The sequence below is a fragment of the Vipera berus genome (assembly GCF_964194415.1).
Source record: "Vipera berus genome assembly, chromosome: 7".
NCBI lineage: Eukaryota > Metazoa > Chordata > Lepidosauria > Squamata > Viperidae > Vipera > Vipera berus.
The window spans coordinates 53,858,244-53,988,379 of NC_138209.1; the positions used below are offsets into that span (position 1 = coordinate 53,858,244).

A 130,136-nucleotide genomic window follows, 5' to 3' on the forward strand; every position below is an offset into this window, starting at 1 on the left:
ACATGCAATCAATAAAACAAGGAGTGTACATAGAACAATATCGGACCTCTGAAAAGTATAAGCATGCATATGTACTCAGTACTTGGTTTGGGCCCCTTTTGCAGCAATTACTGCCTCAATGGGGCGTGGCATGGAAGATATTAGCCTGTGGCACTGCTGAGGTGTTGTGGAAGACCAGGATGCTTCAATAGTGGCCTTCAGCTCTTCTGCATTGTTCAGTCTCATGTCTCTCATCTTTCTCTTGGCAATGCCCCATAGATTCTCTATGGAGTTCAGGTCAGGCGAGTTTGCTAGTCAATCAAGCACAGTAATCCCACGGTCATTGAACCAGGTTTTGGTGCTTTTGGCAGTGTGGGCAGGTGCCAAGTCCTGCTGGAAAATGAAGTCAGCATCCCCATAAAGCTCGTCTGCGTAAGGAAGCATGAAGTGCTCCAAATTCTCTTGGTAGATCGCTGCGTTGACCCTGGACTTAATGAAGCACAGTGGACCAACACCAGCAGATGACATGGCTTCCCAAATCAACAGAGACTGTGGAAACTTCACACTGGACTTCAAGCATCTTGCAGTGTGTGCCTCTCCATTCTTCCTCCAGACTCTGGGTCCTTGGTTTCCAAATGAGATGCAAAAGTTGCTCTCATCAGAAAAGAGGACTTTGGACCACTGAGCAACAGACTAGGTCTGTTTTTCTTTAGCCCAGGTAAGACGCTTCTGATGTTGTTTGTTGTTCAGGAGCGGCATGACAACAGGAATACGACATTTGAAGCCCATGTCCAGGATCCGTCTGTGTGTGGTGGCTCTTGATGCACTGACTCCAGCCTCAGTCCACTCCTTGTGAAAGTCCCCAACACTTTTGAATGGCCTTTTCCTGACAATCCTCTCCATGCTGCGGTTATCCCTGCTGCTTTTTCTTCCACACCTTTTTCTTCCACACTTTTCCCTTCCACATAACTTTCTATTAATGTGCTTTGATACAGCACTTTGGGAACATCCAACTTCTTTTGCAATTACCTTTTGAGGCTTTCCCTCCTTATGGAGGGTGTCAATGATGGTTTTCTGCACAACTGTCAGGTCAGCAGTCTTCCCCATGATTGTGATTCCTACTGTACCAGACTGAGAGACCATTGAAAGGCTCAGGAACCCTTTGCAGGTGTTATGGCTTAATTAGCTGATTAGAGTGGGACACTTTGAGCACCTTTTCACAATATTCTAATTTTCTCAGATTGTGGATTTGGGGTTTTCATGAGCTGTAAGCCATAATCATCACAATTATGACAAATCACGGCTTGAACTATCTTGCTTTGCATGTAATGAGTCTATCTCATATATTAGTTTCCCCTTTTAAGTTGCATTACTGAAATAAATGAACTTTTGCATGATATTCTAATTTTTCAAGTTTCACCAGTATACTTGATAGATTGAAACAACTACCAACTCTACCCAACAGGAAGATTCTTTTCCTAAACTTAATCTGGATATTTTAGATGCTGATGGAGCTGAGAAAGTTGTCTCTATAACTATACTGTATGTAAGAGCTTTGTATGTCCATTAACCACTTAAAGTCAAAAATCTTAATTCTGCACACTATGGGTGCCTTATACCACACCACACATCAACTCATTCAGTTTAGGACCAGTCTTTAATCCCAGTCATGTTGATTCTGGCTATTGCTGTTACTTCTCTTGTTCTTTTTGTTACATCTGTGGAATCATGATCAGTAACAGAGTTTCACTTCCTAATGCACACCACATATTCAGAAACATCATTTTTTGTTATAACTTAAAGGGAAGAATTATAGCCATCCTACCCCTTGCAGTGTTGATTCTGATTACTCTATCCATATTCCCTTGCACTTGCAGTTTTCATACTAAAAACCCCCCATGCAGATGACATTATTAAAAAAATCTGCATGGAAATATTACAGTATCTGTGAATTATTTATTTATTAAATAATAAATTTATAGATAAAAGGCAATGATGGTGAGAATATGGTAAAAGTTTATTCTTCATTTTTTTATTCTTCAATTACAACAGATATTGAGATTTGGGTGAATTAAAGAAGAGCACTTATTTACAAATTATATATTAATGTATGGAACATGCTTGTTAAAAATAGGATGATATTCTAAGAGATGGCTCTAGATATGCTAGTAAAAGATAAATGTAATATTAGCAGTTGCTAAGAAGGCTGTATGCAAACTCAAAAAGCAGAAGACAAATACCTATTGATGGGGAGAGGACATGTGGGAGAGAAACATTGTCATAGGTTCCTCCTCGGGGACTTATGGGAAGTAGCCAGCAGGATGAACAGCATGCTATTTGCTGTAACTGGTTACTGTGCAATTCACTATATCCATTTATTGAAGTCAAACAAGGAGCTATCTGGCATTTGGAAAATCAGATATTACAAAAAAATATATGGACTTTTGAGTGCTTTGCCTTAGTTGGAATGATACTGCTGGATTCTTCAGAATATTGATGATCCCAAATCTGCATAATTTGCTGGGATGCTTTGCTTTAAGCATCAGTACACAGCAAGTGTGAGTAATGGTGAGAAATCTTGTCTATCACAAGACAATATGAATTGGAGATTATCTTTGGTTGTATGGATATGTATGGCGATTTTCTGTGCAAATAACAGCCTCCTACTGAAGCAAATGTTCTTTGTCCACTATCCTTTCTCAAATTGGCAGAAAATTATTCCAGCATGCATTTAGCTACCCTGAATACCATTTCCTGTTTAGCCATGTTATGTTTTCTGAGTCACATTCAATGATCATGTCCCAAATGTGCACCTGCAGGGTATGTTAATAAAACGATTGTTTCTCCTGCCTTTGTTTCCCTTTCCCATCCTAATGTCATCTGCCATGGGAAAACTTATTCCATTCATGACCACATAGAACAAATTAAGTTATATATTGTCTATTGTAATGTGAGGGATCCATTTAAATTCCAGTTAAAGAGTTCCTACTCCTCAAAATTCTGAACACAAAAGGACAGAGGTACAGTAGGAGTGAAACTGATGGTTCCACCTCCTCCTAATTTTCAAGGACTGCTCTTGAAATGTTGGAAGCTGAAAATGCGTGTATGGAGCTGGTCATAGAAACTGACCAATCTGATGTTTGTGAGGCTTGCAGAGTGGAGTCTAAGAGGGAGGCCAGCAGGAAAATGAATACTGCAGTTTTGTTTCAGAGTGAGCAAATCTATCCTCCCTCCTCCATTACTTCTCCCCTACATATTATACAATTCTGCACATAATCTTTTTTTCTACAAACTAAATGCTGAAGGATCTAGATTAGGGCAGGGAGTACTGTACGTCTATAAAGAATAAAGACTGCTTTGTAAACCTGGATCTTGAGCAATATGTCACCTTCATAGCCAATCCCTAGTTATTCTACTTATTCCTTCATCTCAGTTCAACCCCTTGCCCTGCTGGGGAGATGCAGAACATGGTTCCCAACAGGAGGACCTTTCTTCCTTACTATTTTGCCATACATATAGAAAGGTCTTTTTCAAGCTATTTCTTCCCTTGCTTGAAACGTTTATCAAGGCAAGGAGAAACCAAAGATGAAAAATCCATCCAAGACTTTGAATGATAATAATATTGATCAGCAGTTCAGCCTTGTTTTGACAAGGGAATTGGCATTCTTTTTCAAAATTCTAGTTCTGAAACACTAAACCAGACTAAAAACAAGCCTGACGAACAGCTGATTGCCAACTGAGATGCTAGTCAAGCTAGTGAGATGCATATCTTCAAACTGCAGGATTTTGAGAAAACCCGTCTTCCTGCTTTACAGAGTTGTGCCCCTACCTCCAATAGCTGTTCTACAAGCATGAGGAAGTTGCAGGTATGGGAGCAATTGACATCTGTATCCAGTATTTTCTTCAGCCAAAGAATGAGCCAGATTCAGAGAGGATATGCATGTACAGCTTAAAAGAGTTAACCCTAAGCATACAATTCACTTGATTCTGCCATGGACAAAAGAGGCTACAAAGCCACCCAATTTTGGGTACTCTGAAGCTGCCATGTATATCTGCTGTCTTAAAAGGGAAAACACTATTTTAAAACTGGCTATTTGTTCATGGGCTAAAGATGAGATACAGACAACCTCAATAAAACATAGCAAAGTAAAAAAAGGTTGTTAGGACATGTTTGTATTTTAATTAGTTACAAGTGAGGAAAAGCACAAAGACTGGCATTCTTATTTAGGCATGCCACTCAATTGCTTTTCTGATGTAGGTCTCCTAGCCCAGATCTTTACTATGATCTCTTTGGTCTTGGAAATTATCAGGAAGTATATCAGCTAAATAGTATATGATACATATAGTTTGTATGCAGAAAGTTAAATCTGTGACAAATGCAGCCAAAACTAGGAAAGATTCTAAACTAAAATCATGAAGAGCTGTTATCAGAGTTGTGACCAAAACAAAACTAAATGGACCAATGGTGAGATAATCCCCTGGGTACTCCAAGCGTGAGAAATAAAATTCTAAGGTTTACTTGAGCCAGAGAACTGTGGCAATCAAAGTAGACATTTGGGGTTTGGACAATCAAGTAATCTGACTTGTTGTACTTTAAAGGAATCTCTTGCCATTAAACAGTTCATTCCTCATAACTCTTCCATCTTTTTATGCCTCTATTGTAACCAAATAAGCATCTTTTGAAATATATGTGCAATATAATACTGATTTAATTGGACCTAAGTCCAGAAATACATCAAAGTCCTTTTTTAATTTGCCCTTAATTTATAGGAACAGGTTACTTTTTTGCTTATATACAAATCATTTACAGCAGAGGTCCCCAACATTTTGGGCACTAGGGACCGGTTACGTGGAGAGAGGTTTTTCCATGGACTGGAGGGAGTGTGGATATGTGTGCTGCCTGCATCCTGTGGATGGGGCTTTCCTTGTTTGTGCATGTTTTATATTGATGTTAAACTGTTTATTCTCCTCACACGTTCGTGAGGAAGAACATGGCAGCCCGATGACAGCTGTCAAAAGGGCTGCCGCCTCTCATCCACGCAGGCGCAGCAAAGCAGCTGACTTTGACAGCTGTCAAGCTGCCGCGCAGGCGCAGCTCACTGACAGCTGTCAAAGTTGCCTGGGCCGCGCATGCGCAGAACATCCGGAGCTGTCAGAAGTTGCCAGCTGGCCACAGCAACAGCCCGTTGATAGCCCGCGGCTGCTACAGCTGACCACGCTTGATTGGCTGCCGCCACGCGGCGGGAGAACACCACCCGCTGATTGGTTTAACGTTACTGAGTTAGAGTATAAATAAGAGGGAATCCCGGCGGTGCCTCGCCCGGGACACGATCCCAAAATAAATCATTTTAAACTGTGCCTGCTGCCTCCTGGTCTTCCCTCGACTACAAAACAGTGCAGACCAGTTGCTGATATGCCACAGCCTGGTACTGGTCCATGGACTGAGGGTTGGGGACCCCTGATTTACAGTCTCTTACCTACACAAAAGTAAACCATAAGATTTCCTTCAGATTAGATTAGTTTAAAATCATTGGAAATGTGTGCAATGTCTTCACAGAATGATTTGAGGGATAATTTTCCTTGGGAACATTCACCGTTTTACAACCTACCAAAATCATGAGATATTCTATGGCAATCCTAGGACAAGCAGTATTTACTAGACCTAATTAATGGCCAACACTTCAAGTTTCTTAGCAGCAGTTATTCCAGAATATTGTAGACGCATTATAAGATGTCTTTGAATTACTGTAGTGACTTGAATGTATTGTGACATTTCCTAAATGATTATAAGAAGAAAAAATAGATACATTTTACTAATTAATTCTGGCTTCTTTCCAGCAGGAAAATGGACTCTGAATAGCAGGCAACTAAATATTACCAGTGTATCATTTGAAGATCGAGGAAAATACACATGTGTTGCTTCTAACATCTATGGCAAAGTGAATAATACTGTCACCCTGAGGGTTGTATTTACCACTGGAGACATGGGGATCTACTACATGATTGTATGTCTTGTAGCATTTACCATTGTTTTGATCTTAAATATTACTAGACTATGCATGATGAGTAGCCACCTGAAAAAGACTGAGAAAGCTATCAATGAATTTTTTCGGACAGAAGGAGCTGAAAAGCTGCAAAAAGCTTTTGAGATTGCTAAGCACATCCCAATCATCACCTCAGCAAAAACTCTTGAGCTTGCCAAAGTAACCCAGTTTAAGACAATGGAGTTTGCCCGCTACATTGAGGAACTAGCTAGAAGTGTTCCCCTACCACCTCTTATAATGAATTGTAGGACTATAATGGAAGAAATCATGGAAGTCGTCAGATTAGAGGAACAAGGCCATAAATTTGTAAGACAATCAGCTGTGGGGCAAAGGATCATGGACCATGATGAAATGTACATGATTTCCAGTCCCCTAAAGCGTAGTGACTCTCTTGCTGCTGATTCAGATGCATCTTCTTTGCATGAACCACCACTCAAGATTGCTATAAAAGTCTTAGTTCACCAGTTAACTAAGAAGGACAGTATTGATCACCTGACACAGGATAGTGTAGCTTTACAAATGAAAGAAGAGAAAGAAGTTGCTCAGGTACAGGCACAACCTAATGACCTGGTCTTGGAACCTTCTACTGAATTCACCTCAACTGAGACAATTGTGGGAAGCGGCAAGGAAACATGTACTATTTATGAAAGCCATTTATGATTATTTATCAGCAAATGCATAATAATAAAAATAGTGATAAAATGAGGTGGCAGAGGTGATAAATCAAAAAGATTTTTTTGTCAGTAAGCCTTATCTGAACACTATAATTGCAAAAACAATATGGATGGATTACTGATACATTCTTTCTCATTATATACTGTGCAGTATATTTAGCTGAGACACTTGATAGAATAATTCCTATGACACTTAATATTTAATTGTTCTTTTTGTTCCAGTGAGATTTTAATTAATATTATTTTAGCTCACAAAACACTTACTTCAGTTAATGGATTAGGATTCTGTTGATTGCAAGAACATCTAGAAATTGTGTTTACTACTTAGAAATAAGTTCTTAAAATTCTGAATCTGAACATTCCATTTCAGAGTAGAGCTGTTGAAGTCAGGAGAGCTTTTGTAAGATCTGTAATAACAAGATGCTATAATGCTATAGTATAACCTAATGCATACTGTACATACATTACAAAAAATTCGCCTTTATTTTTCATTTTGTTCTATCAATTACTCCTTTGTGTATTTTTGTAAATTCAAATATTGTACCAGAAGAACTTTTCTGTAGCCAAACTAAAATATGTAGGACAGTTGTCCTACATTTATTTCATCTGATCGTTTATATTTAAAACAGTGTGTCTTTGGCAGTTTTTAATTTAATAGAAGAAAGTAATAATTTTCTTCACAAACAGGATAATTGGCTATTTTTTTCTTCCACAAGACCATAAGTGGTCTCTAGGCAGAAAGTCTCAAGATAGCTACCCATTATCCCAATTACAAAGTACCTTGATGCTTAATTTTCCCATGGAAAGTTTTTCAGTTAGTAAGTTCATTAGTAATGAAGAATGGAGGCTAAGTGCAAGCACTAAATGGCTTTGGCTGTTTTCATGGGGAGGGAGGATTATAAGAGAAAGCATGAGAGATAAATGTCAAGGTTCCGACTAATGAAACTGAATAAAGTAGAACTCTGAAGCTTGAAAATTCCTCAAAGACCATATTTATTGGATACATAATATCAGCACAATCAAAAGTGAAACCAACTCTAAACTTTCCCCCAGAGATTCAAAGTAATTAAATGTAGCAATTTCCCTCCCTTCTATTGTGTTACTGATCACGTTATCCTACAAGTATATTTGGCAGTCTTCTTGACAGTTCTTCTCTAAAAAGGTAAAGGTTCCCCCACACATGCGTGCTAGTCATTTCCAACTCTAGGGGCTGGTGCTCATCTCCGTTTCAAAGCCAAAGAGCCAGTGCTTGTCCGAGGACGTCTCCGTGGTCATGTGGCCGGCATGACTAGATGCCAAAGGCACACGGAACGCTGTTACCTTCCCACCGTAGTGGTCCCTATTTTTCTACTTGCATTTTTACGTGCTTTCGAACTGCTAGGTTGGCAGAAGCTGGGATGAGTAACAGGCACTCACTCTGTTACACGGCACTCGGGATTCGACCCATCAAACTGCCAACCTTCTGATTGACAATCTCAGCGTCCTAACCCACTGAGCCACCGCGTCCCTATAGTTCTTCTCTACACCTTCAGCATCTGGTGAGAATGACATGGTTCCCAAAGGATCATTCTATGTTTAGTCTAATAAAAGTAAAAACAACCTGATCCCCCCATCTATGTGGCAACTGAGAACAAACAACAAAAAAGGCATCAGCTAGGTTCGTTGTAGAAGTTCACAGTTGGACCCCCCCTAAAGAAAAAGAAGTTCCTGCAAAACAAGTGTAAATATACATTAGGGATCTTTCCATCTTTCCTTATGTAATGGAGGCTCTGTAGGCTTCTGGGGCTGCTTATCATGAAACTTTTGTATTAATCTATCTGCCTTTACTTCACTACTCTTAACCCAGTAGCCTCTGACAAGGGATACTCCTTCCACTGCACTAGATACTGTAACTTCCCTTTATGCAATCCAGAATCAAGGATGCATTTTATTTCATAGTGGGTCTCCCCTTCTACTAGAATTGGACCTGGCACTTTGTGAGGGATTGGTCTCAAGGTTGAATCTGTCACTGGCTTTAGTAAACTGCAATGGAATACCAGATCAACCTTTCCCAAAAGCTGGGGGAGCTTAAGCTCAACTGTGACATGATTTATGATTCTTATTATGGGGAAAGGGCCAATAAATTTTGGTCCCAACTTTTTATAGGGTAGCTTTAATCTTACATATTTAGTTGAGAGATAGACTTTCTCTACAACATGAAATGGTTTTTGAGGAGATCACTGCTTGTTGGTGAATTTTAATGGCTTAGTTTAAAGCCCACTTGAAATTTGCCCAATGTCATCCATTTAGTCAAGGTCTGTGAGGAGGGGGGCTCTTGAGGATATTCAGGCATGGGAACAAACTCCCTGCCCATAGCTATTTTAAAAGGACTAAGTCCAGTACTGCCATGCATGGTATTGTTGTAAGCCACTTCAGCAAACGGCAGAAGCCTGCCCAGTTAGTCTGTTGATAGTTGACATAGCATCTTAGGTACTGCTCCACCATTGCGTTTGCTCATTCAGCAGCTCCATTTGTACTTGGATGAAAAGCTGAGGAAAGACCCTGAATTGACCGAATCAATTTCACAAACTCCCTCCAGATTTTTGTTGTAAATTGAAACCTCCCCTGGGGCTCCATAGAGCTGGTAAATGTGCTTCAGGAACAGCCTGGTTAATTTCTGGGTGGAAGGAAGCCCAGGGCAGGCTACAAAATGAGCTTACTTGGAAAAACGATCAATAATAGCACAGATCACTGTATTTCCACTGCTCTCAGGAAGTTCTACAATAAATCCATTGCTTTCTCTTCCCAGGGTTGGGAAGGGTCCACTACTTCTTGTAATAATCCAGGGGGTTTACCCAGATGTTTCTTCATGGCTGCACAGGTTGCACAGCTCTTAACATAACTTTCAATGTCCTTCTTCATCCCTGGCCACCAAAATTGTCTCCTCACCAAGGTTTTCAGGAACCCAAAATGACCAGCTTGCTTGGCATCATGGCTCCATTGTAGGGCTTGGATCCTGAGAGTGCTAGGAAGGTAAAGGTTTGGATCCCTTCCATGCAAGTTCATCTCTATAGGTTAATATCTGTCTGTTGGCTCTGAACCATGGGTCAGATTATTTCTTTATGGTGGCTTTTGTATTGAGGCATCCTAGACAAGGCATCAGCCAGGAAATTCTTCCCCCAGGAAGGTATTTTAGGGAGAAATTAAAATGATTAAAGTATAGCACCCAGCAAATTTGTTTAGGGGATCCTAAGTGCCTCAAGATTTTGATGGTCTGTCCACACTTCAACCAGCACTTTATTCCCCTCCAGAAAATGGCATCAAGTTAACAATGCCCACCGCACTGCAAATGCCTCCTCCCACACAGTCCAGCATCATTCTGTGTCTGTGAGTTTTCTGGAAGTATACGTGCAGGGTTGTAAGACCCTTTAATTGTTTTTCTGGAGGAGGACTGCATACACAGCAATATCTCTAGCATCTGCTTGGATGATGAATTCTGTCTTGGAGTCAGGATGTTTGAAGACCAGTTCCTCTGCGAACAGTCTCTTGAGCTGTTCAAATGTAGTTTGGCATTTGATCGTCCAATTTCCTTTCCCTGTTCTCAAAAGCCCAGTAATGGGAAGCACTATCTTTGCGAAGGAAAGAAGGAATTGCCAGTAAAAGTTAGCAAACCCAAAAAAAGCTTTGCAGTTGCTTGCGGGTTCATGGAGACTGCCATTCTTACACCACCTTTACTTTGGCTGGGTGCATTTCCACTCCTTCACTGGAGATTTGGTGGGAGTGATGGAATTCACATTTAGAAAGCTTGGCATAGAGGTTTGCTTTCAATAATTTCTTAAGTACTTCGCAAACCAATTTGACATGTTCCTCCATGGTCTCAGTGTAGATAAGGATGTTGTCCAGGTAAACTAGGACCCACTTGTATAAGTGATCATGCAGTATACTGTTTTATCAGTTACATAAACATGGCAGGGGCTCCCAAGAGGCCAAAAGGCATGACTTTGAACTGGAAACTCCCTAGAGGACAATTGAAAGCGGTCTTCCACTCATCTCCCTCCTTGACTCTTACTCGATAATAAGCTTCTCATAAATCCAATTTGGTAAAAATCTTTCCCTTGGCCAGGTGGGCTGACATGTCCTTCATTAGGGGGAGAGGGTACATATTTTCCATACAGCATTTAATCCTTCAAATCCACACACAGTCTCAAAGATCCATCTTCCTTCTCTTTGAATTGTCCAGGGGCAGTCACACGACACTTAGCTGGCTGAATGAAACCCCTGGCCAAGTTTTTGTCAATATAACTCCTTAGTTCCTTCATTTCTCTGGGAGTCATGGAATACATCTTTGACTTAGGGTGCACCACCCCTGATAGTATTTCTATGGCAGGCAGTGACTCGGTGAGTGTGTGTGTGTGTGTGTGTGTGTGTGTGTCACACTCTCTCACTAAAGGCTTCCATGAGATCCCAGTATTTCTTAGGGATGAGCTGGACTCCGCGTAATTGTAAGGTTGACTCAGCCTTCCATCCTTCCGAGGTAGGTAAAATGAGGACCCAGATTGTTGGGGGCAATTAAGCTGACTTTGTAATAATGCCGCTTGGGGGTGTGTGTGAAAGCCCTAATAAGCAGGCATATACATAGAATGAAGGCTACTGCTAAGCTTGTAAGCCGCCCTGAGTCTTCGGAGAAGGGCGGGATATAAATGTAATTAAAATAAAATAAAATAAATTATTCAGCTGTGACTTTCAATGGTTTGGCAGGTTCACATTCCATCAAAGCAGAGGCAGGTTCCCTTCCTGACCATTCTGTTCAGGGGGGAGGGGCCCCTTTCCTAATCTCATAGTTCTCACCCCAAAATTATAGTCTCAGTCATTCTTGGAATTACCACGAAACAGATAATCTCCCAATGCTGCCCCATCTCTAGTGATACCAGTTCAATTAGGTATTTTGCTGGGGACCCACCAATCAATAACCTATCAGCCTGCTCAAACTTCATGGTTAGGGGCAATCACTTGGTGCAGATTCCCAACTGAAGTGCAGTTGGAAGGTTGATTAAGCAACACATGCAGCCTGAGTCTATTAGGATGTCTAGGTCTGCCTGAACCCCAGTTTTTGGTACTATAATTTTAGCAGGGATGGCGAAAAGAGGGATGGCTTGACTTTATGAGTCCTTCGGGAGAAGGGCGGTATACAAATAAAATTAATAAATAAATTAATTAACTTACCATTGTTTCAGTCTCACCTTCATAGTCACTGTTGTATAGTGCCAGTAATTGCAGGCGTTCAACTGGAGTTCCATCTCTCCCCCATGGGGGGGAGGAGACCTCAATGGCTTGATTTTGATGCACCCAGTTTGATTTCTCCTGGCCCTTTTGTTGTGACTTTTTCTGCTTATAGGTGTTGGCTGTGGTGCTCTTCATCAGAGGAGCTGGTGCCAGACACTCAGCCACATGGTGCCCCATCCCCAGGGGTTGTCCTGGGAGTAGTAGATGATTGCACTCTCTTCTGCATCCTGGGATTCTCCCTGAGCCTTCACTGTCCTTCTGAAAGAATCGGGTAGGTGGTCAGGGCTCAGGATCACATAGCTCGCTCCACGATAGCCCTCTAACCTGGAGCAGGAAAGTTGTTTTAGGAGAGTTGATTTAAGTGAAACCAACTCTAAACTTTTCCCCAGAGATTCAAGGTAATTAAATGTAGCAATTCCCTCCATTCTATTATGTTACTGATCACATTATCCAATAAGTGCATTTAGCAGTCTTCTTGACAGTTCTTCTCTCCACCTTCAGGGACTGGTGAGAATGACCTTTGTTCCCACAGGATCATTCTATGTTTAGTCTAATAAAAATAAAAGCACCCTGATCCCCCCTCTTTATGTGGCAACTGAGAATGAATGATAAAGATGGCATCGGCTAGGTTCATTGTAGAAGTTGACATATATATATACTGCTCAAAAAAATAAAGGGAACAGAATGATAGTGATTGGGTTTGTACCTTATTTTAATATACAATTTAGATTCAGAAGTTTGCTAGGATACAGGCAGGCAACTTACAGTATTGCTGCAGTAATAAGCAATAATTGCTAGTGTACAGAGAGACCTCTCATTAAAACCCTATCAGGTATTATTTCCCAGGCACCCTCACAAAACAGGTTTTCTGAAATCTTTATATAGCAATTCAGTTATTAATAGGCTTTAATATGAGCTTAAAGGGACGCGGTGGCTCAGTGGGTTAGGACGCTGAGCTTGTCGATCAGAAGGTCGGCAGTTTGGCGGGTCGAATCCCGAGTGCCGCGTAACAGAGTGAGCGCCTGTTACTCGTCCCAGCTTCTGCCCACCTAGCAGTTCGAAAGCACGTAAAAATGCAAGTAGAAAAATAGGGACCACTACGGTGGGAAGGTAACAGCGTTCCATGCGCCTTTGGCATCTAGTCATGCCGGCCACATGACCACGGAGACGTCCTCGGACAAACGCTGGCTCTTCGGCTTTGAAACGGAGATGAGCACCGGCCCCTAGAGTCGGAAACGACTAGCACGCATGTGCGGGGGAACCTTTACCTTTACCTTTTTTATGAGCTTAAGTAAACAATGTTTGTGATTCTTAAATGCTCAAATTTTTGTTGTTGTTGAAGGGATTACTGTCCCTTTACAAACAGAAGCTGGCTGTATTAAACCAAAGGCCACCAAATTCTTGCAGTAGACCATGCAGTGATACTGGAAAGCCCATTAGCAGGATAGGTGTCCAACCTCTTTCTCTACTCTTTTAGATTACCAGCTGGTGTTTAGACTGTCTTGGTGCTTCAGTATCTACAGTGTCATATGGTACACTTATTCTGAAAAGGAGTAGGTGATATGAATGACACTGAATTTATCTAATCCCATTTAGATTTGAATTTACTTCATTTATATTGGCAGATTATCAAAATTGAACCAATCATTTATATGTTATGTGAAGAAATATTGGCTCTGTTCTGCATTTCCTACATTGGCTGTTCCAGTATTATGATGGAAAGTCTTCTCCAAACCTTTGCTATTTCTATTCATTTGCTTTTTCCATTAACTAAAAACATATTCTTATAATTATTCCTTTCTTTCTATCCATTTTTGTTGTAAATCATTTAAGATTGACTAAATATAAGGGGACACAAGATGGAAAAGCTGAGACTTCCATTTCTTGCCTATTCTTAAGAATTCTTACTTGAAAGACCCACATTTCTTGAAAATCATGCAAAAAATAAGTAATTACCAAGCATGAATGAACAAATCAAACAAATAGCTTTTGAAAAATAAGGAGTTGGAATAGGAATATTCTTCATTGGCCAAGTGCTATTGGACACACAAGGAATTTGTCTCCAGTGCATAAGCTCTCAGTGTACATACAAACAGCAAAGTGGTAAGTTATTGATCATAAATCACAAGATACAAACAAGGGATAAATCATACACCAATAGGAGAGGCCAGTAGGAAAGATGAGAAGAATATCTTTAGGCATTAGACAATGCTGTACGAATTGGGTGTTTAAGCAGAGCGATGGCATGGGGGAGTGGGGAGGGACTCTGTCTAGTTATTTTGGCATGCAATGTCCTATAGCAGCATCCTGAGGGGAGAAGTTGAAACAGTTTATGTCTAGGATCTGAGGGGTTTGTAGATATTTTCTCAGCTTTCTGACAGTGTACAGGTCCTCAATCAAAGAGAGGCTGATTGCAATTGTACGATGTAAATTTTTAGATGTCTACTATTCTTCAGGAGTATAAAAGATTAAAAGAGATAAAAATAGATTAAAAGAGAATCTTTTCACTTACCATCCACAGAGAAAACCTTACTCCAATAAATAAATACTCACAAAGAAGTAACTCTAAAATACACTGCATGAGGAAGGTCTGTTGATTTAGAAACACTATACTAATTGAAAAATACAGGGATTTTCCCAAGGTAATTAAAATTAGTTTACTGGGGAAAAAGAGAAAGAGCTAAGCATTGGGGATGGGGGGTGTCACCTTTTATTTAATTTGTTGATGCTCTCATGCATACATTATTTTAACTTTATCTTCTGCAGTATTATGTCTCTTCATCAACTTCAAGACTGTTTCTGCATTGAATTTAATGGAATTTACTTTTCATAGAAGAGCTTACTTATATATCCTCTCTTCAAATCCTGATCTTATGTCAGTGGATAAGAGTTAGTTCCAAATAAGATACTCTCCTTCAGTCAGAAGGGGGAAAAGATAGATTTCTCTGCATATCCAAGATTCCCCTTTTCAACCCAGCAACCAAAAAGGTAAGGCCACTATACAGTTGTATAATAAAACCATGTTCTTCTACTGTACCATCAGCAGGGCAGAAAAAAACACATTGCAATTGTAAATGTAGACTAGCTTCATATTTGATTTAATTTTATATCAGATTTGTTTTTCTCCTGGCCCAATAACTTCTGGAATGTATCCCTCATATTCACCCCTAATTACAGTATCATGTGAAAATGCTGTATCTATTTAAAATATTTGTATTCCACTTTTTTGCAATAAGATCTAAACATCTCATAAATTAAATTATTAAGCATTCATCATACAGTATTTAAGTAACAGCATACTTAGAAAGATTTTAAAAAATAAGCATCTAAGATTCATTGAACCATGCCAGCAATAGCAGTGGCAACAAAGTCAGTCACTAAGGCCAAATGATTTTCAGCTAACAATTTTACAATGAGAAACAACCAAATGCTGGTTTCTGTATAACTAACAGAGGAAAGTCTAGTTGTTCTCATGATTTGAGCAGATTCATGAGGAATTGGATATCCTTTGGACAAAGTTAAGGGATTTAAAGATTGTAAATCATTTTTACTTTACATCAATTCTAGTAATTTCAGGTATTTTTCAGTGCAGAATTTGTTACTAAAATCTGTGTGGAAATAAAGACAAAGCAGTGCTTTTTTTGTCATAGAACACACCAGAACGGCATTCTGGCACCTTTTTTGATGGATTTTCTAAGTTTTAAAAGTAACTTTTGAAAATTTGATGTTTGGTCCACGTGGACTTGAATCACCCTGTCGAGTGTAGCAGATCAGCAAAAAAAAAAAAAAATTCAAAGTGAGCTCAACTGTTGCTTCCTCTCTTTGCCAGAATAGGTTATCTCATTGTTGGTCCATTCTTTGGAAAGTTTCATTCCCATTTTCGTTCCAACTTTTCTACAAGGCGTACAGCCAAAGTTTCATTTTGCAAACACAGAGCCATTCATTTTTCCAGCAAAAATCTTTTTTTTGATCATAGGCCCAGCAGTCCAGCCAGTCATTTATAGTTTGGCTTTGCTTCTCAAGATCAGATTCAGAAATATCAACACACCTTCTGTTTGACATGTCTAGCCTAAAGGATGAGGGAATTATACAGACCCACTGGGAAAAGGCAAGAAGTCCATTTCATTGCCAGCTGATTTGATTCCTCCAATCTGTGATAAGAAGTTTAGATAAAGGAGAGCAGGCAAAAGAATAACTTATTTTCACTCATGTCTGAAGCACACATGCAAAATGTTAAAATCTCATTTTTGAAGGATATTGAGCACCACACATTTTTTCACATCATTGTACGTCTTCATTATCATTATGTAATAAATATTCTTTGTGTGGTGGACTTCACCATTTCCTTTATCAAATGGCTTCATTATTGGGATATTTTTCTGCCTTGTAAACTAAGATATTGTTCCTATTGCATTTTGAATCAATAGGAAACAGGTTTTGACATCCTTCAGGTGTCTGAAAAGTACTCCTATGTTCTATGTTCATATTTTTCCAAGACTAAACATGCCTAATTATCTCAGTCTATCTTCATAAGATTTAATTTCTAATCTAAATGATTCTAGATTTTTCTTCCCTTAATTCTCCATATCTTTCATAAAATGTTATGCCCCAAATTGGACACAGTACTTGTCTGACTGAAGGAGAATATATTGGAACTCCTAATTCAGGCATGGAGTCTAAAATTACATATGTTATGCTGAATTGCTGACTCATATATGCCTTGAAGTCAGTTACAGTCCCATCCAGCCCAGTTTGCTAATTGGAATGTCATGGAGCACTTTGTCAAATACTTTGCCGAAATCCAACTATATTACAGTATGTCCACAATGTTCTCCTGATCGAATAAGGAAAATGCCTATTCAAAAACTGAAATAAGATTAGTTTTCAATGTTTGTAGAGACTTTAGCATCTACTGTTATTTACACAGCATCGTGTCAACTAAATAACTGAGTTTTGTGAAATTTGAAAATGAATTAATTTCATAGGGCATTAACTTTTGTGGACTGCAGCCCCAATCTGTAAATAACTAGGGATACATGAGAACTGATGCCAGCAAGGCCAGAAGCAATGGACAAGAAAGAAGAACATTATCAATACTCTGAGCAAACGCCTTCAATATCCAAGGTTGAAGAAAAATGGGGAGCAGTTTGTTATTGCATATGGTTGGCAAGCAATACCAGAGATACAGAGACTCTGGAACTGAAAATGTTTAGATTCAGCTGCAGTAGTTAATATTTGGCATTATAGGAGCTGCTTTCTCATACATAAAGAAAACAATTTGAACTTTTGTCATTCAATATTTTACAACCAAGTTCATGAGAGCAAGATAATGTACTTAAAAATCAATTTATTGCAATGCTCTGGCAAGTGTATACACAATACAGTGGAATTAAACAGCAACAAAATAAAAATAAGTTTCTGCAAAATTAATTAAATAGAAATGAAGGTTATTTCTTTGGCATGAGCATGTGCACATAAACACACATGTATATAAACATTTGCTGACTTCCAGATAAGGCCTCAGAATTCTGAAGTGTAGTATTGGAAGCCAAGGAAGAGGTGCCTTTAGCTTTCAAAATTAAAAAAAAATTGCACAACAACTCATAGTATAAGGTTTGCTAATGGTTTAAGTTATGGACACACTATGTAATTTGGGATATCTCAATTGATGTGATAGTTACATCCATGAAATCTTGGACTTCAGCTGGTCTTACCCTATTTTCCACTTTCTTACCCAGTGATTAATGCAGTAGGAACTTATTAATTCATGGATCTTTTTTCCCTCTTTAAAAAACTGCATCTAAGCCTTTTCTGATTTTAGAAAAGCTTTCAGTGTACTTTGGAAACATCTCAGTTTAAAATGTTTCATTAGTTCTAAACAATTATTGATTGATTTTCCAAAATTTATTATTTTGCGATTTTATTCATTAGTATTTCCATTCTTATGTACTACAATGAATTACATGAATTACATGAATTACATGAGCTGATTGACTTATATCATAATCAAACGTAATAAATGTTACAGTACTTCCTGGACTGAATTTACAGAATCAATTATTTAGCTTTACCTATTTTTAAAATAATATTTCTAAGGTGATCAGATTCACAGAAAATAGAATTTTTACATTTTCGTAACTGCAGAAAAAGTGAATGGATTGCTATTCATCATTTAAAGTCAACCGTACAACATAGCAATAGCAATAGCACTTAGATTTATATACTGCTTCACAGTGTTTTACAGCCCTCTCTAAGCAGTTTACAGAGTCAGCATATTGCCCCCAACAATCTGGGTCCTCATTTTACAGACCACGGAAGGATGGAAGCCTGAGTCAGCCTTGAGACAGTGAGACTCAAACTGCCAAACTGCTGGTAGCCGGGAGTCAGCAGAATTAGCCTGCCATACTACATTCTAGCCACTGCAGCACCAGGGCTCTACATACTATGGCAAACACAATATAATCACTATGTTTTAATATTAAGAATTGTTCATCCTAGGTTTTGTAGTTTGCAGCAATAACTACATATTATGTTAAAAAGAGGTGATCACCTTGATGAATTACTTTATATTGATCTGATTAAGTGAATCATCTTCAAAATTTAATATTGAAAGAAAAAAAATGAATTTGCTATGTAATGAAAACTTGTTGTTGTTAGTTACGAAGTCATGTCCGACCCATCGTGACCCCATGGACAATGTTCCTCCAGGCCTTCCTGTCCTCTACCATCTTCTGGAGTCCATTTAGGCTCACACCTACTGCTTCAGTGACTCCATCCAGCCACCAATGAAAACTTACTGAGTAGAAAAACAAGCTTGCCAAAGAAATTACAATGGGGAACCAGGAAATGGTAGCATAAAGGGAGGATGTAAGATAAACACGTAGGCAAAAAATCTGGATCTTCAGAGTGGGAAAAGGAAGAACATAAGCTGTAAAAGCAGTTGCAAGAGAAAATTAAATGAATGGCATAATAGGAAAAGTGGCTGAATGAGATAACAAGAAAAGCAGATTAAACTTAAAAACAGGAAAAAACCTATTGTTCTAAGAAGCCATAAAATTATCTCCAAAAGTCAAAACAAACAAAGATATTATTAATGTACATGTGATGTATAATTTAGTATGTAGTAGGAAATATGTAGGAGGCGGTTGGAAAGAGTATAACATCACAGTACCTCAGCCAATGGGGAACAAGGAGGGATGTGGTGGCCGGGACAGGGTTGTATAAAGAAGGGAATATTTTTGGTTGAAACTTTGGAGAGAACCAAGCTTTGATAGCTTCTCTCCCTGCATATTGCAATAAACGAAACAAAAGGCCTTCACTGTGTCTTGGCTGATTATTGGTCAGGTGAGCTTGCCTCTGATCATGAAGGAAAGTAGCCAGGAGCACATAACAGTCTTGGGCGCTCCTCCAGGATTTGCATCAGTTCCATCATTGGCAGCTAGGGATATCCGAAAGGGAGGGCATACCTGGGTAAGTTTTTCCAAGCCCTAAAGGTCAGATTGCCCCTGCTGCACAAAAATGGAATCTGAGAACAAGACAAAAAGGCAGGACTCAGTGTAAAGCTAAGGGAAAGTCAGCCAAGTCGAGGAAGGACTTCAACTCAGCCTGACAGGTAAGTTACAGAGGGGTATCCATGGCAATAACAGTTTGAAAAGGAGGGATGCCTCCCTGGCTAGTGTGCCGGCCAATAAGGGGAAAAAGGAATGAACTCCCTTAGGGAGATGGCAATCCCTTAGGGAGATTGTTGAAGTATTGGAAGTCAATGCCTTAAACAAGGCACTTGGACAAAGGAAGGATGATACATTACAGTGTATATCTGGCCTAAGTACATGTTTGACCAACCAACAAAGTAAATTGGGCTTCTCAACTTGGAAAAAAAAGTTACATCAAAGTAGTGAAAGAGCAAATCGAAATAAACATATAACAGAGAGCTCCAAGATTCCTCGTTCCCAATAGAATGGCAGTGTCCCAATAAGGAACTGAGGGGCCTGACATACTGCCCCCCTAATGAAGTAAAAGTCACCTGGAGAGACAGAAAATAATAAAGTGGAGAGAAAACATAATGATTAATCAGGTTATCTGGGTAAAGGGCATGAAATCATTTGAGCAGCCTAGGGGCTCTAACATGTTTCTTGTGAACCCATTTGTTTTCGGATGCTGGAAGATTTTCCCAAGCCACCAAGTACTGGGTGGTTCCATGGTGTTTATGTGAGTCTAGGATTTCTTTCATTTCAAAATGTTGCTCCCCCTTTACCATGATGGGTTTTGGTGCTGTGGGAGCTACTGGCCATAAAGGCGAGATTATTTCAGTTTTCAAAAGACTGCAATGGAATACAAGGTGGATTTGCCTTACGGCTTTGGGGAGTTCTAATTCCACTGTGACTGGGTTTGTGATGTGTTTGATTTGGAAGGGTCCCACAACTTTTGATCCCAGTTTCTTAGAAGGTTGTAGGGATTGCAGGAATTGAGTTGACAGGTATACTCGATCTCCAGTGTGGGATGATTTGGGTTCCATTCTTTTTCTTATATGCCTATACTTGTAGGCTGCTCTGGCCTTGTCTAAAGATTTTCTGACAACTGGTCAAGTATTCTGCAGCTGATTCATCCATTCCTTCAGGGAAGGGATTCTGGGTTCATTGGTTGGCAACTCAGGCATTGGGTTGAACTCTTTCCTGGTAGCCACCTGAAAAGGGGTAGAATGGAATGGAATGGAATGGAATGGAATGGAATGGAATGGAATGGAATGGAATGGAATAGAATAGAATAGAATAGAATAGAATAGAATAGAATAGAATAGAATAGAATAGAATAGAATAGAATAGAATAGAATAGAATAGAATAGAATAGAATAGAATAGAATAGAATAGAATAGAATAGAATAGAATAGAATAGAATAGAATAGAAGCTGGAAGGGACTTTGGAGGTCTTCTGGTCCAGCCCCCCACTCAGAAGAACCTATACCATTTTAGACAAGTGACTGTCCAGTCTCTTCTTAAAAACCTCCAGTGATGGAGCGCCCACAATTTCTGAAGGCAAGCTATCCACTGGTTAATTGTCCTCATTGTTAGAAACTTTCTGCTTAATTCCAGGTTGCTTCTCTCTTTGATCAGTTTCCAATCAGTTTCTTGTCCTGCCCTCTGGTGCTTTGGAGAATAATTTGACACCCTCTTCTTTGTGGCAGTGTCTCAAATACTGGAATACTGCTATCATGTCACCCGTTTCTTCTTTTCTTTAGACTAGCCAAACCCAAGTCCGCAGCTTTCTTCATATATTTTAGTTTCCAGGCCTTGGATCATCTTAGTTGCTCATCTCTGAACTTTTTCAACATCTTTTTTGTAATAGGCTGACCAAAATTGGTTGCAGTATTCCAGGTGTGGTCTTACTGGGTATAAAGCGATACTAATACTTTGTGTGACCTTGATTCTATGCCTCTGTTTATACAACCCAGGATTGTAATAGCTTTTTTGGCTGCTGCTGCACACTGCTGGCTCATAATCAAGTGATCATCCACTAGGACTCCAAGATCCTCTCAGTTACTGTTTTTGAGCCAGGTCTCACCTAATCTGTACTTATATCTTTAATTTTTCCTGCCTAAATCTAAATCTTTGCTTTTCTCCACATTAAAACTCATTTTGTTGGATAGGGCCCATTGTTCAAGTTTGTCAAAATCTTTTTGAATCCTGAGCTTGTCTTCTGGGAGTGTTGGCTATTCCTACCAGTTTCGTGTCATCTACAAATTTGATGAGTTTCCCTTCTATTCCCTCAGCTAAGTCGGTGATTAAGATATTGAAGAGTACTGGGCCTAAGACAGAACCTTGTGGTACCCCACTGTTTACTTCCCCCCATGTGGATGTAGTACCATTGAGGACTACTTATTGAGTACGGTTTGTCAGCCAGCTACAAATCCCTCTGGTGGTGATGTTGTTTATTCTACCATGTTCTAGCTTACTAAGCAGTAGATTGGGGTCTACTTTGTCGAATGCCTTACTGAAATCTAAGTATACTATTTCCACAGCATTTCGCTGGTTTACTAATATGGTCAATTTATCAAAGAATGAAATAGGATTGGTTTGGCATGATCTGTTTTTAACAAACCCATGCTGGCTACCCGTTATAATTTTGTTTGCTTCTAGTTGTTCACAGATCTGTTTTTTGATTATCTTTTCCAGGATCTTCCCAGGTATTGATGTTAGACTGATTGGTCTGTAATTTCCTGGGTCTGTTTTTTTTTCCTTTCTTGAAGATGGGAACCACATCAGCTCTTTTCCAATCTCAGGTACTTCCCCAGTGCTCCAGGATTTTTTAAAGATATGGTGCAATGGTTCTGAGATAACATCTGCCAGCTCCTTCAGAACTCTGGGATGTAATCTGTCGGGTCCTAGTAATTTATATTTGTCAAGATCGGATAGGTTTTCTCTTACCATTTTCTTGCTTATTTTAATTTTTGTTTCTAGTTTGTCTTTTGCAGTAGTTTTTTTGGTATGTTGGGCTATAATTTCTTTTTGTGTGAAGACTGATGCAAAGAATGAGTTAAGCAGCTTTGCTTTCTCCCTATTGCTTCTTACTTCCTAGCCATCTTCTCTCATTAGTGGACCTACAGTTTCCTTGACTTTCTTCTTGTAATTAATATGTTGAAAGCAACTTTTTAAATTATCCTTGATTTATGTTGCAAGTCTTTGTTCATTCTGAGCCTTTGCTTTCCTGACTTCATCTTTCCATGTTCTGCTGTCTGCTGATAATTGGCCTTAATTATGTGTCCCTCTTTCCATTTTTTGTACTTGTCCTCTTTGTCTTTCAGTTTGTCTGAGAGATCTTTGTGCAGCCATGCTGGTTTCTTCTTGAATTTCTTGTTTTTCTTATTCAGTGGTGTTGTACTGGACTGGGCTTTTATGATAACATTTTTCAGCACACTTCTTGGGTTGTTTTCCCCTTTAGGATTTTCATCCATAAGATCTTTCCTCTCTGAGTTTGTTAAAGTTAGCTCTTTTGAAGTTTAAGACATTGGTTGGATTTTTTCATTGCTAGTGTTTGCATTATATTACATTCCAGTATGACGTGGTCACTTTCACCCAAGATTCCTGCAATTTCAATTCCCTCTATCACTTCTTCTCTATTTGTAAGGATTAAGTCCAGTATAGCTTTACATTAGTTCCTTCCTCCACCTTTTGGGTGACAAAGTTGTCGGCTAGGTTGGTTAGGAATCTGATTGATCTCCCACTCACTGCAGAATTTGTCTCCCAGTTGATATCTGGATAATTGAAGTCTCTTATTACTACTGTAGGGACGCGGTGGCTCAGTGGGTTAAGATGCTGAGCTTGTCGATCAGATGGTCGGCAGTTTGGCAGGTCGAATCCCGAGTGCCGCGTAACAGAGTGAGCGCCTGTTACTCGTCCCAGCTTCTGCCAACCTAGCAGTTCGAAAGCACGTAAAAATGCAAGTAGAAAAATAGGGACCACTACGGTGGGAAGGTAACAGCGTTCTGTGCGCCTTTGGCGTCTAGTCATGCCGGCCACATGACCACGGAGACGTCCTCGGACAAGCGCTGGCTCTTTGGCTTTGAAACGGAGATGAGCACCGGCCCCTAGAGTCGGAAACGACTAGCACGCATGTACGGGGGAACCTTTACCTTTACCTTTTACCTATTACTACTGTGGTATGTTTCCTATATACATTTGTTAACTGGTTGGCGAAGAGTTCATCTATTTCTTCAGATTGATTGGGTGGCCTGTAATATACCCCTATGGCAATGTCACTTTTTTAACTTTTATATTGACCCCTATGCATTCTGGAGGGCTTTTATCTTTGATCATGTGCATTTATGTAAATATGTAATGTTCTCTTACATATAGTGCAACACCCCCTCCTCTTTTTGTAGTTCTGTTTCTTTTGAACAATTTGTATCTATCCATCAGTCCATTCCAGTCATTGGTTTCATCCCACCAGGTTTCTGTAATGCCAACTATGTCATACCCACCCTTGTATACTATTCCTTCTAGTTCACCCTGTTTGTTCCCGTAGCTTTGAGCATTTGTATATAAGCATTTAAGACTTTTATGTCTGTCCGTGGGTATGTTTCCTGGCTCTCCTGATTGTTTGATTTTTTTTTCTTTTTTCTCATCACTTCCTACCTCATTGTTTGATTTGTTTTCTTGGGATTTATGATTGGTTTTGTGTTCTAGAAGATTCTAATGATTAGTCACCCTTCCCCCTCAAATTTAGTTTAAAGCCCTTCTAATGAGTTGAGCCAGTCTTTTTCCAAGTACATTTTTCCCTGTTTTCGTGAGGTGCAGCCCATCACTTGCCAAGAGTCCTTCGTGTAGGAAATGCAGTCAATTGTCCAGGAAACCAAAGTTTTCTTGGTGACACCAATCCTTTAGCCAGTGGTTTATTTCTGGAATTCTTTTTCCCCTCAATGGGGGTTGGCCTTTCATAGGGATTACTGATGAGAGCACTACTTGTGTCCTAGCTCCTTAATGTTATTGCCTAGTTGCTTATAGTCTCTCAGTATTGTGCTCAGATTCTTTGTTGTGTCTTTCATCCCAAAGTGATGGAGTAGGAGAGAGTAGTAATTTGTAGGCCTAATTATTTTGCTTAGGTTCTTAGCCATGTTTTTGATTTTGGCTCAAGGGAGACAACATACCTCCCTGGACTGTATGTCCGGTCTGCAGATGGTTGATTCTGTTCCTTTGAGAATAGAATCTCTTATCACCAGCACTCATCTTCTTTTGGGGGGGCAGTCTGAGGTGCTTTTCTGTTTCTCTCAGGGGTGTTTGTTGATGTGGCTTTTTAAGCGATATTTGGTGTTGCTTCTTTGCTAGGTGTCTGCATGTTTTCTTTGAGGGGGAGGTTGTGAGTCTGTGTATTTCCATCTAGGGGGAGAAATCAATTGCTCAGTTTTAATGGGGCTGCTTCTGGTTGGATTACATTGGGCCGTTGGGCTTTGTTAGATGTATGCTGCTGCTTCCTTTGATTGTTGGTTGTGTTTCCTTCTATGTGTGACATACCTCCATTTGTCTTCCTCCAAGGGTTTATCAGTAGGGTCAAATCCTCTGGGAGTTATTTGTCCATTGTTTGGTTCAGTTTGGATATAGCTTTGTTGTGTAGGTTGGAGTTTGGCTAGAGTTGCCTCTAGATCCCTTACTTTTTCCTCTTCAGAACTTTGAAGTGAATTGGACCCCCTTGTCCTATATTATGCGACATGGGGCCCCATGTAGGTGATAGATATGGTGGAGGAACAGTTTTGTTAGAATCTTTGCAGTTTGGATCCTTTGGCAGGGAATAAAATGGACCTGTTTTGAAAACAGGTCTGTCACTACCCAAATAATGGTGTTTCCCACGCTTTCTGGTAGCTCTACGATAAAATCCATAGTTTACATTTAATGCATTTATAATTTGGCTGTTCTTTGAATATAAGCACATACATGGAGCATGTATTGCATACCACAATACTATCTGTCGCCTGTTCCATGAATTTGTTGTTTGAATATCCTTCTTTTATGGTTGGTGGATGTGCTTTGCTGTTAGCCATGCTTCTACCTTCTCTGTTCTAGGTAAATATGCCTGTTTTTTTTCTATTCTATGTTTTGCAAATCAAAATAACATCTGTTTCTTTTTCCAAGAGTCTGCTGTGCGGTTAGTGTTCACAGTCCCCAGCCTGCTGGTCTGCTCCTGCTCACAGTCCCTGATCTGCTGGTCTGCTTCTGTTTGCAGTCCCCAGTCTGCTGCCATTCACAATACCCGGTCTATTGCTGTTTGCAATCCCTGGTGTTGGAAATGGAATTAAAACACCAACAAAATTGGATTGGTAAGAAAATAGTATTTTTCTGCAGAAAATAGAAAAGTGGTTTGCAAAGTGTGGTGGATCCGAGTCGAGACTTCACACAGCAAGTTCCCAAGCAATGGACCACACGTGAGCCACGTTCAGCAGTCATTTTTGTACCTCCTGTCCTTTCCCTCCCCTTTGGTCCTATTGGATAGGCCTGCAGAGGTTACAATCTATCAGAAGCACCTAACTGGCATACATTATTTCTGCCTTTGTCTGCTCAGGTCGCCTCAACAACTGACATACTACCATATATGGGCATGTTTTTGTTCCAGTAAAAATTCAGGTTTTTTTTATTGAAAAGTTTTAAGATACATTTTTTTAAAATATAAACTACCTCCCTCCCCCACCCCTCCACCTTACCCTCCCCCCGACTTCCCAGAGCTGAATACAGGGTATAAACTTTACAAACTTAAGCTAAAATATGCTAACAAACTAAAAAAAACACATTAAATTCTATCGCACTTTAACTCCCCTTAAACATAACTAAATTACTAACAAATAATGAATAACTAATAATACATCATATAAAACTAATACTTATTCAAATTTATTTATTTATTTATTTATTTATTTATTTATTTATTTATTTATTTATTTATTTATTGAATTTCTATACCGCCCTTCTCCCAAAGGACTCATGCTAAATGAAACTTTTTAGTCCCATATTTATTCTGAATATATTCGATCCATCTTCTCCATTCCACAATGTATCTCTGTTGCGATTGTTCTTTCAAATATGCTGAAATCTTTGCCATTTCTGCCAGGTTTGAAACTTTCAAAGTCCACTCTTCTATAGTAGGCAGTTCCTCCTTCTTCCAATATTGCGCTACTAAAAGTCTTGCTGCCGTAATTAAATTCAACATCAATTTAGTATCTATGACAGTACAATCTGTAATGATACCCAACAGAAATAACTGTGGAGAAAACCTTATCTTTTTCTTAAATATCTTCTGCATGTTCCACCAAATTTTAATCCAAAAAGCTTTGACTTTTTTACAAGTCCACCATATATGATAATACGTTGCATCCTCACAACCACACCTCCAACATTTAGGCTGGCAGTTCAGATACATACTTGCTAATTTTTTAGGATCTAAAATTCACAGTTTGTTCTTTGGTTTTGGTGCACTCCTATTTATTTTTAAAACATTCTTTTTCCTTGAACTGTTTCCCTCAAATTCCCTCCTTTTCTTTTTATGTCATTTTAAAAATAAAATTAAAGAAACCTTTGGAGATTGTTCTATATTTCTTGTTCCCTTTCACATTCCACCATAATGGTCCCTTCAATCAGTTTTAAAATTTCTACTTTCTTAAAGTTTAGGTTTTCATAGCCTGAAGTTTGATTCTTTAAGGATTTATCCACTTTTACTATTAGCATGGTTTACTTTTTCCCTGTTGCATTTCTATCATAAAACCCTAGGACCTTATTATTAAATTCCCGTTGTCCTTTTTCATTCCATACACACCACTGATCTACTCTCATACTAACTATTGTTGTAACCAAGGACAGGCAGAGCGCATAGAGTCCTGCCATTCTTGCCATGTTTTAAACCTCTTCCCTGTTTTTAAGTTTATACATTTCTTCTCTTTTGGAACCTCGAAATAGTCTGGTACCAAATTCTCAATGACTACAATGTTACACTCTTGTTTGCAATAACTGTCAGCTAGTCCACAGTCTACACAATGCTGACAACAACAATTCCTTCAATTCTCTTAGGTATTATTTTCTATCAGTGTGTCCTGCACACAGACATAAAAACATAAAAAAATTAAAACAACAACAAAAATCTGCAGTTTACTGTTTCTTTCACAGTCTGGAGTGGGGGAGAAACACACACACACACACACACACACACACACACACACACAGAGGATCAGCATATCCACACATCCATTCATACTGCTTGCATAAACACTTTCACATACAGATATTTCATTTCAAACTTTCTCTTGACAAACCAATAACTATTATTATAATTTCAAGGAGCTGTTCAAAAGCCAATGGGCTTTTTTGGATTGGTGTAATAAGGCCTTTTTATTAATTATTATTATTAGACATAACACAGACAGACACACATACACTCCACACTCCTCTAATAAAAATGGACTATATATTGCCTGGGATCCAACAGGCATATAAACGTCTTTTTTATTAATCACTATGTTTAGTGCTTGACATAGCCAATTTTTAAAACTTCCATATTTTGAGCAAAATGCACTAGTGCTTTTAACAGGATTTCTTGGCCACTCAAAATAACAATATTGACTCATGGTACTTTTACTCTTATCCCAGGTATATTTTCCAGATGAATCCATCCCATCCAGCTAGCATTTAAACAGCAATACTTTATCATAATACTTTTACTTTTACCCCAAGTATATAGTTTATCCTGTCAAGCTTGCCCTCAAATGAAGTAATTAAAACTACCCAACCGTGGCCACAGAGTTCCTTCATCTATTTGTTTTTGTCCCTAAATAAAATAACAGTATTGAATCATCAGGACTTTATCTAAATCTTTTGCCATTCTACTATAAGGAGGATGATTCCATCCAGCCAGTATCTTCCCCAGGGGACTGTGAGGTGGGATGAAAACATTATTTCCCTTTCCCACATCTTTATCTCCTTGTCCCTGGCCTTGGGAGTCCCCTCTTTGATCCTTTTGTGGACTCTTGGAAGGTCTATTACCCATCAGTGGTTACCATCTGGTTCTCTTATCCTTACCAACCTAGTGAGACCATCTTACACTTCACCACGCTGCTTCCTCCTTTTCACTCAGGAGTCCGTTCTCACTTTGCCTTGCCAGCCCTTATGGCCCTTGGAGTGTCTCATTCACCCTCTCACAGATCTCAGATTCACACCATCCTACCCACCCAGCCGACCGCCTAGGTTTTATTCCTTGGTTTACCCCAAGTTTTACTCACATAGGTTCATGCATGAAGTTTCCCGGTCCTTGTCCTGGTAATTCTCTGGTCCCCTCTCCTCTGTTCTTACCAATCACTATTTGATTTGTGGGCCTGGCTCTGTTCCGCTTCCTCAACCTGTGACTGCAACCTTGGACCGTTGAAATTAATGGGGCATGCCTTCCTCGGTTGACCTCATCTCCCGAAGATTGCAGGAACAGATGCCCGAGGCCCCATGTTGGGCGCCACGTTGTTGAAAATGGAATTAAAACACCAACAAAATTGGATTGGTAAGAAAAGAGTTTATTCTGCAGAAAATAGAAAAGCAGTTTGCAAAGCGCAGTGGATCCAAGTCAAGACTTCACACAGCAAGTTCCCAAGCAACACGAGCCATGTTGAGCAGTCATTTTTTTATTGAAAAGTTTTACAATACATTTTTTAAAAGATAAACTCCCTCCCTCCCCCTCCCCTCCCCCTTACCCCCCTTACCCTCCCCCCCTGACTTCCCAGAGCTGAATACAAGGTATAGACTTTACAAACTTAAACTAAAATATGCTAACAAACTAAAAAAAACACATTAAATTCTATCGCACTTTAACTCCCCTTAAACATAACTAAATTACTAACAGTGAATAACTAATAATACATCATATAAAACTAATACTTATTCAAATGCTAAATGAAACTTTTTAGTCCCATATTTATTCTGAATATATTCGATCCATCTTCTCCATTCCACAATGTATCTCTGTTGCGTTTGTTCTTTCAAATATGCTGAAATCTTTGCCATTTCCGCCAGGTTTGAAACTTTCAAAGTCCACTCTTCTATAGTAGGCAGTTCCTCCTTCTTCCAATATTGCGCTACTAAAAGTCTTGCTGCCGTAATTAAATTCAACATCAATTTAGTATCTATGACAGTACAATCTGTAATGATACCCAACAGAAATAACTGTGGAGAAAACCTTATCTTTTTCTTAAATATCTTTTGCATATTCCACCAAATTTTAATCCAAAAAACTGACTTTTTTACAAGTCCACCATATATGATAATACGTTGCATCCTCACAACCACACCTCCAACATTTGGGCTGGCAGTTCAGATACATACTTGCTAATTTTTTAGGGTCTAAATGCCATCTATAAAACATTTTATAAAAATTCTCTCTTAAATTTTGAGCCTGTGTAAATTTTACATTTCTGACCCAAATCTTTTCCCAAGTATCCATTGTTATAACCTCCTGAATGTTCTGGGCCCACTTTATCATACAGTCTTTAACAGGTTCCATTTCTGAGTCAATTTCTATCAGTGCATTATATATACTTCTTATATGTGCTTGACCTTGATCTCTAATTTGTTTTACCAAATTTCCATCAGTTATCGAGATACCAATTTTCTGATCTTCTTTCCATCTTGCTTCTAACTGCCCATACTGGAACCAAGTTTGTACTATCTTTTCTTCTTTTAAAATATTACATGACTTTAATTGCCATACATTCCTTTCTATCCTTAAAATTTCTTTGTATGTAATCACATCATGTTTAAATCCCACATTTATATTTTCTATTGCATGTTTAGGTATTGCCCAAATTAGTATATAGTTTAACTTATGTCGATATTTTTCCCATATTCGCAACAGAGCATACCTCAATATATGTATCTTAAAAACATTATCTACCTTCTTATCATACAATAAGTATGCATGCCAACCAAATAACAAATCATAACCCTCAATATTCAATAATCTCCCTTGTGTTAGATTAAACTAATCACTAATTGATGATAAAGCAGCAGCCTCATAATATAATTTAAAATTGGGCATTTTAAGACCACCTCTTTCATGTATATCTTGCATTATCTTAAATTTAACTCTTGGTCTTTTCCCTGCCCAAACAAATTTATTAATACCTTTCTGCCATTCCTCCAAATTTGAATCTTTTTTAAGTATAGGTATCATTTGAAACAAAAATAAAAATTTTGGCAAAACATTCATTTTTACTGCTGCAATTCTTCCCAATAAGGATAATTGTAATTTTTTCCAACTAACTCTTTTTGTATTTTTAACCATAACAATTCATAATTATTTTTGTATAATTTTACATTTGAAGCTGAAAGATATACCCCCAAATATTTAATCTTTTTAACTATTTCAAATCCCGTTAGCTCTTCTAAAACAACCTTTTGTTCTATGGTCATATTTTTAGACAATATTTTAGTTTTTTGCGTGTTTATCTTAAATCCAGAAACTTTTCCATATAACGTTATTATCTCCATCAATTCTACAACTGAGTAAGTCGGTTGACTTACTGTAATAACCAGGTCATCCGCAAACGCTCTCAATCTATAATCTTGATCTCTTATTTTAATTCCCTTAATTTTATTTGAGTCTCGTATCTTAATAATATTTCCAATGTTAAAACAAACAACAAAGGTGACAACGGACACCCTTGTCTTGTACCCTTTTCAATATTACATGTTTCTGTCAAACTACCATTAACTATTATTTGAGCTGTTTGCTTCTGATATATTGTCCTAATAGGTTGTAAAAAATTATCCCCAAACTCCATTTTCTCCAGTGCCTTAAATAAAAATTGCCAGTCCAATTGATCAAAAGCTTTTTCAGCATCCAAAAAGATCAGCGCTGCAGAGACCTGGTTATTTCTTTCCAAAAATTCCAGTAAATCTACAATATGACTCACGTTATTCTTCATTTGTCTGCCACTTATAAATCTTGTTTAGTCACTATGAATCATTTGCTGCATTACCTTCATTAATCTATTTGCTAAAAATTTTGCAAATATCTTATAATCAGTGTTTAAAAGCGATATTAGCCTATAATTTTTAGCTTGGGTAATATCTTGATCTTTCTTCGGAATCAGCGATATAAAGGCTGTTTTCCACGATGGAGGCACTTCTCCTCCCAATTGAATTGTTCTAAATAATTCTCTTAAAGGTTCCACCATTTCTAACTGTAAATCTTTATAATAGATGGCAGTCAAACCATCTGTTCCTGGTGCTTTCCCCACCTTTAATTGTTTAATTGCTAAAATAATTTCTTCATCATTTATCAATTGATTCATCTCTTCCTTTTGCTCTTGTGTAAGAACAGCGATATTAACTTCTCATAAATATCTATCTATATCTACATCTTGAATCTTATCCCTAACATACAACTTAGAATAAAACTCAACAAAAGCCTTTTTAATAAGATTCTGCTGAAACACCTCTTTACCCTTGTAGTCTATTCTATCTATATTACATGACCTTTGTTTCTTCCTTAACAAGTAAGCTAACCACCTACCCGGCTTATTAGCATTACAAAAAGTATTGTGTTTAACATACCGTAAATTGGTTGCCACTTGATCTGCCATCAACATATTAAACTGACCTCTTAGTAAAGCAATTACCTCTTTAATCTTCCTATCAGATGGATTCAAAATTAGAGCCTTCTCTTTCCTCTTAATTTCCTCCTCTAATTTTTTTCGCTTATATTCCAGTTTACATCTATGCTTATTGTTCAAATATATTAACACTCCTCTCATATAAGCTTTGCTTGCATCCCAAACCATTTCAATAGAAGTACCCTTATACATATTCATATTAAAAAATTCTTTCATCTGTTTTTTACACTCTTCCACATTTTCTTGATATCTAAACAAATTTTCATTCAGTCTCCAAGACCGCCTGTCTCCACTCTCTTTTTCTAGTTCCAACCATACTGAACTATGATCTGATAGAGTTCTTGGACATATCTTAATCTTCTTAATCCTAGAAAAAAATCATTAGTAGTTAATACAAAATCGATCCTAGAAAAAGATTGATGTCTATCGGAAAAAAGGTAAAATCTTTTTCTTGCAAGTTTCTTTCTCTCCAAACATCTCTCAATTCCAGGTCATCTTTCATCTCAAAAAAAGATTTAGGCAATCTAGCATGATTTGGTATACTTCTAAAAAGACCTTTTTTATCCTTTTGTGCATCCAAAACACCATTCCAATCTCCCATCAAGATACACAATTTATAACCCCATTGAGTTATCTTGCTATGTAATAGTTTATAAAATTCTCCTTGTTGTTGATTAGGAGCATATAATCCAACCAAAAGTATTTTCTTGCCTTCTATTAATAGTTCAATTATAACATATCTTCCTTGTTTATCTATTTCAATTAAATTAGCTGTTAAATTCTTAACGTAAATAACTACTCCATTTTTCTTGTCTGCAGCAGATGCAATAAACTGTGTACCCAGTCTAAAGTTTATCAAATATTTTTGATCAGCTGCTCGAATATGCGTTTCCTGTAGACAAATAACATCATTTCTAAATTGTTTTAAATACTGAAATACTTTCTTTCTCTTGTGTGGGGAATTTAATCCATTAACATTCCAAGTTAGAAACTTTGTCGCCATCTTTTGCAACCTGAAGCTTTCGGAGCGCCTCTTGCAAAACCACCTGCACTCTCTTCGGCTTCGCTCCTCCCACTGCTTCACTGTAAGTAGGTTTTTGAGATATAGTTGTAGCTTTCTGTTGTTCTTGTCTCATTCGTCTAATTGCAGCCCATGTCATTCTTTGTTCTCTAAACTCTTCTGATGGCACCTGGGACTGGTCCACTTCTGAAATTTGCTGGGATTCTTTATCCTTCTGCAAAGTAACTCCTTCAGCTCCTTGTATACTCTCCACTCAAGACTGACGCTCTCCTTCATCATTCCTTCCTTTAAATTCTGAAGATGGAGGAGAACCTGCCTTCAAAATATTAGAATAAAAATCTCGTGCCTGCAAAACTGTATTAAGACGATATCTTGTGCCTGCATACATCATCGCCATGCCTACTGGAATCTCCCATCTAAACTGAAGTTGCTGTTTCTTTAATTCATCTGCCAAAAAAGCAAATTCTTTTCTTTTCCTTAAAATTCTTGGAGGAATCTCTTTCAAAATTAAAATTTCTTGCTCAGCAACTTTAAACCTATTGTTGTAAAAGGCTTGAATGACCACATTTGTAATTGATCTCTTTGTAAGGTAAACCACCACATCTCTAGGTAGCTTTCTTTGCCTTGCAATCCAAGAATTAACATGAAATATTTTGTCTATATCCCCCATAATATCTTCTGCTTGACGCTCCAAAACCGGTTTAAGGGCTTGTGCCAATAATTCTTTCAAATTTTCCTTCTTTCATTCTTCTAATCATCACAGCAAACTCCATATCTCTATATTGTAACATAACTACATCATCATCAATCTTCTCCATCACATTTTCAGCATCCAGCATTTTAGCATCTAATCTCATATTGTTTTGACTGAGCTCTTCCACACAATCATCCAGACGCTCAGTACAAACTGCAAGCCCTTGAAATGCAACTAAAATGTCTGGTCTTATTTCAGTATTCTTCTCCTCAATCAGTTCAGCTATTTGCTGAGATTGTATTTTTAAGGCATCTTGTAAATCTTTTATAGTTAATGCGGGTGCGGAAGCAGGTGCCGTAGGAGGAGGCATCAAAGCCTGTAATGAAGAATGCTGAACTGGTGAGGCACCAGCACTTCTAGGAGCTTTAGTTGGTTTAGAAGCCATTTTAACACCCATTTAATTTCTGCTGCGCACTTTCACTTTCCACACCGCTTGCAACTTTTTCTCTCAAAGTAATAAGAGTTAAAGTTCAAATACTTGCTATTTCAATATTCTCCTGCACAGCTCTGCCTGCATCCAGGTGATCCAAAGTTAATTATTGATTGCAGGGATGGTTGCAGCATCCTGCTCTGCTCCAAAGCCTTGGAACAGAGGAGTCCCGGAGTCCGGAGCTAATTCAGGCTTTGGGGAGGCTCTCACCCTTCAACCACCAGAATTTAAGCTCTGGTAGTCTAGGGGAGCTCTACCCCTACCTAAATGCTCACCCCCCCCCCTCTTCTCCCGAGGAGAGGGTTTCCGAGCCACCAAACAGCTGATCGTTGCTGTTTTTAGTGGCTCCAACGGAAAACAACGGGGCTGACGGCCGAAATGGCCACCATCAACAAAGCCTTGCCACCCGGAAGTCCCCCGCAGCAGTCATTTTTGTACATCCTAACGCAACACCCCATTTCCCTCCCCTTTAGATTAGGATTAGGATTTATTAAATTTATATGCCACCCTTCTCCCCAAGGACTCAGGGCGGCTCACAACAATAAAAATTAAGAGACATAAAATACAAAAATTAAAAAAGAATTAAACAATGAATATGTGAAATATGGGACAATTTAACACAATAAAAACCAAATTAAAAACCACGGTCAGTCCAGGCCCGCTTGTTGGAACAACCATGTCTTCAGGTCACGGCGGAAGGACCGAAGGTCAGGGGCCGTCCGCAGCTCCAGAGGCAGTTCATTCCAGAGGGTCGGTGCGCCCACAGAGAAGGCTCTCCCTCTGGGAGTTGCCAGCCAGCATTGCCTGGCCGACGGAACCCTGAGGAGGCTGACTCTGTGGGAGCGAACTGGGCGATGGGAGGTTGACATTGGCAGCAGGTGGTCTCACAAGTACCCTGGGCCTAAGCCATGTAGGGCTTTAAAGGTAATTACCAGCACCTGTAGTAAACTCCTTGCAGTGCAAAACTGCGGGGGCTCTGTCTTTTGCACCCCACAAGCAAAGGAGGAGAGCAGCCAAGCAACTTGCTAGTCCAAACTACAAATACTGCTTCTTGGGATGGGGTGGGGGGGATGGAGAGGAAACATCTGGAACTCAGGCAAGAACTTTTCCTCTTATTATTACTATTATTCTTCCAAGTTGCAAAGGAAAAGCAGAAACAGCCCAGCCATGCAGGTCAAGCTCGACTCTCTCTCTCTGTGTCCCTTAAATGTGGTTCATCAGGAGCTCTGGCACTTCCTACACTTGCAGCGGGGAGACCAGCGGCTTTTCCACCGACCTGGGGCAACTTTGCAAAAAACATCAAAACAGCACAGAGAAGCGTGGCTCAGCTGTAGTTGTACATGCCGATCCTGGGCTCCTGCCCAGCTCATTTGCTTGTGGAAAATATGCTGCTTGCTAAGTGAAGCCCCAGGATCAGCAGGCTACCCAGCGCTGATCCTGGGGCTTCACTTAGCAAGCAGTATGTTTTCCGCAAGTGAACTGGACAGGAGCCATTCGCTTGCTAGCCCTTCCCCCCAAAACACGCCACTTGCTCACTCACCCTTCCTTGCTCACTGTTCCTCCAAAAACAGGCCGGTCTGCCCCTTTTATATCTTTTCTTCTCTCTGCCCTCCTCCTTTTCTCTTCCATGTGCACTGGAAGTTCCAATTAGTATGTCACCACATGGCAGATCCTGGGGATTCTGGCAAGCTGCAGCTCCAGCTGATCTCCTCCAGGTCTGTGCAGCTCTGTTTTAACTGGTTCCCTCCCCCAATATAATTAGCTAAGCTGGGCTCACGTATCACCAGCCATGTGCCACAGGTTGAAAAGCCCTGGTATAGGTAGTCTCACATTTCTCATTCTTTTCTCCCGCCAGATAAACAGCTTCCATTTGTCCAACCAGGCTAATTCTAGGATCACAGTCTCAGTCATTTTTGGGGCCACCAGGAAGCAAATAAATTCTCAGTGCTCACCTATTTCTAGGTGTAGGGGCTCTGTTAATTGCATGACTAAAGTCCCTCCCATCAGGGAGCCATCGGCTTGCTCCAACCTCACAGGTTTGGAGAGCAGGTTTGCCCAGTTTCATGGCAAATGGAAATGCATTGGGAGCATCCAGAATCAACAAGCAACTAGGGTTGAAATTAAAAAAGGAAAAGTGCTCTATAGGGGTGACATCCACAGAGTTCTTGGGCTATAGAATTGATGCTCAGGGCATTCACCCCATAGAATCAAAAATAAAGGCAATTAAATCAGCTCCAGCACCAAAGAATAAGGCTGAACTGCAAGCATTCTTGGCACATAAGGCTGCAATAGCAGAACCTTTGCACAGATTGCTTGACAAAAAAACACCTTGGAATTGGCAAGAGGCCCATGAAAAAGTTTTGAAAATCTAAAAAAGTTACTCTCTAGTGACTCCACAGTCACACATTTTATTGAGGACAAACCAATATGCATAGCATGCGATGCATCCCCTTATGGGGTGGGTGCTGTAATCAGCCACCTGGAAAACAATGGGGACCAGAAACCCATTGCATATTATTCCAGAACCCTGTCCAGGGTGGAGAGAAATTACGCTCAAATTGATAAAGAGGCATTGGCAATTGTGGCAGGTGTTAAAAAATTTCACGATCATCTATATGGAAGAGAGTTCACAATCTTCACTGACCACAAGCCATTGCTGGGTCTATTTACCACTGATAGGCAAACACCTCAGATAATGTCCCCAAGGATGCTGAGATGGTCAATATTCCTTTTGGCATATTCGTATCCAATAGTTTACAGACCCGGTAAGGAGATGGGACACGCAGATGCTTTAAGCAGATTACCCTTACCAGAAACAGAAACAGACCCTGCCCCGGTGGGTAAAATCTTAGCCCTACAAGAACTCCCTGAATGCCCTCTCACAGCAAAAGACGTTGCAGCTGCCACAAGCAGTGATGTAACCCTTAGCAGGGTGGCAATGTGGGTCAAATCGGGCTGGCAGGAAAAGAACCCAGGACAGCAATTTCAGGCGTATTTTGTGAGAAGGAACGAGATGTCCTCACACAAGGGATGCCTGTTATGGGGCAACAGGGTGATAGTACCAGACAGACTCAGAAGTAGGGTTGTAAGGGATTTGCATGAGGGACACCCAGGAATTGTGCACATGAAGGCCCTTGAGAGGAGTTACCTGTGGTGGCCAGGACTGGATAAGGCCATTGAGGAGCAAGTAGCCGGATGTTATCAATGTCAGAGATACAGGCCAGAACAGGCACATGCTCCAGTGCACAGGTGGGAGGTCACTCAGAACCCATGGTCCAGAATTCACATAGATTATGCCGGACCATTCCAGGGTCAAATATTTTTAGTGGTCATAGATAGTTACTCTAGGTGGTTAGAGGTGGTGCCTGTTCTGAACCAGCCTGCCTTGCAATAAGGCAAACCCCTGTTCAAACAGTAGAGACTGGAGAGCGTCTAAGGCTGGAAAGCGTCTGCCAAGATTTATTACTCAAATAACAGAACAAGAAACAAAAACACTGGAACTTGAATCCTCAAACGGAAGGGTTGCTTTCAGCCACCAGCCCTTCCCCAAACACTCCTTTTATTTAGAGTTCAGGGCGTGGCCTCCCTGTGCCTCCTCCCGAGGAGTCCCACAGCCTTTCTCTGTTTGGTCCTGCTCGACTGCCTCCTGCGTCGGGCGTCCTTGAACAGGGCCAGCTGTGGGTCATCATCCTCCGCACTATCGGGCTCACGCAGCTGAGAAGAGGGCCCCGGCTGGGGGCTCTGCGAAGCCTCCAAGCCATCATCAGCCGGTTCGTCTTCCACACACTCCTCCTCCCCCTCATCTGAGTCATCCGAGGCATCTGAGCCGGCTGCCGGACCCACAGGCTGGCCCTGAGTCACAACACTATCCCGCACCGCAGGGCCCTTCCCCCGGGGCTGCCGATCCGGATGCGGTCGGGATGGGAATTGTTCGTGAAAAGCAGTCACCAACGCAGGGGCATGAACGGCGGTCGCGTCTTCCCATGTGAAGTCCTCCGGCCCGTACCCTTTCCACTCGATCAGGTACTGGAAGCGACCTTTCAGCCAACGGGAATCCCTGATGCTGGCGACCTCGTACTCAGGGGTGCTGCCTCCATCACGAGGTCCTGATGGGGGAGGTTCCGCTTGGCGAAGTGGACAAGCCGGTTGTTCGGGGACCAACAAGGACCGATGGAAGACGGGGTGCACGCGCAGGGAACGTGGCAGAGTTAAACGATAGGCGACCGGATTGATGACAGCCTCGACTGGGAACGGTCCAAGGTAACGGTGGTACAGCTTCCTCGCCGGCCGTGTGGATGGTAGGTTCCTGGTGGACAGCCAGACCCGATCCCCCACCGATAGTGGAGGCGTATCCCTTCTCGACCGATCGGCGAACCTCTTGTAGTCGGCCTTGGCCTTCTCCAGCTGCCGTCGCACCAACCGATGGATCGCCTGTAACTCCGCCATGAAGTCGTTTGCTGCCGGCTCCGGTGAGTCCACGGGAGAAAGGGGGAAAAACCGGGGGTGATAACCCACATTGGCCAAGAACGGTGTCATCTGCGTGGAGGTGTGCTGCGAGTTGTTAAAAGCAAACTCAGCTATGGCCAAATAGTCCACCCAATTGTCCTGCTGCAGGTTAACGTAGCAGCGCAGATACTGCTCTAAGATACCGATGACCTTCTCGGTACCCCCGTCAGTTTGAGGATGATGCGCGGACGAGAGGCAAACCTTAATGTCCAACGCACGCATCAACTCCTGCCAGAAGCGGGCTGTAAACTGGGCCCCCCTATCGGAGACGACTCTATCGGGAAGGCCGTGCAGCCGGAACACCTGTTGGATGAACATGCGACTAGTGGCGCGAGCTGACGGTAAGCCGCGACAGGGGATGAAGTGCGCCATCTTGGTCAGCATGTCCACCACCACAAACACTGTCGTGAAGCCGGAGGATGGGGGTAGATCAGTCAGAAAGTCCATGGACACAGCCCCCCAGGGTCTCTTGGGTGTTGGCAAAGGCTGCAGTAAACCAGGCGGGGCCCCTGTCGCTGACTTGGCCTGCCTGCATGGGATGCAGGAGGTGACATAAGACTGGACGTCGTGTCGGACTCGGGGCCACCAGAAGGTACGGGAGACCAGGTGCAGAGTCTTGAACAGGCCAAAATGCCCCGCAGCCGGGTTATCATGACACTGGCTGAGGACGAGTCCCCTGAGTGGCCCTCCCGGAACATAGAGCCGGTCACGATAGTACAGAAGTCCATCCGTGACCGACCAAGGCGAATCTGGCCCCACCTCTTCCTTCCGCTGAGCCACCCACGCCTCCTGCTGCTGCGCCTCCCGGATCCGAGCCCGTATATCAACCGGCTCCCGCACCGCAGCAAAAGACTCAACGGGGATCACTGTCCTGGGCAGAAGCTTGTCTTCCACTCGGGTGTATTCGGGCTTCCTGGACAGAGCATCCGCTCTCTGATTGTGCCCGCTTGGTATGTACCGCACCCGGAAGTCAAACCTTGCAAAGAAAAGGGACCACCGGATCTGGCATTGGTTCAAATTCCGAGCGGTCTGCAGGCTTTCCAGATTCTTGTGGTCCGTCCGGACCTCGATTTGATGCCGCGCCCCCTCCAGATGATGCCTCCAAGCCTCGAACGCCGCCTTGATGGCCAGCAGCTCCTTCTCCCAGATGGTATAGTTGCGCTCCGAGGGGTTCAATTTCCGAGAGTGATACGCGCAAGGGAAAAGGGTACCGCTGGGCGTCGTTGCCTGGAGTAACACGGCCCCAATGGCAATGTCGGAGGCGTCCGCCTCCACGACAAACGGCCGTTGCGGGTCGGGATGCTTCAAGATGGGCTCCTTCATGAAGGCGTCCTTCAAAGCCTGGAACGCCTGTTGTTCGGGGGCGTTCCACTGGAACCGAGTCTTCTTCTGCAGGAGCCGGGTGAGGGGGGCTGTCAAGGCAGCAAAGCCAGGGATGAATGTGCGATAGTAGTTGGCAAATCCAAGAAGTCGCTGAACATCCTTCACGCGACGCGGGGGTTGCCAATTCTGCAACGACTCAACTTTACTCGGCTCCATGGCGATGCCCTCAGGAGAAATGCGGTGACCCAGGAAATCGATGGTCACCTGGTAGAACTGGCACTTCTCCAACTTGGCAAACAGCCGATGTTCCCGGAGGCGCTGCAGGACCTGACGGAGATGCTGATGATGCACTTCACGCGACGGGGAGTAAATCAGGATGTCATCCAGGTAAATCACGACAAACTGGTCCAACAGATCCCGAAAGATGTCGTTCATAAAATGCTGAAACACCGCGGGGGCGTTGGTCAGGCCAAACGGCATCACCGTGTACTCGAAATGTCCATAGCGAGTACCAAACGCCGTCTTCCACTCATCACCCGGCCGAACTCTGACGAGGTTGTAAGCTCCACGCAGGTCCAGTTTCGTGAAGATCTTAGCCTCCCGGAGTCGGTCCAAGAGCTCGGGGATGAGGGGCAGCGGGTAACGGTTACGCACCGTGATGGCGTTGAGTTTCCGGTAGTCACAGCAAAGCCGTAACTCGCCCGACTTCTTTTTGACGAAGAGCACGGGCGCAGACACTGGCGAGGACGAGGGCCGGATGAAACCACGAGCCAAATTCTTTGTCAGGAAGTCCCGCAATGCAGCCAACTCGGGCTCCGACATGGAGTACAAACGCCCCACTGGGAGAGGCGCATCAGGGACTAGATCAATGGAGCAGTCATAGGGCCTGTGCGGGGGTAATTGATCCGCCTCTGACTCGCTGAACACATCAGCAAAGTCGGACAGTTCAGGAGGCAAGGAAACCCCTGGGGAACCCTCCACCTGGCCGGCACAGATATGGCGGGTGTGGTCCACGCACTGCAAACTTGGGAAGGTGATCAAGTTCTGAGACCAATAGATCTGTGGATCATGCGCCCGGAGCCACGCCAGTCCCAAGACCACGGGGAAGTGCAGATCCGAAGTGATGTAGAACTGGATGGCCTCCACATGGGAACTGATGGCCATACACACTGGTTGCGTGGCGGCCGTAATAGGCCCGGACAGGAGCACTCGACCATCGATAGTCTCCACTAGCATGGGCGGATCCACCGGACACTGGGGAACAGCCCATTTGGCCACAAAGGCCGAGTCCATAAAGTTTGTGGTAGCCCCAGAGTCAATTAAGGCATGGACCGGAATCCCCTCTGGCTTGCCAGGAAGGATCAGACGTGCCTCCAAAATCAAATGCCGTGGAGGTTCACAGGCACCGTCGGAACGGCGTCGCTCGGTGTGGTCATTGTGGGTCGCCCGATCTATCACACCGTCTAGATCGGGCTCGGGCCGTTTCCCGACAGCAAAGTAGGGGACTTTCTCGGGGCAGGCTTGGTCACTGATGCCCGCTGACGCTTCTTTGGGCAAGAAGCAGCCAAATGTCCAGGGTCCCCACAGTAAAAACACAACCCCCCCGATCGTCGTCTGTCCATTTCCGTCACCGATAGACGGGACCTGGCGGCACCCAGCTCCATTGGCTCCTCCCTCTGGACTGGGGGCTCACGCACAACAGGGGCGGCAGGGGTCTGTGGGGTGGCACGGCGACTCTTTCGCTGCTGCAGCCGGGCATCGATCCGCAGACAAAGATGGATCAGCCCATTCAGGTCTGAGGGAATGTCCATGCGGGCCAGCTCATCCAACATCTCCTCCGACAATCCATCCTGGAAGGCATCCACGAGCGCAGCCTCATTCCAGGCGGAATCCTGGCTAAGCAGCCGGAAATCGCTGATATAGGCCTGTAGGGGGCGCTGACCCTGCCTCAGAGCTTTCAGGCGTCGGGTGGCAGTCTGCGCCTTAATTGGGTCCTCGTACATGAGGCGCATATGGTCACAAAACCCCCCAAAGTTATCCAACAAAGGGCTAGGTTGTGCCAGCAGAGGCGTGCCCCAACGAGCTGCATCCCCCGACAGAAGGCTTAACACGAATCCCACCTTATCCCGGTCAGTGGGGAAATCAGCTGCTCTCATGCTGATAAAAAGCTGGCATTGTCCCAGGAAGGCAGGAAACAGTTCTGGATTGCCAGCAAATTTATCCGGCATAGCTATCTGACATTTCCTCCTGGGTGGGGGTGCAGCATGTACCTGAGCTTGCAGTTGAGCCACCTGAGCTGCCAGCAAAGTGAGTTGCTGGGTGAGCTGAGCATTCTCGGCACGAAGCTGCTCCATCGTAGTAGTAAGGGGTGGGGGGCTGAAAGCAAACTGTTCTGAACCAGCCTGCTACCGGCCTTGCAATAAGGCAAACCCCTGTTCAAACAGTAGAGACTGGAGAGCGTCTAAGGCTGGAAAGCGTCTGCCAAGATTTATTACTCAAATAACAGAACAAGAAACAAAAACACTGGAACTTGAATCCTCAAACAGAAGGGTTGCTTTCAGCCACCAGCCCTTCCCCAAACACTCCTTTTATTTAGAGTTCAGGGCATGGCCTCCCTGTGCCTCCTCCCGAGGAGTCCCACAGCCTTTCTCTGTTTGGTCCTGCTCGACTGCCTCCTGCGTCGGGCGTCCTTGAACAGGGCCAGCTGTGGGTCATCATCCTCCGCACTATCGGGCTCACGCAGCTGAGAAGAGGGCCCCGGCTGGGGGCTCTGCGAAGCCTCCAAGCCATCATCAGCCGGTTCGTCTTCCACACACTCCTCCTCCCCCTCATCTGAGTCATCCGAGACATCTGAGCCGGCTGCCGGACCCACAGGCTGGCCCTGAGTCACAACAGTGCCTGTGAAAAGTATGACGTCTGCCAAGACCATACAGGTACTGAGGGGGCTCTTTGCCACACATGGGTTACCTGATGTAATTGTATCTGATAATGGCCCTCAATTCACATCTACCGTATTTCAGGACTTCCTCAAGGTCAACTTGATTAGACACACAACGGCTGCACCCTTCCACCCGTCCAGTTAATGGTTTGGCTGAGAGGAACGTAAGATCTACAAAGGATGCACTGCGGAGGATCATTGTTGGCGATTGGCATCAGAGACTGGCTCAATTCTTGTTGGCTCAACACACCACTCCCTGCACAGCAATGGGTAAGAGCCCAGCGGAGATGCGCTGGGGAAGGAGGCTGATAACCAAACTGGACAGACTTCATCCAGATAGAGTGGCCGCAGAAGCAGAACAGGCTAATACAGCCAGGTCATTGGCCATAGGGGATTTAGTGTGGGCCAGGAACTATGGCATGGGGGAGAAGTGGATGGAAGGAGTGGTAGTGAACAAAACAGGACCCTTATCTTAGATCATTGAGGGGCAAGGGGATAGGCAGGTCAGAAGACATATTGACCAGCTGAGGAAACGGGCACCAGAGAACCGTCCCCAGAAACAACAAGAAGGCCGTACACAGCAACAGCCCAAGGCTCGGAGTTTGGAGCCACTACCAGTATGTCCACCTAAAACACTAACAGTATGTCCACAATCATCTGGAGCACAGGCAGCAGAGCCAGCTGCACATCTCCCAGGAAGGGGATCAACAACAACAACAACAACAACAACAACAACGTGTGGTCCAATGACAACGGTAGCCAAAAACAACGCAGTACCAGCGGGACTTACCTCAGCCAAATCTACCTCAGAGCAGTTGCAGGGAGAACATCAGGCAATGCCAAGGGAAGCAACTCAGGGGTGCGAAGTAGGGTCAGAAAGGGAAGGTACCCGGCCAGGACTCACAAAACCCCGGCTTACCTGAGGGATTATGTGGAAAAGTAAAAGTAGTAGTTAGAAAATTGTAGTGTAGCATCGTTCACGTTGGGGGGAAAGGGGTGTTGTGTATGCCACCCTACACCTGGTGGCATGAGCCAGGCATCCGATTGGTTCACCTGTCCAGCGGGAAAAGTAGGACACCGGGTTGGGTGTCACCGGTCTGGCAGGAAAATAGAGCCAGTGGATTGGCTGACTGCGGGGATGTGGAAAAGCTATAAGAGGGCACCTGGGGAAGAAGGACTCAGTTCCATCTTGTATTCAATAAAGATATTAACCCTGACTGCTGTCTCCTGGTCATGACACGTGGCACCCACTACAGAACACCAACGTCATGTTTGGTTTTGGTTTTTTGGTGCTGTGTGGAGGATCTGCAGCTGCCTGGGCTTGAGGACTGGAATGCTAGAATTGCTTCTGTAAGTATTTTAAAATATTCTTATTCATTACTCTATAGTACTGTACTGTTTGTTTGTAAGCACTCTGGGAACTGCTCTGCTTTTTAAGTACTGTACTTTGCAAACTATTGTGTTTGTAAGTACAGTACTTTGCAAAGATAAAGTTTGTTTGTATTTGACTTCAAACTGCTTGTAGAAATGGTAGTCAGCATCTACACAAAGCATTTCTGTTTCTGTCAGACCCTCAAATTATATATTCATTTTATTTGTTTTCAGGTACTGCCATTCTGTTGGGAGAGGGAGGGTCTCGCTTTCTGGGGAGGGGGGAAGCTCATTACTCTATGAAGGGCTTTCCAACCTTTTCAGAGATTGTACCACTTTTAGGACATGACAATATTTGAGTACCACCAGTGCTTAGCAAGATGTCAAAAACTTGATGACTAAAAAGGGGGGGTGGATTTGGGGTTTTACTGATTAGATGCATTTGTTATTACAGAAATGGCTAGTTTATAATATTATGGAAAAGTAAAAGGTTGAGGTTCAATGTTAATGCTTCCTTCTACTGCAACAGAGGAACTCTGTTCTTGTTTCCCTTCTCCCCCCCACTTTTCCCCCCTTTTTCCTCCACACTGTGTCCTACTATTTGCTTTTGTATTTTTGTATTTTATTCTATAATCTAATAAACTATTACAAACTGTACAAAAAAAGGAAAAAAGTACAAGTTTTAATTTCTTTGGTGGCTGTTCCTTTGCTGAATCACTTTCCCTTTGCACTGACAAATGTATGATTAATTTGTCCATGTTTATTAATATGCACCACTACCAGCTAGTTAGGGGTCCTCAAACCTAGCACTTTTAAGACTTGTGGACTTCAACTCCCAGAATTCCTCAGCTCTCATGGCTGGTTGAGGAATGCTGGGAGTTGAAGTCCACAGGTCTTAAAGTTTCTAAGTTTGTAGACTCCTGAGCTAGCTGGTTGGCCCTTCTGAGCTCTTCCACAGTGTAGCAAGAATGCACAACCCCCCCAAATCCCTTCCCTGTACCCTTAAAGACACAGGAATCAAGTGCAAGGCAAGAAAATAAACACAAACTCCGTGTTTTTTTCTCTTTAAGCTGCCTCAAACATGTCACATGTCACAATGTTGCGGTTCCAGACAGAAAGGCTCTGGTAATTGCAAAAAGCTTTAGTTTTAAATTAAACCAGTTTACCTTTAAGAAAAACTTTCTAAAAGCCACAGACAGACTCAGTTAAAGGGGGTAAAACTAATTACATTTGTTTAAAGGGATTAAACTTTTTCTGTTGTCTTTTTTTCCCTTCCCCTACCCAAACCATGTTCTTTTATAGCCTCTCCTCTCTTCCTCCCCCGCTTTTCATTCAGTTCACCTCCAGCTCTGAGTTGCTTCTGGAAGCGCCAATCAGCTAGACCTCTGCCAGCTCCTGGGGCTTCTGCCAAGCCCAGACAGTCGTGCAGCTGCACCTGCCTCTCCCTCTCCCTCAGGCTTGGCTCACTTAGGCTCATTCCCCTCCCCTGCTACACTTGGCTAGCAATCATGTACCACCTGCCATGTGGCAAAGTACCACAAGTGGTACACGTACCACCGGTTGAAAAGCCGTGCTTTAGAAGGACAGGAGGAGCCTGAGACATAAGATTGTCTTGGTGGAGCAGTGGGCTAATGCCTCCTTAAGTAACACCAGCTGCTTGCAATTAGTGCAGGTTCGCATCCCACCAGGCTCAAGGTTGACTCAGCCTTCCATCCTTCCGAGGTAGGTAAAATGAGGACCCAGATTGTTGGGGGCAATAAGCTGACTTTGTAATAATGCCACTTGGGGGGGCGAAAGCCCTAATAAGCAGGCATATACATAGAATGAAGGCTATTGCTAAGCACATTGATTTGTGCTTTAAATTGTAAGCTGCCCTGAGTCTTCGGAGAAGGGCGGGATATAAATGGGATTAAAAAATAAATAAAAAAAATAAGTAAAGATTGCTGTGACATGCTGGTACACGCCTCAGACTGTTGTGACTTAGGATGAAAGGATGAGGCTTTTTTAGAGGAGTGAGAGGAAGCTACATGTGACCACTGTGATGGCACATACGAATGATGGGTCACTTCAGACTTGGCCTTCTTGCTCAATGTGTCCATTACCTGAAGATCGGCTTGGGAAAGGTCTTTACTACTTTGTAGGAACTTCTCACATTCCTTGTTTATCAGCTTGAGGTGTTGTATTTCCTTTTGAGTGTTAGATCTCCTATCTGTGAGGCGCCATTAATAACCTATCAATTCTGTGAAAAGCTCTTCCATCTCCTCTTCCAATGAGTGAATGCACTCAGGGGAAGGCTCCTCTTTGGATGCTTCACAGAGTTTCTGCTTCCTCTCCCAGGATTTTTCATGATGTTCATGTTCTCCATCAGGCTCGACTTCATGGCTTCAGTAGGCTATCTTTGTTGCCTCAAGTCATAAGGTTTCTGAGATGTTTCTGCTTTTTCTAAATCTGGATACAAGTCGAAGTTAGTTGGTTGGACCAGCTCTTCTGGCCCATTAGAAGACTCTGCCATGACTAGGGAAGATTCAGAGGATTTCCTGGACATTTTAAAGGAGTTCAGTAAATTTCACTCTTTGACCACCAGGGTGCGCTGTTTGTGTGGGTAAAGACTTCAATAAAATTCACTCTTTGACCACCAGGGTGGGGATGCATGTAGCATAAATACAAGCCTGTTGTTTGCAGATTAGCCACTAGAGGGTGGTGCACCTAGACTACACTTGGAAACAATAGCTGCTGCCGTCTTCCCTTCTGATAAGGATTGTGAGGCTGAATTTCTGTTCTGGAATTTCTAGGAGTCTGGGCTCCTGAGCCTGAAATCCCAGTTTGGATTGTAGATGCTTGCAATTCTAAAAAGTGTTTGGCTACTTTATTGTTTCTCCTTAAGTGACAGTCAAGAGGACAGGTGGATTGCTGGCTTCAGTTAAACAAAGGCTTGGATTCACTTATCTCCCCCATGAACAACATGAGACAAACTGATTCACATGCAGAGTGATCTGGCTAGCTGCTTCAGCCACAGGCAGATGCTTGTCATGCAAATAAGCAGGAAGGGGAGGGGAACGGCTGGCTTCAGTTAAATGCAAGCAGAGTCTCTCTTTGAGCAGTTAATTAGCTTTTCCTAGAGTGAAGATGCAATCTACTGATGGGAAGGCAATGTTTTTCTTTCTTTTTTTACTGTTCTGGATACAGGCAGCTGCTTTTGCCTGAGCCTCAGACAGATTAACTCCATGGAAAGGATTTCATGCAGACCATTTAATTCATCAGGAATTCTAAACATTAACTCAAAGTTATTGCAGAGATTCATCTGATATACGTTTCATAATCTGTCCCTTCACGTGGTGTAAAAAAAGAAAGGTAATTTCATCCCAAGTGTTGTGATTCCGTGCCAGCCTGTGATCCCAGCAGCTGAGTCCGAGGAATCAGAGGAGGAGGAGGAGGGCCTGGGGAGCCATCAGAGTCAGAGGAAGGCTCTGATGAGTTACAAGACTTACAAAGTGAGGAAGAACCTGGCCCCTCCACTCGTGGTCAAGCTGAAAGCCAGCTGTGCTGGGAGGATGAGTCAGACTCAGAGGCAGCACAGTTAGAAGACCTCAGAGACGCACGTAAACGTACACAGGTCACATGAGCAAATCAGAGAGAGGCAATGGGTCGACTCCAGGGGAGAAGGAGAAAGCAGTGAAAAGCCATGCCTGGGGTGTTGTGTAACAAAAAGGGAATGTGTGGGCAGGGCTGATTGCTGGAGGCAACCGTTTGCAAAAAACTTCTGTGTCAAGAGATGATGGCCTGTTTATTTTACCAGTGAGTTATTTCTTGTTTTGGCTCATGCTATGTTCTGTTTGTGGACAAGGTCTGTAACTTCAATAAAAGGGGTTTATTTATCCAGTCTACTGCTAAATTAGGGGTTGCCTTGTGAAGTAACAAGGAGGTATGTAGGCTGGGACAGAACACCATGTTTGTACGGAGCAGAAAGCCTCATGGCTCCCTGGCTAGAATTCATTAACAAAAGACAGCCCCCTTCACGTATACAGGAAACCTAGGTATCCCAGACAGAAGTCCCATCCAATGGCCAATCCAAAACACAGATGTGACCAAGCAACTTAAAACTACATTTCCCAGAAAGCTATCCCTTAAGGGGACAGTTCTTAATTCCTAGAATACTACTTGCTCTAACAGCACAGATACCAGAGGGGTATCTATGGCAATAAGAGTTTGAAGAGGAGGGACGCCTCCCCAGCCAGTGGGCTGGCCAATAAGAGAAAAGAGGAAAAGTATTTACATTCCAGAATGAACTCCCTTAGGGAAATGGGAATCTCTTACGGAAAATGTTGAAGTATTTTAAGTCAATGCTTTAAACAAGGCATTTGGACAGAGGAAGGATGATACATTGGAGTATATATCTGGCCTAAGTATATGCCTGGAGAACAAGCTACAAGTTGCCTCAAGAGAGTAAAAGTGGAAATTTAAAGGGACACAAACCTCCACAGGTCCGGAAATGATGTTTAAGGATCTGTAGGTCTCTGTGTTTGTGCTGACTCATTTCTAAAGACCTGGGGGAGGGGGGGAAACCCTCTATCAGTGATATACAAAACAACAAGGCCTTATTCCAAAAGGAAATTTGGGAAATGGAGCTCATTGGCTTGTGAAAAAAAGCTCCTTGAAAATAATAATGATTGTTTTTGTTCGCTCGTGAGTTCTGGACGGCATGGCCAAGATGGACAACTCAGGACAACAGGGTTCACATAGCACACTTTATTGATTCAGCACAGACTGGGAGAACAAAACTACCCTTTTATATACCTAGCCAGGTATACATTGCACCAATCCCAATATCCGGATTTCCCGCCAGAGGATGCCCTGCCAATCCTGACAGGGCACCCTGCCACCTGGTGTTGATAGTGGCTTATCTCTGTGTGACATCCCCTCTGTACATAACACCCCTTCCCCCATGCAAAAAAAGGAATAAACATAATAAACAACAAGAGGGAAAAAAATAAAGAATGACAATACAACACCCGCAGTGTGAGGCTTGATTTGTTACCCAATAATGACCCTAACCTCAAGACCTTACATAATCCTTGAGGTACTTGGGAGGCCTATGTTCTCTAGTTGACCTTCTCACAGCTAACTTGGTGTCCAGTTCCCCTGGGTCAGTCGTGGAGTCATCAATTGGGTCACCTGCTAACAAAAAGTCATCAATTGGGTGGCCAGCTAGGTCCTGATTCCTATCCATGTTTTTCCCTGCCTGACTCTGGCCTGTGGACACCATTTGAGGCTTTTCCGGTTGACGCTTTCTCAACTGATCAATGTGTCTTCTCACCTCACGGCCCTCCTCCAGCTCAACAACGTAAGATACAGGACCTGTTTTATCAATTACCACCCCCTGAACCCAGCAATGTCCAGGACTATAATTTCGGGCCCAAACTAAATCACCGATGTGCAGCTCTCTGGTTGCGTTCATTTGGGATTGGTCCTCTTGAGCGGCCACTTTGTCAGGGTGCAATCTGTCCAGCTTAGTTATGAGTCACCGACCCCAACATAATTCCGCAGGACTCTTTCCTGTCGATGTGCAAGGTGTAGTATGTTGTGCTAAAAAAACTGAGCCAACTTTTGATGCCAGTCACCATCGATGATGCGTCTCAGTGCGTCCTTTGTTGTTCTCACCATTCGTTCTGCCATCCCATTAGACGATGGATGGAAGGGCACTGATGTGACGTGTCTAATCAAGTTGGCCTTGGTGAATGCCTGGACATCAGCAGATGTGAATTGTGGGCCATTGTCGGAGACCAACACATCAGGCAACCCATGCGTGGCAAATAGCCCCCTCAGTACTTGAACAGTCTTTGCAGTAGTTATGCTAGAGACTGGAACCACTTCTAGCCATTTGGAGTGACTGTCAACTACCACTAGGAACAATTGCCCCTGAAATGGTCCAGCAAAGTCAATATGCAATATGTTGCCTCCCATTTGTGAATGGGAGCCTGATCTGGCCTCGTTCTCTGACATGTATAACATCCTGCTACCTGCTCCTCTATGGCTTTGTCCAGACCAGGCCACCAGACATAGCTTCTAGCTAGTGTTGTGATTCAGGGTCAGCCTGTGGGTTCAGCAGTTGGGTCGGACGACTCAGAGGAGGAGGGGGGTGTTGAAGACCTTGCTGAGGGGGTTGAAGATCTTGCTGATGATAGCCCTCAGCCAGGCCCCTCCCACTTGGTCACCACGGAGACCCAGCTGCGTGAGCCTGACAGTGTGGATGAAGATGACCCACAGCTGGCCCTGTTCAAGGACGCCCGACACAGGAGGCAGTCAATTAGGAGTAAACAGAGGAAGGCAATGGGGCTTCTCGGAAGGAGGCAGAGAGAAGCCACGCCCTGAACTCTATATAAGGGGAATGTGTGGGGAGGGCTGGTTTGCTGAAAGCAACCGCTCGGATAGTGTTTCAAAGCTCCTGTTTCTTGGTTCGTGTCTTGTTTGTTTTTGTAGTAATAAATTTGGCAGGCGTAATTCCAGCCTCTTGCCGTTTGTAAAGGGGTTGCCTTTTCTGCAGGGCCGGTAGCAGGCTGGTACAGAACAGTTTGCCTTCAGCCTCCCACCCCTTACTAATATTATGGAGCAGCTACGTGCTGAGAATGCCCAGCTCACCCAGCAACTCACTTTGCTGGCAGCTCATGTGGCTCAACTGCAAGCTCAGGTTCATGCTGCACCCCTACCATTACCCCCACCCAGGAGAAAATGCCAAGTTGCGATGCCGGATAAATTTACAGGCACTCCAGAACTGTTTCCTGCTTTCCTGGGACAATGCCAGCTCTTTATCAGCATGAGAGCAGCTGATTTCCCCACTGACCGGGATAAGGTGGGGTTTGTGTTAAGCCTTCTTTCGGGTGATGCAGCTCGTTGGGGCACGCCTCTGCTGGCTCAACCTAGCCCATTGTTGGACAACTTTGTGGGGTTTTGTGATCATATGCGTCTGATGTATGAGGACCCTATTAAGATGCAGACTGCTACTCGATGCCTGAAAGCTCTGAGGCAGGGTCAACACCCCCTACAGGGCTATATCAGCGATTTTTGGCTGCTTAGCCAGGATTCCGCCTGGAATGAGGCTGTGCTTGTGGATGCCTTCCAGGATGGATTGTCGGAGGAGATGTTGGATGAGCTGGCCCGTGTGGATATTCCCTCAGACCTGAATGGGCTGATCCATCTCTGCCTGTGGATCAATGCTCGGTTGCAGCAGTGAAGGAGTCGCCGTGCCACCCCACAGACCCCTGCAGCCCCTGTTGTGTGTGAGCCCCCAGTTCAAAGGGAGGAGCCAATGGAGCTGGGTGCCGCCAGGTCTCGTCTATCGGTGACTGAAATGAACAGACGACGATCGGGGGGTTGTGTTTTTACTGTGGGGACCCTGGGCATTTGGCTGCTTTTTGCCCAAAGAAGCGACAGCGGGCATCTGTGATTGGGTCTGCCCCGAGAAAGTCCCCTACTTTTCTGTCGGGAAACACCCCGAGCCCGATCTAGACGGTGTGATAGATCGGGCGTCCCACAACAACACTGAGCGACGTCTTTCCGATGCTGCCTGTGGACCTCCACGGCATCTGATTTTGGAGGCACGTCTGATCCTTCCTGGCAAGCCAGAGGGGATTCCAGTCCATGCCTTAATTGACTCTGGGGCCACCACAAATTTTATGGACTCAGCATTTGTGGCCAAATGGGCTGTTCCCCAGTGCCCGGTGGATCCGCCCATGTTAGTGGAGACTATCGATGGTCGAGTGCTCCTGTCTGGGCCAATTACGGCCGCCACGCAACCATTATGTATGGCCATCAGTTCCCATGTGGAGGCCATCCAGTTCTATATCACCTCAGATCTGCACTTCCCCGTGGTCTTGGGACTGGCGTGGCTCCGGGCGCATGAACCACAGATCTATTGGTCACAGAACTTGGTCACCTTCCCAAGCTTGCAGTGCGTGGACCACTCCCGCCATATCTGTGCCGGCCAGGTAGAGGGTTCCCCAGGGGTTTCCTTGCCTCCCGACTTTGCTGATGTGTTCAGCGAGACAGAGGCGGATCAATTACCCCCGCACAGGCCCTATGACTGCCCCATTGATTTAGTCCCTGATGCGCCTCTCCCAGTGGGGCGTTTGTACTCCATGTCAGACCCCGAGTTGGCTGCATTGCGGGACTTTCTGGAGAAGAATTTGGCTCGCGGTTTCATCCGGCCCTCGTCCTCGCCAGTGTCTGCACCCGTGCTCTTCGTCAAAAAGAAGTCGGGCGAATTGCGGCTTTGCTGCTATTATAGGAAACTCAACGCCATCACGGTGCGCAATCATTACCCGCTGCCCCTCATCCCCAAACTCTTGGACCGACTCCGGGAGGCTAAGATCTTCACGAAACTGGACCTGCGTGGAGCTTACAACCTCGTCAGGGTTCGGCCGGGTGATGAGTGGAAGACGGCGTTTGGTGCTCGCTATGGACATTTTGAGTACACGGTGATGCCGTTTGGCCTGACCAACGCCCCCGCCGTGTTTCAGCATTTCATGAATGACATTTTCCGGGATTTGTTGGATCAGTTTGTCGTGATCTACTTGGACGACATCCTGATCTACTCCCCGTCACGTGAGGTGCACCATCAGCATCTCCATCAGGTCCTGCAGCGACTCCGAGAACATCGGCTGTTTGCCAAGTTGGAGAAGTGCCAGTTCTACCGGGTGACCATCGATTTCCTGGGTCACTGCATTTCTCCTGAGGGCATCGCCATGGAGCCGAGTAAGGTTGAGTCTTTGCAGAGTTGGCAACCCCCGCGTCACGTGAAGGATGTTCAGCGACTTCTTGGGTTCGCCAGCTATTACCGAACTTTCATCCCTGGGTTTGCTGCCTTGACAGCCCCCCTCACCCGGCTCCTGCAGAAGAAGAAGACTCGGTTCCAGTGGAACGCTCCAGAACAACAGGCTTTCCAGACTTTGAAGGAAGCCTTCATGAAGGAGCCCATCTTGAAGCATCCTGACCCGCAACGGCCGTTTGTTGTGGAGGCGGACGCCTCCGACATTGCCATTGGGGCGGTGTTACTCCAGGCAACGACGCCCAGCGGTACCCTCTTCCCTTGCGCGTACCATTCACGAAAACTGAACCCTTCAGAGCGCAATTATACAATCTGGGAGAAGGAGCTGCTGGCCATCAAAGCAGTGTTCGAGGCCTGGAGGCATCATCTGGAGGGAGCGCGGCATCAAATCGAGGTCCGGACGGACCATAAGAATTTGGAAAGCCTGCAGACCGCTCGGAATTTGAACCAACGCCAGATCCGGTGGTCTCTTTTCTTTGCGAGGTTTGACTTCCGGGTTCGGTACATACCTAGCGGGCACAATCAAAGAGTGGATGCTCTGTCCAGGAAGCCCGAATATTCCCGAGTGGAAGACAAGCTTCTGCCCAGGACAGTGATCCCCGTCGAGTCTTTTGCTGCGGTGCGGGAGCCGGTTGATATACGGGCTCGGATCCGGGAGGCACAGCAGCAGGAGGTGTGGGTGGCTCAGCGGAAGGAGGAGGTGGGGCCAGATTCTCCTTGGACGGTCACGGATGGACTCTTGTATTATCGTGACCGGCTCTACGTTCCGGGAGGGCCACTCAGGGGACTCATCCTCAGCCAGTGTCACGATAACCCGGCGGCGGGGCATTTTGGCCTGTTCAAGACCCTGAACCTGGTCTCCCGTACCTTCTGGTGGCCCTGAGTCTGACACGACGTCCAGTCCTATGTTACCTCCTGCATCCCATGCAGGCAGACCAAGTCAGCGACAGGGGCCCCACCTGGATTACTGCAGCCTTTGCCGACACCCAAAAGACCCTGGGGGGCTGTGTCCATGGACTTTCTGACGGATTTACCCCCATCCTCTGGTTTTACAACAGTGTATGTGGTGGTGGACATGCTGACCAAGATGGCGCACTTCATCCCCTGTCGCGGCTTACCGTCAGCCCGCGCTACTAGTCGTATGTTCATTCAGCAGGTGTTTCGGCTGCACGGCCTCCCTGATAGAGTCGTCTCTGATAGGGGGGCCCAGTTTACAGCCCGCTTCTGGCCGGAGTTGATGCATGCGTTGGATATCAAGATTTGCCTCTCGTCCGCGCATCATCCTCAAACTGACGGGGGAACCGAGAAGGTCATCGGTATCCTGGAACAATATCTGCGCTGCTACATCAATGTGCAGCAAAACAATTGGGTGGACTATCTGGCCATAGCTGAGTTTGCATTTAACAATTCGCAGCACACCTCCACAGAGATGTCACCGTTCTTGGCCAATGTGGGATATCACCCCCGGTTTTTCCCCCTTTCTCCCGTGGACTCACCGGAGCCGGGAGCGAACGACTTCATGGCAGAGTTACAAGTGATCCATCGATTGGTGCGACGTCAGTTAGAGAAGGCCAAGGCCGATTACAAACGGTTTGCTGATCGGTCAAGGCGGGATACGCCTCCACTATCGGTGGGAGATCGGGTCTGGTTGTCCACCAGGAACCTACCGTCAACACGGCCGGTGAGAAAGTTAGATCACCGATATTTAGGACCGTTCCCAGTCGAGGCTGTCATCAATCCGGTCGCCTATCGCTTAACTCTGCCACGTTCCCTGCGCGTGCACCCAGTCTTTCATCGGTCTCTGTTGGTCCCCGAGCAACCGGCCTGTCCACTCCGCCAAGCGGAACCTCCCCCATCAGGACCTCGTGATGGAGGCAGCACCCCCGAGTACGAGGCCACCAGCATCAGGGATTCCCGTTGGCTGAAAGGCCGTTTCCAGTACCTGATTGAATGGAAAGGTTACGGACCAGAGGACTTCACCTGGGAAGACGCGACCGCTGTTCATGCCCCTGCGTTGGTGACCGCTTTTCATGAACAATTTCCATCCCGACCGCATCCGGATCGGCAGACCCGGGGGAAGGGCCCTGCACTGCGGGATAGTGTTGTGATTCAGGGTCAGCCTGTGGGTTCGGCAGTTGGGTCGGACGACTCAGAGGAGGAGGGGGGTGTTGAAGACCTTGCTGAGGGGGTTGAAGACCTTGCTGATGATAGCCCTCAGCCAGGCCCCTCCCACTTGGTCACCACGGAGACCCAGCTGTGTGAGCCTGACAGTGTGGATGAAGATGACCCACAGCTGGCCCTGTTCAAGGACGCCCGACGCAGGAGGCAGTCAATTAGGAGTAAACAGAGGAAGGCAATGGGGCTTCTCGGAAGGAGGCAGAGAGAAGCCATGCCCTGAACTCTATATAAGGGGAATGTGTGGGGAGGGCTGGTTTGCTGAAGGCAACCGCTCGGATAGTGTTTCAAAGCTCCTGTTTCTTGGTTCGTGTCTTGTTTGTTTCTGTAGTAATAAATTTGGCAGGCGTAATTCCAGCCTCTTGCCGTTTGTAAAGGGGTTGCCTTTTCTGCAGGGCTGGTAGCAGGCTGGTACAGAACAGCTAGTGCCTTCATCCTTACAATGCCTGGGTGACCCTCATGCAAAGACTGCAAAACCCTTTCCCTCAATTTCTCAGGAATAATGACCCTACTACCCTGTAACAGACATCCTTTATGGGAAGACAACTCATGTCTCCTCATAAAATATGCCTGGAATTCTGGGCCCGGGCTCTTATCCTGCCACCCAGACACTACCCAAGTGGTGACTCTGCTCAGTACCTTGTCCGCAGTGGTGCCAGAAGCAATATGTCTCACCTGGAGTGGGCATTCTGGAAGATCCTGGATGAGTAGAATCTGCTCCGCTGGTGCTGGGTCAGGATCAATGCTCATTAAAGGCAACCTGCTTAATGCATCAGCATGGCCCATGGTCCTTCCCTGGTCTGTGTACCAGTTTACAAGCATAAGCAGATAGGAATATGGACCATCTGAGCATTCTTGGGGAAAGAATTTGTGGTGTTTGTTTATCCGTGGTGAACAACCCCAGCAATGGTTTGTGGTCAGTAAAAATTGTGAACTCTCTACCATACAGGTAGTCATGGAATCTCTTGACTCCTGACACAATTGCCAGTGCTTCTTTGTCAATTTGTGCATAATTCCTTTCCGCTTTTGACAGTGTCCAGGAGTAGTATGCAATTGGTCTTTGTTCCCCATTGTCCTCAATGTGACTCAATACTGCACCCACTCCATAAGGGGATGCATCACACGCGATGCAGATGGGCTTATCCTCAATAAAATGTTGATGGTTGAGTCACTGGACAGTAGTAACCTGAGGTTAGTGAAACTCTGTTCATGGACCTTGGTCCAATTCCATGGTTTTTTTTTATCTAACAGTCTGTGTAAAGGTTCTGCGATTGCAGCTTTGTGGGGCAAAAATGCATGATAAAAATTAAGTAACCCCAGAAAAGCCTGCAATTCTGCCTTGTTGGTGGGTGTGGGAGCCAATTTAATTGCCTTGACCTTGGAGTCTGTAGGGTGAATCCTGAACCCTAAAAATTCAGTGGAGGCAACTGCACTCCAATACTGCACTTACTTTTTTTAAGCTTAAGCCCAGCAACATGAAATCTGCTTAAAACAGCAAGCGTCAGCCAGGATCTCCTCAGACTCCCCAGCAATGAGGACATCATCAAAATACGGACACACGCCAGGAATTCCCTTCAAAGTTCTCTCCATGACTTCTTAGAAAATTCCAGGAGCCACTGAAATGCCAAACTGTAAACGATTAATGTGGAAGGCTCTTTTATGTGTCACTATGGTTTGAGCGTCTGCTGATTCTTTGGTGACAGTCAGCTGCTGATACACTTGCGCCAAATCAAGCTTAGCAAAAACCCCGCTGCCTTGAACAGCTGAGAGAACCTGCCGGACCATCGGGACCGGATAAGCATTCGGATTTAAAGCTCAATTGAGGGTCGCCGCCTTGAACAGCTGAGAGAACCTGCCAGACCGTTGGGACCAGGTAAGCATGTGGATTTAAAGCTTTTTACTCTAAGTTGTATGTTAGAGACAAGATTCAAGATGTGGATATAGATATAGATAGATATCTGCAAAAGTTAACATTCCTGTTCTTATACAAGAACAAAGGGAAGGGATGAATCAATTGATAAATGATGAAGAAATTATTCTAGCAATTAAGCAATTAAAGGTGGGTAAAGTACCAGGAACAGACGGTTTGACTGCCATCTATTATAAAGAGTTACAGTCAGAAATGGTGGAACCTTTAAGAGAATTGTTTAGGACAATTCAATTGGGAGGAGAAGTGCCTCCATCGTGGAAAACAGCTTTTATTTCGCTGATTCCGAAGGAAGATCAAGATGCTACTCAAGCTAAAAACTATAGGCCAATATCGCTTTTAAATACTGATTACAAGATATTTGCAAAAATTTTAGCAAATAGATTAATGAAGGTAATGCAGCAAATGATTCATAGTGACCAAACTGGATTTATAAGTGGTAGACAAATGAAGAATAATGTGAGACATATTGTAGACTTATTGGAGTTTTTGGATAGAAATAACCAGGTTTCTGCAGCGCTGATCTTTTTGGATGCTGAAAAAGCTTTTGATCAATTGGATTGGCAATTTTTATTTAAGGCATTGGAGAAAATGGAGTTTGGGGAACATTTTTTACAATCTATTAGAGCAATATATCAGAAGCAAACAGCTCAAATAATAGTTAATGGTAGCTTGACAGAAACATGTAATATTGAAAAGGGTACAAGACGGGGTGTCCGTTGTCACCTTTGCTGTTTGTTTTAACATTGGAAATATTATTGATTAAAATACGAGACTCAAATAAAATTAAGGGAATTAAAATAAGAGATCAAGATTATAGATTGAGAGCGTTTGCGGATGACCTGGTTATTACAGTAAGTCAACCGACTTACTCAGTTGTAGAATTGATGGAGATAATAATGTCATATGGGAAAGTTTCTGGATTCAAGATAAATATGCAAAAAACTAAAATATTGTCTAAAAATATGACTATAGAACAAAAGGTTGTTTTAGAAGAGTTAACAGGATTTGAAATAGTTAAAAAGACTAAATATTTGGGGGTTTATCTCTCAGCCTCAAATGTGAAATTATATAAAAATAATTATGGATTGTTATGGTTAAAAATACAAAAAGAGCTAGATGGTTGGAAAAAATTACAACTATCTTTATTGGGAAGAATTGCAGCAGTAAATATGAATGTTTTGCCAAAAATTTTATTTTTGTTTCAAATGATACCTATACTTAAAAAGGATTAAAATTAGGACGAATGGCAGAAAGGTATTAATAAATTTGTTTGGGCAGGGAAAAAGCCATGAGTCAAATTTAAGATAATGTAAGATACACATGAAAGAGGTGGTCTTAAAATGCCTAATCTTAGACTATATTATGAGGCTGCTGCTTTATCATCAATAAGTGATTGGTTTAATTTAACACAAGGGAGATTATTAAATCTTGAGGGTTATGATTTGTTATTTGGTTGGCATGCATATTTATTGTATGATAAGAAGGTGGATAATGTATTTAAGATACATATATTAAGGTATGCTCTGTTGCGAGTATGGAAAAAATATAGACATAAGTTAAATTACAAGATACCAATTTGGGCAATACCTAAACATGCAATAGAAAATAAGGATAGAAAGGAATGTATGGCAATTAAAGCCATATAATATTTTAAAAGAAGAAAAGATGGTGCAAACTTGGTTTCAGTATGGGCAGTTACAAGCAAGATGGAAAGAAGATCAGAAAGTTGGCATTTTGATATCTGATGGAAATTTGGTAAAACAAATTAGAGATCAAGGTCAAGCACATATAAGAAGAATATATAATGCATTGATAGAAATTGACTCAGAAACGGAACTTGTTAAAGATTGTATGATAAAGTGGGCCCAGAATTTTCAGGAGGTTATAACAATGGATACTTGGGAAAAGATTTGGGTTAGAAATGTAAAATTTACACAGGCCCAAAATTTAAGAGAAAATTTTTATAAAATGTTTTATAGGTGGCATTTAGACCCTAAAAAACTAGCAAGTATGTATCCGAATTGCCAGCCCAAATGCTGGAGGTGTGGTTGTGAGGATGCAACGTATTATCACATATGGTGGACTTGTAAAAAAGTTAAAGCTTTTTGGATTAAAATTTGGTGGAATATGCAAAACATATTTAAGAAAAAGATAAGGTTTTCTCCGCAGTTGTTTTTGTTGGGTATTATTACAGATTTTACTGTTACAGATACTAAACTGATGTTGAATTTAATTATGGTAGCAAGACTTTTAGTAGCACAATATTGGAAGAAGGAAGAACTGCCTACTATAGAAGAGTGGACTTTGAAAGTTTCCAACTTGGCAGAAATGGCAAAGATTTCAGCATACTTGAAAGAACAATCGAAACAGAGATATATTGTGGAATGGAGAAGATGGATCGAATATATTCAGAATAAATATGGGACTAAAAAGTTTCATTTAGCATTTGAATAAGTAGTGGTTTTATATGATGTATTATTAGTTATTTGTTATTTGTTAGTAATATAGTTATGTTTATGGAGAGTTAAAGTGCGATAGAATTTAATGTTTTTTTGTTGTTAGCATATTTTAGCTTAAGTTTGTAAGTTAATACCCTGTATTCAGCTCTGGGAAGTCGGGGAGGGGGGAGGGGAGGGGAGGGTTGGAGGGGAGGGAGGGAGTATGTTTTTTAAAAAAATGTATTGTAAAACTTTTCAATTTAAAAAAAAAGCTCGGTTGAGGGTCGCCGCCTTGAACAGCTGAGAGAACCTGCCGGACTGTTGGGACCGGGTAAGCATGTGGATTTAAAGCTCAATTGAGGGTGGTCTTATAATCAGCGCATATTCTAATTTCCCTGTTTGCCTTTAATGGTGTCACAATAGGGGTTTCCCAGTCTCCCCCATCCACTGGCTCTAAAACTCCTTGTTCCACCAGCTTGTCTAATTCGCACTCAATCTTCTGCTTGAGAGCGAACGGAACTCTCCGAGGCTTAATGTGCACCGGTGAGACCATCGGATTTAACTTCAACTTTATGGGGGGACCCGTGTACTTCCCCAGCCTGTCATCGAACATGTCTGCAAATTCATTGCAAATGGATTCAAGACGCTTGGGCTGAATGCTATTCACTCCCAGCATCCAAATACCCAGGGCATCAAACCAATCCAACCCCACTAAACTAGTTCTCCACCCGTCAGACACCAATATGTCTAAGGGACCCTGAAAATCCTTAAATCCCACAGACACGGTGGCCATTCCCCTGAGTTTAATGGGAGCGTGTTGGAAATCTGATAGCTTTAATGATGTGGGCTTCAGAGGAACCCTCTTTCTACTCCTATCGCAAATTCCCTTAAATGTCTCATAAGAAATGATGGAGACCACAGAACCTGAGTCCAGCTCCATCACACAAGGTACCCCTTGCAGATGGACCTGAATAGTTATTTTTAGCTTGAGTAGCTGATGGACCTCCGTGTGAGACACAGTCTGTATGCACTTTCCAGGATTGGGGGGGATAAGCCGGCTTTTGTGCCGAGGGGTAACAGTACCTTCGAGTGCTGATGCCATGGATTGTAACTCGTTGAGGCTGTCCTGGCTTTGTTTCTGGCAGACGGCTACGATGGGACCCGTTTTGCCACAGGAGAGACACTTTGCTGATCTGAACCTGCAAGTCACCCACGGATGATTTCCCCCCACAGCTGGCACACTTCTGGTTTGGCGAGTTGGCTCTCTTTTGTTCCTTGCTGCGGTAACCGCCCACTGAGTCTCTGCTGGTGGGTGCATGTCTCCTGTGACCTCCGTCATTCTCTCGCCATGATGGATGTCTCCCCAATCATTGCTGTACCTCAGCCTCGCCATCCGTGTCTCTGCTTCTGCTGCTCGAGACGTGCTCATGATGGACCATCACACCTGAGCTGCCACTGGATCGGTGTGGGGCTTTGTCAGGTTCCATGGCTGCCTCGAAAGCCCTCACCTCAGCCAAAACCTCCTTCAGGGTCATCTGCAGTTTGGCCAGCAGCATCCTTCGGCACTGCTGGTCCCTCAGCCCGAACACCACCCGGTCTCTTAGTCTATCATCGAGATCTGGGAATTCACACAGGCAGGCAGCCAGTCTCAGAGCCCCAACGAAGTGCAAAGTCGACTCACCAGGCTGCTGGATGCGCTGGATGAATTGATACCTCCAGTACATCGAAGCTCTCTCTGGCATGAAATGCTCAAACAATTTTGCCTTGAGGTCATTATACGAGATGTTCTCGACCGGCATCGGTGAGCACAGACCCACAGCCGCATCATAAACGTCTTGCCCACTGAGACACAGAAGCGCCACCGCTTTCATCTTGTCTTCTGTAATCTTGTTGAGCATCAAGAACCCTTCGATCCGTCCAAGATATGCTTCCCATCGCTCGGGTTCATCAATGTTGAAACGGAATTCAGTGGTCCCGAATTTGGCCATATTGCTGGTCCTTGGATTGCTGCTTCATTAGGGATGTTCGGAAGATTTTTTTCTTCAGCACCGTGCGTTGCAGCATTAGGAGGTTTCCTGGGAAAGATTTGCCTTTCCCTCCTTCCTAGAGATCCGTGCTATTTGAAACAGCATCCCATCTTCGTCGCCAGTGTTCGATCGTGAGTTCTGGACCGCATGACCAAGATGGATGACTCAGGACAACAGGGTTCACACAGCACACTTTATTGATTCAGCACAGACTGGGAGAACAAAGGCAACTACCCTTTTATATAGCTAGCCAGGTATACATTGCACCAATCCCAATATCCGTATTTCCTGCCAGAGGATGCCCTGCCAATCCTGACAGGGCACCCTGCCACCTGGCTTATCTCTGTGTGACATCCCCTCTGTACATAACAGTTTTGCCTGGGGTGAAGTACATGGAATTTTTTTGTGTCTGGTGTAAATGCAAGCAAGGGTAAAGAAGGCTAGTTTCTTAGTAATTAGAAGGACAATAGAAGGTGTTAAAAGAATGGAAATAATCAGATGGAAGAGAGTGAGAGAGAGAGCAAGAAAGGAGCTGTGTGAAGTTTTATGTCTGGCCAGGATGAAAGGCAAGATCTCTGATTTGCTATTTTGTGTGAGAAAGTTTAGTAAAAAGCTATGTAATTTTTGAGGTTCCTATAGTTTGGAAGGTGACAAGAGAGGGGAAAACGCCTCTCCAAGGAAAAAAAAATTGTCCCCCTAACAGCTTTTGAAATCAGGCAATTTAGGAAAGAATTGCCCAAACTAATAGAAGATCCTACTGAAGTAGGAAAACAGATTAGAAATGTTTTTAGGACCAATGGAATATTCATGGGGAGAAATGCAACCCATTTTAACATGTTTACACCAGAGGAGAATGGGATGATTAGGTGAGTAGCTAGGAAACAGTGTAAGAAAAAGTTTTCACAAAAAAATGAACAGGCTGAAATCCCTGTTGCAGATCCAAAGTGGAAGGTAACAGAGTGCAGAGAGGAATGCTATGGCTGAGTATAGGGGATAAAAAGTGTTTAAATATGCAGTGCCTCTGAGTCTTAACATTCAGAAGCCACTGTGATAAGAACAAGGAAAGGAGGAAGCATGACTGAATGGCTAGACAAATTTAAAAAGCCAACTTCAAAAATATGGAAATTTGGATCCTGGTAATTCAGGACATCAAATGATTTTGAAATATCAATTTGTATGGAAAGCATAGGAAGATATTAGGGTAAAAATGCAGAAATTAGACACATGGAAAACTAAAACAATAGAAGATTTATTACCGGTAAGAGAGGCACAAAAAGTATATAGAAAAAGAGAAGAGGAGAGAAATAAACGTGAGATAAGATAAAAATGATGGCTCAATTGGTGCAAACAGGCCAACAAAGAGGATAGGGAGGAGAAATCAGGAAATCAGTAAGGGGTCTTGGGAGAGCTCTAGGCTGGGGGTGAGGACAGTATTTGGCACCAGGGGATATAAACCCCTAAGGAAAAGAATGTCCCCAGTCCCTAAATAAATAAATAAATAAATGTGCTGTTTTTAAAGAGGAAGGATACTTGGAAAATGAGTGCCCTAAGAGGAAGGAGGGGAAAGAACTAGCAAATTTGGTGAATTTTGAGGATTAGGGGTATCAGGGGACTAATCTGTTATCTGGTCCAGCTTTTTAGGAACCCCTGATAAACCTTAAAGGTTGGACCCCTGGAGGAGGAGGAGGAAAGTGTGACCTTGGTGGATTCCGGAGCCACCAGATTTACCCTGTCGATCAGAAGGTCGGCAGTTTGGCGGGTCGAATCCCGAGTGCCGCGTAACAGAGTGAGCGCCTGTTACTCGTCCCAGCTTCTGCCAACCTAGCAGTTCGAAAGCACGTAAAAATGCAAGTAGAAAAATAGGGACCACTACGGTGGGAAGGTAACAGCGTTCCGTGCGCCTTTGGCGTCTAGTCATGCCGGCCACATGACCACGGAGACGTCCTCGGACAAGCGCTGGCTCTTCGGCTTTGAAACGGAGATGAGCACCGGCCCCTAGAGTCGGAAACGACTAGCACGCATGTGCGGGGGAAACTTTACCTTTACCTTTATATACCTCCACGAATGCAAATTGGGAAAGGGAAGATTAAGGATCAGGGAATTGGGACATGTAGTAGAAGCAACAATATTTAAATCTGTGATGGTCCAGACAGTAGCAAAAGGACCTGAACTATGGTGCAACTTTGTATTGGTAAAAGGGAACTGCAATTTGGCCAGGAGGTACTTAATTGGTAAATTGGGGGTTGTTATTATGGGGAATAAAAGAGAAATAATTGTAAATATTATGACCTTGAGCGAGGAAGCTCAAGGAAATGTTCTACTTATATGGGCCCAAGAGGGCAATAGAGGAGGTGTACACATGGACCCTTTAAAGGTGACTTTAAAGAACCCTGGTGAAGTAATTCACCAGAAACAGTATATAACATTACATTGGAAGGAAGAATGGGTTTAAAGCCCATGGTGGAAGGACTATTGAAGGGGGGTGAAATTTTTGAACAATCCTTTTAAACATTTTTAGTTTGTTACTTTTTTTTAACCCAAAAATTTCTGCCTTGGAAAAGTAAAGAGATGCAGAAAAAAGAAAGGAAAAAAAAAGGGGGGGGGAGGCAGTTTCTTCTGCATATTTGGGTTTTTGTTTGTTTTAAAGAACAGAAATTGGCTAAAATTTCCTGACTGTAAGGATAATTAATCAGAGGGATAATTATCTCCAGAAACTGTGGATGCTTCATTATTGGAGGTTTTTGGGAGGAGGTTAGAAATTGATAGGGTCTGAAATGGATAGAGTTTCTTGTTTCAGTAAGGGGTTGGACTAGGAGACCTCTAATGTCCCATCCAACTCTGATATTCTGTTTTTGTATATGTGGCATGCTTCAGTGATTTTCCTTTGCATTTTAGTTTGGATTTATCCTCAATAATATATTTGAAGGTATTCTTGTCAAAGGAACAATCATATGATGTTTTATTTAACATCTGATAAATATGTGTCTTTGGGACTCCTTGCTACTGCAAAAGAGATGATTAATTACTGCATACTGTATGTGTTCGATTTGTTTTCCTTTTCCTTGGAGCCAAGGAGGGGAAGGGAAAACTTTAGAGAAAACCAATTTGGTTTCAGGGTTATAGCCACAAGCTGCAAGGCTGGATTTGAGTTCAAATCCTGCTTTGGCCATGAGGGATGGCTGAGTGTTTTGGGCTGATTTATTTTTGTTCATCCCTAGGAGGGAGGTTTTGGCAAGCCACTTCTGTAAATGTTATGGCAATTTTCCTCCTGAGGGCTGTTTCAGGTTCCCTGAAAGCAAAAGTTTTGTATAAATTTTTACTCTGTCTGGTTTGGTGAGTGGGGGAAGGGGGAGACAATCTTTTGTCTTCTTAGCTATCCTGTTGTTCTTTGATGTGCTGCCACAAGAGTGATTTGAATATTATCTGAGACAAAAGGCATTCCAGAAATGTTGGCCCAATACTGATCGGTGAACCTATGTGCTTTACCTTTTATCCTGAATGTGTTATTTACAATAAGTTTATTGAGTTATATTTTTGTAACATGGTATCTAATCAGGGTGAAAGGGGGAGGAGAAAGAAAAAAATGTGACAATTTTTGATAGAGCTTCCATGGACAAATATAGTCTATCTGTAAAGGTAAAGGTAAAGGTTCCCCGCACATGCGTGCTAGTCATTTCCAACTCTAGGGGCTGGTGCTCATCTCCGTTTCAAAGCCAAAGAGCCAGCGCTTGTCCGAGGACGTCTCCGTGGTCATGTGGCCGGCATGACTAGATGCCAAAGGCGCACGGAACACTGTTACCTTCCCACCGTAGTGGTCCCTATTTTTCTACTTGCATTTTTACGTGCTTTCGAACTGCTAGGTTGGCAGAAGCTGGGACGAGTAACAGGCACTCACTCTGTTATGCGGCACTCGGGATTCGACCCGCCAAACTGCCAACCATCTGATCGACAAGCTCAGCATCCTAACCCACTGAACCACCGAGTCCCTATCTGACACAGGACAAATAGTTTTCCCTTTTTCTCTTTCCTCCACTTTTAAGCTGTGGAAGCAAATACATTCTTATGTAGCTTCCCAGTTTTGTAAGATCTTATTCTGGGAATTATCAAGAAATGGGAAAGCAACTTTTTGGCAGAAGAAATGATTGAGGGTGTTTAGCAAATAAAGTTCAATTGGTATGAAAGGAAGTAAAATATCTAGGATATATTATAGTTGAAGGGGAAAGGAAAATAGATAGTAAAAGGATTGAGGCTATAGTAGATTTATAATTATCAAACAATAAAAATGGCATTAAGTGAATTCTGTGGTTATCACAAGATACTGCAAGAAAGTTGATCCAATAACTATATGGGGGGAGTTCATTGGGGAATTAAAAAAATAGGTAGAAATATATTTGAAATTCTATGCTACCCTTGGAATTTATGGGATAGCTCAAAGGGCTACAGAGAGATTTTTGATATGTAATAAAGGGTTAAGGCTCCCAAAGGAGGGAGACCAATAGCTTATGTAGAACAAGTACTGGGATCTCTGTTTTCTCTTTGACAGGAAGGCTTGGTGGCACAAACAGCTCCTTTGGAATTTCCAGTCCATAAGATCCAGCTGGGACAGTGGGTGCTGATTCGTAAATGGAAGGAGGAACTTCTACAGCCAGAGGGAAGTTCCTTATATTGAATCTGCTGTCCGGAGGGCTGAGAAGGGTTGGACTTACTATGCATGAGCAAAGGTGGTGACTGGACCTGAAAGAGGCTGGATGGTCATTCCAGGACAAGGACTGAAAGCCACACTTAAAAGGACTTGAATTGATAGTGGACCAGAACCCCTACCTGTTTTAAACATCTCTATTAGAATTCCAGGTGATCCCAGACAAAGAACAAAGGTGTTGGTGATGATTATGAGAGAAGTAAAAGTGATTTGTTACAAATAAAACCAATAACTGAGACAGAAGTCACACCATTAGAAACTGAAAATGTAGAATTGTAAATTGTAAAAATGTATATTTTTGTTATTGTCAATGTGATTGCTATTGCTGTTATTGCTGTTGTGATTGTGGATCAATTTGTGGGTGTGAAATACTGTGAAATAATCATGAGGGGTGGATTCTAATTCTAATATTTCTGAAGACAACACACCAGAGCAGCCTGGGAAATAAAGGTAAAAATTGTTTGTGGGATTTAAAGGTAGATGACAATCATGAAGCAGTAATGGATATTGCAAAAGGAATCAGGAAAGTGACTAAAGCTCCTGAGCAAAAGTATGAAAATATGTGGAGTGATTGGGGTTGAACTGTAGACAGATATTGTATTTGCACATTCCAAAGCAATCTTTGGATTGAATCCTAAATACTAAGTATCCCAGTAATCAGAAATAATATAAAAAGTGTGGAACCATGGATAATGTATTGCAAGAAGCACAAGAGCTTATCTATTCTTTATGTGACACAGATGTAAAGATGACAATAATAATGGATCTAAGAAATATTTTATATATGATTTTTTTGGCATTAAAACTCTTAAATTAAGCTCTCTGTATTTTTAATCCTGAAAGAAATATGTTGCCCAATTAATTTTCTATTCTTTATTTAATTCTATTTCTGATCTATCAAACAGTCCATTAATCAAAGAAACAATGTTTTTATAGACACATAAATGTCACAGGTTTGTTACACAAACTGCTTCAGAGAATTTTAAAGACCAGAAACTTTTTTTAAAAAAATGTTGCCAGACAATGCCAAACAAATTTCAAACAATCTTTACTGCCTGAGAAGACCATATGATACCCAAGGAGTTTCTGTTTTGGAAATATTAACCTACAGTACAAGTTTAAGCTATTTAAGTCCTAGTATCATTAATAAGGATCGTGTGGCTGATAACACAGGTCCATGCTAACAAAAGCTTATTTCCCAGAGATTTAATCAGAGAAGGATTCTTTATGGGGTATTGAAACTGTGAGCCACAAAGCCTTGTTCAGATGTGAGAATACTTCAGGAGATTGAAATTGGGGGTAGGTGCATAGCTTGTTCAAAAATATTTTGATTGCACTTAGCATAGCGGAAGTTTTTAGTTTTTGTGCAACTAAGTAAAAAAATGTGAATTCTCCTCCCCCCTCCACAAAAAGTAGATCATTGCCAGAACTCAGTCCCCCTGCCTAGACTAATCCCAAGAAGCTTGGACAGGAATGATGTCCAATGAAAGAGATCTAGGGCTCTTAAGAGGATAATTCTTTTTCTGGATCACAATTTATGCTACAATTTATTTCTCCACAGGGAAAAGCAGGATTCCAAAATAACATCTTAACACCCAACAAATATATATGCTTTTAGGGTTTTGTTGAACCATGATAGTACAGTGGTCAGAGTGCAGTATTGCAGGCAAACTCAGTTCACAGCCAGGAGTTTGATCCTGACCAGCTCAAGGTTGACTACAGACCTATCAGCCTGACCTCAATACCTGGGAAGATTCTGGAAAAGATAAGCAATGAATCAGCGAACACCTAGAGGCAAAAAAGTCATTACCAAAAGCTAACATGGGTTTGTCAAAAACAGATCATGCCAGACAAATCTTATTGCACTTCATGACCAGGTGACAAAATTAGTGGATCAGAGGAATGCTGTGGATAGAATTTACTTAGACTTCAGTAAGGCATTTGATAAAGTAGACCACAACCTACTACTTGATAAGATTAGAAAAATATGAGTTAGATAGCATTACCACCAGATGGGTTCGTAGCTGGCTGACTGGCCGTACTCAGCGTGTGGTCCTCAATGGAACTAGTCCTCAATGGAACTGCATCTACATGGAGGGAAGTATGTTAGATCCCATCTTGTATTGCCACAATTGATCTCATCCTAGTAAACTTTTCCTTTTTGGACAAATTTGCATCCAAGAGTTCTTATTTCCTAAGATGTGGATTGAGGTGGGTCCTGACAGTAGACGGGATCTGCTATAAGAGTCAACCTGGAAGGGAAAACCTTACCGGGGGACTTTGCAACAAATACAATGTCTGGCGATGAAGCAAGAGAGGAGGGAAGTCCCATGGAGAGGGAGTCTTCCCCCTGAATGGATTTGGATGAGGGGATAGATGGGGAACTCATCAAATTTGCAGATGACACCAAGCTGGCAGGAATAGCCAACACTCTAGAAGATAGGCTTAAGATACAAGAGGATCTTGACAGATTTGAACATTAGGCACTATCTAACAAAATGAAATTCAATGGTGAAAAAAGTAAGGTTCTACATTTAAGCAAAAAAAACCAAACAAACCCAAATGCACAAGTATAGTACCTTGCTTAAAAGTGGTAAGTGTGAGAGGGATCTTGGAGTCCTAGTGGACAATCACTTAAATATGAGACAGAAGTGTGCTGCAGCTGCCAAAAAAGCCAACACAGTGCTAGGCTGCATTAACAGAGGCATAAAATCAAGATCACGTGAAGTGATAATACCACTTTACAATGCCTTGGTAAGGTCACACTTGGTATACTGCATCCAGTTTTGGTCACCACGATGTAAAAAAGATGTTGAGATTCTAGAAAGAGTACAGAGAAGAGCAACAAAGATGATTAGGGGACTGGAGGCTAAAACATATAAGGAATGGTTCCTGGAATTGGGTATGTCTAGTTTAATGAAGAGAAGGACGAGGGGTGACATGATAGTAGTGTTCCAATATTTCAGGGGTTGCCACAAAGAGGAGTCAAGCTATTCTCCAAAGCACCTAAGGCAAGATAAGAAGCAACAGATGGAAACTAACCAAAAAGAGAAGCAACCTAAAATTAAGGAAAAATTTCCTGATAGTTAGAACAATTAATTAATGGATCAACCTGCCTCCAGAAGCTGTGAATGCTCCAACACTGGAAGTTTTTAAGAAGACTGGATAGCCATTTGTCTGAAATGGTATAGGGTAGTGATGGCGAACCTTTTAGAGACTGAGTGCCCAAACTGCAACTCAAAACCTACTTATTTATCACAAAGTGCCAGGGCCACGTCAGCATTGTGGTGCCCTGGGGGGGGGAGGGGAGGGGGCATGCTCCACTGGGTGGGTGTGGCTGTGGTGGTCACAATAGACTGGGTGGGTGTGGCCTGGGTAGGCTGGCCACCTCGATGTTGCTCATGGCCTATGGAGGCCAGGCAGGGTTGGGAGAAATCCGGGGGTCTCTGGTAGGTGGGGCGGTGGGCAGGAGGCTCATCCTGCCGAGTGAGACAGGGGCAAGGCAGGGGTGCCATTGCCGCAGGGCAATGCAAAGCGAGGCAGGGGCCGGGGCGTCTGCTGTCTGACATCATCAGCCCCTGCACACAGAGGCCAGCAAGCACATGGAGGCCGACGGTGTCCATCAGCCGCCACAGCCTGTTGGCCCCTCAACCAGCGCACTCTGTGGCTCCGCAGCCCACTGTCAATAGCGAGCAAGCCCTCCAGCAGAAGGCATCGTAGTGGAGGGGGGAGGCACATGATGCAGACAGTCGGACTCGTCTACTTCGTCCCATCTGTTTTTGCTTGCGGTTGGGGAGCAGGTCGCTGCTGGTCATCTCGGCTCCCTCACAGATCTTGCCCTTGGCCCATCCGTGGAGCATGTTCCCTTGCGCACCCAATGCATCTGGGCCCCGCCTCGGGCCAGCACCTCGCACAGGTCCATTAGGTTGTCGCCGCCGCCCGGAGCACCTGACCTGCCCAGCATAAAGGAGGCAAAGCGGCCAACTAGCAAACTCGAATAGAGGTGGTAGAGCATACTCACGCCTAGCAAGCCAAAGGACACCCCGAGCGGGGAAAGCCGGATCCACATTTGGTATACAATTAAGTTTTGTATACCAAAACGCTTGGAATTCTATCATTGATTATTTAAAATAAATTTACAGATGTCTGGTTATAAAGTAGTAAACTGCATTCACATGGAGGTGCATACATACACTTTTCTCCATATCAGAAATTCTGCTACGATAACAGCCACAGACTCTTTTATTCATCAGACCTGCATCTTTAAAGGGAAGGGAAGCCGCTTTTATCTCCGTAATCTCAAAACAGAGACGACTCGAGATGAGGTCGGCTGAACTCCTTTCTTGGGAAAAAGTGCCGACAGCAATTCCCCCGCCCTGAATGCAGAGGCGCTCTTTCCCACGAAGCCGGGCAATAACACAGGAGACTCCGCTCTCCGTTTTCCACTCCGCTGTGACATTATTTAGTTCCGCTTCCGTGAGAAAGAGCGAGAAGCGCGAATTGGAACGGATCATCGCTTCGTTTTAATGTTGTAAGGAGGCTTGGGGGGGGGGGTTGTGTGTGTGTGTGTGGGTGTAAATTAGTTTCCTGGCTGTTTATTTTTAATTGGTCTGTTTTTCACTTGTTTCTAACAGTTGCCGCCTGTTTTGTTCCCTGCCTCTTCCGCTGTTTTTTTCCTCGTTCTATTTTTTTTTTCCTTTTTATAAGCTGCTGTTTTTCTCCTCTCCCCCCCTCTGTAAAATAGTGTAGAGTTGGTAGGTGTTTTGTGTGTTGTAATAAAAATGTAAGGAAACTTGGGTTAAGAAGTACTCGATTCTATATATGTTTTGCCTTCCTTCAGACTACCCTGTGTATCCTACCGATTCCCTCTGTCCTCCCCTCCTTTCTTTTTTATTGCCCCAGTTTCCTCGATTCCTCCGGAGGTGCTTTAAAGATGAACACACGCATGACTATATGCGCACACATCTGTGACTACAGTCTAGTCTTCAGGTGAACCTTTAAGGTACCACAGAGTTTTCAAATGAGCTTGCTACAACAGGCTTAACACAGCTCCTCTTTAGAGCTACTTCCACTCCATTGGATTTGAGCTCTTTTCTTTCCTCTTGTCTCTATTAGCACTGTTGGTCAGAAGGTCAGAACAGCAGCTCTCAACAGAGTTTGCTCGCATTCTCAATTTTTTGTGGTACAAACCAATTTTGCCTTTCTCACTGTTGAGGTTTATGACTGATACAATAAAGTATTTGCTTTATAGAAATTTATATTTGCTTTGATAGAAATTCTACAGAGTTCAGGGGAGCTTACTTTGAAAAGTACAAAAGTGTAATTTACTTTAAAGATATTCTCGGCATAGTCAGCTTACTATTTATTATTTTGCCTATTTAAAACACGTTTGCTAAATCTGACTCATTCCAGATATGTTAACTAAAAGCTATCTAATCATTATGATTATGCTGTCTCAGGATAGTGAGAGTTGGAATTAATTTATCTGAAGGAATCAAAATAGAAAATGCTCCATATAATTTTTTTGAACCTAGCAATGCAAATATTTAGCATATTATTATAATAGAAGCATTGGTTTAATGCGGTTTTCCTATACAAGATATGAGGCCTATTCCTCAGCAAGAACATGTCTAAAATCACAACATATCACTATGTTTTCTGGAAGCTTCCATTCAGTTCAGTATTACTTGCTTAAAATTAAACATCAAATTATGAACTTAACAGTTTATGACCAATACTACAATATTGCTCCTTTATTAGTTTTTGTACCAAAATCTTTAACCTTTACTAGCTACCTAAATTGCAGTATGCATGCTTTGTCTTACCCTCTTCTATTCTTGATTGACTTAGAAACTTTTGTGCAATGCCATCACAAGGAGAACATGGAAACTGTTACAATCGCAAAAGACAGAATATAGCAATGGCCACAGCAGGTACCAGAATGGCTGGAGGTAGGAAGCAGAGATGTCATGCAGAAGCACAAAAGCAGGTATCAGTAATATCTCCCCATCTCCATTCCAACACTATCCAAGATCTGGAGGTTTTGTGTCTTTCAACTATTGGGACAGACAAGAGTTCAAAACACCATTCTAGTATCTGTCAGAATCCATTTATATCACATTTCATAAATGCATAGGTAGAATATTGTGCTTATTCTGGGGATTCTGCCATCTCTCCGAGGGGGGGGAGAGGATGGTTACTCAGATTGCAATAGGCTGTCTTCAAACACCAGGGAAGCTTTTGATTTGGGGGGGACGGGGAGAGAGAGATCTGGATCGCATCTCCATTTACAACTGAAAAGGAAGAAGCAATAACAATAAACACAAGGAGAGTTCCCTTTCCCACAAAAGGGCCTGACACCTAAGTAAATGATGGGAGCCTGACCAAATGGATGAGGGGAGGGGGTTGGAATGGGAATTCTTTTTTTATTGAAAAGTTTTTCAATACATTTTATCTTTAAAAATCCCTCCCCCCCCACCCAACCCTTCCTAGCCCTCCCTAACCCTCCACCCTCCCCTTCCCCCCTCCCCCATCCCCGACTTCCCAGAGCTAAATACAAGGTATAAAAGTAAAAACAATCATAAACAACCATATGCTAACAACAATAAGCTATTAAGTCTATCGCACTCTAGCTCATGTAAAATGACTACAAGCAATACTAATATCACATCAAAACTTATGCAAATGCTAAATGAAACTTTTTGGTCCCATATTTATTCTGGATGTAATCAATCCACTTTTTCCACTCCATAATATAACGTTGTTGCGAATGGTCTTTCAAATAAGCCGATATCTTTGCCATTTCCGACAGGTCAGAAACTTTTAAAGTCCATTCTTCTATAGTCGGCAGTTCCTCCTTCTTCCAATATTGACCTACTAAAAGTCTTGCTGCCGCAATTAAGTTCAACATCAACTTAGTGTCCACAACAGTAGTATCCATAATTATACCCAATAAAAACAATTGCGGACAAAACTTTATCCTTTGCTTAAATATCTTCTGCATATTCCACCAGATTTTAATCCAAAAAGCTTTAACCTTTTTACAGGTCCACCATATATGAAAGTACGTTGCGTCTTCGCCACCACACCTCCAATATTTAGGTTGATAGTTCGGATACATACTTGCGAGCTTTTTAGGATCTAAATGCCACCAATAAAACATTTTATAAAAGTTCTCTCTTAAATTTTGGGCTTGCGTAAATTTTACGTTCCTCACCCAGATCTTTTCCCAAGTGTCCATTGTAATAACTTCTTGAATATTCTGAGCCTACTTTATCATACAATCTTTAACAAGTTCTGTTTCTGAGTCAATTTCTATCAATGCAAGATATATCCGTTTGATATGTACTGGACCCTGGTTTCTAATTTGCTTTACCAGATTTTCATCAGTCATTGAAAAACCAATTTTCTGATCTTCTTTCCACCTGGCCCGTAATTGACCATATTGAAACCAGGTTTGAACAATCTTCTCTTCTCGTAGAAAATTATACGGCTTCAAACACCAGACGTTCCTCTCCAAACTTAGGATTTCCTTGTATGTAGTCACATCATGTTTAAACCCAACATTTATATTTTCTATTGCGTGTTTCGGTATTGCCCATAAAGGTATCTTGTAATTTAACTTATGTCTATACTTTTTCCAAACTCTCAACAAAGCATGTCTGAAAATATGCACCTTAAACACATTATCTACCTTCTTATCATACAATAAATATGCATGCCAGCCAAATAACAAGTCGTGGCCTTCAAGATTTAATAATCTCCCTTGTGTTAAATTAATCCAATCACTTATCGCTGACAAAGCAGCAGTTTCATAGTATAATTTAAAGTTGGGCATTTTGAGACCACCTCTTTCACGCGTGTCCTGCATAATCTTAAATTTAACTCGTGGCCTTTTCCCTGCCCATACAAATTTATTGATACCCTTTTGCCATTCCTCCAAATTTGAATCCTTTTTAAGAATAGGTATCATTTGAAATAAGAATAAAAATTTAGGCAAAACATTCATTTTCACTGCTGCAATTCTTCCCAATAGAGACAATTGTAATTTTTTCCAGCTTTCCAATTCTTTTTGAATTTTTCCCCATAATTTTTCATAATTATTTTTATATAACTTTGCATTTGAGGGTGACAAATACACCCCCAAATATTTAACCCTTTTAACAATCTCAAATCCAGTTAACCCTTCTAGAAGGACCTTTTGCGATGCTGTCATATTTTTAGCCAATATTTTAGTTTTTTGTATATTAACCTTGAATCCAGAAACCTTCCCATATTGCATTATTATCTCCATCAGGTCCACAACAGAATTTTTTGGCTGAGTCACCGTAACAACCAGATCGTCTGCAAACGCCCTCAATCTATAATCCTGATCTCTAATTTGAATTCCCTTAATTTTTTCCGAATTCCGTATTTTAATCAATAATATCTCCAATGTTAAAACAAATAATAAAGGTGATAACGGACACCCTTGTCTTGTGCCCTTTTCAATATTACATACTTCAGTCAAACTATTATTTACTATTATTCGGGCTGTTTGTTTTTGATATAATGCCCTAATTGATTGTAAGAATTTATCCCCAAAATTCATTTTATCTAATACTTTCATCAAAAATTGCCAATCCAATTGATCAAAGGCTTTTTCGGCGTCCAAAAAGATCAGTGCTGCAGGGATCTGGTTGTTCCTTTCCAAAAATTCCAACAAATCTACTATATGCCTCACATTGTTTTCATTTGTCTGCCACTAATAAACCCAGTTTGGTCACCATGAATTATCTGTTGCAAAACCCTCATCAATCTGTTAGCTAAAACCTTAGCAAATATCTTGTAGTCCGTATTCAAAAGTGATATTGGTCTGTAATTTCTTACTTGAGTGACATCCTGATCTTCCTTCGGAATTAGAGAAATAAAAGCAGTTCTCCAAGACGGAGGCACCCCTCCTCCCCTTTGAATTGTCTGAAACAATTCCCTTAATGGCTTTATCATCTCCAATTGTAAATTTTTATATTACACCGCCGTCAGTCCATCTGTGCCTGGCGCTTTATCCACCTTCAATTGTTTAATTGCTAAAAGAATTTCTTCTTCTGTTATGAATTGATTAATCTCTTCCTTTTCTTCTTGTGTAAGAACCGGGATGTTGGCATTCCTCAAATATACATCAATATCTGCTCCATTAATCTTATCTTTAGCATATAATTTAGAATAAAAGTCCACAAAAGCTTCCTTAATAAGATCCTGTTGATACACAACCTTACCCTTATGTTCTATTTTATCTATATTAGAAGCCTTTTGCTTCTTCCTTAACATGTAAGCTAACCATCTGCCTGGTTTATTGGCATTGCAAAAAGTATTATGCCTAGCAAACCGTAAATTAGTTGCCACCTGATCAGCCATCAACTTGTCAAACTGTCCTCTTAACAAATTAATAACCTCTTTGATCTTCACATCCGATGGATTCAAAATTAGGGCCTTTTCTTTTTCCCTAATTTCATTCTCTAATTCTTTCCTCCTAAATTCCAAGTTACGTCTGTATTTGTTGTTCATATATATTAACACCCCTCTCATATAAGCTTTGCTAGCATCCCAAACCATGTCCATAGAGGTACCCTTGTTCATGTTAGTTTCAAAAAAGTCCTTCATCTGTTTTTTACATTCTTCCACATTTCCCTGGTTTCTAAACAGGTTCTCATTTAGACGCCAAGAGCGCCTATCTCTATTATCCTTGTCAATCTCTAACCAGACTGGACTGTGATCAGACATAGTTCTTGGACAAATCTTTATCTTCTTGATCCTGGAAAAAAAATCATTAGTCGTTAATATAAAGTCAATCCTGGAAAAAGATTGATGTCTATCAGAAAAAAAGGTATAATCCTTTTCTTGTGAATATCTTTCTCTCCAAATGTCTCGCAACTCCAAATCATCCTTCATCTCGAAAAAAGATTTAGGCAATCTAGCGTGGCTTGGAGTACGCCTAAAAGAACTACACTTGTCCAGTTGTACATCCAAGACACCGTTCCAATCTCCCATAAAAATAAAAGATTTATAATCCAACTGAGTGATCTTACTGTGTAATGAACTATAAAAATCAGCTTGTTGTTGATTAGGAGCATACAGTCCAACCAAAAGCGTTTTTTTGCCTTCTATTAACAAATCTATTATAACATATCTTCCTTGTTTGTCTGCTTCTATTAACACCGCTGTCATAGTATTCTTGACATAGATAACCACTCCATTCTTCTGATTCATTGCAGAAGCAATAAATTGTGTAGCCAATCTAGAGTTCAATAGGTACTTTTGGTCCATAGCCCTAATATGTGTTTCTTGCAAGCAAATAACATCAGTCTTAAATTGTTTTAAGTATTGAAAAATTTTCTTTCTCTTCTGTGGTGAGTTTAAGCCATTAACATTCCAGGTTAGAAACTTAATCGCCATCCTTAGCGACCCGAAGCTTTTGGAACACGTCTGTCAGGAGTCCCTTAACTTCCTTAGGCCGCGCCCCTCCCACAGCTTCGCTATAGGTACGCTTTGAAGGTTCCATAACTTTCTGTTGATCCTCCTCTTGCTCTCGTCTCGCTCGTCTCAAGGCAGCACGCGTCATCCTCTGATCTCTGGCATCTTCCGATGAAGCTGTAATTTGATCCACTCCAGTAGTTTTCTCATCTGCCTGCGTTATTCCTGCAGCATCTTGAGGCTTTCCCTCGCCATTCTTCTTTGTAGATTCCAAGAGTGGTAAAGGGGTTGCTTTTAAAACATTGCTGTAAAAATCACGTGCCTGCATCACTGTGACAAGACGATGTCTCGTACCTTCATGCATCACCACCATACCCACTGGTATCTCCCATCTAAACTTGATATCACGTCTCTTAAGTTCCTGTGCCAGAAAAGCAAAATCTTTCCTTCTCCTTAAAATTCTTGGAGGGATCTCTTTTAGAACCAAAACTTCTTGTTCAGCAACCACAAGCTTAGTATCATAAGAAACTTGGATAACTTCATTCCTAATTCCTCTCTTTGTGAAGTAAACAACCACATCTCTAGGTAACTTCCTTTGCCTTGCAATCCATGAATTCACATGAAAGATTTTGTCTATATTTCCCACAATTTCAGCTGCTGACTGTCCCAGTACCCCTTCCAAAGCCTCAGAGACAATCTGCTTCAAATCTTCTTTAGGATTCTCTTTTAAGCCTCTGATTCTGATAGCAAACTCCATCTGGTGGTACTGGACCAAGGTCAAGTCGCTGTCCATTTTATCCACCACATTTTCAGTCTCTAACACTTTTGCTTCTAATCTGGAATTATTTTGGCTAAGATCTTCCATTCTTTCGTCCAAGCGTTCAATACATAAAGCCATACCTTGAAGTGCAGGCAAGATGTCTGCCCTCATTTCTGTGAACTTCTCCTCCAGCTTTTCATCCATCTTTTCATCTATAATATCTGCTATTTGTTGTGAATGCTTTTCCAAAGCATCCTGTAAGTCTTTAACTATCAATGCTGGAGCAGGTGCAGGAGGCAATAAAGCTTGCAGCGAGGACTGTTGCACCGGGGAAGCCCCCGCACTCCTGAGAACTTTGGAAGATTTAGCCGCCATCTTCCCCCACTTTCACTTGTTACGCACTTTCACTTTCAGAGTCTATCAAATCCGTTGAGCTAGAGAACAAAAATCCACTTTCACCTTGATCTCCTGTATTGCTCTGCCTGCGTCTTCGCACTCCAAAGTCCTTTCTGCTGGCAGGGGTGGTTGCTAACGCTTTGTTCTGCTCCCAAAAACACGGGGCAGAAACGCTGCGCAGCCCGGAGCAAACCCAGGCTTCGGGGGGGCTCAATCCTTCAGCCGCCCGAACTTAAAGCTCAGGTGGCCCCGGAGAGCTCAACCCCTACCTGGGTACTCACCCCCTCCTCTTCTCCCGAGGAGGGGGCTTCCGAACCGCCGAAACAGCTGATCGGCGCTGTTTTCGGCGGTTCTACGAAGCCGTGGACGGGACAGCCTAGAAATGGCTGTCTTCAGCGTCGCGTCACCACCGGAAGTCCGAGATGGGAATTCTTTATATAGGATTGAAATGTAACTCTGTTAGATCCTGTCTTGTATTGCCACAATTGATCTCATCCTAGTAAACCTTTCCTTTTTGGACAAATTTGCATCCAAGAGTTCTTATTTCCTAAGATGTGGATTGAGGTGGGTCCTGACAGTAGACGGGATCTGCTATAAGAGTCAACCTGGAAGGGAAAACCTTACTGGGGGACTTTTCAACAAATACAATGTCTGGCGACGAAGCAAGAGAGGAGGGAAGTCCCATGGAGAGTGAGTCTTCCCCCCGAATGGAATCCCAGAGACGATGGGAAGCTGAAGCGGCATATTTCCCCGGGGAAGAAGCGATGGAGCAGTACGACCGAAACCCCGGTGGTCGATGGGCGTTGGAAGGAAAGGTGAGTGGGAAAAGGCATCGAGAGAAGTGACCCTGAGACGGAGTGACCACCAACCGGAATGGAGGCAAGAGATGGAGAGCTCCCTGCACGCCAGTGAGGAGGAGCGGATCCTGGAAAAAGCCATTGATCTGATGAAAGCAACCCTGAGTTCACTAAGGGAGGAGAGAGCTGAAAACTGCAACCGAGGCAGCGCCTGGGGCCGCAACTGGAAAGGTAACGGAGGGGATCCAGCACCTGAAACCCCCGGGGCCGTCCAATAGAACAGGAATTGCTGCCTCAGCAGTACCCCCCCCCCAGAACCACAGACGGGGACCAGGATGAGAAGCGATACCAGCCGCGGCACAGACAACACTCCAGCCAAAGACTTCCGCCCCTGGAAGTCAAATTCAAGGGGGAGCCATCACGACTGGGAACACAAAGAGGAACACATCAACCTAGTCAGAGCAGTCCTGAAAAAGTTGCGAGCTGCCCACCTATATGCTAAACTATCAAAGTGCGTATTCCACCAGGAAAAAAATTGACTACCTGGGATATCGCATATCCCCAGAGGGCATTGAAATGGACCCTGAGAAAGTCAGGGCAGTATTAGAGTGGGCACCCCCCCCCCCGCACATGGAAGCAATTGCAAAGTTTCCTGGGGTTTGCAAATTTCTACCGCCAATTCATCCCTACATTTGGCCAAATAGCCATGCCCCTGACAAACTTGTTGAAAACGAAAGGGGGGTCTCCCATGAAATCCAGCCAGCCTGTAAAGTGGACAATGGAGTGTCAAGCAGCATTTGAGAGGCTAAAGAGACTTTTTTCTGCTGAACCTGTCCTAAAACACCCAGATCCGGACAAACCTTTTGTAATACAGGCAGATGCGAGCGATGTAGCGGTAGGAGCCGTACTATTACAAGAAAATTATGGGGGGACGTTGCAACCATGTGCATACACATCCAGAAAACTCACAAACAGAACAACGTTGGCCAATATGGGAAAAGGAGGCATTCTTGTTGAGGTGGGCATTACTAACATGGCGCCAATTTTTAGAAGGAAATAAAATACCTTTCAAGGTCTGGACAGACCACAAGAATTTGGAAGCACTAAAAACGCCCAGGAAGCTCACTCCTAAGCAAGCCCGCTGGTTCCAACATTTTCACCGATTCAATTTCACTCTCAAACACTTACCAGGGGGAAAGAAATTCCTGGCAGATGCATTATCCCGCATGCCCCAATATAACAGCACAAGAGTTACTGACTTTAAACCACTTGTGCCAGAACAACAACTGGCAGCACCAGTCACCAACCAGGGCACAAGAAAAAATGAAGCTGAAGGCAGATAGCCAAACTGGAATAGAATTCAGGAAGCCTTTGGAAAGTGATGAATGGTTCCAGAAAAATAGACATGTGTGCACAATTAAAGATGGACTGCCATGGGTGGGGGGAGAAGCTATATATACCTGCCACACAGAGAATCAATTTCATGCAACTGTGCCATGATACAAAATCAGCAGGACACTTTGGCTTTGTAAAAACCTTACACTTAACTAAAAGGCAATTTTGGTGGCCATCTATGAAAAAGGACATAGAAAGCTATGTGGGTAGCTGTCAAATTTGCGCGATGGCCAAAAGACTTCAAGGGAAACCGTCAGGTCTGTTACAACCGGTGGCGAACCCCTCAGCCCCATGGAAAGAACTAGCCATGGATTTTATCGTAGAACTGCCAGAAAGTAATGGAAACACCGTAGTCTGGACTGTCACAGATCTGTTCTCTAAGCAAGTACATTTCATACCTTGCCAAAAAATCCCGACTGCAAAAGCATTAGCAAAACTTTTTGTACAGCATATTTACAGATTGCACAGGGTACCACAACGCATCATATCTGATAGAGGGGTGCAATTTACGTCAGCATTTTGGAAAGAATTTTTATCCCTCTTAGTAACCACCAAAGGACTGTCATCTAGTCACCACCCTCAGACGGACGGGGCTTCTGAACGACTTAACGCTGTACTTGAACAATATCTAAGATGCTTTATTAATTTTCAGCAGACTGACTGGACGGACCTATTGCCTTTCGCAGAAGTAGCATATAATAATGCAGTCCACTCAAGCACAGGTTACACCCCTTTTCAAGTAGCTACAGGCCAGAGTTTCAACCCAATACCAGAACTAACCCCAAAAGAACCGGTCATTCCTGAACTGAAGGAATGGATTGCTCAATTACAAAATACCTGGCCAATTGTTAGGAAAGCGTTGGAAGATGCCAGAAAAGCATACAAGACACAGGCAGACAAAAAAAGAACCGATCCCACACCATTCAGGGTAGGAGAGATGGTATATTTATCCACAAAATACCTGAAATCACTCCAACCCTGTAAAAAACTAGGACCAAAGTATATTGGACCCTTTCCAATTAAAAGAATCATAAACCCAGTAACAGTTGAATTAGAACTACGCAAAAATCTTAGATGAATACACCCAACCTTTCACTGCAGTCTAATAAAGAGAGAACAACAATCACCCCTATGAACAAAAATCCCACCACCACCACCCCCCATCATGGTGGAAGGAGAACAACATTTTGAAGTGAAAGAAATCTTAGATTCCAGAAAACACCATGGAACGATACAATATTTAGTGGCATGGAAACACCTCCCCTCCTCAGAGAATGAGTGGGTTAACAAACTCCATGTTAAAGCACCAAAGTTGCTTAAGAGGTTTCATACAGAATATCTGAACAAACCAGGCTAACATTTATATTCTTTTCCCCGCAGATGGACCCATCTTTTTTCTGAAAGGAGAGCCGATTGTCAGAATCCATTTATATCACATTTCATAAATGCATAGGTAGAATATTGTGCTTATTCTGGGGATTCTGCCATCTCTCCGAGGGGGGGGAGAGGATGGTTACTCAGATTGCAATAGGCTGTCTTCAAACACCAGGGAAGCTTTTGATCTGGGGGGGACGGAGAGAGAGAGATCTGGATCGCATCTCCATTTACAACTGAAAAAGAAGAAGCAATAACAATAAACACAAGGAGAGTTCCCTTTCCCACAAAAAGGCCTGACACCTAAGTAAATAATGGGAGCCTGACCAAATGGATGAGGGGAGGGGGTTGAAATGGGAATGCTTTATATAGGATTGAAATGTAACTGTTAGATCCCGTCTTGTATTGCCACAATTGATCTCATCCTAGTAAACTTTTCCTTTTTGGACAAATTTGCATCCAAGAGTTCTTATTTCCTAAGATGTAGATTGAGGTGGGTCCTGACAGTATCTCCCATCCTCAGGATCTTTGATACAATAACAAATGTTATTAATTCATGCAAAGTGTTTTGGTCTCATCACTTGTTACTTAGAAGCAGGGATTTCCTAGGGTAGAACTTCCTTTAACTTAGCATATTTTTTCTTAGTTTGAATCTGTAAACAGTTGCACATAAACAATATGGAGAATTATATATTCACTTTGCTGCTTATTTACTTCTATTGCATTAACGTCTGTAGTCATGAAATGCTTTGAAAGATTGGTTCTCCAACATCTTAGGACATGCCTCCCACTGGACTTCGATAAACATCAATTTGCCTACAGGGGAAATAGGTCGACAGATGATGCCATAGCTACTGCTTTACACTCTGTAGCAAGTCATCTCGAGAGACCTGGAAATTATGTCAGGATGCTTTTTGTTGACTACAGCTCGGCTTTCAACACCATTTTGCCGAGCATTCTCATCGAGAAGCTGACTGACTTGATATTCTCCCCCGCCATCTGCGATTGGATTCAAGACTTTCTTAGGGATCTGTTATAAACAGGGTCGGGTCTGCTTTGTCCACCCCCCTGAAGCTTTGCACCAGCACACCACAGGGCTGTGTGCTTAGCCCCTACCTGTACTCTTTATACACTTATGATTGTGTATCATCTGACCCATCCACTGCGATAATTAAGTTCGCAGATGATACAACTGTGGTGGGTCTTATTACAGGTGGGGATGAGACAGCATATAGGGCGGAGGTACAAAAACTATCCATATGGTGTAGTAACAACGACTTGCACCTAAACATTGGCAAGACAAAAGAGATGGTGTTAGACTTCCGGAGAAAAAAGGAGGAACCTGCCCCACTTTACATCAGGGAGGACTGTGTGGAGAGAGTTTCCTCCTTTAAATTTCTGGGAGTCTACCTCTGTTAAGATCTGACCTGGAAAGTTAACACAACCCAGGTGGCTAGAAAGGCCCAACAGAGGCTTCACTTTCTTAGGGTCTTGCGGAAGAACAGGGTAGAACAACGGCTAATGACCCTCTTTTACCGGTGTACTATAGAGAGCATCCTCTCGTATGGTATTGTGGTTTGGTATGCTGGTCTGGCAGCCGTGGACAGGAAAGTATTACAGAGGGTAGTGAGCACAGCACAAGACATTGTGGGCTGTCCCCTGACACCACTGGATGACATCGCCAGGGCTCGTTGCCTTGGAAGAGTGAGGAAGATTCTCAGGGATGACTCACACCCTGGACGGTATCTCTTTACTCTCCTACCATCCGGTAGGAGATATAGGAGCATAGCCAGCCATACCAACAGGCTGAAAAATAGCTTTTATCCGTGGGCTTTTAGGCTTTTAAATGGGATATAATCTCTGTGAACTTATGCAGAATTGACTTGGGAGGCCGGTGTGTGGTGTAGTTGGTTCATATGGTGTGGTAGGATGGAGGGTTTGTTGTCACTGTGTGTTGGGGGTAGAGAGCACGGGGGAAGGCTCAGCTAATCTCAATGTACACATGTTGTACTTTGACAATAAAGGTTTATTATTGTTGTTGTTGTTATTATTATTTATTCTTACTGCACCACTTTATTTGCTACAGATCAGAAGTTAGCCCACAGATTACATTCGACTTTTGGCTTCTTTTCTTTGTCTTAAAATGATATATGTATGATCTTATTTCTTCCTTGATTTTATGTTTACTGGTAGGGTGAAAGCATTAAAAAAGTAAAAAATGTACAAGCTGGCACAGCAGATGTCTCTGATTGTATTCGCCAAGAAATTGAAAGCTGTTACCGGCTCAAGATGCCTGAAGACTTCTATCATTTCTGGAAATTCTGTGAGGAATTGGAACCTGACAAGCCATGTGGTAGGTCTTAAATGTTTATCTTCTTTATATGAGTGCTTTTGTGTGGGTAGATATATATATAAATAAATATATTTTTGTGTTTGTGTGCAATTTTATTTTAGGAATAACAGTATCTTCAAAATTCCGATATTTATTTTAGAAATTTATAAGGCTACCCATTTGTATAATGATTTTGGGTGGCATACAGTAAAAGTAATACAATTAAAATAAACAAGTGTACCCCCACCCCCCTCCAGAAAAGGGGACATTAACATACAAACTTGCCAGCCACTGTAACCCAATTCTTATGGAAAGAACCAGGTTTTCAATGCTCTTTTGAACATAACTAGGGTGGAGACAAGATGGAAGGGAGGGAATAGTTCTCTAGAAAGCAGCTGTTGTGACCAAGAAGGTACACTTCTTAGGTCCCATCAAGTGACATAGTTTAATTGATGGGATCTGGGACATGTCAACTGTGCCTGATTGGCTCACTTGACTTCTTCCTGTCAATACATATTGGACTTGACCACAAAGAACAGAGGGAAACCACCATAACACTGTGTCTTTCAGTCCCTTCTGGTGGGTTAGAAGAATGCTATGGTTGATATTGTGGTTTGATATTATTTAATATAACTAGTAGTCCTTTCCACATGTAATATAAAATGTATTTAGCCTTCACTTTTTTGGCTTATTTCTAATACTCACCATCCCATGTCAGTCAGCATGTTCAGTTCTCTGAGGCAGAATCCCATTTGGGGATTTTTTATATATATATAAAAGGTAAAGGTTCCCCCGCACATGCGTGCTGGTTGTTTCCAACTCTAGGGGCTGGTGCTCATCTCTATTTCAAAGCCGAAGAGCCAGTGCTTGTCCGAGGATGTCTCCGTGGTCATGTGGTCGGCATGACTAGACGCCAAAGGCGCACGGAACACTGTTACCTTCCCACCGTAGTGGTCCCTATTTTTCTAGTTGCATTTTTACGTGCTTTCAAACTGCTAGGTTGGCAGAAGCTGGGACGAGTAACAGGCGCTCACTCTGCTACACGGCACTGGGGATTCGACCCACCAAACTGCCAACCTTCTGATCGACAAGCTCAGTGTCCTAACCCACACTGAGCCACCGCGTCCCATAGATAGATGATAGATAGATAGATAGATAGATAGATAGATAGATAGATATAGATAGATAGATATGATATAGATATAGATATAGATATAGATATACACATACATACATACACACTTCTCCCAGAAGAACGAAGCTGAAGCCACCAGCCTGAGGATGACGGATGAGATTTCGTCGAAACGTTGCCCTGATACCTCCAATTCTACGTGGAAAAAAACCCGAATGACCAAAGATCTGTATATATATATATATATATATATATATATATATATATATATATACAAGGGACGCGGTGGCTCAGTGGGTTAGGACGCTGAGCTTGTTGATCAGAAGGTCGGCAGTTTGGCGGGTCGAATCCCGAGTGCCGCGTAACAGAGTGAGCGCCTGTTACTCGTCCCAGCTTCTGCCAACCTAGCAGTTCGAAAGCACGTAAAAAGGCAAGTAGAAAAATAGGGACCACTACGGTGGGAAGGTAACAGCGTTCTGTGCGCCTTTGGCGTCTAGTCATGCCGGCCACATGACCACGGAGACGTCCTCGGACAAGCGCTGGCTCTTCGGCTTTGAAACGGAGATGAGCACCGGCCCCTAGAGTCGGAAACGACTAGCACACATGTGCGGGGGAACCTTTACCTTTACCTTTATATATATATAAAACCCGAATGACCAAAGATATATATGTGTGTGTGTGTGTGTGTGTGTGTATGTATGTGTATGTATGTGTATATGTGTATATGTGTATATGTGTATATATATATATATATATATATATATATATATATATATATATATATATATATATATATATATATATATATATATATATATATATATATGTATGTATATGTATATATGTATATAATTTAATTTAATTTAATTTTAATTTTATTAAATTTATATACTGCCCTTTCCCGAAGGACTCAGGGCGGTTTACAGGGTATTTAAAATCAAACAGTACAAAATACAAAAATTAAAAAACAATTTAAAAAGATTAAATTATCCCTTAACTAAAAACCTCAGTTAAAAATTCTCAGCCTGGGCCGGAGAGCTCAAAGAGCCAGGTCTTCAGGTCCCGGCGTAATGAACGAATGTCAGGGGCGGTCCTAAGCTCCACGGGCAGCTGGTTCCAGAGGGCAGGCGCACCCACCGAGAAGGCCCTCCCCCTGGGTGTTATCCGCCGGCAATCTTTTACCGGCGGCACCCTGAGAAGACCCTCCCTGTGTGAGCGCACTGGACGAAGGGAGTTTGATGCTGGCAGGAGGTGTTCCCTCAAATATCCCGGACCCAAGCCATTTAGGGCTTTATAGGTCATCACCAGCACCTTGAATCTCACCCGAAGGGCAACCGGAAGCCAATGTAGCTCGCGGAGTAGAGGTGTTAAATGGGAGTATCGGGAGGCCCCCATCACTACTCGCGCGGCCGCATTCTGCACCAGTTGAAGCCTCTGGGTGGTCCTCAAGCGCAGCCCCATGTAGAGAGCGTTTCAGTAGTCTAAACGGGAGGTCACGAGCGCATGAGTGAATGTGCGTAGGGCATCTTGGTCCAGGTAGGGTCGCAACTGGCGCACCAGGCGAACCTGGGCAAAAGCCCCCCTGGTCACGGCTCCTATATGATCTTCAAAATTGAGCCGCGAATCCAGGAGGACGCCCAAGTTGCGAGCCCTATCAACGGGGGGGTAACACCTCACCCCCCCATCGTTAGAGATGGAATAGTCTGGTTGACCCGAGATGCCGGTATGCACAGCCACTCAGTCTTGGCAGGATTGAGACGAAGCCTGTTTCTCCCCATCCAGACCTGGACCGCCTCCAGGCAACAGGACATCACGGCGAGGGCATCGCTGGGTTAGTTCGGGGTGGAAAGAAAGAGTTGGGTATCATCAGCGTACTGATGATACCCCACCCCGAAACCACGAATGACCTCACCCAGTGGCTTCATATAGATGTTGAACAGGAGGGGAGAGAGAACTGACCCCTGAGGAACTCCACAAACGAGAGGCCTCGGGGCGGATCTCTGCCCTCCTGTCAACACTGACTGCGAACGACCCAGGAGATAGGAGGACAACCACCGTAAAACGGTGCCTCCCACTCCCAACCCCCTGAGGTGTCGCAGTAGGATATCATGGTCGATGGTATCGAAAGCCGCTGAGAGATCTAATAGGACTAGGACAGAGGAGCAACCCCTGTCCCGAGCCCGCCAGAGATCATTCACCAGCGTGACCAATGCTGGGCCTGAAACCCGATTGGTACGGGTCCAGATAATCAGTTTCCTCCAGGAACAGAGGAAGCTGATGCGCCACCACACTCTCGACAACCTTCGCCAGAAAGCGAAGGTTGGAGACTGGACGATAGTTATTTAAAACAGCCGGGTCCAGGACAGGCTTTTTGAGGAGGGGTCTCACCACCGCCTCCTTCAAGGCGGTGGGGAAGACACCCTCCTTCAAAGAAGCAGTTATTACTGCCTGGAACCAGCCTCGTGTCCCCTCCCGGGCCGCATAAACCAGCCAGGAGGGGCACAGATCCAACAAACAGGTGGTGGAGCTCAGCCTCCCTATGATCCTGTCCACATCATCAGGGGAAACAGGATCGAACTCAGTCCAGATAACATGCTCAAGACCGTCTGATTCCTCCACGTCAGACTCCGCCCAGTCAGAGTCCAAACCGACCCGGATCTGAGCGATTTTGTCCGTCAGATGATGACTAAACTCCTCGGCCCGTCCCTGCAAGGGATCCTCCCTCACCTCCTGGTTAAGAAGGGAGCGAGTCACCCTAAACAGGGCAGCCGGGCGATTATCTGCGGACGCGATGAGGGCAGCGAAGTAATTAGCCCTCGCCGTCCTCATCGCAGCAAGATAAGACCTTATAAAGGTTCTTAACTGCAATCGGTCAGATTCAGAACGGCTGGACCTCCAACCGCTCTCTAGACCCCGTCTCCGACGCTTCATCTCCCGGAGCTCCGCAGAAAACCATGGAGCCCAACGGGATCTGCGCCGGGTCAGAGGTCGCAAGGGTACAACACAGTTGAGTGCCTCAGTGGCCGCCCTTTCCCAGGCATCCACCAAGGCATCAGCTGGGCTGTGAGTGAGGGCGATAGGTATAGACCCAAGCGCCATCTGGAACCGTTCAGGGTCCATTAGGCGCCTGGGGCGGAACCATCTAGTTGGTTCAGTAACCCCACGACGGGGAGTGGCATAACGGAAGACCAGCCGCAGGAGATGATGATCGGACCATGTCAGGGGAGTAACAACCGGTAAACCCCCTCCCAAATCATCCAACCACTGCCCAGACAGGAACACCAGGTCGAGAGTGTGACCCCCCACATGGGTCGGGCCTTGAATTACCTGGGTCAGGTCCATGGCCGTCATGGAGGCCATGAACTCCTGGGCTAGCTCCGATGACCCTCCCAGGGAAGGCAGGTTGAAGTCTCCCAGCACTATAAGCCTGGGGAACTTCACCGCCAACCCTGAGAGGGTGTCGAGCAGCTCAGGCAGAGCTGTTGCCACACAGCTGGGCGCCAGGTATGTAAGCAACAAGCTCATCTGAACCCGAGAACCACATCTCAGGAGGAGGGACTCACTCCCCCCAATCTGGACAATGGTGGTCTCCCGCGGACATAAAGTCTCCCTGATAACCACCACCACCCCACCGCCCCTACCCTGAGCCCGTGGCTGGTGTAGCACACGGAAACCTGGGGGGCATAACTCAATCAGAGGGACCCCTCCCTCCGAGCCCAACCAGGTTTCCGTAATGCATGCCAGATCCACGCGTTCCTCCTCGATCAAATCTCGAACGAGGGGAGCCTTATTAACAACGGATCTGGCATTAAGGTATATATATATATATATATATATATATATATATACACACACATACATACTGTATATGTGTGTGTGTGTGTGTGTGTGTATTTTTTTTATTTATTTTTTAATCCCATTTATATCCCACCCTTCTCCGAAGACTCAGGGCGGCTTACAATTCTAAAGCACAAATCAATGTATGTATGTATGTATATGTATATATGTATGTATGTATATATGTATATATTTATTTATTTTATTTTAATTCCATTTATATCCCGCCCTTCTCCGAAGACTCAGGGCGGCTTACAAGCTTAGCAGTAGCCTTCATTCTATGTATATGCCTGCTTATTAGGGCTTTCATACACCCCCCAAGCGGCATTATTACAAAGTCAGCTTAATTGCCCCCAACAATCTGGGTCCTCATTTTACCTACCTCGGAAGGATGGAAGGCTGAGTCAACCTTGAGCCTGGTGGGATGCGAACCTGCACTAATTGCAGGCAGCTGGTGTTACTTAAGGAGGCATTAGCCCACTGCTCCACCAATATATACACACACACACAATATGTACATACACACACACACATATACATATACATATACGAGCAGTGGGCTAATGCCTCCTTCAGTAACACCAGCTGCCTGCAATTAGTGCAGGTTCGCATCCCACCAGGCTCAAGGTTGACTCAGCGTTCCATCCTTCCGAGGTAGGTAAAATGAGGACCCAGACTGTTGGGGGCAATAATAATGGGGACTTTGTAATAATAATGGGAACTTTGTAATAATGCCGCTTGGGGCCCCCCGAAAGCCCTAATAATAAGCAGGCATATACATATAATGAAGGCTATTGCTAAGCACATTGATTTGTGCTTTACATTGTAAGCCGCCCTGAGTCTTCGGAGAAGGGCAGGATATAAATGGGATTAAAATTAAAATTAAATTAAAAATTAAAAATATATATGTGTGTGTGTGTGTGTGTGTGTGTGTGTATATATATATATATGTGTGTGTGTGTGTGTGTGTGTGTGTGTGTACACATATATGTGTGTGTGTATGTGATGTGTATATGTATATATGTATGTATGTGTATGTATATCTATATGTATGTATGTATGTATGTATGTATGTATTTACTTTACCAGTCTTTTAGTTCTTCCAAGATGGCTGAACTATAACTCTGCATGGACAAAGCAATTTTGGTTTTTTAAGGATTTGATCCTAATCTTTGAGAACAGAGAGAATTATAGATAGGTATTTTTTAAAAGCATACATTATATGAAAACAATAACTGTTTTGCATATTCAATATATTTAATTTTATGTATTTAAAACTGACTGTAGGAAACATAATAATCAAACCCAGAACTTTTCATGTAATTTAGATCAGAGATCCAATACTTTTGTTTTAGTTAGAAAGTCTTTATTTTCTCCAACCTTTGTGTAACATGACCAGGAGGTAATTATGTTAATTGAAGTTTGTTTTTGCCTTGACTGATGGTTCTATATGTTATTTTCATTGTTGGTTGTGTTTTATACTGTAACTGTTTAACTGCCCAGGGTCAGTGTGGTGAGCTAGGCAGCTAAATAAATTGAATAGAATAATTAAATAGTACTTTATTTTGTGAGCTTAATGAGAAAGTGAATCCAAAGCAAGTGTTAGATGCAACCCTTCCATTAATCCTAGAAGCAGAAAGGATTGTGGCCAAATAAGTAAAAACAATAGCACCTTTTAAATAATTTTAAATATATATTTGGTGTGGACACTTATTATCATGAAACAATAGGTTTTTTTGTGTTGTAGATGCTCTCAAATCAAGTATTGGACTTCAGCTTGTTGGACCATATGACATTCTTTCTGGAAAACACAATACTAATAAATCAAGAGAAATAAATTTTAATCTTCACTGGAGATTTTTTTATGATCCTCCTGAATTTCAGACAATTGTTGTTGGAGACAGTAAAACACAATTTCATATGGGATATTTTAGGTAAGAAATACCTTGGCCCCTGAAGAGGAGATATAATTCTTTAATGTTCTTCTTCCTGCTGTTGCCTTAAAACAATGAGCAGGGCATTACTGGGATTTCCTTTCTAAGATCTTTTCATTCAGCAGGATATAAAGTTGAAAAACATTTCTAACATAATTTTTTTGAGATAATCAAAGCCTGTGTTGTCTGTCTTGGTGTGACATTAGGATGTTTAATTCATATGTACTTGCCAAGAATATTTTGGAATAGAATAAAAGGCATTTTGCCTTTGGGAACTTTTGATTTATTTTCCCAGTGAATTTAGAGTTGGTATCTTCAAAATCTATTGTATGTTTGCTAGATTGTATTTTTTATCATCCAGTTTTGTCTTAGACAACCTAGCTTACAAAGTTCATTTTACTGTTTTAAAAAAGATTTTTTCTTTTACAAATTTAGAATTATTCAATACAATTATTATACTGACTTCATTATACAAAATGTTTATAATGTAGAGGCATTGCAGATGTATGTTTGTAAAATTTCTTCTCCATATAAAGTTATGTTTTCCAATGTAGTGAATTGCACAGCTTTCACTTATATTGTCTTTATATTTTTAATTAAGACTGTGCCATAATTTTTGATAAAATTTGTGATCTTATTAGATGCATTTTAAATTTATAGTCTAGTCATCCTTCTGACAATGCTGATCCAGCTGTGTTAGGGGTAGTCAGGTAGATTTCATAAAGTAATCATCTGATCTTGAAGCAATTTATGATGTCCTAATTGGAATCTCATGTCTGAAACATGAAATATTTACAGTTTGAAAAAATAATTTAAAAATTGTCAGTTTGAAGGGTAGGTCTTGCATATATCCAGAGTTGATATGTGATTTATCTTTTTAAATATTTTTACGGGTAGGAAAAATAGTGTTGAAAAATCTCTCTACATTAACGTAGCTGCTTCAGCTCTAATTCTTAAAATGTGTTCAGTTCTAAATATCTTGTATATTTTATAGGGATATACCAGATCAACTGCCAGTGTGGGTTGGTGAAACCGAAACCCAGAAAGGCTGTACAATTTATCAAGTTGGTGACAATATATTTGCCGCTATAAAGTAAGAATTTAATATTTTCATCCTTTAAAAAGAGGTTAATTTGGAAATAGCACTCTCAGTTTGCAAGGGATTGTTTTTTCCCTTTTACTCACATATAGTAGCTCTGTACCATTTGAATTAGAAAAAATACACTCCTTGCCACTTCAGTACATGATTTTGTGGGAGGAGTACTGGGATGAAGCTTATTCTTGTCCTCTTTTAAAACTGTTTAAATATAAGTTACTGTTAATCCTGTAAATCCTTGTAAAAAAGTTTGTTGTAATATAGTCCCTGTTTATGAAAGTCAAAATCTAGTCTCATGATCCAGAAAAAGTTGCTGCACTTCTGTTTTATTTATGACAGGAATTTGTACTTGTGTCAGGACCTACTTCAAGCCCACATCTTAAGAAAGCAGAACTCTTGGAAACAGTTTCTTCCAAGCAGGAAAGGGAAGATAACATCAATCAGGTTCCGTTTGCAGAATGATCATTCCACAGCTCTTTACACCTCCTTTTGAGGGCAGAGAAATAAACCAGATCCCGGAGTTTTGTATGTCTTCCCCCCCTTTTTTTTCCCTAGCTGCCTGGTAAGAGAGAAGAAGTTCAGAGAGATGCATAGTATAGGAGGCAATTTGTTACATTGTAATGGATAGCAGACACAGGCGAATAAACAAAAGGTTACATAGTGGTTAATAGAGGAAGTGAAAGCAATAAAATCTGCATGCATATCCCCTCTCCCCCTTGGGGGTATGGCAGAATGCAGGGAAAGGTGGGATTTGGTTTTAGATCAGAGGAGATAGTTAGAAATGAAATATAAATCGATTCTGACATCCTGCCCCCCCCCCTTAAAAATAGGACAGATCCACCTGTAGAGGAAAAAAATAGAGGTTAGTCTAGCTTGTTGGGATATTCTGAATGAAACTTCTTTAGCAGTTTCGGTGCTCTGATGTGACATTTATGGACCCACTCGTTTTCTGAGAAAGGAAGGTGTTTCCATGGTACTAGGTATTGAGTTGCTCCATGATACTTCCTAGAATCTAGGATTTCTTTTATCTCGAAGTGTTGTTCTCCTTCAACCATGATTGGAGGTGGTGGTGGGGATTTTTGGCCGTAAGGGTGACTGTTGTTCTCTTTTCAGCAAACTGCAGTGAAAAATTGCGTGGATTTGCCTAAGATTTTTGGGTAGTTCTAATTCTACTGTTACTGGATTTATGATTCTTTTAATTGGAAAAGGTCCTATATGTTTTGGTCCAAATTTTTTACAGGGCTATAGTGATTTTAGGTATTTTGTAGATAAATATACCATTTCTCCTACACTGAATGGTATGGGTTTGACTCTCTTTTTGTCTGCTTGTGCTTTGTATCCTTGCCTAGCTTCGTCTAAGGCTTTACTAGCAATTGGCTAGGTGTAGTTGTGCAATCCATTTTTTCAGTGATGGGATTTCCAGTTCATTCTGGATTAGTACTGGCATAGGGTTGAAACTTTGACCGGTGGCTATTAATAATAATAATAATAATAATAAGTTGGAAGGGACCTTGGAGGTCATCTAGTCCAACCCCCTGCTCAGGCAGGAAACCCTATACCATTTCAGGCAAATGGCTGTCCAGTCTCTTCTTAAAAACCTCCAGTGTTGGAGCATTCACCACCTCTGGAGGCAGGTTGTTCCACTGGTTAATTGTTCTAACTGTCAGGAAGTTTCTCCTTAGTTCTAGGTTGCTTTAAAAGGGAGTGTGCTTGAATGGACTGCGTTATTGTAAGCAACTTCTGCGAAAGGGAGTAGGTCTGTCCAATTTGTCTGCTGGAATGCTCAAGTACTGAGTTAGAACATTCTGATTGGCTGTTACATTGAGGATGATGACTAGATGAAAGTCCCTGAGTGGCTCCTAAGAGGGATAAAAATTTTGACATAAACTGCACTCCCTATCAGATATGATGTGTTGGGGTGCCCCATGCAGTCTGTAGATATGCTGCACAAATAGTTTCACTAAGGTTTTGTGCACCCCGTATGCCTCTTTTTCCCACACGGCCCAGCACTGTTCCATTTCAGTGAGTTTCTTGGACGTGTATGCGCACGGTTGCAATATCCCTTCGTTGTTTTCTTGTAATAGTACAGCCCCCACTGCCACATCGTTTGCATCTGCCTGTATTACAAAAGGTTTATCGATGTCTGGGTGCCTCAGTACTGGTTCAGCAGAAAACAGTCTCTTTAACCTCTCAAACACCGCTTGGCATTCCATTGTCCATTTTAGTGGCTGGCTAGGTTTCACTGAGGATTCTCCCTTCGTTTTTAGTAAGTTTGTGAGGGGCAGGGCTATTTGGGCAAATGAGGGGATGAATTGGTGATAAAAATTTGTGAAACCCAGGAAACTTTGCAGCTGCTTCCTTATGCAAGGTGGTGCCCATTCTAGTACTGCCCTGACTTTCTCGGGGTCCATTTCTATACCCTGCGGGGATATGCAATACCCCAGGTAATCTATTCTTTCCTGGTGGAATTCGCATTTTGATAACTTGGCATATAGGTGGGCAGCCCGCAATTTTTTTAAGTCCACTCTGACTAGGTTGACATGCTCCTCTTTGGACTTGGTGAAGATAAGGATGTCATCTAGATAAACCAGGACCCCCTTAAATAGGTGCTCCCTTAGCACTTCATTGATTAATTGTATAAATACTGTGAGGGGTCCTTGTAGTCCATACGGCAAAACTTTGAATTGGTAGCATCCCATTGGACAATTAAATGTGGGCTTCCATTCATCCCCTTCCTTGATCCTAATGAGGTAGTACGCTTCTCTTAGGTCTAGTTTGGTAAAAATCCTTCCTTTCAATAGGTGGGATAACATGTCCTTTATGAGGGGTAGGGGATACAGATTACTTTCACTAATCCATGCACAAATGCAAAGTGCCGTCCTTCTCCCTAAAGATGACCGGGGTGGCCACTTTGGGTTTGACAGGTTCAATAAATCCCCTTTCTAGGTTTTTATTTATGAATCTTTTCATTTCCTCCTTCTCTTTAGGGCTCATGGAGTACAGTCTGGGCTTCAGGAGTTTTAGCCCCAGGTTTGATTTCTATAGCACAGTCCGTGGGTCGGTGAGGAGGGAGCTCATCTGCCCGTTCCTCGCTGAAGACTTCAGCAAGGTCCCGGTATTCTTTCAGTATTTCTGGTAACCCCTTCTCTTCTCCCACTGATGCTTTCTCTGCTTCTACAGTTGGTGGGGGCCTTTGGGGTGTTAGGTTCACACGATCCCCCTCCGGGAAATTGAGCTCTGCCGTCCTCCAATTTACCCAGGGGTTCCATTTCTTTAACCATTCCAGCCCTAAAATCATTGGGCATTCCATGCCTGGGGTCACTACAAATGTTATATCTTCCTCATGGTTCCCCAGGGACTGGTGGACTGGTAAAGTGGCTAGGGTAGCTTGCACCCCCCCCCCTGCTATGGACCCATCTAACTGGCCAAATAAGATTGGTTGCTTTAGTCTCCTCACCAGAATGCCTAGGTTCCCCACTAGCGTCAGGCTAATGATGCATCGGGTGTAGCCAGAATCTGTTAAGGGCTTCACTTTGACAGCTTTGTGCATGGAGGGAGATAATATAATTACTGTCTTGAGGATGGGTGGAATGGATCCATTTACCAAGGGTTCGCCCTCCGAGCTTTTGTCCGAGGTGCCCACTGCCCCTGCGGTGTAGGCTGGAGTTCCCTCCCCTCATTTGACAGGGGTTGGAGATTCCACAACCTCTATTGCCCTCATGGCGGGTTCTTTTGGTTTGGCTGGGGACTTTCCTGATTTTCTGGCCGGTGATGGATCTGCTTTGCGCTGAGGGGCTTTTGAGCAGCATTCTAAGGCACGATGCCTCTCTCTCCTGCATTTGAAACAGCCCATTGACTTCTTGGCCATGGCCAATGGTTTCGCTGGCTTGTGCGTCGGCTCAGGAGGCAAGCGAACACCATGGTTTTCCTTGGCGGTGCCTCTTCAGTAGATCGATCTCTGCTTCCTCTGCCAGGACGTACCATTCATCGAGTTGGCTTGGGTCCCCTCGAGGCAGGCAAGCATCTTACAGGTTGTAGTTTAGGCCATCTTTGAAATAGCTAAGGAAAATGTCTTCCGGAGAGTTCAGCTTGTTGGCAAGGGCCCAGAATTCTTGTGTATATTTGGCTACCGGGTATTCTGTCCTCTCCCACTGAGTAGCCTCAAAGAGGCTCAAAGGTCCAACAGAAGCCAAACATAAGGTGAACAAATGAAAACTGGACTTCTAACAGTTAACCAATGTTGTAATTACCGGGCAATGTTCCCAGGTTCTTGGCAGACAGCCAGCAGCTTCAGAGCCTAGATACAGACAAGCAAACACGCTACAAAACTCAAATGCCAACAAATTTTCCACCACGCCTGACCTGCGCAGCCACACCCCTTTTATACTCTGTAGGGTGTGGCCCTATGTCTCCCAGCCATGCCTCTTGGGACATTGCAACAATTGCTGCTGTTGTTGACGACGTATTCTACGTCTCTCCCTTGCATCCAAAAGGGGCTCTTTCTCAGTGCTGCCGGCCTCTGCCTGCTGTTCTGCCTCCCCCTTTGTTTGGCTGGGGTCCATAGGCACGTCAGCCACAGTCAGTTCTTGCTGACTCACCAAGTGAGGCGGCCCCTGCAGCACGCCGCTCATGCCAGCTTCCTCCTCCTCCAACTCATCCTCCGAGTCGGTATGCCACGATAAAGCACCCTCCGGGGCTGGGCTCACAACACCGGGCGTCTGCCCTGCCTCACTGTTTTGATTCTCTCCCAGGCCTGGCGATCAGCCAGGGAATCCTCGAATTGCCTTCTCAGAGAGGACATGAAACGGTTGAAGTCGTTGAGCTCTGGGGTGTTGGAATCATGCAGGTTCACCACCTAGTCTGTGGCCGGTCCGTCCAGGGCAGATTGCACGATACGGATGCGGACTTTGTCCCCAATCGTGGCGGCTCCCCCTTGAATTTCACGTCCAGCAGCGGGAATCTTTGAATGGATCAATGCCTTCGCCGTTGGCGGTATTGTTTCCCATACTGATTGCTGTCGGCAGGGAGTGGGGGCTACTGAAGTGGTAGCTGCGGGTTCAGCGGATGTCCCAGGGACTACAGGTTCTGATTCCCCCCCCCCAGTGTCTCTCCAGCTGCAGCTCCAGGTGCTGGTGCTGCCACGGGGCTCAGGTTTCTCTTCCCCTACAGAGCCGAGGGTTTTTTTCATCAGGTCAATAGCTTTCTCTAGGATCCAGTCTGAGTGTGGTGCACAACTTTCTTCCTCTCTGCTAACATGCAGGGGTTTCTTCATCTCTTGCTTGCACTCAGGTTCTTTTCCCATTTCACTTTTTTTTCCAACGCCCATTGGCCACCGAGGTTTGTGGTCACACATCTCCATCACTTCTTCTCCTGAGGAGTATGACGTTTCGGATCCCGACAACTGGCGGGATCTCGGTCGGTGTGAAGGCTCCCTTTCTACGGAGCTTTCTTCCTTCCGTGCCTCGTCGTCCGACATTGTATTTTTTGCAAAGTCCCCTGGTAAGTTTCTTCCTTCCAGGTTGACTATTAATGCAGATCCTGTCTAGTGTCAGGACCTACTTCAAGCCCACATCTTAAGAAAGCAGAACTCTTGGAAACAGTTTCTTCCAAGCAGGAACTTTTATTAAGAATAGGAGATACGATACGATAATTTTTATTGTCATTGTCCCATACAGAACAGCGAAATTGAAAAATCCACATCAACCCCACAAAACCCAACAAAAACAACAAAATACATATCAACATACCACCCACCCCACATATACACATTTAACCCCTAGAAAGACTCTAACACTCTAAAAACTAAATACAGTAGTTCTCTCAGAAACTGCATTCTGCTGCATTCAAAGCCAAAACCTCTTTTGGATAAAAACTATTTCTCAAGTGGCTGGTCCTGGTCTTTATGATCCTATACCTCCTTCTAGAAGGCAGAAGCTGAAAGAGATCATTTCCGGGGTGCGTGCAATCCTGCACAATCTCCACAGCTTTCTTATAACACCTGGAGGTATAGATTTGATCTAAAGTAGGAAGAGTACACCCAATTATTCTCTCCGCAGTCTTTACGACCCTGGACAGCATTGTTTTTTCCCTGACTGTACAACTCCCAAACCACACACACAGACCATAGGTTAACACGCTCTCTATGGTACAGTGGTAGAATGCCAACAACAGGTCCTTTGAGAGATTGTGCTTTCTGAGAATTCTCAAGAAGTATAACCTCTGCTGTGCTCTCTTCATCACAACTTTGGTGTTTGCTCCCCATGTCAGATCATGTCTTAACTCCATTCCCAGAAATCGAAACACCGAGACCTGTTCCACACAGTTCCCTTCAATAATAAGTGGATGAATGTTCGATTTGCATTTCCTAAAGTCCACAATAATCTCTTTTGTTTTTTTAAATTGAGGAATAAATTATTTTCCCTACACCACTCTGTCAGCAACTCAACCTCCTTCCTATAAGCTGACTCCCCTTCCCCAGCAGTAATCAGTCCAACCACCAGATAGCAGGCATAATAGACAGGATCTGAGGGATTCCCTTACAGATTGATATTTTAAAGTGTCCCTAAGCACACCCCACCCCACAGTTCATCAGGGCAGTTCAGACCAGCCAATCCCCAGGTGTTAAATACATTGTGGGAAAGGGAAGATAACATCAATCCGGTTCCATTTGCAGCACGATCATTCCTCAGCTCTTCACACCTCCTTTTGAGGACGGAGAAATAAGCTAGATCCCAGAGGTTTGTATCTCTCCCCCCCCTTTTTTCCCCCTAGCTGCCTGGTAAGGGAGAAGAAGTTCAGAGAGATGCATAGTATAAGAGGCAATTTGTTACATTGTAATGGATAGCAGACAGGAAGGTGAATAAACAAAGTGGTTAATAGAGGAAGTGAAAGCAATAAAATCCGCATGCATATCCCCTCTCCCCCTTGGTGGTATGGCAGAATCCAGGGAATGGTGGATTTGGTTTTAGATCAGAGGAGATAGTTAGAAATGAAATGTAAATGGATTCTGACAACTTGGCTCAGAATTTAATGGTGGAATATTGCTTAGTTTGGTTCTCAAAATTTATTTTTCAAATAGCTCAGTAGAATAGTTTAGATACGTTATTTGCTGCTATATACTAATTTGAGAATATTTTGGACAGACGTGTAATATTTGTAATCTGCAAAATATTTTCTACAAAATATGATTGGATTCTGCTTTTCTGTTGCATTTCTATGGATTGCATTATAAGAAACTTTCACATAGTTTATATTCAGGTTTGTGTTGGAATATTGGAGGATGTATATATAACTTTCCATATTTAATAATTCTTTCTGAACATAATGATGTGAAAAATGATTTTAGTATCAGTTTTTCAGTTATTTGTTCCAAAATATATTCAGCCACATTTTTTAACAGTTTACTGAAAAATATGTATAACAGAGCTTTTTTAATATTGTTATTGGCTTTTGTTTGTCTCAGCTTACCATACAATGTGATTCTTAAGAGTGTATGTTTCACAGAAAATTTTTGAATCAGTCTAGTTACAGGGTTGTTTTACATATATATATCTTTTAATTACTATTTTAATATTAGCTCTCCTGGGAAAACGTAATCTTCAAAGGCATACAATTTTTAAAAAATTAAAGAGAAAGTTATTATCAAAACTTTATCTTGTTACAGTATAGAAATAGATCAACATCCTGATTCTAGGCTATTTGAAAATTAAATTAGCTGATGTAAATCTAATAATCTTTATAAATTGATATGGATATGAAAGGATGAACACTATCTGGTGCCTGTTTGTTTAGAAACAGCTATTAGTCATTGGTAAAATTCTTTTCATATAATTACGTGAAAAATGTTTCCATCTCTTTATAACTTTTTCATAGTACTTTGATAATTTGCAAGTACTTCTGATCATTAGAAGTCTATTCTGGTACACATAGCAGCAACCTTTGGGATTTCTATTAATTGTACTGTTTTGAAGTATGCTTCTGTTAGCTAATAAAAGGCATGTTTGAGTCTTCTCAAGATAAAGAACTGTAGGATTTGTGTTCTTTTGTTTCAGGTTATTTTTGTCTAAAAAACTTAAAGACCTGACTAATAAAAAGAGAAGTGGCTTATTAAGAGACACAGATGAAAAATTAACTAAAATAGCAAAACAATTGGGTTACTCGCTGGAACAAAAAAGCTTGAAGGTGAAACAGCGAGATAAGAAAGTAAGATTTGATTTTTCCAAACTCAGTAAACTCTAATACAACATTTATCTTTTTCCTGGTTTGTGCTAAAATATGTTTACTCCTAAGTCTCTTACCAAATCAGAGAATCACAGTTACCGTATTTTCCGGCGTATAAGACGACTGGGCGTATAAGATGACCCCCTACATTTCCTGTTAAATTATAGGTTTTGGGCTATACTCGCCGTATAAGACTACCCCTCTTCCAACGCACACCAAATAAAAATTAAAAAACATGAGATTTGATTTTAATATGGTAATTTTAATTCAAATGCTTATGACATGCAGGTGCTTAGTAGGAAAACTGTCACTTATAAACATAAGGCTGTTTGTCATCAAACATGTAAACATAAAACAGTGCAAGTGGATTAAACTAGAAGAAGAAGAAGAAGAAGAAGAAGAAGAAGAAGAAGAAGAAGAAGAAGAAGAAGAAGAAGAAGAAGAAGAAGAAGAAGAAGAAGAAGTAGTTGTTGTTGTTGTTGGAGGGGACCTTGGAGGTCATCTAGTCCAACCCCCTGCTAAGGCAGGAAACCCTATACCATTTCAGACAAATGGCTGTCCAGTCTCTTCTTAAAAGCTTCCAGTGTTGGAGCATTCACCACTTCTGGAGGCAGGTTGCTCCACTGGTTAATTGTTCTAACTGTCAGGAAATTTCTCCTTAGTTCTAGGTTGCTTCTCTCCTTGATTAGTTTCCATCCATTACTTCTTGTCCTGCTTTCAGGTGCTTTGGAGAATAGCTTGACTCCCTCTTCTTTGTGGCAGCCCCTGATTCCAGCAACCATTCCCTATTTTCCTAATTCACTTTTTCACTTTTCCTAATTCACTCTAAAGCTTTCCCTGCGCAGAGCCTTAAGTAACACAAGCTGCCTGCAATTAGTGCAGGTTCGCATCCCACCAGGCTCAAGGTTGACTCAGCTTTCCATCCTTCCAAGGTAGGTAAAATGAGGACCCAGATTGTTGGGGGCAATAAGCTGACTTTGTAATAATGCTGCTTGGGGGGGGGGGGGGTGAAAGCCCTAATAAACAGGCATATACACAGAATGAAGGCTATTGCTAAGCACATTGATTTGTGCTTTAAATTGTAAGCCACCCTGAGTCTTCAGAGAAGGGCAGGATATAAATGGGATTTTAAAAAAAAAGACCAAATGGGAGATCCGCTCCAGGTTTTCCAGCCAGCCCGCCCAGTTCCTGAGTCAAATGTGTCCTTAGAGCTAAGCCGCTGCTCTGGCTGCTGCCTTCCCCACCTGCCTTTCAAGTTGGGATAGACTACAGCTGCTCTTCAACTTTAGAAGAAAAGACGCCCAGACCCCAGCCTGTAAAAAATCACAGACTGCAGCTTCTTCTCCAATTGGTCCCGCTTTCCCTGCGCAGAGTAAATGGGAGATCTGCTCCAGGTTTTCCAGCCAGCCCTGTCCCTAAATTTTCAGCACCCAGCGTATAAGACGACCCCTGACTTTTGAGAAGATTTTCATGGGTTAAAAAGTAGTCTTATACGCCGGAAACTACGGTAATTCTTGGGGTCAGCACAGTAAAAGGAAATGGAAACAAGCATGTTTTAAACATTACAGATAACTTTAAGGCATATTCTATCAGAGATGGGGTGAAAAACTTCAGTTCTCAGTTCCCATCCAGTCTTAAAAATGTAAAATATATGTATGGTTTAAGAATGGAATTAATCAAAAAAATACTTATGTTTATTGGACTCCAGATAATATTTAGAACCGGTTGGATATCAGATTTTCTGGGCTGACATTGTAACAAATTTAAGGATTCTTTATGATTTGGTGTTTTACATTGGTTTCAAACTATAGCATATGTTAATACAATTTGGAGGGGGAAATGTAACCAACATATAAATTTATATTATCTTTCCATGATACGGAATTAGGGATTTTTTGTTTATTTTATCTTAATCACTATTGTGTATAAAGATTTTTATATTGTATAGTTATTACGTTATTACAAGTAGTCCTTGTTTAATGACTGTTCGTAGTTACGAAGATGATGATAAAATAACTTTGCAACTAGCTCCTGCATTTATGACCTTTGCAGGTCTGTAAAGCAAAGGAAAGCTGAAGTAAAATCATACGCACAATTTATTATTTATTTTTTCTTAAATTTATGTGTCACTCATCTCATCTGAGACAACTCTAGGCAGCATAGCTCACAAACATTAGTACTAGTACTCATTAAAAGCTTAGCAAGCACTTTGCTTAATGACCAAGTTTCTGGTTCCAGTTGTGGTTGATAAATGAGGATTGCCTGTAGGATAGTTGTTTGTTTGCAATAATTAATTTACCTAGGAGTCTTTTCTTATCTTTCAAATTAGCAGGATATCTTTATTTATTTAAATGTGCACTTAACATTAATCAATTAAACAACAAAAGCAAAACATAGACTAGTGTATTTGCACACAATATATAAGGTTTCTAAAGTACTTAGGTTTCGTTTTTTTCAAAACAGGTAGTAACAAAGACATTCCATGGAGGTGGTTTAGTTGTTCCTGTAGATAAGAATAATGTTGGATATAGAGAGCTTCCTGAAACAAATGGTAGGTATTCTATAGCTTTTTCAAACTATAAAATTAGTAAAACTTCAATTGAGCCATTGTTAATGGTGTGCATTTAGGCATCTCTATAACTAAATGCCTTTAAAGAGAAGTAATGAAAATATCCCCTTCATGGATTACTGCCTTGTCGTGGCGAAGGGGCTTGCGTAATTCAATGAAGCTATGAGCTATGCCGTGCAGGGCCACCCAAGACGGAAAGGTCATAGCAGAGAGTTCTGACAAAACGTGATCCACTGGAGAAGGAAATGGCAACCCACTCCAGTATCTTTGCCATGAAAACCCTATGGACAGTACCAAAAGGCAAAACGATATGACGCTGGAAGATGAACCCCTCAGGTCGGAAGGCGTCCAATATGCTACTGGAGAAGAGCAGAGGGCTAGTACTAGTAGCGCCAGAAAGAATGAAGCAACTGGGCCAAAGCCGAAAGGACGCTCAGCTGTGGATGTGTCTGGTGGTGAAAGGAAAGTCCAATGCTGTAAAGTTTTTTTCTCCATAGGAACCTGGAATGTAAGATCCATGACTCAAGGAAAGCTGGACGTGGTCTAACAAGAGATGACAAGACTGAACATTGACATCTTAGGAATCAGTGAACTAAAATGGACAGGAATGGGTGAATTTAATTCAGATGACCATCAGGTATACTACTGCAGGCAAGAATCCCTCAGAATAAAATGGAGTAGCCTTCATAGTCAATAAAAAAATAGGAAAAGCAATACTGGGATACAATCCTCAAAATGACAGAATGATCTCAGATCGAATCCAAGGCAAACCATTCAATATCACAGTAGTCCAAGTCTATGCCCCAACCACCAGTGCTGAAGAGGATGAAATTGACCAGTTCTATGAAGCCCTACAGCACCTTATAGAACTAACACCAAAAAATGATGTCCTTATCATCATGGGGGATTGGAATGCTAAAGTAGGAAGCCAAAAGATAAGTGGAATAACAGGCAAGTTTGGCCTTGGAGTACAAAATGAAGCAGGGCACAGGCTGATAGAATTTTGTCAAGAGAATACGATGGTCATAGCAAACACTCTTTTCCAACAACCCAAGAGACGGCTCTACACATGGACATCACCAGACGGTCAACACAGAAATCAGATTGACTATATGCTCTGCAGCCAAAGATGGAGAACCTCTATACAGTCAGTAAAAACAAGACCAGGAGCTGACTGTGGCTCAGACCATGAGCTTCTCATTGCAAAGTTTAGGCTTAAACTGAAGAAAGTAGGGAAAAGCACTAGGCCAGTCAGGTATGAATTAAATCATATCCCTGTTGATTATACAGTAGAGGTGACAAATAGATTTAAGGAATTAGATCTGATAGACAGAGTGTCTGAAGAACTATGGACAGAGGTTCGCAACATTGTACAACAGGTAGCAACTAAAACCATCCCAAAGAAAAAGAAATGCAAGAAAGCAAAATGGCTGTCTGAGGAAGCTTTGCAAATAGCTGAGGAAAGGAGGGAAGCGAAAGGCAAGGGAGAAAAAGAAAGATACGCCCAATTGAATGCTGAATTCCAGAGAATAGCTAGAAGGGATAAGAATGCGTTCTTAAATGAACAGTGCAAAGAAATAGAAGAAAACAATAGAATAGGGAGGACCAGAGATCTTTTCAAGAAAATTGGAGAGATGAAGGGAACGTTTAATGCAAAAATGGGCATGATAAAGGACCAAAATGGCAGGGACCTAACAGAGGCAGAAGAGATTAAGAAGAGATGGCAAAATTACACAGAAGAACTATACAAGAGAATGAGCTTAACGTCCCTGATAATCACAATGAGGTGGTCACTGACCTCGAGCCAGACATCCTAGAATGTGAAGTGAAGTGGGCCTTAGAAAAACTGAGCAACAACAAAGCTAGTGGAGGTGACAGTATTCCAGCTGAGCTATTCAAAATCTTAAAAGATGATGCAGTAAAAGTGCTACACTCAATTTGCCAGCAAATTTGGAAAACTCAACAGTGGCCACAGGATTGGAAAAGATCAGTTTACATTCCAATTCCAAAGAAAGGCAGTGCCAAAGAATGTTCAAACTATCGCACCATTGCACTCATTTCACATGCTAGTAAAGTTATGCTTAAAATCCTACAAGCTAGACTTCAGCAGTATATGGATCGAGAACTACCAGAAGTGCAGGCAGGATTTCGAAGAGGCAGAGGAACTAGAGATCCAATTGCCAACATATGCTGGATCATGGAGAAAGCTAGAGAGTTCCAGAAAAACATCTACTTTTGCTTCATTGACTATGCTAAAGCCTTTGATTGTGTGGATCATAACAAACTGTGGCAAGTTCTTAAAGAGATGGGAGTACCAGACCATCTTATTTGTCTCTTGAGAAACCTATATGCGGGCCAAGAAGCAACAGTGAGAACTGGACACGGAACCACTGATTGGTTCAAAATTGGGAAAGGAGTCCGGCAAGGCTGTGTACTGTCGCCTTGCCTATTTAACTTATATGCAGAGCACATCATGCAGGCAGGGCTAGATGAATCAAAAGTTGGAATTAAGATTGCCGGAAGAAATATCAACAACCTAAGATATGCAGATGATACCACTCTAATGGCAGAAAGTGAAGAGGAACTAAAGAGCCTCGTGTTACGTGTGAAGAAGGAGAGTGCAAAACTTGGGTTGAAACTTAACATTAAGAAAACCAAGATCATGGCATCTGGCCCTCTCAATTCCTGGCAAATAGATGGGGAAGAAATGGAGGTAGTGACAGATTTTATTTTCCTGGGCTCCAAGATCACTGCAGATGGGGACTGTAGCCAAGAAATTAAAAGACGCTTGCTCCTGGGGAGGAAAGCCATGGCAAATCTAGACAGCACACTAAAAAGCAGAGACATCACCCTGTCAACAAAAGTGCGTATAGTCAAGGCTATGGTCTTCCCAGTTGCAATGTATGGCAGTGAAAGCTGGACCATAAGAAAGGCTGAGCGCCAAAGAATTGAGGCCTTTGAACTATGGTGCTGGAGAAGACTCCTGCGAGTCCCTTGGACTGCAAGGCGATCAAACCGGTCAGTCCTAGAGGAGATCAACCCTGACTGCTCTTTAGAAGGCCAGATCCTGAAGCTAAAACTCAAATACTTTGGCCACCTAATGAGAAGGAAGGACTCACTGGAGAAGAGCCTAATGCTGGGAAAGATTGAGGTTAAGAGAAGAAGGGGACGACAGAGAATGAGGTGGCTGGATGGAGTCACTGAAGCAGTAGGCGTGAGCTTAAATGGACTCCAGAAGATGGTAGAGGACAGGAAGGCCTGGAGGAACGTTGTCCATAGGGTCGCGATGGGTCGGATACGACTTCGCAGCTAACAACAACAACAAATGAAAATATCTGAATGAACAGGAATAAAATTTTTTTAAAAAGCATAAGTTAGTAATTGGATTTTTCCTCATGTTTTTATCTAATGTCATTTATACAAACAGAATTCCATAGTACAAATAATTGTATTTAGACAGGATGTTCTTACATTGAGCCTATCATTAAAAGCATTGTAGTAGTCTTTGCTATAGCAGCAACTGAATGTCCTGAAATTCATTAGGCCAGATTTAGATTGGTTGCATTTAATTCCATTTAAAATTGCTGGAACCATTGTTATGATTTAAGTCTCATTGGTTTTAGTGGGAGTTTAGGTTATAAGTCTGCACTTATTTTGTAAGACAGGTGATGGAAAATAATTCTAATTAACCTCCATTTTATATTGATATTGACCAGAATATGATACTATCAAAATTATGGAAGATTTGTCGTATAGATTAGCATATATTATGCAATTAATGTGGTTTTCTTTTAAAATACACACATTGCCTGTAAAGAGAATATATAGAGAATGTGCAGTGCTTATTTGATTTGGAAGGGGGCTTCCGAATGTAAAACAGTGTGAAGCACAAACTGTCCAATCCTAGAAATAGATTGCAGCTGCTTTAATGAATTGTAGGCAGCTGCAATTTGTGCTCCTGTGCATCCAAAGGCATCTCTCCAAAATCCAATTTAAAAAATTGTGTAATCCTAGACTATATTGTAATATAGTTCTCATGGAATCTTTTTCTTCATAGCAAATCTCAAAAGAATTTGTAAAATGGTTGCAGATGCTCCTAATGATGACCAGAGATTGAAAGCCTTTGCTCCTATTCAGGAAATGTTAACTTTTGTTCAGTTTGCTAATGATGAATGTGACTATGGAATGGGATATGAACTGGGCATAGACCTCTTCTGCTATGGGTCACATGTAAGTTCATGTTTTTCTCTGTAGTAATTGTTTGATACCTGAATCATTGTCTCTATATATATGGCTCTGAAACAAATAACTCCAAAGGTTCAGCAGCCCCAAAGGTGCTTTTTCAAAAGGCATCTGGACATTGTTTTTCCTTGAACACATTTCTCTTGTCATCCAAGAATCTTCTTCAGTTCAGTCAGAACTTAAGAAGCTTCTTGGATGAGAAGCAAAATGTCTTCAAGGAAAAACAAAGTCCAGTTGTCTTTTGAAAAAGCACATTTGGGACAGCCATGACCTGGATGACTGAAAATCTCTATAGACAAAGGTTCATTAGAGAATAGCTATCTATAATTATTTCAATGCTTAAGAAATTGAGAAAAAAGATGGAAATGAAAACTATAGCATTTTATGTTGCTCTGAAATGCATTATCAATTTCAGTAAAACCATTACCATTGTCTTAATTTTTTTGCAGTATTTTCACAAGATTATCAGCCAGTTGTTGCCTCTTGCATATAGCCTGCTGAAAAGAAATCTGTTTGCAGAGATAATTGAAGCTCACTTAGCTAATAGAAGAAAAGAGAAGGTAGATCTACTTGCAGCATGATAAACACTAAAATACTGTAAAATACTATTGTTATTTATGAATTTTTTTAAAAAAATCTACTAATGTGTACTGGGTGATAAATAAACATTTTTTTCTAAGAAACCTTTTAGTTTCTAGTATAACATTTAGTGAAGATTCATAAAATAATTATTTTAAGCTGTTCTTGCACCATCTTGTACATTCCTTAATAAGTTGCTTTATGAAGACAAACTTTTTCAAAAGTTTCCAATGTCTAAGGGGTTGCCATAAAGAAGAGGGAGTCAATCTATTCTCCAAAGAACCTGAAGGTAGGACAAGAAGCAATGGATGGAAACTAATCAAGGAGAGAAGTAACCTACAGTTAAGGAGAAATTTCCGAACAATGATTAATCAGTGAAACAGCTCCAACACTGGAAGTTTTTAAGAAAAGATTGGACAACCATTTGTCTGAAATGATACAGGGCAGGGATGTCAAACTGGCAGCCCACGGGCCGGATGCATCATGTGCAGGCCACGCCCACCTTGGCTCTGCAAAGGCAAAAAAACATCATGATTTGTCATGTGACATATTGAATTTGACACCTGTGTATAGAGCTTCTTCCGGAGCTGTAAAGACCCACCTCAACTAGATCTCCCAAGAAAGCAGAACTTTTTTTTTATTAAAATTTTTTACAGATACATTATAAACATAAGACCCACCCCTCCCACACCCCCACCCAATTTCCCCTCCCTCCCCCCCCCCCGACTTCCCAGAGCGTAATACAGGGTATTAACCCTAACAATCTTAAACTATAATATGCTAACTAACTATGATAACACTTTAAATCCTATCACACTTTAACTCTCCTTAAAAGTAACTAAATAATAATAAATCTTATAAATCTAATACTTATTCAAATGCTAAATGAAACTTTTTGGTCCCATATTTATTCTGAATGTAATCAATCCATCTTCTCCATTCCAAGATATATCTTTGTTGCGAATGGTCTTTCAAATATGCTGAAATTTTTGCCATTTCTGCCATGTTTGAAACTTAAAGTCCATTCTTCTATAGTGTTGTGATTCAGTGTCAGCCTGTGGGTTCGGCAGTTGGGTCAGATGATTCAGGGGAGGAGCAGGAGGAGGGGTTTGGAGAGCCTGCAGAGGACAGTTCTGAGGCAGGCCCCTCCCATCTGGTTACTACTCAGACCCAGCTGTGTGAGCCTGACAGGTTGGATGAAGATGACCCACAGATGGCCTTGTTCAAGGACGCCGAAAGCAGGAGGCAGTCAAGCAGGAGTAAACAGAGGAAGGCAATGGGGCACCTCAAAAGGAGGCAAAGACAAGCCACGCCTTGAAACTGTTTAAAAGGGGAATGTGTGGGAGGGCTGGTTGCTGAAGGCAACCATTTGAATAGCTTCTGTTTTAGTGGTTCGTATTTTGTTTTGCTCAGTTTGCTCTGTTTTGGATCTGTTTTGTGTAAATAAATTTGGTGGGCTTACTTCAGCCTTTTGCCTTTTGTAAAGGGGTTGTCCCTGCCTTTTCTGCAGGGCCAGTAGTAGGCTGTAACAGAACAGTTTGTCTTCAGCCTCCCACCCCTTATTATTATGGAGCAGCTACGTGCTGAGAATGCCCAGCTCACCCAGCAACTCGCTTTGTTGGCAGCTCAGGTGGCTCAACTGCAAGCTCAGGTCCATGCTGCACCCCCACCATTACCACCACCCAGGAGAAAATGCCAAGTTGCGATGCCGGATAAATTTAATGGCACTCCAGAACTGTTTCCTGCTTTCCTGGGACAATGCCAGCTCTTTATCAGCGTGAGAGCAGCTGATTTCCCCACTGACCAGGATAAGGTGGGGTTTGTGTTAAGCCTTCTTTCGGGTGATGCAGCTCGTTGGGGCACGCCTCTGCTGGCTCAACCTAGTCCATTGTTGGACAACTTTGTGGGGTTTTGTGACCATATACGTCTGATGTATGAGGACCCTATAAAGACGCAGACCGCTACTCGACGCCTGAAAGCTCTGAGGCAGGGTCAACAGGGCTATATCAGCGATTTTCGGCTGCTTAGCCAGGATTCCGCCTGGAATGAGGCCGTGCTTGTGGATGTTTTCCAGGATGGATTGTCGGAGGAGATGTTGGATGAGCTGGCCCGTGTGGATATTCCCTCAGACCTCAATGGGCTGATCCATCTCTGCCGGTGGATCGACGCTCGGTTGCAACAGCGAAGGAGTCGCCGTGCCACCACAAAGCCCTGCAACCCCTGTTGTGCGTGAGACCCCTGTTCAAAGGGAGGAGCCAATGGAGCTGGGTGCCGCCAGGTCTCGTCTCTCGGTGACTGAAATGAACAGATGACTATCGGGGGGCTTGTGTTTTTACTGTGGGGACCCTGGGCATTTGGCTGCTTTTTGCCCAAAGAAGCAACAACGGGAATCAGTGACCGAGTCTGCCCCGAGAAAGTCCCCTACTTTTCTGTCGGGAAACACCCCGAGCCTGATCTAGACAGGGTGATAGATCGGGCGTCCCACAACAACACTGAGCGACGTCTTTCCAATGCTGCCTGTGGACCTCCACGGCATCTGATATTGGAGGCACGTCTGATCCTTCCTGGCAAGCCAAAGGGGATTCCAGTCCATGCCTTAATTGACTCTGGGGCCACCACAAATTTTATGGACTCAGCATTTGTGGCCAAATGGGCTGTTCCCCAGTGCCTGGTGGAATTGCTCATGTTAGGGTAGACTATCGATGGTCGAGTTCTCCTGTCTGGGCCAATTAAGGCCGCCACGCAACCATTATGTATAGCCATGAGTTCCCATGTGGAGGCCATCCAGTTCTATATCACCTCAGATCTGCATTTCCCCGGGGTCTTGGGACTGGCGTGGCTCCGGGCGCATGACCCACAGATCTATTGGTCACAGAACTTGGTCACCTTCCCAAGGTTGCAGTGCGTGGACCACACCCGCCATATCTGTGCCGGTCACGTGGAGGGTTCCCCAGGGGTTCCCTTGCCTCCCGAACTGTCTGCTGATGTGTTCAGCGAGACAGAGGCGGATCAATTACCCCCACACAGACCCTATGACTGCCCCATTGATTTAGTCCCTGATGCGCCTCTCCCAGTGGGGCGTTTGTACTCCATGTCGGACCCTGCGTTGGCTGCATTGCGGGACTTTCTGGATAAGAATTTGGCTCGAGGTTTCATCCGGCCCTTCGTCCTGGCCAGTGTCTGCACCCGTGCTCTTCGTCAAAAAGAATCCGGTGAATTGCGGCTTTGCTGTGATTATAGGAAACTCAACGCCATCATGGTGTGCAATCGTTACCCGCTGTCCCTCATCCCTGAACTCTTGGACCGACTCCGGGAGGCTAAGATCTTCATGAAACTGGACCTGCGTGGGACTTACAATCTTGTCAGGGTTCGGCCGGGTGATGAGTGAAAGACGGCGTTTTGTACTCATTACGGACATTTTGAGTACACGGTGATGCCGTTTGGCCTGACCAACGCCCCCGCTGTGTTTCTGCATTTAATGAATGATATTTTCTGGGATTTGTTAGATCAGTTTGTCGTGATCTACTTGGACAACATCCTGATCTACTCCCCATCGCGAGAGGTGCACCATCAAAATCTCCATCAGGTCCTGCAGCGACTCCGAGAACATCGGCTGTTTGCCAAATTGGAGAAGTGCCAGTTCTACTGGGTGATCATCGATTTCCTGGGTCACCGCATTTCTCCTGAGGGCATCGCCATGGAGCCGAGTAAGGTTGAGTCTTTGCAGAGTTGGCAACCCCCACTGTTCTGTACCAGCCTGCTACCGGCCCTGCAGAAAAGGCAGGGACAACCCCTTTTACAAGAAGGCAAGAGGCTGGAACTAAGCCTACCAAATTTATGGATAGAAAAGCAAACAAGACACGAACCATGAAACAGGAGCTATTCAAGCGGTTGCCTTCAGCAAACCAGCCCTCCCACGCATTCCCCTTTTATACAGTTCAGGGCGTGGCTTGTCTCTGCCTCCTTCCGAGGTGCCCCATTGCCTTCCTCTGTTTACTCCTGATTGACTGCCTCCTACGTCGGGCGTCCTTGAACAAGGCCAGCTGTGCGTCATCTTCATCCACGCTGTCAGGCTCACACAGCTGGGTCTCCGTCGTGACCAGGTGGGAGGGGCCTGGCTGAGTGCTCTCATTAGCAAGCTCTCCAACCCCCTCAGCAAGCTCTTCAACACCCCCCTCCTCCTCTGAGTCATCCGACCCAACTGCCGAACCCACAGGCTGACCCTGAATCACAACACACACGTTGTGTGAAGGATGTTTAGCGACTTCTTGGGTTCGCCAACTATTATCGAGCTTTCATCCCTGGATTTGCTGCCTTGACAGTCCCCCTCACCCGGCTCCTGCAGAAGAAGACTCGGTTTCAGTGGAACGCTCCACATCAACGGGCTTTCCAGACTTTGAAGGAAGCCTTCACGAAGGAGCCCATCTTGAAGCATCCTGACCCACAACGGCCATTTGTCATGGAGGCGGACGCCTCCGACATTGCCATTGGGGTGTTGTTACTCAAGGCAACGACGCCCAGCTGTACCCTCTTCTCTTGCACGTACCATTCATGAGAACAACCCTTCAGAGCGCAGTTATAAAATCTGGGAGAAGGAGCTGCTGGCCATCAAAGTGGCGTTCGAGGCCTGGAGGCATCATCTGGAGGGAACGCGGCATCAAATCGATGTCCGGACGGACCATAAGAATTTGGATAGTCTGCAGACCACTCGGAATTTGAACCAACGCCAGATCCGGTGGTCTCTTTTCTTTGCGAGGTTCAACTTCCGAGTTAAGTACATACCTAGCGGCCACAATCAAAGAGCAGATGCTCTGTCCAGGAAGCCCGAATATTCCCGAGTGGAAGATAAGCTTCTGCCCAGGACAGTGCTTCCCATTGAGTCTTTTCCTGCGGTGCGGGAGCCGATAGATATACGGGCTCGGATCTGGGAGGCACAGCAGAAGGAGGTGTGGGTGGCTCAGCAGAAGGAGGAGGTGGGGGCAGATTCTCCTTGGACGGTCATGGATGGACTCTTGTATTATCGTGACCGGCTCTACGTTCTGGGAGGGCCACTCAGGGGACTCATCCTCAGCCAGTGTCACGATAACCCGGCGGCGGGGCATTTTGGCCTGTTCAAGACCCTGAACCTGGTCTCCCGTACCTTCTGGTGGCCCTGACTCCGACACAACGTCCAGACCTATGTCACTTCCTGTATCCCATGCAGCAGGCCAAGTCAGTGACAGGGGCCCCGCCTGGATTACTGCAGCCCTTGCCGACACCCAAAAGACCCTGGGGTGCTGTGTCCATGGACTTTCTGACAGATTTACCCCCATCTTCTGGTTTTACGACAGCGTATGACGTCGTGCACATGCTGACCAAGATTGTGCATTTCATGCGCACATGCGCCTCCCCAAACCTCCCCAAACGTCGGCAGGTCTCCGGACCTCCGCGCCCTGCCTGCCTGCTTCTTTCCGCTGCGGAAAGAAGCAGGCAGGCAGGACGCGGAGGTCCGGAGACCTGCCGACGTTTGGGGAGGTTTGGGCACCTCCCCAAACCTCCCCAAACTTCGGCAGGTCTCCGGACGGTGGCGGCTTGGGAGAGGTGCGCGCGATCCTGGAAGCACCGAAGCCTCGGCCGCGCGTAAGTCCTCGGTAAGCTCCGGGCGGTCACTTGCTTCGCGTCTCCTGAGGGAAGGGGGGGCGACTGGAGCGGGCGTGTTTCCTCGCCTGCTGGGTGCCGCGATTTGCCCGGGGAACGCGCGGGCCCCGAATGGCAGCGTGGAGCGAGGAAGCGGACAGCCAGGGCTTCCCCGAGAGCCGCGGCCACACAGGGTATTCCTGTGTATTCAGGCTTGCAAAATGGCGGATCGAGCCTCTGCTGGCGGCAGAGGCTTGCAGAGCGCGGATCCAGCCTCCGCCAGCGGCGGAGGCTTGCAGAACGGCGGATCGGCTTATACTCGAGTCAATAACTTTTTCCAGTTTTGGGGGGTGAAATTGGGGGTCTCGGCTTATACTCGAGTCGGCTTATACTCAAGTATATACGGTACTTGTATGCTTTGGGCCATTGGTCTGTTGCATCACCCATCCTCTGCGGAGCTTCAGTTGGCGGACAGATGGTCATACGTTTTCCTGCAAAATGTCCTGATAAACTCTGGAATTCATTTTCCCATCAATGACAACAATCCGTCCAGGCCCTGAGGCAGCAAAGCAGCCCCAAACCATGATGCTCCCTCCGCCATGTTTTACAGTGGGGATGAGGTTTTGATGTTGGTGTGCTGTGCCTTTTTTTCTCCACACATAGTGTTGTGTGTTTTCCCCAAACAACTCAATTTTGGTTTCATCTGTCCACAGTATATTTTGCCAGTAGTGCTGTGGAACATCCAGGTGCTCTTTTGCAAACTTCAAACATGGACAGATTAAAGACAAATACATTTGAGGGGCTTTGACATTCGCCCCCCCAATGGAAAGACAAATCCACCAGTAAAACGGAAGAGGAAGGGGAAAAGGAAAACAAAAAAGCCACATTTTTTAAAATTTTTTTATTGCTTTTATATAAACATATATTTAAACAAAAAAATACATATAAAAACAAGACATGACATAAACAATACAATCAACAACAAAAATACAAAAAGAATACTTAACTTCCATTATTCCTAATCTTTCTGATCATTTTCAGGTGACTTCCTCGAATCCCCCCTATCTGCGTTTCTTCGTTAATCCTCATTAGTTTACAGCATGTAATGTTTTGAAAGAAAATATGATGAAGATGATGTATAGGTGGTATTTAACACCGGTTAAACTTGCTAAAATATATCATATATGTGATAATAAATGCTGGAAATGTAAAGCTGTAGAATGAACCTTTTACCACATGTGGTGGACTTGCCCCATAGTAAAAGACTTCTGGGAAAAGATTTACAATGAATTAAAGAAAGTTTTGAAAAATACATTTATTAAGAAACCAGAAGCCTTCTTATTGGGTATAGTTGGAAAAGAAATTCCCAAAAAAGATGTTGCTTTCTTTCTGTATGCCACAACAGCGGCGAGAATTTTGATAGCCAAGAATTGGAAGACACAAGAAATACCAACGGTGGAAGAATGACAGATGAAAATGATGGACTATATGGAACTCGCTGAACTGACAGGGAAAATCCGTGACCAGGGAGAAGAGTCGGTGGAAGAAGATTGGAAAAATTTCAAGGATTATTTGAAGAAATATTGCTATACCAACTAGTTTGAAATGGACTTGGAGGTGTTTATAGGTTGTAGTTTTAGAATTTAATGTTTAGTATTAAGGATAATATGAAATAATGATTGTTAAATGATAAGAAATTAAATATAGGTAGATATCAAACATGATTCAAAATTATGAAATAGAAAAAAGAACCACATTAATCAGGTTTATCTGGATAACATGCATGAAATCAATTAAGCAATCTAGGGGCTCTGATGTTTCTTATAAACCCACTCATTCTGTGACTCAGGCATATCTTTCCAGGCCACTAAGTAATGATAACTTTATTGTCACTTTGAATGTACACCAATCGACATACATCAAAAAGAAATTTTGTTGCATACAGCTCTCAAAGGGTCACCACCTCCGATATATATACTCCTTGTTCGGGGTCCGTTCAAATTTCACATTGTCCATTTTAGTCTCTAGGGAGTGAACGATGGCAAACAGGACAGATGGAAATTCCAGTACTGTGTGGACCTGTGTTTACAAAAATCTAAAATATCCTTAATTTTAAAGTGTTGCTCACCCTCAACCATAATAAGCTGGGGAGCCGGGGTGGTCACAGGTCATAGTTTGGAGGTGACCTCAGGTTTCAATAGGCTATAATAGGGAAAAACAGACCAATAAACTTTAGCCCCAGGTTCTTTGATGGCTGCAATGATTGTAAGAATCTAGTGGAGAGATAAACTTTATCTCCAACGTGGAAAGGTTTAGGTTCCATTCTTTTCTTGTCAGCTTGTGCTTTATAAGCTTCCCTAGCCTCATCCAGGGCTTTCCTAACTACAGGCCAGATGTTTTGCAATTGATGGACCTACTCTTTTAGAGAAGGAATGGCAGGTTTGTTGGCTGGCAATTGAAGTATTGGAAGAACGCTGGCCATTTGCCATTTGGAAAGGAGTGAACCCAGTACTGGAATGTATTGCATTGTAGGCCACCTAAGCAAATGATAATAGATCAATCCAATTGTCTTGATTAATAAAACAATGGAGGTAGTGTTCCAGAACTGAGTTCATTCGCTCTGTCCCCCCATTCATTTGAGGATGGTGACTAGATGACAGTCCCTGAACCAAACCTAAGAGGTCCAAAAAAGCTTTCCAGAACTTAGAGGTGAATTGGACACCCCTATCAGATATTATATGTTTTGGGGCACCATGAAGGCAATAGACATGCTGTACAAACAGCTTAGCCATAGTCTTTGCTGTTGGGATCTTCTGGAATTGGATAAAATGGCCCTGTTTCGAAAACAAGTTGGTGACAACCCAAATGACAGTGTGTCCCATGCTTTCGGGCAGCTCAACAATAAAAGCCATAGAGATCTCTTTCCAGGGTGCTGAAGGGCTTGCCACTGGCTGTAGGAGGCCAGGCGTTTCTCCCTGCCTACATTTACCGTAGTGGCCAAAATTGTGGAAACCTTTTGGGAAAAGTGTACGTTTAAGGTTTGATGGCTAATAACACCACTTTTTTTTGGAGTAGTACCATAAAATTATATATCAATGGAAATATAATTTAATCCAGAATGTAGTGCAATAACTTTTATGAAGGATTTGCTATTAGAATAGCAGTTATATAGAAGAAAAGTGAAACATATAGAAAAAAATGAGATATACAAAAATTATCACCATAGAAAAAATGTCTAGGGCCTCTTCCAAAATTAAATCATCTGCATCGGCCTGTAATTTAAATATCTATTTTTTAGTTTCTAAGCCTTTAATCAATTTATCTTTTCAGATTATTCTTGTTAAAACTTCTAAAGAGAGTACAAATAATAATGCTGGTAGTGGGCAACCTTGTCTCGTACCTTTTTGTATTTGGAAACTTTTTGTTAATTCTCCATTTATAATTACTTTTGCTTCTTGTTTAGAATAAATTGCTTTGAACGTGTTTATGAATCTTTCCCCAAATTCCATATTAAGTTGGGTCAACATGAAATGCCATTTGACATTGTCAAATGCTTTCTGTACGTCAACAAAAATCAATGCCATTTGTTTTTCATTATGCAATTCATAATCTAGCGTATCTAATATAATCCTAACATTATGTCTTATTTGCCTTTTGGGCAGGAAACTGTTTTGATCATTATGGATAAATTCAACCAAGTATCTTTTTAATCTTTCTGCCATTATTGTCATAAAGATCTTATAATCCATATTTAATAAAGAGATAGGCCTATAGTTTTCAATGACAGTCAGATCGGAGTTTTCTTTAGAATTAACATAATGGTTGCTTCTTTCCATGAATTTGGGATCTTTGCTACTTTTAATACTTCATTAAATGTATCCAATAAAGTTGGGCCCAAAAGTTCTTGAAGATTTTTGTATATTTCAGATGGTAATCCATCAGGGCTGGGTATTTTATTACTTTTTTGTTTTTAATTGCTTCTATAATTTCCTGAAGTGTTATGACCTTATTTAATATATTTTGAAATTCTTCTGGGACCTTCGGCAGATCAGCATTCATGAGGTATTGTAGGATTCTTCTCTCACTAATCTTTTCATTGTCTATATAGAGGCTTTTATAGAATTTGTACATCACATTTTTTCCCTTCAGTCTGGTGTATCATCTCCCTCACTTCATTGCATAGTTTACTAACCCATCTTTTATCTTTTTGTTTTTTCAGTCTATAGGCCAACCATCTCCCAGGTTTATTTGCCTGTTCCAAAAAAATTTGTCTGATATTTTTTATTTTTTGTGCCAATTCTTCTTTTTCTATAATGTTCAATTTATATTTATTTAGATCTAGTTGTCATTTTAGATCCCTGCATTCTGAGTTTTTTGTAGTTGTGTTTCCAGTTTTTTGAATTCTTCCTCTAAACTTTTTTGGTACTGCCTTTTCATTTTCATTGTCCATGTATGCAATTGCGGTTCCTCTCATGACTGCCTTGGCTGTATCCCATAGATTTGGGGTATTAGTCTCCTCTTTCTTGTTTGTCTGGAAGAATATCTGCATTTGTACTTCCATCTTATACTTGAATTCTTTTTGATTTAAGATTGCCTTTTTTAAGGTCCACCTCCTTGTTGTCTTCTGTCCTTTCCATTTGATTATAATAGGATTGTGGTCTGCCCATGTATTGATATCTATTGTTACATCATCTACATCTGAATTTAGTTCTTTCGTTGTCCAGACCATATCAATTCTGGACCTCGATTGGTGATGCCCTGAATAATATATGAATTGCTTTATGTTTGAATTTTTCTCCCTCCAACTATCCTGGATGTTAAGTTCCTCCGCCAATTTTAAAAAAGTACCAGGTAGTATTCTTCTAGTTCCTTTCCTTGCATTCTCACTTTTATAGTCTATTTTTCTATCTACAGTTGCATTGAAATCACCAATTAAAAAATGTTCTCATTTTCAATATCACCAATAACCTCATGTAATTTCTTGTAAAATTGTCTTTGTCTCTTGTTGGGGGCATAAATTCCTACCAGGGCAACTTTTTTTTAATCAGAGAAATTTCAATTATCAATATTCTACCTTCTTTGTCCTGATAAATTTGTTTTGCTGGAATTCTTTTCTTGACATATATTACTATTCCCCCTTTTTTCTGCTGTGAGAGTGATACAAATTTAGTTCCTAACTTGGGATAGTTTAATAAGTCTTGGTGCTGATTCTTTATATGTGTTTCTTGTAAGATTATTATGTCTAAGTTTTTCTTACTAGCTTGTTCAAAATTTTATTTCTCTTAGCCGGGGAGTTTAAACTGTTTACATTTAGTGATAGTGCCGTTAGTTCTTCTGCATTACTGCCTATATTTTGATCTTGTTGCTCTCGTCGGTCTGTCTTCTTTAAATTCTTTGAGTCTTCTTTCATCGTCATTGCCATAGTTGATTTTTTCCCTTCTCTCAGTTTCCCGTTCTTTGCTTTGTGGTTCTCATGCCTTTCTGTTGTGTCTCTCTGTAATGTCCACTTCTCTTAGTTCTCTTTCTTCTAATTCATCTTCATTACCTAGATATAGCTGAAAAAACTTTTATGCTTTGTTCAGTGCTTTTTTTCTGAAAAAAAGGTGCCAGAACTCAGAGGTGCTGTCACTGGGAGCAATGCCGGTGTCTTGCTATGGCATCACCACCCATCCTTTGCACCCCCGCCCCTGCAGCTCAGAGCCACATGCCATGGGGATTCCCCTCACCACAGCCGCCATGGGGATTCCCCTCCCCGCAGTTGCCATGCTACGGCCCGTGCTGAGCCTCTACCCAGAGCTGCTCCAAACCCCAGCCCAGAGCTGTGTTCCTCGTGGCAGTGGTCCCTGGTGCCAAACAGCTGATGGCCTCTGGCACCGGCACTCATTCACTTACTGCCCTGTTGCTTCCAAATGCAGTAAGTGAGTGAGCGAGCAAGTGGCGTTTGGAAACATTTGGAACCAATGAGGCAGTAAGTGAGTGAGTAAATGAGCAAATGGCGTTTGGAAGCGACGGGGCAGTAAGTGAGTGAGTGAATGAGCAAATGGCATTTGGAAGTGACGGGGCAGTAAGTGAGCGAGTGAGCAAGAAGCCTTTGAAAGAGACGGAGTGAGTGGGGGAGAGACTGAACGAGGTGCCTTTGAAAGAGACGGAGAAGTGAGTGAGAGTGACTAGAGGCTTTTGTGAGCAAAGTGTGAGTGAGTTGGGGGGGTTTGCGAGTGAACGGTGAGAGAAAAAGGGAAAAGTGAGGGAGAAGGGAAAAAGAAAAGGCACTGACTTCTGACTTCCTCTGTTACAGGAGTAGAAGGAAGCATTAACACTGAACCTCAACTTTTTGCTTTTCTATAATATTATAAACTAGCCATTTCTATAACAATAAATGAATCTAACCAATGAAACCCAAAGTACCCCTTTTTATTCATCAAGTTTTTGACACCTTGTTAAGCACTGGTGGTGCTTGAATATTGTCATGTCCTAAAAGTGGTACAATTTCTGAAAAGGTTGAAAAGGCCTGATGTAAATGCAGCCTAAATTGTTTTTGTCATCCTATTTGCAAATATCTTACTTACCTAGTTGAGATGGTGTAGTTGGGCAACAAGGAGGGGTGCAAAGTTCGTGCCTTCACTGCAGACCACTTGCCTGTGCAACGTTTGCCGGCCGGGTCTTTTGGCACACACAGCAGCAATTTATATTGGCTTTCAAAAGCCAAATAGGCCAGGTGTAGACAACCTTGGCTCTTTTATGACTCCTGGACTTCAACTCCCAGAAGATGTTACATAACATAACATCAACTGATGTTAAACTGTCCTTCTGTTTCTTTCCTTCCCAAAAATTGTGTTAATGAATCCTATTCTGACTCCAACTGTTGTGGGTGATATATCCCCTTGCTGAGACCCCTGTGCCTGGCCTGTATAAGTGGACACTATCACTGCTGACAGCCTTTGCCAGATAGCAGAACTCATGAAATTACCTTTTTATCATCTACGAGGTCCTTTATTTGCATGCAGAGAAGATTACAGCAGACAAGATGTAGTAGATGATGAAATGGATGGTATTTCAAGGTCAAAGACAGTAATGGTCCTACCATGAGAGCAGACCACATGTAAAATGGTGCCAGGAAGTGATAGAACATTCAGGGTTAAGAAGAAGGAGGAAGTACATCACAAATGGGAGGGATTGGCTGAACAAATTAACATAAATGTTGTAGTTCCCAAACAACCACATGGTGGCAGCACAATATGCACTGCATAATACTTTATGGCTGATGTAACAGCATAAGTCCTCTCTAAGCTCTGTTGATCAGCTTGTCCTGGATTGTTTTGCCACAAAACGGAACGGTTTGCAAGTTGCAGTTGAGACAGCCCATCTCATTTTAGATATATCATATATAATTGAAGATAGTAATTAGTTGTGTGTGCACGTTCAGCAAGTGTGATGTATTTGTGCTGGCATTTCTAGGCCTCTTTCCAACCACATCCAGAAAAATTTGTAACAAACATTGGAATTCTCAAGGCCATGTTTGGTATTTCCCAGCAATCTGTTACTGGAAGGAAAAAGCAATCCCTGCTGCGTTACTGATCCCAGAGAAGCATTTGCATGTATGCAGGTATCCTTAGGGTGCCATAGTTATGGATGAGAAATACTGGTTGCAAAGTTGGCATTTCTGGATGTAATACAGATATTTTGGACTTATTTTTGTTTCTTTGCATGTCTGATATTTTTAAAAAGGCATATGCTACTAACTATGCTTATGCACATATGTAACATCTTTTGCTAGGATACATGACCACTGCTTGTCCAGAATGTGAAAAGTGAAAGATTGTGACTAAACAAAATTTTAATGTACAGATAATACCACCAGAAATTATTTTAGCCTTTTTAATAAATGTTGTTATTGATGTTAAGCTCACCATGGAAAACATCATGTATTATTATGTATATACTAGGTTAATTATTTAAAGACTGAAGTGCAACATAACCAGATTCTAAATAATCTATTTTTCAAAACACACAACAGTCCAAACAGTAAAAGTAAAGTCCAAATTAAGAATATTTGATTCTTAAGTTGTTTAAAGTGGTTTAGTTGTAATAGAGTATGTACAAAAGATAGTATTTTTTTCTAGCATCAGCTAAATTAGACATATTACATTGAGAAAAATGTTTCTCATTTCTTTCCTGTTACAGAGATGTTAACATAGGAAATAGATTATTTTGTTATCTAATTTTATCTTCCAAACGACAGAAGCAGATGAAAAATGTGAGGTGATTTCCTGTTGGCTTTTTTGAATTAGCTGTTTTAGATTCTAAAAGTTTAATTCCTAAAGAAGTAACCTTGTAAATAATTTTAATGTCCTCCTCTAGTGCAGGGTAGGCAACCTTGGCTCTTTTATGACTCAAGGACTTCAACTCCCAGAATTCCTGAGCCAGCATGGCTCAGCTTGGAAACCTCTCTCTTTCCCCTCAGCGTGGCTGGCTCAGGATTTCTGGGAGTTGAAGTCCACAAGTCGTAAAAAAGAGCCAAGATTGCCTGCCAATAGAGGGAGCTTTTTTTCTCTCCAAAAAAGGTGCCAGAACGCTGCTCTGAGAGTTCTACGAGGAACAAAAGCCCTGGCTTTGTTTATCATATCCAGCCTGTATCTTTTTTCTTGCCAAGTCACCAGGATCCCTTCTGTCATCAGCCACCTAAAATTGATGTTTTGTCTTATTAATTTCAATGTGATGTATTGATAGGGCCTTCTTAAATCTCTTACTCTCCTGGGGACTTGTTTAAGAACTGTTAGTTGTTTTCCTCTGTATTCAATCAGGTCGTCTCTAGTTCTATGCAAGATCTCATCCCTGATTGACTTCTTGATGAATCTAATATGCACTTCCTTAGGTAAGTTGTTTCTTCTCGCATAATTTGTGTGAATTCTATATATTTCATCCATCTCATTTGCCATCTCTTCTTTCCTGATTCCTAAAACTCTTGCTAACGTGTCCGTCATCATTTCTGGGGGGTCCTCCCCCTTCTCTTCTTTCACATTTTGAAAACATAGATAGTGGTCTGCTCTCTCTGTCTCTAGCAAGATTACAGTTTTTTCTAATTCTTTGTTTACTTGTGAGAGTTTATCATTCATTTCATCTACTTTTCTTTCTTCCTTATTCATTCCATCTTCCATTTTTAATAGTTTCTGTTCATTTTTCAGTATTTGTTGTTGGAAGCATTCAAATTTCCCATCCATTGCTCCCATCTTCTCTTTAAGTTCTCCAGTATCGTTCCTTATTTCACCTATTTCTTTTTTCAAGTCATCATGGTTTCTCAGCATAACCTCTTGCATTGATTGTAACATCAATTGTAGGTCTTTGAGTGAGCCTGTTCTCTCCCGTGGCAGCATCTTTTCTATTGACCTTTGCCTTGCTTGACTTAGTTCTGCTGACGTAACTTGGGTTATCTGTCTTCTTCCAGTCCCAACTCTTGTTAGGTTGGGGATGCTTGTCATCTTTCAGAGTGACGTCAACCAGCCCTCGCACTTATGTACAATCTTTGTCTTTCCCTCCACCACACCTGAAAAATTTGTTATTCTTCTAATATTATAATCACTGATACCTAATATCTTAACAATATTATGTTCTGTTACTAACGCAGTACAAAACCTCTAGCACTGGCACTTCTAATATACAGTAATTAACAGTCTGGTATATTTATCAATTTCAAATGTTCATATTCCATTGCAATTCTAATTCATCTAAATGATAATATATAATAATAATATAACAATTGATTCGCCAAAATATTATAACAAGTATTCAATTCATTGGCACCCTCTTTAAATTTTCAACCTTTTGTTCCTAGTTAGTCTTTCCCAGTTCAATCATATAATGGGTTATATTCAATTAATTCTTATTTGCCTGAACCCTCAGTTCAGTTACAGCTTGTCCTTTTTATTTTTTAGAGCAATTGTAGAGCAATTTCTTTACTTTATTTCTGTGCGTATTTTTCTTCTTAACTTGTAAATGTCTCATTTAATACTAATCAGTCTTATTCAAAATGTCCTCTCCTCTGCTCAGTCAGCACTTTCACTTTTCAGGTTTTTAACTTTCTTCTTAGCTTTATTGAAAGAGCCAAAAAGAGAAACTACTCTTAGTCATTAATTCTTTATAGCTTATGGGTCTGTTACTTTAAGGTAAAGCCTCTTTTCCCCCAGACTCCTTATCGTCGCTGTGGCTCTGGGGCTTCCCTTCTCTTCTTTTCTTCTTCGAAATTCTCTGGAATGGTTTTACGCTCCGGATCACTTGCAAAGGCTCGCTGGGTACTCATGCCACTAGGTTCGTTGTATCATTGTCCCGCTAAATCACTGCTATTTTTGTCCAGCTGACAGCTGTCATTACTTCATGGCTGCCATTCTGGGCTGTCCCCTTCTCCTGCCCAACTTCTCCAAAGCTTTCCTGCTTCTTACGGTTTGGACTGCCATCCAGGACCATTCTGCTGGGTGCCTCTTTTTCCAATCTCTCTCTGAGAGATCTGGGGCTTTAAAAAGTCTGCTGGGCATGGGGAAGCAGCTGTGGAATTGGCGCGCTTATTCAGAGCACCGTCTCAACACAGCCATTCTGTTTGGCAGCTGGCTCCGCCTCTCTGTACAAGTCGTCATTCAGCCCGTCCTGGAAACAGCTTATCAGGATGTCTTTGGGCCAGTTCAGATGACAAGCCAAAACTTCAAACTCCTCTGTGTATTCGGCTACCAGATGATGCCCCTGCTTTACAGTCTTGATTCAGTCCCTGGTGTTTCAGGCTGCCAGGCAACCTTCAAAACGGTGTCTCAGTGTGGTGATGAAACGGTTAATGTTTTAAAGTTTGGGAGCATTGCAGTTGTACAGGTTGACCATCCACCGGGTGGCGGTTTCTTCCAGAGCTAGGGTGATGACCCGGATTTTGGCGTTGTCATTGGGCAGAGACTTCTCATACACTTGCATGTAGGTGAGGACATGAGCCAAAAAGAAGCCTAGCTGTGGGGGATCCCCATCAAATTTGACTCCCAATGGGACCAGCTTTGGTTCATCAGGGGGGGTCCTCTCTCTGGGCAGCTGTGGGATCTGGGCTTTCTGCAGGGTTGCTTGCTGCCACACTGCTGGAGTGGTCTCCGCCCTCTCTGTGGCTCCTGCGGCCCCCCACTGCCATCTCTGCTATCACTGCTTCTCCTCTGCTCCCAATCTCCTTGGTTAATTTTTCCCCCTTCTCTGGGCCATTCAAGGATTTGGCTTTTAGGTCCTTGAAAGCTTCCACAGGTAGTGCATAGTTCACTTCAGGATCACCTCCATCAAGTCTGATTGCAGGTCCAGATCTTCCTCATAGGATGACAGTCCCATTTTTTTTCTTGTGGGTCCTTTCCCCCCCTCCTTGGGTGAGCGTTACTTTCTGGGACCTTTCCTCCCAGTCTTCTTTTCTCCTGATCTCAAGCAACCATCTTGGTCTTGAGGCTTCTTCTAGGGCAGTGACTCCCCCCACCCAGGATGAGATGCCTTCTCTGGGATCAATCGTAATGGCTGCCTTGCTACAGTCTTTGGTTCCAATGTTTCCCTTTTCACTGCCATGCAGAGACATGCTGTGCATGGTCCCCCTTGGTAGGGCAGATGCCTCTCTGGGTTGAGTACTACTGCAGACCTTGCTTTATGTAAGGACTTGCCTCAACTAGATCTCCCAAGAAAGCAGATCTCTTGAAATAGGCATTGTCTCAAAAGGAACTTTTTATTGAGAGTTAGTGATGGCAAGAGAGCAAAGCAAGCTCTGAGATTTGGTCCATAAAGGATTACATCAAAAAGTCAATTCACAACAACTCCCCCCCAGTGTCCAACTGTCCAGTTGAATCCAGCCAATCCACAAGTGCCACTGTATTATGAGAAGCTGAATATGTAGCAGGTCTCTCACATTTTCATTTCCCAACGGTCCCAGGTTCTGTTGTCTGGAGATAAGGCAGATGTTTTCAGGTCACATTCCCCACACCTGAAGAGGGAGGGCATCTCACACAGAGTAGAACAAAGCAGTTAATAATCCCCCTGCAAGCACCCTCCCCGAACAGTATAGCAGGCCCCAAAAATACATAGGCAAAATCAAGAAAGGGGAAAAAGGAAAAATTAAAGGCAAATACATTTGAAGGGCTCTGACAGGAGCAATGGGTTAGACAAGACCTCCAAGGTCCCTTCCAATTCTGTTATTCTGTTAAAGTATAGTCTTTGTATAAAGAAATGTATGCAGATAGGTTCCAAGTACTGGGAGAGAAAAAATATTCATGAATAAGTGTAATGCTACTACTACTATTAATTATTCTTTATGAATATTTTACCTCCTGGCACTTGGAACATATCTGCATATTTTTGAAATGTGTAGGATTTTTTAAATATGACTATGTTTGATAGCCCCTTCATGGATTACTGCCTTGTCGTGGCGAAGGGGCTTGCGTAATTCAATGAAGCTATGAGCTATGCCGTGCAGGGCCACCCAAACGGACAGGTCATAGCAGAGAGTTCTGACAAAACGTGATCCATTGGAGAAGGAAATGGCAACCCACTCCAGTATCTTTGCCATGAAAACCCTATGGACAGTACCAAAAGGCAAAACGATATGACGCTGGAAGATGTGCCCCTCAGGTCGGAAGGCGTCCAATATGCTACTGAGGAAGAGCAGAGGGCTAGTACTAGTAGCGCCAGAAAGAATGAAGCGACTGGGCCAAAGCCGAAAGGACGCTCAGCTGTGGATATGTCTGGTGGTGAAAGGAAAGTGGCTGTCTGAGGAAGCTTTGCAAATAGCTGAGGAAAGGAGGGAAGCGAAAGGCAAGGGAGAAAAAGAAAGATACGCCCAATTGAATGCAGAATTCCAGAGAATAGCTAGAAGAGATAAGAATGCCTTCTTAAATGAACAGTGCAAAGAAATAGAAGAAAACAATAGAATAGGGAGGACCAGGGATCTTTTCAAGAAAATTGGAGAGATGAAGGGAACGTTTCAGGCAAAAATGGGCATGATAAAGGACCAAAATGGCAGGGACCTAACAGAGGCAGAAGAGATTAAGAAGAGGTGGCAAAATTACACAGAAGAACTATACAAGAATGAGCTTAACGTCCCTGATAATCACAATGAGGTGGTCACTGACCTCGAGCCAGACATCCTAGAATGTGAAGTGAAGTGGGCCTTAGAAAAGCTGAGCAACAACAAAGCTAGTGGAGGTGACAGTATTCCAGCTGAGCTATTCAAAATCTTAAAAGACGATGCAGTAAAAGTGCTACACTCAATTTGCCAGCAAATTTGGAAAACTCAAGAGTGGCCACAGGATTGGAAAAGATCAGTTTACATTCCAATTCCAAAGAAAGGCAGTGCCAAAGAATGTTCAAACTATCGCACCATTGCACTCATTTCTCATGCTAGTAAAGTTATGCTTAAAATCCTACAAGCTAGACTCCAGCAGTATGTGGATCGAGAACTACCAGAAGTACAGGCAGGATTTCGAAGAGGCAGAGGAACTAGAGATCAAATTGCCAACATACGCTGGATCATGGAGAAAGCTAGAGAGTTCCAGAAAAACATCTACTTCTGCTTCATTGACTATGCTAAAGCCTTTGATTGTGTGGATCATAACAAACTGTGGCAAGTCCTTAAAGAGATGGGAGTACCAAACCATCTTATTTGTCTCTTGAGAAACCTATATGCGGGCCAAGAAGCAACAGTGAGAACTGGACACGAAACCACTGATTGGTTCAAAATTGGGAAAGGAGTCCGGCAAGGCTGTATACTGTCACCTTGCCTATTTAACTTATATGCAGAGCACATCATGAGAAAGGCAGGGCTAGATGAATCAAAAGTTGGAATTAAGATTGCCGGAAGAAATATCAACAACCTAAGATATGCAGATGATACCACTCTAATGGCAGAAAGTGAAGAGGAACTGAAGAGTCTCTTGTTGCGAGTGAAGAAGGAGAGTGCAAAACTTGGGTTGAAACTAAACATTAAGAAAACCAAGATCATGGCATCCGGCCCTCTCAATTCCTGGCAAATAGATGGGGAAGAAATGGAGGTAGTGACAGATTTTATTTTCCTGGGCTCCAAGATCACTGCAGATGGGGACTGTAGTCAAGAAATTAAAAGACGCTTGCTCCTCGGGAGGAAAGCCATGGCAAATCTAGACAGCACACTAAAAAGCAGAGACATCACCCTGTCAACAAAAGTGCGTATATTCAAGGCTATGGTCTTCCCAGTTGCAATGTATGGCAGTGAAAGTTGGACCATAAGAAAGGCTGAGCGCCAAAGAATTGAGGCCTTTGAACTCTGGTGCTGGAGAAGACTCCTGCGAGTCCCTTGGACTGCAAGGCGATCAAACCGGTCAGTCCTAGAGGAGATCAACCCTGACTGCTCTTTAGAAGGCCAGATCCTGAAGCTAAAACTCAAATACTTTGGCCACCTAATGAGAAGGAAGGACTCACTGGAGAAGAGCCTAATGCTGGGAAAGATTGAGGGCAAGAGAAGAAGGGGACGACAGAGAATGAGGTGGCTGGATGGAGTCACTGAAGCAGTAGGCTTGAGCTTAAATGGACTCCAGAAGATGGTAGAGGACAGGAAAGCCTGGAGGAACGTTGTCCATAGGGTCGCGATGGGTCGGACACGACTTCGCAATTAACAACAACAACAATGTTTGATAGGTAAAATGTTTATATATATATATATATATATATATTTACAAGAGTTGCTTCTTGCAAGATACAGTAGGTGACTATATAAATTTGGTAAATAAACTAATAAACTTCAAAATAGTAAAGACAGAGGAAACCATAAATGGTGATATAGTATCCAGAGTGTTGTGATTGAGAAATTTAGAAATTCTAATCATTCATTAGGTATGCTCATGCTCATACTCTGAACATGAATTCTCTGTTCTTGTAGGCAGCTTTTAGTTTGTTATATTGTACATGTCTATAAAGAAAAAACTGAAAACTAGTAAATTTATATTTCTATCCTTAACAAAAAGTAACGATTAAACTGCTAATGTTTGTAAGATTTTATATAAATTGCATCTGTACTATAGCTCAAAATTTCCTGTTAGTAATTTTTATAATCCAAGCTTTGAGTCTTTTGAACAATTTATAGTCCTTTAGATTTTATGGCAGCCATTAAACTGCCTTGGATTACTATTGCAACAGTTGTTACCCATTTTTGCATTTTAAAAGGTAAAGGTAAAGGTTCCCCCGCACATGCGTGCTAGTCGCTTTCAACTCTAGGGGCCGGTGCTCATCTCCGTTTCAAAGCTGAAGAGCCAACGCTTGTCCAAGGACATCTCCGTGGTCATGTGGCCGGCATGACTAGACACCAAAGGCGCACGGAACGCTGTTACCTTCCCACCGTAGTGGTCCTTATTTTTCTACTTGCATTTTTACGTGCTTTCGAACTGCTAGGTTGGCAGAAGCTGGGACGGGTAACAGGCGCTCACTCTGTTACGTGGCACTCGGGATTCGACCTGCCAAACGGCCGACCTTCTGATCGACAACCTCAGCGTCCTAACCCACTGAGCTATTTTTTCCCTCAAGGATCAAATGAGCTAAGTGAGTCTGAAACCTGGAAAGTATTCCCCAAAATGCATTTTTTGAAACAGGAATTGATTCATATTACTTGAATTATGGTCTGGACTGCTCTTTTTTTTAATAAAAGATCTCTTACTATCACTGGATTTTACCACGACTGAAACATCATTAGATGAAAAGGGGTTGGCTTTTAACCTCCACCAACAATCTCAGCTATAGGAAGCTATGCACCTGAAATGGTGTTGAAAAAGAAAAACATTGGGTATATCTTTGGAAATTCATTACTGCACAGAGATTTTAACTTGCTTTAAAACCTGGTAACTTGAACTATTTACAGTGGATATAAAAAGCCTTATAACACCTCTGTTAAAATGCCAGGGTTTTAACATGTAAAAAAATCAGGCCAAGATAAATCACTTTAGAATTTTTTCCACCTTTAATATAACATACAAGCTATACAATTCAGTTGAAACACAATTTATTTATTTATTTATTATTTATTTATTTATTTATTTATTTATTTATTTATTTATTTATTTGATTTGATTTGATTTGATTTATATACCGCCCTTCTCCTGAAGGACTCAGGGCGGTGTACAGGGCAATAAAATAAGAATACATTAGTTAAATAATTTTAAAACCCAAATCCATCAGGCCAGGCCGGCTTGTTCGAATAGATAAGTTTTTAGATCACGCCGGAAGGAGCGAAGGTCGGGGGCCATCCGGAGTTCAGCTGGTAAGCGGTTCCAAAGGATTGGTGCACCCACAGAGAATGCTCTCCCCCTGGGGGTCACCAGCCGACATTCTCTGACCGGTGGTACCCTGAGGAGGCCCTCTCTGTGGGAACGTACAGGACGGAGGGACGTTGACGCCGGCAGTAGGTGCTCCCGTAGGTAATCCAGACCCATGCCATGTAGGGCTTTGTATGTCATCACCAGCACCTTGAATTTCACTCGGAAGGCAACTGGAAGCCAGTGCAGCTCACGGAGCAGAGGTGTAATATGAGAGTATCGGGAGACCCCCAAAAGAACTCGTGCAGCTGCACTCTGTACCAGCTGAAGCTTCCGAGTGGTTCTCAAGGGCAGCCCCATGTAAAGAGCATTGCAGTAGTCAAGACGAGAGGTCACAAGTGCATGGGTGACTGTACGCAAGGCATCCAGGTCCAGATAGGGTCGCAACTGGCGCACCAGACGAACCTGGGTGAAGGCCCCTCTAGTCACAGCTCCTATATGATCTTCTAAGGAGAGCTGTGAATCTAAGAGGATACCCAGATTGCGAGCCTTATCTATGGGGGGTAATAACTCGCCCCCAATATTAAGAGATGGGATAATCTGAATTTCCTGACATGCCGGTATGT

The 130,136-nt window shown here is 42.7% G+C and overlaps 2 protein-coding genes across 6 annotated transcripts in view; both read left to right on the forward strand.

Moving 5' to 3' along the window:
- MFAP3L (microfibril associated protein 3 like) overlaps window positions 1-6,683 on the forward strand; it is a gene marked incomplete at both ends in the record, with an annotated part of 7,332 nt that extends 649 nt beyond the window's left edge. The window contains one exon of the mRNA XM_081332331.1: window positions 5,818-6,683. Within this exon, the coding sequence (XP_081188457.1) occupies window positions 5,818-6,683 (866 nt within the window). The remainder of the gene's footprint in view (window positions 1-5,817) is intronic.
- A 64,283-nt stretch (window positions 6,684-70,966) lies between these two features.
- HPF1 (histone PARylation factor 1) lies at window positions 70,967-107,728 on the forward strand. 5 transcript variants are annotated; one of them, XM_081332673.1, is made up of 10 exons: window positions 70,967-71,519; window positions 72,368-72,506; window positions 83,882-84,041; window positions 90,737-90,923; window positions 91,918-92,016; window positions 92,359-92,463; window positions 100,071-100,221; window positions 102,703-102,790; window positions 106,866-107,038; window positions 107,500-107,728. In XM_081332673.1, exons 2-10 carry the CDS (start codon window positions 72,381-72,383, stop codon window positions 107,629-107,631), a joined length of 1,221 nt encoding a protein of 406 aa, XP_081188799.1. In that variant the 5' UTR covers window positions 70,967-71,519; window positions 72,368-72,380; the 3' UTR covers window positions 107,632-107,728. The 5 variants fall into 5 exon arrangements, with proteins under 5 accessions (XP_081188799.1, XP_081188801.1, XP_081188798.1 ...); XM_081332675.1 differs by having other exon boundaries at window positions 70,969-71,519; window positions 72,368-72,468; XM_081332672.1 differs by having other exon boundaries at window positions 71,004-71,048.
- Window positions 107,729-130,136: the final 22,408 nt, after the last annotated feature.

Excerpts from the sequence above, each read along its gene's own strand:
- HPF1 (XM_081332672.1), top strand. Across the intron at positions 72,507-83,881 it reads ATGCAGAAGCACAAAAGCAG|GGTGAAAGCATTAAAAAAGT; the intron begins GTATCAGTAATA and ends GTTTACTGGTAG. Across the intron at positions 92,464-100,070 it reads GGGAAGATAACATCAATCAG|GTTATTTTTGTCTAAAAAAC; the intron begins GTTCCGTTTGCA and ends CTTTTGTTTCAG.